The sequence below is a fragment of the Budorcas taxicolor genome, chromosome 22 (assembly GCF_023091745.1).
Source record: "Budorcas taxicolor isolate Tak-1 chromosome 22, Takin1.1, whole genome shotgun sequence".
Lineage (NCBI taxonomy): Eukaryota > Metazoa > Chordata > Mammalia > Artiodactyla > Bovidae > Budorcas > Budorcas taxicolor.
In genome coordinates this window covers 31,222,479-31,366,657 of record NC_068931.1, presented here as the reverse complement: position 1 = coordinate 31,366,657, position 144,179 = coordinate 31,222,479, and the positions used below count along the sequence as shown (strand labels likewise).

General features: G+C 38.6%; 2 protein-coding genes across 3 annotated transcripts; one reads left to right on the top strand and one right to left on the bottom strand.

Moving 5' to 3' along the window:
- Positions 1-26,051: 26,051 nt before the first annotated feature.
- SS18 (SS18 subunit of BAF chromatin remodeling complex) lies at positions 26,052-95,386 on the bottom strand. 2 transcript variants are annotated; one of them, XM_052660288.1, is made up of 11 exons: positions 95,315-95,386; positions 92,560-92,636; positions 83,117-83,201; positions 57,828-57,981; positions 53,651-53,872; positions 43,312-43,479; positions 42,567-42,671; positions 39,721-39,813; positions 38,886-39,005; positions 35,868-36,001; positions 26,052-27,780 (listed from the first exon to the last, which is right to left on the bottom strand). In XM_052660288.1, exons 1-11 carry the CDS (start codon positions 95,381-95,383, stop codon positions 27,754-27,756), a joined length of 1,254 nt encoding a protein of 417 aa, XP_052516248.1. In that variant the 5' UTR covers positions 95,384-95,386; the 3' UTR covers positions 26,052-27,753. The 2 variants fall into 2 exon arrangements, with proteins under 2 accessions (XP_052516248.1, XP_052516249.1); XM_052660289.1 differs by lacking the exon at positions 39,721-39,813.
- Positions 95,387-114,562: 19,176 nt separating this feature from the next.
- PSMA8 (proteasome 20S subunit alpha 8) lies at positions 114,563-135,336 on the top strand. Its single transcript, XM_052660536.1, has 7 exons — positions 114,563-114,664; positions 123,553-123,679; positions 125,238-125,362; positions 128,225-128,347; positions 133,246-133,365; positions 133,479-133,541; positions 135,244-135,336. Exons 1-7 carry the CDS (start codon positions 114,563-114,565, stop codon positions 135,334-135,336), a joined length of 753 nt encoding a protein of 250 aa, XP_052516496.1.
- Positions 135,337-144,179: the final 8,843 nt, after the last annotated feature.

The following is a 144,179-nucleotide window of genomic DNA, read 5'->3' as shown; positions in this document are numbered from 1 at the left end:
GACAAAGGAGCCTGGCATGGGGTTGCAAGAGTCAGACACGACTTAGTGACTAAACCAACCACCACCCCGAGACAACACCGCTGATCAGTGCTAAGCAGAGACTGGAACCGAGGTCCCCAGATTTGCAGCCCAGGGTTATCACTGCCATTGTCACACTACTTATAGTTATGGTCCTACATTCAATGACTGCTTGCTGAATAATTGCACTAATCTGCTCCATGGAAAAATAGATGCACACTTCCAGGAAAATATATTCAGCCCCATTGTCTTGGTTAGTCATGGCTTTTCCCCAGACTTAGCTTTGGGTTGAGATGGGACAAAGGGTTCCCTTGGTGGTGTAACTTGAAGAGGAGTGGCTATGGCGACACCATAGAGAACCCAATTTCCAAGCCTTTGATAGAGATTTTTGTTTACCAGACTCCTGCTCTTTCTGTACAAAATTTTGCATCACCAGAAGTCCCTTTTTCTAATGCAAATGCTCCTGGGTAGACAAATTGTCATTATCAAAATGAATTAGAACAGTGATTCAAAAAATGGTGCACAGCTTTTATCTAGGGCTCTCCTTACAAAGTAACTTCTGATTCGGTCTTTCTGGAGTGAGGCCTGAATGTCCGCATTTCAAACAAGCTCTCAGGTTCCTTGATGCCGCCTCCCTAGGACCACGCTTTGACACTAAACAGTCTCCAGAAACAGACTTGGAGGGAACAGAAGACAGGCATAAATCTAGAGGCAGAGCGTCTTTGTGAGTTCTAGATTCACAAAGGCCAGGTCTTGGGGGTTTCTAGCAGGGGAGATTCTAAACATTTTCCAAGAAGGACCTCAGTGTGGTCACGAAGCACAGAAAAGGCAGGGCATCGAAGACCATTTGGCTGGAAGCTGCCTGGTTTGAAAAAGAAAGTAAAGCTGGGTTCAGCCAAGGGAATGGGTGAGTGTTAAAATGAGCCATCTCTATGCTTAGCACCCACCTGGGCAACCACGAGAGCCTGGCATCCTGGATTGTTTAGTAAGGCCCACTTCCCAGGCTGCCTTGACTTTCAAGCTAACACCTCGCTGAGGTGACTAAGTGGTAAGCACGCACTGGAGTCGCACCTAGCTCCTCCGCGGCAGCAATATTATCTGATTGGAGATGATCTTCATAAAGGCTGGGGGACAGGAGTGTTGGCTAAGTTGGTTTCAGTGAGACTTTCACGAAGCTCCTTAAGCAGTTTGCCACGTAGCAGGCAATATCCAGCCTTCCTCCCTCTGTGGCTTGATGCAGGGGCTTGGAGTTTCATTAGCCCCAGCTTAATTTTTACCAGATCCCTACTGAGCATACACAGAAGCAATTTTTTTTATTGGCTATTTTTTTTTATATATTTTGTACTTTTCTTTCTTCTTTTTTTTTAACTGAAGAAATACTGTTGCACAAGGGAGATGAGTCATTGGTGAAGTTTGAAGTTTTATTTGTGAGAATTTTTTAAGGCATTATGGTAAAGCATATCTTCTCTTTCTTAGACCTATACAATTTTAAAATATATACGTATCTTTTAAGGGTTGGGAATATCTTTGTATAACAAAATAAAGAAAAACTAGCTCTAAAATAATTTCTCAAACTGTGGCATATATGAAATTACATCATTCACTCCTTTGCCAAATAAGGTATAATTTTAACATCTAGAAATGATAGCCATGTACTTTGTGCTTATCTTGAAAACATCTTTTCTCTAACTGGAAAAAAAAAAAACCAAACAGATTATCTTAGTCATTTGTATCATTTGTCAGCTGCACATTTGAGGCAATTAATCTCATTTTTAACTTTCTGAGTTTGTTGACACCACTTTGCATTCAGTTATCAAATAGCCCTCCTCCTCCCAGAAAAGGAAAATTTTCTTGTTGGTATTCAGTCAGTACATTCTGCAGGGCCATTTTCCTAGTTCTCATCTGCACTTCCCATGTTGAAGAGTCTTCCTACTTCTTTTCTAACACTGAAAACTTAATGTTATTTTAAAATGTCCCCTGTCACAGCCTAGATTCTCCGGAGGAGCATATTCCTTTCCATAGAATGGGCATTTTTGCAACTTAATATCTTCCATTTGATTACCATCGGTGCATATTTAAATATTGTCTTGCTCATCTTGTTTATTACATATATGTATTAAAAACTAATAAAAGCAAAATAAGGCAAAAAATGAACATTTCATTTTGGCATCCTCCCTACTACAAAACCCTGCAGATGTTTGGCTGCCTGTGATATATTTTGGAGGATGGAATTTGCAACTGTTATAATTAAGCAATACCATTAAGTCACTCGAGAGTAAATTAGAAACTAAACTGGTGCTGTGTGCTCAGGAACCCAAGATTATGGGCTGAGATCTCTATTCAGTATCTGAAGTCAGCTCCCTTCAAATTGATACTGAAATAAAAGGTGTTATTTCTATTCCCCACCTCCAAAATACATAAGTGTATAAAACATGTCCCTAATATTGATTTGGCATGCCGGTTGTAATCTTAAATTGTAGGGGGGAAATGTTTTCCTAAATAGAGCTATTTCTGTTTTGCTACTACTGTTTCAGTTGTAATGGGCAAGAGAAATGTGTAGGTCTGGATTATTTCCAGGGATTTGGCCGAGATCCATGAACTCAGTTGTGGTTTAAAAAAAAAAAAAAAATGGAAAGAAAGAAATCAAGAGAAAGAAAGGGGGAGAAAGGAATCTTAGCACATCCTGTTGCAGTTAGAATTAGATAAAGGTAATGTCATGTCTCAGAGTTTTCCCTACATAATACCATCTAGAAAGACACAATCAAATCTCAGCAACCCAAGATACAAATTGTCCGTAATCAGAATAGAACATTGATACAATAGCTGTCATAAGAGGCAGCTTGAACAACCTATAAGCTAATACATTTAGAATCTTAACAACTAAAAACTTGTTAATAATTACCTAATAAAATTAAACTAGATAATCTTGAACATAGCACCAGCTAAACTCCTCTTTAACAGCAATTTAAGTTGGTTAAACTAAAACATAAAGGTCCAGTCCCTTGCTACTAGCTGCTCAAATGAATGGTCTTTGACACCAGCCAGCCCCTTGCTACTCTGGGTACGCTCTTTGAAAGCACTATTATGAGCACATGCTGGGAGTTTGTTGGAAATGCAGAATCTTGACCCCACCCAGGACCGAATCTATATTTTCACAAGATCCCCAGATGATTCATTCATATCTTTAAGGAGAGAAGCACTGATCTTGGCTTTCTACCTGTTTTCAGGACCCAGGTCAGCCCAAATTCACAAAGCCTTTAGTCACAGGACAGGGGCAGCTTTTTTCTACTTCCCCACTTGTCAGTCATTTCCTTGACTTTCATGATGTGGCTGATCTCCCTAAAGTCACACTGCATTTCAACAGTTTCCAAGAATTCTTTACAAATACCACTGGCGTAGAGGATTGGATCCCAGCTCTTCTTTTCAGTAGAGCCACTTTTACGGAGCTCCTCCCAGACACGTTGACAAGATATTGATGCTATACATTTTCAGAGTAGTTCTCAGACTGATCTTTCCACACCTGAACTATTGTTAGGATGGCTTGCTTTTCTCCCCAGACTTGACATATGCCTCCCCTGATCTAACAATCTGCTGCAACTTGGCAGCCTGAATTTATCAAGTTTTCTATTCTTTCAGTTTTTCTTCTACAGATAGTACTCTGATTTTCTTCTTCATATGTCTGGGATTAATCAGTTTTGAGGCTTCCCTCATGGCTCAACAGTAAAGAATCTGCCCACAATACAGGAGACACAATGTAGGAGAGACAGTTTGATCCCTGGGTCAGGAAGATCCCCTGGAGAATGGAATGGCAACCGACTCCAGTGTTCTTACCTGGAGAATCCCATGGACAGAGGAGCCTGGCGGGCTACAGTCCATAGTGTTGCAAAGAGTCTGACATGACTGAGCACACTGACCAGTATAGTAACCAGTTTTGATCTGATAGACTTGCTGCAAAAGGAAGCTATTTGTAGCAGTAACATTTGTCCTTTATAGATACGGCCAGTCAGGAATGTGTCCTCCCTAGGGTGATTCCAAACGCTTTCTTCCATGGGCTTCTCAGGCTCCCACTTTTTCACTCTACCCTATCAACATGGAATGGTGATTCCAAACGCTTTCTTTCATGGCCTTCTCAGGCTCCCACTTTTTCACTCTACCCGATCAACAGAGGTGGAACAGTGTTCACATTCTGTGTGACTTTGTTGGAAGACTACAAAAGATATCAATACCTGAGGACATATGTCCTCTAATGAACTTTAAGGAAAAGAAAAAACAAAAATACAAACCTAGCTACATGAGGTCCATTGCACCATGTTAATATAGATACAAAATCATTTTATGGCAAAGTCCCATCAATCGCTATGGCAACTAGTGTATCAACCAAAAGGCCAAGATCTGCTTTGTCCTGCAGGCAGCCTGTAAAGATTCTTCTCCTCCTCCAGATAGACTTGCTTGTCAGTTGCCTCCACAATCATGTTCAATCCAAGAGTTTGCTACATAGGGTTTGCTTTTATTTCTACTTGGCAATTTCAGTTCTGCTATGACTTCCACAAACCCAACATCATGAATCACTTGAGCAAATAATGAGCCAGTAAGCACAAATCCAAGGGAAATTTCTACAAAGCCGTCTTTTGACTCTTTTCACACAGAGTGAAGTGTTTCTTGTCATGGGATAATAATCTGAGAAACAACATCTGGCCAGATCCACAACTTTGTTTCAAATTGCAAACTATTTTAATATGTTAGAATAAACATTCCTTTATGCAATCAATATCTATTCAGTGCATACTTAGATACAAGAACAAAAGAACAAAGGAACAACTCTTACAGCCTAATGATTTTTTCCCCCTTATTTCTTCAAGCCTGTGCTTCTCAAATCCATCAAAAGGGCCTCCTAACTAAGTGAAAGGTCTCTGTGGCTCCCCCTACTCCTAAACGGCTCACATCAACCCTGGGAGCACTATCAATTCAGAAGAGGCCTTGAACACTTTTCAACTCCCCATGGAGGCACTCTCCCAAGCATCCAGAAGAGAGAGCTCTTGATGGCAAATCAAACATAATTTGAGTTAATATGTTTCTTAGTCATCTCAGTGTAATTTTTGTCCTCCCCCCCACCCCACATGCACCATTTTTCATACTCCTTCCAATGGTAACAATTTCCCAGCCTCTTGAAACTCTATGTGCTCAGCACTGTGGGACCTAATCAGGTTTTCTAAGCAGCTCCATGCTGTGCTCTCAGCACTCTGGGACAATGCAAGACAGCACTGAAATAAACTGGGGGAAGTATATTTTTCTTTCCCAATTCCCAAGTATGCAGTTGGTTCTCACCAAGTTTGCTTCTGATATAGTAGCCAGGCATAAAACCTTGTGATCATATTGAGAATCACTGCCCTCAAGACGCATCCAAAGGTGCAGAGAGACTGCTGATACCAGGCAGGGGATTTCAGAAGATCAAGGAAGGGGCACTCAAGAGAGGCAGTCTTCACATCGGATGCTGGGTTTGTACATCACTGGCTGAGTATGAGTGGAGAGATGTACATAAGCAAATAAAATCTCATTGTGTTGAAAACCCTACTGGTTTTGGCTACCTGCTCCAGTTTGGACTGTTTTCCCACTGAGATGTTCTTTAACTTGGAAGAACTCTTTGTTCTATTTTCCTAAATATTCCTTGGTAAATTCTTCTCTTTTGCATGTGGTAAGTTTTTTTTGTTTGTTTGTTTGTTTCCAAGGCTTTTCCTTCTAAGCATTCCTGGAACTTCATACTACCTCTTTCAGGAAATACCATTAGAGAAAAGGCACAGAGAATTATAAAGTTTAGACCAATGCTACCTGCCTCTAAAACTAAACACAAATAAGATTCAGCCATCACTGTCTAGGAAAATAAGCCCTATTCATAATAATAGGATGCTTCTGGTACATCCCCTACTTTATACTTTGTAAATTAGCCTGCCATTCTCATCAGTCGCCCCTCAGGGTTGGCGAGAAGAGCACTGGTGCCCCAGGTAATATTTTTTTGGCAACCCCTCCCCAAAACAACAAAGCCAGTCCCCCACTGCTCTCTCCTCTCCAGTCCTCAGGTCGCCCCATGTCTCTAATTGGTATTCATCCAACGTGGAACAGTAGCTATCAGTACTTGATGATTAACAGCCTTGTGAGACCTTGTGCTAGCAGCAAGAGTTGGCTCTTGTAGCCACCATTTAAAAGGGATGCTCGAATGTGAGATTCTTGTTTCAAAGAGTTACAGATGGATGGCATTGTGTTTCCACCCTCTGAATGGGCCCTGGGAGTAAGGGATGTGTGGTGGAGGACGTATACCAAAATCCCTCTGTGTTCCCGCCTGACTTTGCTATGTACTGGGAAACTTTTAAAGCGTGATCTGCTTCTGCATCGCTCAAACATTAATAAATCACTGGACTGTTTAGTGCTGAGACACCCATTTGTATTTCAAAGGACCTTCTGATCTGTATTCACTTTTCTCCTCCATGTTGATTTCTGTGCAATGCAACCCTCTTCACCCCCATCACCCCCCACCAATCCCTGATTCAGGATTCCCTTCTCTCTGCCTTTTGCCCCAACCTCACTGACTCATAGGAAATTGGATGATCATCTACATTTATACTAAGAGCAGCCCAGAGTTGCATACAGAATTCAACTTCTTTTCGGAATGATCCTAAAGGTCTCTAGTTACAAAGACCTTCGCGTGTCAAGATGATGATCCCACCATATGGGGCTCTTGGCTTTGCACTGGATCTGGGCACAGGGTTTTGGAAACAAGGTTTGGGTCTCATGGAACCACCAAGAATGTTTAGATGGCACCAGACTTCATAAGCCACAGAGCAAGTTGTAAATACTTTGGGATACTGGTGCACATTTTATAAATAATTCTGGCAGAACTTTAATTCTCTAGGACTTTAGGGGTTTGTTATATTCCATTTTTCATTATTTGCTCATTTCCATGTGGCCTTATTTCTGCAAACACAATTTCTTGAAAAATGGAATTAGGTCCAGATTTAGCAAATACAAAAGGATGATTTGTAACATTCCTCTCATAAACTGGTTCTAAGCAAAGGCAAAATGAACTCATTTATACTTAGAAGAACATAATTGTAAATTCACACATCAAAGTTGAAGGGGAAAATTGATATTTTGAATTTCACCAGTCTCTCCAGTTGCTTTCCTAACCTCTTCAGGGTGACGAGGCCTTTCTCTTCCCGTCAGTCTTATGCCCAGAACCCCACAGAGCCTGTGTACTGACTAGAGGAGGCAGTGCCTCGGTGGCTCTGGAGACAAGTTCCTCTCAGCAGAACCATTTCTTTTCTGAGCGCCCCGGAGTCACCACTGTGCACTGGTTCTAGAGAGTGACTGAAGGAGAAAAGAAGTGGCTCATGTGAAAATAATGTGTGAGCTACCCCTCCGATTATGCTCTATCTGCCTGAAACGCTCTTCGAGCAGATGGCACGGCATGGTGGCTCACTCCCTCACCTCTTGTCTGGCCACGTGGTTGCCACTTTCTCAAGAAGGACTTCCCTGACCACCTATTTTACATTGCAACCCATCCACGCCCAAACCCGGATCCTCTCTCTCTGCTTTTTCTCCAGAGCCACTGTACACGCACACACACAGACACCACTAGGGTGCCGGTGCCACGAGAAAACAGATTTGGGGTTGGTCACTCCTGTACTCCCAGTTCCTAGAATCGGGCCTTGCACAGGAGAAACACTCTATAAATACTTGTGAATACGTGAAGGTATACAAGTCCATAAACAATGTGCATAAAAACACACTCTTGGCCATATTATCTGTGTAAAGTTCACACTAGGATATTCACTTTTCCCTTAGACTTCTTAGGACCAAGCCTACACCTGCTATGCCTTTTAACCTGCTTTTATCTCTATGGAATCTCCTCTTCCCATAATTTCCTCTCTATTCTCCTTGAGCCTTGACTTCTTGTTTGTCTTCACCAGAGATCTATCGTGTATTCATCTGTAGAACCCAGTGTCTGGAGAAGCTAATAAAACTGAGCTATCAGAGTACTTGAAAAGTCATATGAACAGCAACAACAAAAAGTCATATGAACAAATGAGATAGATGATGAGCTCTGTTTTACATGAGGAAACTTGAGGCTCTGCAAAGTTATGTGTAACTCCCATCCTCACAAGGTCTTGGGTGAGCCAGAGTGGGAACCAAGTCACCAACGGTTGGTGCTAGAGCTAGATGCTCTTGTTTGGTCACTTAGTCGTGTCCGACTCTGAGACCCCATGAACTGTAGCCTGCAAGACTCCTATGTCTATGGGTTTCTCCAGGGAAGAATACTGGGGTAGGTTGCCATTTCCTTCTCCAGAGGATCTTCTCAGCTCAGGGATTAAACCTGTGTCTCTTTCATCAGCAGGCAGGTTCTTTATCACTGAGGAATCCCAGAACTAGATAATGTAGCAAAAAGGCAATGATGAATGAGTCTGAATCTGGGTTCTAAAGAATGCTCAGAGTTAAGCGGAGAAAAAGATAGAAAAAATTAGGATTCTTGGGAGCATATTAGCATAAACCAAGCAAGGAGGATTCTGGATAATTGCCACAGAACAACGGAGATGTTCACATAATCTCTGAAATTTATATTTACTGGCTGTTGGTGGGACTGATCAGCAAATGTTGGGGCTAGGACTCAATTTGAGGTCCTCTTCCTCAAAGTCAAATACCATTAACTTTTTTTTTTTTAATGATATAAAGCTCTTGGTTTCCTTAATCCATTTTATGAATTGTAGATGTCATCCTCATCTAACAACTTAATTAATAACTTCCTTGTATAGCTCACTCTTGAAAGATGATTAGGAATCAAGAATATTTACAGAAGTAATTCATCTCCACGGTTCATGCTAGCTGCAAAAGAGTACAGAAGGAAGAAGAGAATTAGAGGGCATATGGCTTCCTCAAATACCATGGCTAATGGGGGGAACACTGTACTCTCTGGAATTCAACAGGGCCATCACTTGCTGCTTACTCTAGTTCTGAAAGAGCTGCTGAAGAGCTAGCTGCTAACATCAGGTGTGTCATTCTTATCAAGCTGGCCAACAAGGCACTGATGCCAGAGGCAAGAAGACTGCCTTCAACCAAAGGTGAGTTATGGGGAGAAATGACCCCATTTCCTGGATGAAGGCAAAAATGATGGGAAGTATGAGTACACACAACACAATGACAATATTTGGGCCCACTAATAACGTGACTTGGAAGACTTTTTTATGATTCCTATTTTGGGGAAACTGTTTTAAAATCTTTCACTGGCCAAGGCAGACCTGGTACTGTTAGCTAGACTGATTAATTTTACATCTGTTCTAACACAAATAGCCAACAGGCATATTATTTCCAGATTCCTAAAGGTTGGTGAATAGCAGTGGAATTAATTCTTGAGTACACATGAGAACACGCTCTCCCCCTACTTAAATACCATTGTGGTTTTTCTTACAGATGACACACAGCAGAGCTTTGTTCACAGTACTCGAATTCTTTATAAAAAAACCTGACCCTTTTGAAAATCTGAATTCAAAAATTTTGGAGTTTCTATTATACAATTGCTATAAAAATTGTGAAATTCATCGAAACGGTGATCCTGGATTTGATTTAGATAAACTCCTAATAACAGAATTATTATAGCAAACTATGTGTTAAAGTTTGGTTTTCCTCATGGAATTTACTCTGAAACTAGATTTTATATATATATATATATATATATATATATATATATAGCATGCATGCTAAGTTGCTTCAGTTGTGACCAAGTCTTTGCGACCCTGTGGACCGTAGCCACCAGGCTCCTCTGTCCACGAGATTCTCCAGGCAAGAATACTGACCTGGGCTGCCATTTCCTTCTCCGGGGGATCTTCCCGACCCAGGGATCAAACCCAGGTCTCCCGCACTGCAGGCAGATTCTTTACCATCTGAGCCATCAGGGAAGCCCCACAAACATGAAGAGAAGATGAATTATTCAGGGTTCACCAAGTGCTTTCAATATGAAAAGCACGATGTATGTCACAAACAGAGGGCTCTGACTTCAGGGGAGGCAATCAGCAGCAGGCACAGATGAACTTTTAAAAAAAACAAAGGCCCTATTCTCATGTAAATACTCCATAATAAAGGCTACGGAAAGGAAGCTGCAGGAAATATAAAATATAAACAGAATATTTTCCATGAGGAGTCAGCAGATTTTATCAAGTTAATAAATTATTACAATAGAGTATATAAAATCAAACTCATGCAGAATCAGACCAGAGACTATTGTGGGTGGCTGCTGGGATCATCTGGTGGGAAAGATCTCATTGATTTTTGTAGAGCACTGGATCTGGGAGATTTTTAAATTAGGGAAAGATGATGACCCGGTTTGGGTGGGAAAAGCTTAGAGATTCCCAAGGAAGAACACAGCCCAAGAAGAAGTCTCTGGAGGTGCAGTTATTTTTAACCTTTCAGACCTGCATGACATGAAGAGAATTCTGAAAACTGAATGCAAAAAGGAGACATTTTAAGAACTTCTATATCCACTTCTTGTCGTGACCTGGGCTAAGATTTAAAAAGGACAGGCAAAGTTTATTTATATTTAAATAGGGATTCAAGGAAGATAAAATTCAGCTTGATATTTTGTATTTACCAGTATATGAAAGAACAGAGCTGGGTGGATTTTCTCTTGGACTGTGATTGGACTAAGAGAGCCCCTTAGGAAATAAAGGCCATGTGTAGTCGCTTCAGTCCTGTCTGACTCTCTTCGACCCCATGGACCATGGCCCGCCAGGCTCCTCTGTCCATGGGATTCTGCAGGCAAGAATACTGGAGTGGATTACCAGGCCCTCCTCCAGGGGATCTTCTGAACTCAGGGATCTAACCCACATCTCTTACATCTCCTGCATTGGCAGGTGGGTTCTTTACCACTAGCACCACCTGGAAGCTACACTGAGACGGCTGAAGAATGTTTATTTTGAGACAATAGCAAAGTGCTGTCGTCACCCACCATGGTTCCCAACAGTAACTGAGGCCTGACACTGCCCAGGGCAGCCTCCCTTTCACTGCCTACATGTAGCAGCTGCTCCAAAGCTTCCCACACTGCTCAAGTCCTCCACACCCCATGAGGATCCTGCCTACCATCAGCAGCTAACTTGGATTGTTCTTAGAGAAAAATGCACTCACCAGGACCTGTCTCAAACTCTTCTCCTCTTCTACCTCTCCCGACTTGCACTTCTGCATATATCCATGCAACAGTGGGTGCTGTGGGTGCCCAGATCCTCTTTACTGAAAGGTAATTTTGTCCCTCAGGCTTTCCATGTGACTCAGTTTAGTTCAGTCACTCAGTCATGTCCAGCTCTTTGTGACCCCATGGACTGCAGCATGCCAGGCCTCCCTGTCCATCACCAACTCTCAGAGTTTACTCAAACTCATGTCCATTGAGTCGGTGATGTCATCCAACCATCTCATCCTCTGTCATCCCCTTTTCGTCCCACCTTCAATCTTTCCCAGCATCAAAGTCTTTTCAAATGAGTCAGTTCTTCGCATCAGGTGGCCAAAGTATTGGAGTTTCAGCTTCAGCATCAGGGCTTCCAATGACTATTCAGGACTGATTTCCTTTAGGATGGACTGGTTGGATCTCACTGCAGTCCAAGGGACTCTCAAGAGTCTTCTGCAAAACCACAGCTCAAAGAATCAGCTTGTCAGTGCAGGAGATGTGAGTTCGATCCTGGGGTTGGGAAGAGAGAGGAGGAAATGGCAACCCATTCCAGTATTCTTGCCTGGAAAATCCCATGGACAGAGGAGACTGGCAGGCTATAGTCCATGGGATCTCTAGAGTCAGACACAACTGAACGACTGAGCATGCATGCTTTTGTCCCTCAGCTGTTCTGAGAGCTGGTTGTTTAAAATTCACAGCTACTGCCTTCCCCAGAGAATTGCCTTCAGATCAACTGAATGTACCTAGTCTGGAAGGCTATGACCCATTCCCCTGGTGGGCAGACCTTAACCAATGAGTAACTGGCAAGGGGAAAGCCCAGTCCTCTGGCTCAAGGCGGGTAACCTTGTGGTGCAGCCCCTCCTTCCATTAGAGTGACATTAGTTTCCAGTCAAGATCAAATTCTTGCTTAGCTTTCTTCCCTACCCCATAGAGAAGATACAGAGTAGTATCAGAAGAGATTTTACAAGAAAAATGAATTGCTTTTGACATGTTCAGTCTTCAATGTGATATTAAACTTGAGATGTTGAGTAGACAATTGATATTGAGGGCTTCAAGAAGTTTTGTGTTGGTAAATATATAACTGGCTCGTGGTGGAGGAGGGGAACGCATGCATACATAAGCATTTATACATTTTCCTGATGTGAAGGATGTGTGGGGCCTAATTTACACATACTAATAAAATATAATACTCTATTATAAACTCCGTATCACGAACCAATTCTTATAAAATGTTTTTGTTGACTTTTATCAAGTGCTTGGATCCACAGAAAGCCTATAAATGCAACTGACGAATGAGTGCAGTTATGGTCAATATTTAAGAGAAAGCGAAACAAGTACTTCCCTGGTAGTGCAGTGGATAAGAATCCTCCTGCCAGTGCAGGGGACACGGGTTTGGTCCCTGGTCCAGAATGATTCCCCAGGCCACGGAGCAACTAAGCCCAAGTGCCACAATTACTGAGGCTCATGTGCCTAGAGCCTATGCTTTGCAATGAGAGAAGCCACCTCAATGAGAAGCCTTCGAACCACAGCAAAGTCCCAGCACAGCAATAAATAAATAAATAAAAGTTTTTAAAAAGAGAAAGTGAAACAATGAAGCTGTAGCTGAGGGTTGCCCTTGTTCATCAATGAAAGGACCAATTTCTTCGCTGAAGTGGATGATACCTTTTGAATATGAGAAGACTATTTCCTCAATTTTTTGGCATTACTACGTTACAGCTATAGACATGACACTTAAGCTTAACCTACATTATTAACATTTTCTCTATCACCTTCGTAAGTCTAGACAATCAACAAAACAATAAATTAAACTCTGATTTGAAGCATTTCCTAATTTCCATGCATAAATATTCCCACTGTGGCAGTTTTCAAGTTACCAAGATGACATTGCGGAATGCGAGCTACAAGAGATGTGCAGTAATACACCACCATCAAGTCCTTTCAATATATAAATACAACAGACACACAAAATCTCAAGTGCATTAATAGTTTTAAAATGTAGAAAAACTGTTAGGAAGTAATGAGTTTTAAGTATTTATTACCTTTGTTTTTTGTTTTTACTATAATTTATTTTGTTGTAAATTTATAATAAAGGCTGGGTTTGGCAGCTGGCTCACAAAGTTCCTGAAAATGTAATAGCTGGCTGGCTGCAGCACACCATCAGTGTAAAGTGAAGTTGAGTGGTTTGGGCTGAGACATTAACTATATAAGTAATAGCCCAATCAGGGATATGGATGGAATTCCCCCAGGGTGAATATTTTTCATAAAAAGGTAAGACAAGGTAGTGAGGAGGAACCCAACATTTAAAGGCAGGTAGTAGAAAAGTGAGTGTGAGGAGGAGATGAGACAGAGCCAAAGAAAGAGAAAAAATGAGGCAGCAGAGAGTGGGGGAGAGGGCAAGGGTGAAAAGTGATTTAAGAAACTGGGTACAGTCAACAGTGTGAAACGAGGCCAGGAAGTGGTCACAAGGAATGAAAGTGATCCATTCATTCATGGGATCATTTGTTTACTCATTCAACACTGACTAATAATTCATTAAAAAATTTTTTTACTGTGGTAAAAGTCACGTAATATAAAACATACACTTTTAATCACATTTAACCTACAATTTAGTGGCACTAAGTACACTCACATTGTTGTGCAATTCTCACCACCATGCATCTCCTTGATTTTTTACCTTCCTAAACTGACACTGTTCTCATTAAACACCAACTTCCCATTCCCACTCCCCACTGCCGCCACCCCCTGGCCCTTGGCATCTACCAATGTACTTTCTGACCCTGGATTTGACTTTTCTAGTTCCTCTGTGTGTGCGCTAAGTCGCTTCAGTTGTGTCTGACTCATTGCCATCCTGCAGGCTGTAACTCACCGGATTCCTCCGTCTGTGGGCTTCTCCAGGCAAGAATCCTGGAGTGGGTTGCCCTGCCCTCCTCCTGGGGAGCTTCCCGACCCAGAGACGGAACCTGCATCTGTTATGTCTCCTGCATTGGCAAGTGGGTTCTTTACCACTAGCACCACCTGGGAAGCCCATCTCTGTATAAGTGGAATCAGATAGTATTTGTCTGCACCTGGGCTTCCCAGGTGGTAAAGAACATGCCTGACTGTGCAGGAGATGTAAGAGATGCGGGTTTGATCCTTGGGTCGGGAAGATCCCCTAGAGGAGGGCAGGGCAACCCACTCCAGTATTCTTACCTGGAGAATCCCCATGGACAGAGGAGCCTGGAGGGCTACAGTCCATGGGGTCACACAGAGTCGGACACGACTGAGCAACTAAGCACAGCACAGCAGCCTGATGGTGACTCACTCCAGGAGAAAGTGTCCACCTGAGAGGCAGGCTGAAGTAGTCTGTAGTCTGGGTGCTTGGACACTAAGTCGTGTCTAATTTTTTGTGACCCCATGGACTGTAGCTCCCCAGGCTTCTCTGTCCATGAGATTTTCCAGGCAAGAATACCAGAGTGGGTTGCCATTTCCTCCTCCAGGGGATCTTCCTGACCCCGAGATGGAACCCTCCTCTCTTACCGCTAGCATCACCTGGGAGGGCCTCTACAGCCAGAGCAGGAGGCTACGTTTGAGAATTACCACCTCAAAGGAGGACCTCAGCCCCTTTGAATGCATCTAAGGGCATTCTGCCAGAGGGCCCAGCAGTCTCTGGAAAATGGTGGGAGGTGTACATTTGGCTGCAGAGATCACAGCTGCCTACATAATATCTCCCAGTTTTCCTCTTGATTTCTCACATTGTTTGACTAATCCTCCTTATCCACCCACTCCCACACCTGCCTATGTCCTAACCATTCAGTTCAGTTCAGTCGCTCAGTCGTGTCCGACTCTTTGCGACCCCATGAATCGCAGCACACCAGGCCTCCCTGTCCATCACCAACCATCTCCCGGAGTTCACCCAGACTCACGTCCATCGAGTCCGTGATGCCATCCAGCCATCTCATCCTCGGTCGTCCCCTTCTCCTCCTGCCCCCAATCCCTCCTAGCATCAGAGTCTTTTCCAATGAGTCAGCTCTTCGCATGAGGTGGCCAAAGTACTGGAGTTTCATCTTTAGCATCAGCCCTTCCAAAGAAATCCCAGGGCTGATCTCCTTCAGCATGAACTGGTTGGATCTCCTTGCAGTCCAACGGACTCTCAGGAGTCTTCTTAAACACCACAGTTCAAAAGCATCAATTCTTTGGTGCTCAGCCTTCTTCACAGTCCAACTCTCACATCCATACATGAACACAGGAAAAACCATAGCCTTGACTAGACGGACCTTAGTCGGCAAAGTAATGTCTCTGCTTTTGAATATGCTATCTAGGTTGGTCATAACTTTTCTTCTAAGGAGTAAGCGTCTTAATTTCATGGCTGCAATCACCATCTGTAGTGATTTTGGAGCCCCAAAATACAAAGCCATTCAGTCCTCCTTATATCACTGAGACTCCTCTGTAAAATTATCTTCAGAAAGAAATACTACTTCCTAGTTTGACCTGAATATACTATATTTCACCTAAGACTCGTGTTTTATGAGTTTCCAAACTGAAATGATAGAATATGGCTTATCTTTGTCAGCCTGAATTTTCATACCCTTTCCTTTCTCCGTTGTGGCAAACTTCTTGATGCCTCAGTCCAAATATGAATGTACATATCCCACACGTGCTCACCAAGGTATTCCAAGGAGCTCTTGCTATCTATTTCTTGTAGGAAAAGACAAATTATTAGTAACAGTAATGCCACGTCAGAAGCCCCTCATGTAAGGGAGCTGTCTACCAGAGGAACTTGGAAATGCTCAGAAGCCATAAAATGTTAACAAAGGAAACAGGTTTAACAGGCAACTTGATTGAACATGGTTGAGTGAATATTATGCAGTAAGGAAAGCCACTTGGAATGTAAAGGTATGTTTGTGGAGGGTGATGGAGAGGTGGGGGAGAAGCTCTAGGAAACAGAAGGGGCATTGTTAAGGTAGGATGGGCGCGCAGCCAAGGGTACAAGAGAGCTGCGGAGAGGACGAAGTTCCTGATGGCAAGATCATTCTGTGTATCACACAGCGGGCTACAGGGGTCAAGGAGGAAAATTGCACTTTTTTCTTAGTAAGTTGCAGAATCCTAATCATTTAGCTCTGGGCACAGAATAGAGAATAACAGAGACCAAAACAAAGACAGGAATGTTGTCATCAATGTCATCATTCTCCTCATCTAAACAGACATCCCTGAGATTTCCTTTTTTTTATTAACAAGGGGAAATAAGACAAAGTTAGCTTTGCTTATCATTTTATAACCATAAACTTATTGCAATTCTATAATTCATTAATAAGTCACCAATATAAACAGGCAACTACTCCTTGCCTACTTAAAAATGAAATGTGTTGTTCTATTATACAGCTTAGGTGGCTCAGTTGGTAAAGAAACCTGCAATGCAGGAGATGCAGGTTTGATCCCCTGGGTTGGGAAGATCCCCTGGAGAAGAAAATGGCAACACACGCCAGCATCCTTGCCTGGGAAATCCCACAGACAAAGGAACCTGGAGGGCCGTCCATGGGGTCACAAAAGAGTTGGACAAGACTTAGCAACTACACCACCACAGATATTGACACAGGTTCACAATCCCTTATCTGAAACTCCTAAGACAAGACATTTCATATACAGTATCTTACATCCACACCTCAAGGGGAATCTGAGTCAGATAAAGACAGGCCAGGCTTTGCAGGCAGATGACCTCAGGATAGGTCAGGACTGGGGAGTTTTGAAAATGGAATTGTGGACCCTTGTTATTGATAATAATAAAAACCTTCTATTTTAACCCATTTGTTTCATTACTTCATTTATAATATGATTCCTAAATTTCTACATCCTAATTCATAACCAACATTCCTGATACACTTTCAACTAATACTTATGGAATTTCCTTTACATATCAGGCATTATTCCACACACTGAGAGACCAGCAATAGACAAAGTCCCTGCCTTCAGCGAGCTGACAATGACTCCCTTTGAGCAACAGGAAAAGATTCATAAATGAGCTATAAAGTGATGGAAGAATTCGGTTTCATTTCTAAATCTAGTCATGACTCCCAAAAAAGCCGAAGACCACATCCTATGTCTATTTCGAGATATTAATACCAAATGCATGAAGTTTATGATCAGGTTGGCTATACAGATCTTTTATAGTTCTAGCAAATATTTGGAATACACAGTGCATTTGTAATCACACTCCTTTCTCTTTCTCAAACTACTTGCTGCTGCTGCTGCTAAGTCGCTTCAGTCGTGTCCGACTCTGTCTGACGGCACCCCACCAGGCTCCTCCGTCCCTGGGGTACTTACTTGTACCTTAATATTTTTTTGTGGTCAAATTACAGCTCTGTTATTTTCAAAACACAGATGTGGTTCTTATTTGATGATCCTGTCTTATTTTATTAATTTACAATCTTTTTTATTCCCCTTAAAAATCTTCCTTAGATTGTTTTGTCTGTGTTTAGTTTTGGCTTCCTCATCCATGTTCCTGAGTTGAATTTATTTTCCACCTTTTTGTTTTCACATAAAGACATTTAAGACTATCAATTTACTTCTAAGAACTGTTGAATCAACACCTCACGAGTTTTTATATTGACTTTTATTTTAGCTCAGTTCTAAATCTTTTAAATTTCCACTGCAATTTTCTCTTTAACCACAGATGTTTATTAATAAAATTTTCAAGTTCCTAGCACATGTACCGTTGTCAGATAGTGACTCATCCAACATGGATTCTGTAAAATTTGATCAGATTTTATAAATTAGCATAAGGTCAATTTTTGTAAATATTACATATACTTGAAAAAAAAGTATACTGTCAGGTATAGGACTTTATATTTACCTATTAGATTTTCTGCATCAAGGCTATCCAGCATGGTAGCCACGAAGATGGGGCTGCTGAGCACTTGAGATGTGACGAGTGATGCACTGTAAGTATGAAATACAAACTAGATTTCTAAGACTTACTTTGAACAGAATGTGAAACAGCTCATGAATTTTCTTTCTCTTGAAATAGCATTTGGGGTACTCTGGGTTACACAAAATATATTATTAAGTTTCTCTGTTTCCATACTTTTAAATGTACTACTAGAAAACATTTTAGTTACATATGGAGCTGATACTACATTTCTATTAGACAGAATCTTTCTCTATCCTTATTGTTGTCTGGATAGCAGAGCCAAGTTTCTGCTAGAAAGAGATTAAAATCCTTCCACTATGATCATGCAGGTGTTCCTTGTGGCTCAGCTGGTAAAGAATCTGCCTGCAATGCAGGAGACCTGGGTTCAATCCCTGGGTTGGGAAGATCCCCTGGAGAAGGGAAAGGCTACCCACTCCAGTATTCTGGCCTGGAGAATTTCATGGGTTTGCAAAGAGTCAGACACGACTGAGTGACTTTCACTCACTATGGTCTTGCAGTTTTACATTTTTGCTTCTAATTCTCAGTTTTTGCTTTATATATTCCAAAGTTATTATACCTTAAGTGGTTTTTCTATTTAATTACTTCAGATCCTTTATTCTATTACTGCTTTTGCTTATAAATTCTACTTTGATATTAATATACCTGTTTTTTTTCTACCTTTTTGTTATAGTTTTGTAATAAGAATAGTTGGGTTTCCCAATTTAATATCCTATAATAAGTAAGCTTAATCTGTTTATACTTACTGTGACTGATGTATTTAGATCTAATTCTATGATATTCCTTCATGAGTTACCACCCCATCTCTTTTTCTTCCTTCCACTGGGTTACCACATTTTCTCTATTTCTTCTTCTCCTTTTTTCCTCTTCCTCCCTCTTCCTGACTCTTAAATTTATTAACTATATTTGTTTTTTAACATGACTCATTCTTCATGATGACACTTTTAACATTACTCTTACAATTATACCCTAAAAATTTCCAACGAAGTCTAAAGTTTTTCAGTCTTTCTATTCCCCTGAACATGAAAGAAAACCTATATGCTTCCTACCTTGTATCTTGTTATTGTATCAGCTATCTATGGCTGCAATAATGCTTCATAACAAAGAAATACATACACATAGTCAGTGACATATAACGAAAAAAAAAGAGCTGAAGAGCCTGCAGCGTATAGTTGATCTGGACTAGACTTGAATCTAACCTGTGGTCAGCTGCCTGGCCGCGTGGCTTTGCTGATCTTGCCTGGTGTCCACTGTGTTGATCTGGCTTCGCCTCTCACGTCTCTCCCATTCCTGGGCTGGTTAGCCTGGGCAGATTTCCATGGCAAAGGCAAAGGTACAGAGTGGAAGCAGAACTGTACCAGCGTTCTACAAGCACTCTATACAAGTTACATCTGCTAACAACCCATGGATGAAAACCAAGTCACATAGCCGAAGTCAGAATCCAGAACCCAGAAAATGAACTCAGCCTCTTCAGTGAGAGGAAGTGCAAAGTCACATGGCAAAAGTGCATGAACTCAGAGAGGGGTGAGAACTGAGATCATGAATGCAACCAACCTACCACATTTAAATTTATGATTTTTTTTTAACCTTTTCCTTTTATCACCTTCACCTTTCCTTTCCATGGGCTTCCCTAGTGGCTCAGATGGTAAATAATCTGCCAGCAACGCAGGAGAGCCAGGTTTGATCCCTGCGTTGGGAAGATCCCCTGGAGAAGGGAATGGCTACCCATTCCAATATTCTGGTCTGAGAAATTCCATGGACAGAGGAGCCTGGAGGGCTACAGTCCATGGGGTTGCAAATTGCAAACAGTCAGACACGACTGAGTGACTAACACTTTTTCTTTTCCATCCCCTAAAGAAGTAATCTGTTTCCTATGAATAATTACATTTGACAAATTCTATGTAATCTCTTTTCATCATACTATACCTTCTTCTGATCATTGTTATTTCTTTGCTTAAGTACATCTTCCATGGATAATAAATTCTCTTGGTCTTTGCAAGTCTGAACATTTCTATTTTGCCTTCACTGAAGGCTAGTTTAGCTAGGAATAACATTTAGACTGACTTATTTTCCCTCAGTACCTGACTTCTCTGTGTCTTTTAGATTGTTGCAGATTAATTCTCTTGCCAAAATTTTATTTCTTCACAGGTAATGTGTCTTTTCTCTCAGGTAATTTTCAGATGTTTTGAATACCATCATAATGTTATCTAAATATGGATTCACTTTCCTCTGCCCTCACTGGACCTAGGGCAAATTGATAATTCAAGTATTAATAGACTGAATTGGGGAAAACTGTCAGCTTTTATCTATGCATAGCTTTTCTACTAACCCCTCTATCTTCTTCTGGAGCTACCTTATTGAAACTCTGCCTTCACTTCCATCTCTCTTCAATGTTCCTTCATTCATATACATATTTTAATGTCTGGTGTTCTTGTATGAGACAGTTTCTCACACTGTCATCTAAATCACAAATTTCCTCTTCAGTTGTGCCCAGCCTAGAGTTTATGCCAATTGAGCTTGTTTCAGTGATATTAATTTTTACTTGTAAGATTTCTCAGTGGTTTTTATGTATGTTTCATTTCTTCATGTTTTTGTTTTGTAATTTCATATCCATTCAAGGATGTGACTGAATAAATTTCCTTGAGCTGCTTAAGCATTCACATTTTAAAATGTCAGACCATTCCATATCTTTAATTTTATATAGTGGGAATACATATTCTTCCAAGTGATTCTGACATATCTTGAAATTTTAGTTCATGGGTTTATTTAAAGAAGGCTTTACTTGTACTTTTTTCCTCTCTTCCCCACCCTTCTTCCTTCTTTCTGCATTCTTTCTGTACTCCTGGACCCTTGCAGAAAATTCAGAACCAAATCTCTAAAAACTTCTTTCCCTACAATAATTATTTTAGGAATATTTTAGATCTAATTACCAAGTTTCAGAATACCTTGGTTCTGCTCCATATTAAGATGCTAAATATGTATTATCTAGCATCATTATACTTAGCTCCCTGGTTAAAAAAAAAAACACCTCCTTTCGGGTGTGTGAACAGTTGGGAAGAGTCACATTCGAGCTTCTCTGATGTTAAATAGTAAACTTGGCTCCAGTGTCCAATCTTGTTATTACTTTTAGTTTTTATTACTTCACAGGAGTCAATTTCTTAAGTACCACTACCTGCTTCTAGACTCAAAACCCAGGTGATCTGTGATTTCAGTCTCACTCACCAATTCACATTTTTTATTCTGTTTTTGTTCCAGAGATACTTGGTTCTTTGAGCATGACTATATCTGCTTTGGTTCATTTTTTTGTCCTATCTTACAGTAGCAGTATTAGTTATTAGTATGCATTCGGAGATAATACATCAAAACATGAACCATCCCTACTTAATTGGAAGTCTACATGGAATGTTCAAATACATACACACCCCAAAACAAACTCAAAAAAATCCATACACATTCTTTCTGACTTTGAGTGACTGATCTTAATCATTTTCCATTTCCAAATAAATTTTAAAATCAAATGATCTATTTAGTGATATTACTGACAACTGTTACCTCCCAGAAGAAATTATGGTCCAAAGTCCTTTAATCATGGGAACACTGAGGTATATTTTATTTCAAAGAACCAAAGAGTTAAGTGCCTCTGATTTGCAACTTGGAATTCAATTTCTTCTTATGAAAATCCAGTTATAACTTATTAAAACTCAAAATGCTTTGGGGGTGGGAGGGCTGAAGGAGGATGAATGACTTTTAGAATAGCCTGAGAATCGTGAATAAAGAAAAACATTGCCGTGTTTATTTAGAGAGTATTACCCCTTGGAGCCAGCATTTGCACTAATGCATTTTACATTAGCGTGCCGCATCAGGAAATCCTGAATTCTGGTGCCAAGGGGGTAATTAATATCAGTTCCTGTTTTCAAAATGGTTGTGTTTATGTGGGAATGAGGACTGAGCACTAACATGTGGAGTTTGAAGTATGAAAGCTTGCTGTGAAGCAAGATCTCGGGAAAGAACGGAATACTGAAATTAATGAATAGGAACAGGATTTCTATGGACAGACTAATATTACTACCGAAAAGAAAGCCAACGCCACACTTCCTTGTTATTAATTTACTCAGCTAAACATTAACAGAAATAATCCCGATATAGTCGCATCGATAGAAGATAAAATCCTTGATAGCTATAGACAGTATTTTGGTCCATGATGTCAAGAGTCTTAAAAGTTCAAAAAACTTGATGTGTATGAAAAAGTATGAAAAATAATCAATATTCCAAGACATCCTTCCATAGCTAATATAGTTACACTTCCTATAGATATTAAATTCTTTATATTTGACCTGAAGCTGAATGATAAAAGATACTACAGGTATAAAATTAGAATGCTTTTAGTACATCTTACCACCCTCCGCCCTCCAAAGGAAAGTTGGCAGGTAAACTAAAATCAATGTATACACTTCAGATAATGAAAGTCAGAAAACTAAGGAAATAGCAAGAAAACATTAGGAAAAAAGGTCCAAAGATCAAGTTAGAGCAGAAGAAGTCATAATAAAATTAAAAACATAAGAGATTTTATGAAGTCCTATCTAAACCATAATCCTCAAAGTAAGTATTTAGAAAACATGCTATTTATCAAATTTATAAAGATGCCAAATGATAATAAATAGTAAGTGTATGTTTTACCAGTACTTTAACTAAATCTATTGTTACTAAATACAGTATTTAGCTAACTCAAGTGGTGGAAACCTGAATATGATCTTAAAGGAAACATAATGGGTTTTGTCCTGTTTCACTAGTTAAGAATATGAACTAACTATGAAGAACACTACACACACAATAAAAACGTGTCACTTCTAAAAACTATGACTCCACACAGAATATGTCACAGGGCAGTATGAACTGGCCCTCCCCTACCTGACCCTACATGACAGTATGGGGTTTGCTGATACAACAAAGAGCCTCATGAGCAGCAGTGTCACTTCTCTCACGTCACCATCCAGGCAGACAGGCAGTGGGGGGATCCAGGAGGCCATTCAGGAGACTCTTCATTTAATTTAGTTGCACGGTCATTCTCTAAGTAATTTTCTAATCTGTTAAGTTTGGATCTCCCCACTAATATGTGATATGTAAGCCCTTGGGAAATGGGAGAGAGAAAATGGAGCATACTTTAAAAAATGTTATCTAGAAGTTACACACATCACTCCAGCCCCTCTTCCACAGGAAGCTGTAAAATGTAGTCACTAGGTAGGCGGCCATGTGTCACCCAAAACTTGGGGGTTATTTTTAAAAGAAGAGAGGAGACTACTGATTATCATCAGTATTTCCTAAGAAGAGACCAAAAATGATGGAAAATCTCATAATATTCAGGATTTTCCATTCACTTATTTTAACATTAAATAATTATTTATAATGTACCTCTCACAAAAAACCTCTCAGTATATTACCATAGTTACAAATTATAGCCTAAACATAAATGCACTGCTCATACATCTAAGTTCTTAAACTATAGATCCCTATCAGGAAAGGAAAATTTTTTACTATATACATAAATATATCCATATATATACAAACATATAATACACACAAATATATGAATATATATGTATAATGTATATTTCAATAATTCTCTTACTATTAAGATGTCACTCATTATTTATACCATCACAGTTAACTCTTAGCCAATAGTAAAACCCTTGTGAGGGGAAAAATTAATAACTTTATGCCAACTAAATGAAGTCATATTTAAATAAATCTAACTAGTCTTTGAAATGGCATAAATCAAGCATGCCTTAGCTATAATTAATTTTTTAGATAAACAAAATAAGGTGACTTCTCAAATAAGTTGGTTTATTCAGTAAATGATATTGAAACAACTGGCTATCATATAGGAAAAAAACTAAGCTCTAAATCATATCATGTACGGTAAGTTTTAGAAAAAGTAAAATAAGTATGGGGAATATTCTCATAAATTTGGAAGTTAGGGAGGTGCTAAGAAGCTATGAAATTGAATATGTGAAGTCTTAAAACTTTAATACAGTAAAAGATATTAATACTATATCTACAGTTTAAATAATAGAGACTAAAGAGATGGGCAATATAGAAAGAGAATTAACATTTGCATTTAGAGAACCATATATAATTTTGTAATTTGTGTATATGTATTTATACAATTTCCTGTCTCTCTTATATGCCCAAAGGAAATGTATAAAGAACATTGAAAGCCATTTCACAGCAAAAAAATAATAAACTCCCTTTCAGTATTTCAGATGCTCAAACTTACAAATAAATCAAATGTAATTCAAATTAAATTCTGAGTTGGCATTTTTTAAAAGTCGATTAGAATTGCAAAAATTAACAAGGCTAGTAATCTCATGTTAGCAAGGATATATCCTTTAGGAAGATAATGTACATGGCCTTAAACCTAACATACTAAAATTTACAGTTTAGAAATATTCCAACAATCATATAAAAACAAAAGCAAAAAAACCTTGCCAGATAAGTTTATGAAAGCTTTACTTCTGCAATTGTAAAAAACAAACAAAAAATCCAAGATATTTTTTACCTAAATAAAAAAAAAAGGCTGCAAAAGTGTGGTTAGTTCAATTCAAATTTTGTTTAAAAAGAGAAAATATCTCAGCTTATGTGTATAAAATCAAGTTGGAAGAAATGTATCAAACCTTCTTAACAAGTGTTACATTTGAGAGATGCAATTAGGAAGATTGTACACTTAATATACTTTTGCTAATACCTTAATGATTTAATATAAATGACTTTTTAAAATTAAAAGGCAGCAATTTAGCCATACATATTCTGAGATGATTTTTCATTCACAGTTACACTGAAAATACAAAATTTCCAGAGCAAGAAGAATCCTGGTACCAAGGTGTTACTTTAAAAAGTATTTATCTTTTAGAGATATTTATTGTAAGAATGAAAGGACATAGTGTTTGCTTCAATTTGTGGGTGGGTGTAAAGACAACACAAGCCACGCATTGCTAAGTGCCTCATTTAGACTTCTGGTACACGAAGATCCTCATACCCTTCTCCACACACACAGAAAACGCCATTAAAAATTAAAAACAAAACCAAAAACAAGTTGCCATCAAAGCTGTAAAGAATACTAACATGTTTTCAAATGCCTAAACTAGCACAGTTAAATATGTTTAAACGTGATCAATAACTGCCCTGCTCTTCTTAGTAACGTTTTGCTCCTGGAATTTCATGGGATGGTATGATATTTCTTCATAATAATCCATTTTGCTAAAATGAAATTTCCAGTTTTAGGATATATGGTCTATATGGTGATGTCAAACTTGGTAGAAAGCTACTGGTAAAGTTATTCAGCTTACCAGGTATCAAAGGAGTAAGGTAATTTTTGTCACCACCAATTAAAAACTTCTATGAAACAGGACTGTTATAAAACAATTAAACCTTGCAAATGTGGTAGTCTCCAGGAAGAAAGTCCTGGAGGAAATTCTGCTTATTAAAATTGCAATTTTAGTTTCCATTAAAAGGAGAATAAGACAACAGAAGATGGGTTGGCAAGACAAATTATTTCTTAATGTCAGTTGAGCTTATTTCAAATGAGATAACATATCTACACCAGGTTGGGTTCAGCACAATTTCGTCTCCTCAACTCATTTATCTAATTCAGTCATCTTGATTATAGCCTCATGGACTTCATTTTCAGAGAAAGAATTCCATAACAAACAGCCCACACAACATGCTGATTACTGAACAGTTAATTCTAATTAACTTGGGCATGACAAGAGAATTTCGATAGTCCTAGAATACAAATATAGTCTGCTTATACTAGACTAACTTATATAAAAAACCCACAGCAGAGTCTCCAGACAGAACAAGAGAGTCAAAGAGATCTAATTTAAAAAAACAAACGAGAAAATTAAAATCACAAATAATTTATTCTTCTGTTAGAGTTGATACAGTTTTAAATAGCAACAAAGTACACAGTGGTGGAAAATTGGCACAGAACCTAAAAGCATTTCAGTCACAATAAGGCTGTCCATGCTTTATCTGTTCAAACTTGATGTCCATTTTCTACTGACCATGTTGGAAAAGGCCTTATTCAGACCTTACACGCGCACACTCTCTTTCATACACACAGAGACACATTAAAATTTCTCCTTTTGGTTACAGTATGTTGAGAACAGTACATTCTGCTTTTTCAAATTTATGGCACCCCTTCTGTTTTGTTTCCAGTTGTAAGTGGGAAAAAACAATCCAATTATAAAGAATATACCTTATTCCCTGGGCACAGGCAACTGTGATGAAAATAGCAACTTACCTTTGGGCTAGATATTTTCAGATTACGCTTAAATAATTGTGGTTATAAACTTCTCAATGCATGATTTCCTGCCCAATGCAAAATCCCTGAACTCAGCTCAAACAATCAGGCACAGGACAGTCTCAAGTATGATTAAATAGACCATGCTAATAAAACAGAGTGATCCGAAATGCAACCTCTATGCTTTTAATATAGATCAGAATAAACCTCATCAGCAAGCATTTTCCTAAACATCTCTGTGTTCTATTAACCAACATAAAAAAGGGGAAAACGTAAAAGTATTCCTTTATAAATGGCATTATTTCCAGTCAAGAAAAGTTGAAAGGAAGGTTTATAAAGTCTCCTGAACTATTCTTATTATAGAAACCAATTATCCTTCTCATGTTAAAAAATAAAATGCATCATTGTTGACTCTTCTTTGATATCATTTATAAAATGTTCTGATATTACTTACTAGTGATTAGTCAAACAAGGTAAAATCAAAACTTTCAGGTTCAGTTATTGCTGTTTTAGGAGAGGACTTACATGAAACTGTTAACCAAGATTCTTCAGATCCCACATGAAGTAATTCTTATTGCCTCACATTTTAAAACAGAATTATAAATGATCTTTTATAAAAAAGGTTTTTGTCCACAAAACTGGAAAGCTTCTTTAAAAAACGCCTTTTTACTCAAAACTGTACCATAGTGCCCCTGATTAGCTAAGACAAAAAAGGGGTCTGAATGTCCTCTGAAGAACCTAGTAGGGGACACATGGGAGCGTTGTCTTCCCCAACACCTTCAGCTTCACAGAACACCATGTTCAGACCAGCACAATCAAGCATCCAACGTGCTCCCATCCCCACTGACAGAGGAGTTCTGATTCTGCCCAGCGCGTAGTGTACCGCCTTGCATATTCACCACATGAAATAAACATAATATACAAAATATTGCTGCTGTAAAAAGTGTACATTTCCCTCTTCCCCTTACAAAAGAATCTATGGAAAAGTATTAAATTCCCTTAACCTTCATAAACATACAAAGCTGTTCACACCTTTCAGTCTGTAACAGTCCTTTTGAAACGCAGTTCCGAAATCATTGCAAATTGGGTATGTCATTGTATTTTCTGTCCAATGTTGCCACCTAGAGTAGACATGTGAAATCAAGAGTATTTTTGAGCTACTAAAGCCTTTTTATAACTAAGCCACACAGGCTGCTTACGGATGAAACAGCCGCTTATCCACAAGGTTTTTCCAAAAACTAGATGGAATGGAAGGGTCTCTTCACAGGAAGGTGTCCACAGTGCTGAGGCGACAATATGACTGCTAGTAGATTCTGGCTACTGGAATGGAAGTACTCTTCACTGCTGGTAGTTTCCATACTGCCCCTAAAAGATAAATTTTAAAATGTAATTAGATGATCATTTGACCATAATAGTTTGCACAGAAAATCACAAGTCAGTCTTTACACTGTCCTGCAGCAAAAGCAGCTACTTTCAAAACATACAGAAACTGTTCTCTATTTAGGTATACAGTATCTCTGATTTTTTTCTGACATCACATTCAGCTGCAAATGGATTTCCAAGTCTTTGAGCCTAGAATAGCACATAATGAGAATTTAAGTTTCTGGTGAATTTTGATGAACTGATCAGGAATGAGTGAGAAGTTCTAGCTCTAAACTCTGACATGGTGTATATCAGTGTATAAATTATGTGCTAATATACAAAGTCTGTAACTGTTTGGATTATTATAATAACTTATGTTATTAACTTATTAACACCAAGTTAGGATAAGTAGCAAGGATGAAGAGATACCTGGGAGATAAGGGTAAAAGAACCTTATAGCCTGTCTATAGAATTTGGGCCTTTCCCTGAGGCCAGTGAGGGATCAGCAGACATATTCAGGTAGGCAGCTGGTACATAAAATCAAAGAAAGACTGTTTTGCTTTTGTTGCTTTTAATAAGGTAGGTTTGAAGGGGCTGTAGGCTGACAGGAAGGGAAAGAAAATAAAGTACAGATATAAAAGAGGTAATGAATGAAATAGAAACATTCTACAAGGGAAGTAAACAATGTCCAGTATACGACTGTTAAAGCAGGTTTTCAGAAAAGAGAAGGAAAATCTTTTTCTCCAAAAAAGAAAGGTAGAAGAAAAGAGAGACCAGAAAAAAATTTACTTTAATGAAATTTCTTAAATGTGTTTTAAAAAGATGCTCATAAAAGCACTTATTTTCCAAAAACAGTATTCACTGGAAGCAAAAATTACAAAAAATTTAGAAATAAGCAAGTCTTAATGCTGGAAGAAAACGCTCTCCTAGTGAATGTATATAATGAGATAGTAATGATGAAAGCAAGTGGCACATATTTGGAATGATGTGAATGCAGAACAGAGGTAAAAACTGATGTGCTATATAAACAGAACTTATAATCTATCTACTATTGTATGAATTAATGATAGGGACTAGGTCTTATCCATTCTTAGTCCCCAAGTATTGGTGAGTGCCTGACACATAAGACTTCTTCAATAATGTATGCCAATTATGATATTCAAGCAATTACAAACATTTACTGAGCAAATATTCTATGCTCATCACTGTAAGAAATCTGAAAAATGGGGAAAATAAGATTTACAAATAAAGTGTATTTACAGAACAAGTTCTATAAGCGTTCAGAACCCTAAGGTTAAGGTTAGGTAACCCTAAGGAAAAGGTTAACACAACTAAAATAATTTTAAAAATATTTCACAGAGACAGTGTGCCTTAAGAAAATAGTAAAATCTGAATAGCAGAGAAAAGAAAAAAGGGGCAATTCAAATAGGAGACACAGCTAAAGCAAAGGTGGAGGAAAAATGGTTAAAAAACGCTTAGGGAACTGGAAAATAAAAAGGAATGTACAATAATAAGGAGTAGAAGCTATTGATTATTTGGTAACACACAGCTTGAAGTCTGTAAGAAGTCTAATATCAATAACAGCCAACTGTTAATATATCTCAATAACATCCTATGTCTTACCATATGTCAAATGCCATAAGTGCTTTGTGTTCATCTGTTACCTATGCAGTATACATTATCTCCATTTTATAGATAAAGAAACTGAAGCCCTGAAAATTTAAGTAACTTGATCTAGACTTAATCACTTCACTAGGATAACAAGTGCCCCCAAATGCTGTATATCTGCAACCATCAGCAAATTCTAGAGTTAAGAGCAAGGGTTTTGGAGCCGGAAATCTATTTCTAGTTTTAACTCTCCTGCTTAACAGTTTCTTGTCCATGGGGCCAGTTACCTTCCTTCCCTTTCTTGATTTTCTCATCTGACAAGTGAGGATAATTATAATTCCTGCTTCAGAAAGTTATTCAAGAAGAAGAGCATGAAGATGCTCTGCACACAGCTGGTGTGGCTGGTACGGGGAAGGGTCCGGTCCTGGTACAGGGAAGGGTCCGGTCACTGGGTCTCCCAGTTACTCAGGACTTACCACCCAGCTCAACCACTTCTCACCTCTGTTATCCTGGGTCAATCACTTCTACTCTCTAAGCCTCAGCATAGCATCGCTCTCTTTGCTTCTTCAATTTTTCTTTTCTTTTTTTAAATTACAAAATTCCTCTGACTAGAGTAAAGAATGAATGGGAAAGGATGCAAGAAGATAGCAAGGGAGAATCCTTCATCCTGTGATGAAGTTAGGACATATTAATGGTCTAAACAAAGATAAGGCACTTTTTGAAGTGGATGGATACAAGAATGTTGAAGGAGATCAGGCTAACAAGATTTTGTCATTTACTAGATGGAGAGAGGGAGATGGAGAAAGACGTAAGTACCAAACGTGGCACATGGCTTTCTAACTTGGCAACAGTACCTCTCTCTGACAGACAACATAGAAAGGAGGAATGTGTGGCACAGAGATTATGAATGCTTTGGTTATATGACACTGATATGCTATTTCTAACTGCAGATGACTACTAGGCACCTGATGCTCAGAAGAGAAAGTCAGACTAGAAATAGAGATTTGACAGTCAACAGCACGATAAATTGAAACCCTATGAGTAAATGAGATTTTCTAGAGAGTGTATGGTGTGAGAGTCCCTAGACTGAACAATAGCTGAGTAATATCAACCACCTTTAAATTTGTTTTTTTCATTCACCTAATCCTATAAAGGTCTTAAATTTACTGTCAAAATACTTTTTAGGGGTTTCTTAATTCTTATGATCACCATTCAGATTTAGGAAGTGATGGCCTTATATGTTCACTCACCATATTTATTGACTACTCAATGTGTTCCCTGGAAGAAAAGCTATGACAAACCTAGACAGCTTATTAAAAAGCAGAGACACTACTTTGCCAACAAAGGTCCATACAGTCAAAACTATGGCTTTTCCAGTAGTCATGTATGAATGTGAGAGTTGGACCATAAAGAAAGCTGAGCACCAAAGAACTAATGCTTCTGAATTCTGGTACTGGAGAAGACTCTTGAGAATCCCTTGGATTGCAAGGAGATCAAACCAGTCAATCCTAAAGGAAATTAATCCTGAATATTCATCGGAGGGACTGATGCTGAAGCTGAAGCTCTAATACTCTGGCCACCTTATAAGAAGAGCCAACTCACCGGAAAAGAACCCAATGCTGGGCAAGATTGGGGCAGGAGGAGAAGGGGATGACAAGAGGACAAGATGGCTGGATGGCATCACAAACTCAATGGACATGAGTTTGAGCAAGCTCCAGGAGACAGTGAAGGACAGGGAAGCCTGGCGTGCTGCAGTCCATGCGGTCACAAAGAGCTGGACACATCTGAGCAACTGAACAATAACAGCAGAAATGTGTTCCACTAGATGGTGGAGACTCAACAGTGATAAAAACAGACATGGTGAAGTCGTTAAAGAACTGACAGTCTAGGGGAAGAGAGTATGATAATAAACAATAACTACATAATGTGTCACATGGAGATAAATGCTATGCTAGAAATAAAAGCATCTAACATAGTATTTAATGAAACTTTCCTGCTAAGATCTAATGAAACTTTCCTGCTAAGATCAGGAACAAAGCGGAGAGGTCCCCTCACACCACTCTTTCTCAACACTGTACTAAAATTCCTAGCTTATGCAATTAGAAAAAGAAATAAAGATACTCTAATTGGAAAAGAAGAAATAAAACTGTCTTTGTTTGCAGATGACATGACTGACTCGGGAGAAAATCCCAAAGAATCAAACAATAAAAAAACCTCCTGAAACTAATAAGCAAGGTTGCAGGATACAAGGTTAACACAGAAAATTCCCCTATACACTAGCAACTGAGAGAGTCAATTGCTAGGCAGGTTGATAAGAAGTCCAGGGTCCCCGAGGAGGAGAGAGGAGTCTGGAATTCTCAAGGAGAAGGAAAGGACAAACGTCTTTCTTCCCCTCTACATTCCTTAGTCTGAGTCATAAAACATTTTTTTCTTTAAGCCTGGAACTGATGATTACACAACAAACAGCTCGGTTTAAACTCTGTACTAAGGATTATATAACAACATATCCTGCTTGAGGACAGTTTCTCCTTCCTGAAAATCTTCTGACTAATCCTGGTATCTTAGAATGTATAATATGGGAGTGAGTCTGGTAAAATCTTTCTGTTGTTAAGTTCTAATCCTATTATCTTACTGTGGGAGTGGGTCTGGTAAAATTTTTACAACTTGAGACATTCTTTTGATTTACTGTAATAACCAATTAGAAAAGTATATAACTCCCTTGCTAACATTCATGAGAGGGCCACTCTCCATCCCCCTTCTGATGTCTGTGTCAGAAGCTTTCTCTGTCCCTTTTTATACTTTAATAAAGCTCTGCTACACAAAAGCTCTTGCATCATGAAGTATGGTCTCTGGTCCTAAAGCTACATCTTCGGAGATCATAAATCTCACACCATTCACCCTAAGCTATCACAATGAGCAAGAGGAATTTGAAATTAAAAACAATACCATCTACATAAGAATTCTCCCCCACAAGTTAAACTCTTGGGTATAAATCTAATAAAATATACATAGAACTGTATAAGGAAAACTTAAAAAGTAATAAAAGAAATCAAAGAACTTAATAAATGTAGAGCTGTTCCATGTTCATGGATAGCAAACCCAGTATTGTTGAGATACAAGAGTTCTTCCTAACTTGACCTAAAGATTCAACCCAATTCCAACCAAAATCTTAGCAAGTTATTTTTGGATACTGACAATATAATTATAAAATTTATAGGGAGTGGCAGACGACCCAGAATAACCACAGAATAATAGAGGAGATGAACAAAGACTGACAATGTTCAACTTCAAGACTTACTATCAAACTACAGCAATTAAGACACTGTGAAATTGGTAAAAGAATAGAAAAAGAGATAGAGGCAAGTGAATAGAGAGCCCAGAAATAGATCCACTGAGATACAGGCAACTGACCTTTGGCAAAGGAGCAAAGGTAAGACAATAGTGCAAGGGTGGTCTCGTTCAACAAGTGGTGCTAGTTAACTGGACATCTGCATTTTACAAAAAAGTGAATCTAGATACAAATCTTAGCAACTAAGATTTTCTCAATTCAGAGAATTAACTTAAGTAAGAACTTGACCTAACTGTAAAATAAAAAACTAACAAAGCTCCTAGAAGACAACATAAGAGAAAACATAGGTGACCTTGAGTTCTGCAGTGACTTTACAGATACAATATCAAAGGTGTGATCCATGAAAGAAAGAACTCATAAACTGGACTTCATTAAAATTAAACCTTTCTACTCTGAGAAAGACAATGTCAAAAAAATAAGAAAACTCAAGAAGACAAAGCAGTACTTGAAAAAGACACATCTGATAAAGACTGTTATCTAAACCATACAAAGAACTCTTACAACAATAAGAAAATAAACAACTCTACTAAGAAATGGGCCAAAGACCTGAAGAGACACCTCACCAAAGAAGATATATGGATGGCAAACGAGTACATGAAAGGATGTCTATATAGTATGTCATTGGAGAAATGCAAAAAACAACGAGATATGCCACACACCTATTAGAATGGCCAAAATTCTGAACACTGGTAACATCAAATGCTGATGAGGATGCAGAGTGACAGGAACTCCCATTCACTGCTGGTGAGAATGCAATCTGGTTGACCCACACCATTACCAAGATAAAGACCAAGCTCCCCTGTACAGTTTACAAGAGTCCTCCTAACCTGGCCCTAGTTTATCTCTCCACTCTTTTGCCTCTTCCTCCCCGCACTTCTGCTTTACTGAGCCACATATCTTAACACTAGTCCTTCATGAGTGCACTTTCTGACGAAAATACCCATCTGTTCCCTACAACAAGCTGGCTAATATCTTCTCAGCCTTGGGCTCCTGCACTTATACTTCCCAAGGAATATATATCTGAGTTAAGAGCTTCCTTTCACAAAAATCTTGCCTTCCCTCATACAAGTACCTTCTCACACTACATCACATCATCTACTTACCTGTCTGTATCCCACCTAGACTTAAGTTCACAAATGCAGAGTCCATATCGATCTAATTTTCCTAACATATTCCCATCTCGGCATATAAATGTTGCTCAAGAACCATGTACTTAATGAATGATATAAGCTTAGGAGATTCAGAAACATGATGAGTCAGGAAGAAAATGAAGTTGAAGAAAATGTCAAGACACCCAGAGAGATGTTCTGAACACAGTTGAAAAAATGGAGCTGGAGTTGGGTTGAGAAGGGTGGGCTAAGGATACTGAAAACGTAAGACAGGAGGAATAGAGACTGAGAAAAACACTAAGCCAAGGGCTGATAAAAGAAACTGATGGGGTAGAAGAAAGGTGAGAAACAAGCAGAAAGTAGAAAAGGAGTCACTGGAAATTAAGAGGAACAAAACAGTAGTCATGTAGAAGCTAAAAAAGACCACTTAAGAATGGAAGTAGGAACCCGAGTCAAACGCTACAGTAAGGTCAAGGAAGATCGAGAGAGTTGCTCCATGAGCCATAAGGACTAGGTCTGTTTCACTCATCTTGGACACGATAGTGTCCAGCATACACGGGAAATTAATAAAAATTAGTTGAATTATGGAGTAAAGGACCACTTTTCAACAGCCGTGGATTAGAATGAGCCTAAATTATATCTGCTCAGGGATCTTGTCCTTAAACACTCACTAGTCAACACTTATTCTACAATTAAATAAAACTTCCTCTAATCCTTTGACTTAATCTTAGTACATTCTTTTTAATATTACTTATCTGTCCACAGCCTTTTATTTTTCCCTCCTAACTAAGAAGTGTCAGTACAAGAGGGTTGCCCACTTGAGAGAGCATACGAAAGGGCTGCTCATGCCTCAGCATCTAACCGGCATTGTATATGACTTGTTCCTCAAACCAGATCGTCCCCACTGGTCCTGTAACCCTAACATTAAAAAGTAATGTATTTTAGGCAGCTTAAGTGGTGAACAGATCAGATTCTCCTCACTGTAAAGACATTAAACAAACCTGAAATCAATAAAAGGAAAAAAAAAACCTGCCAATGTAATAAATCATCTTAATAATTTAGAGCTTGTATGAGAAGATTCATAAAACAATGACTGTGGCACAGGATTATTAAGCCTGAGCAATTTACTGATGAAAAGAAGGTTTAAGAGAATACAGACATCATAGGATGAGATACACTTATACTTATCTGAAGGAAGCAGAAGGAAAGATAACAGGGGAGAAAGAAAGATTATTAATATCTGACATAATGGATATGGGTATAGGAGGCAGCAGAGGAAGGTTACGAGTATGAATTGAAAGAGAAAGGACATCGTGGCTGCTAAGGAAGTGGAGTGAATATGCTGACATGAAGCTGAGAGCCAGGGAGAGCACTGACTCAGACGGACTCCACATTTCAACAGGTCAAGACTTGAGTAGTCTTGAACAATAAACAGGAGGGAAATGAGAGAAACCAAGGGGTTTAGAATACAGAATAATGTTTGGAAGGGCTAAGGGAAGCATGCCTGCAGGGTAAAGACTAGAGAGAGACTATAAATGAATGAAAATGAATGAATGCTGGTGCCTCGAGAATGCCATGTTTTCTATGCTACAGTAACCATGATTAACTATGCTGCTGCTAAGTCGCTTCAGTCGTGTCCAACTCTGTGCGACCCCATAGACGGCAGCCCACCAGGCTTCCCCGTCCCTGGGAATCTCCAGGCAAGAACACTGGAGTGGGTTGCCATTTCCTTCTCCAACGCAGGAAAGTGAAAAGTGAAAGTGAAGTCACTCAGTCGTGTCTGACTCTTAGCGACCTCATAGACTGCAGCCCACCAGGATCCTCAGTCCGTGGGATTTTCCAGACAAGAGTACTGGAGTGGGGTGCCATTGACTGTGCTAGCATTCTATGAAAAAGACTCAAGAGAAAATACTTTTTTCGGTTAACTCATGTTATAAACAAAAGGAGGGAAAAACGAAAAACATTTAAGCTAATCAAGAGTGAGCACACAATGGGGCAGCCACACAGTTGGCCAAGTAACTTACCTGGTCGTACCCATAAGGCCTCTGCTGCGGTGGCTGTGGGGGTCCAGGCTGTGCCGGTCTGTAACCCCCATATTGCTGACCTTGTCCCTGGGGGTAGTTAGGATACTGAGGACCTGGGCCACCCTGTGAAGGACCTGCAAAATAATTAACACAAATAAAACTCCAGAAGAAAATATAGCAAGTTCCTAGAATTCTAGAAAGGGTTTAGAATTAGATGTTACTATGTTCTCATCTTTAAACTCAAAAGAATAGTTTGCTATCTTGATTCTTCTCAAATGCTTTTTCAAATAAATTCCAAAATTTATAAGTAAAAATACTGTTAGGTTCAAGAGGGAGGGGACATAGGTATACTTATGGCTGACTCATGCTGACATTTGGCAGAAACCAACACAATATTATAGAGCAATTATCCTTCAATTAAAAATAAATTACAAAAAAAATACTGTAAAGATACTACCATGTACCAAGATGCTTTGATTCAGTGTAACTATTAAGCTATGTGTTAGCCATTAAAATTTCATATGTCAAAATGAGTAAGAGACTCGGGAGTTGTAAAGCACATGATGTTAAGGAAACTCATCTGTATTTCTATTAGAAAGTTAACCAGTATAAGCAAGGGGTAAAAGAAAAATCAAGAAGTAGATTCAAATTAAAATACTGAAGAAATTTCTAATTAAAGTTTGGAAATCAGTGATGGTTGCAGCTGTGTAACTCAACATTTACGCTTGCAATCACTAGAAGAATCACAAAGAATGATTTTACATGTAAATTTCAGATTTACATTCACAATCACCAAAAGAAAGTTTTATGCTCTACACTGACAAACAGAATCTAAAAAAGACTTGAAAAGCCACAGATTGCATGTGAAAAAACACGATTCAAAAGTTACCCTCTGTGTACCCATCACCTTTAATACTTAACACATATAAGTGAATGATTTCAACGTCCAGAGAGAGACAAGGGACTAACTTGGCTTGCCAAACAAATATGTCTATTTTGTAAATTCTACTACTGTCTATTGTCAAGAATGCTTTATAAAGCATAAGCTGAAGTGCTTTCCTGCTTAAATGTTTTCAATCATAGCCATTCAAAACCTGTCATAGAAAACACTGATTATAGAGGAATGTCAAACAGAATAAATTTTCAAGCTTAAATAAATTCCATCAGTTTACTCTTTTGACTATTTAATTATTATGCACCTGATTATTAAAACTAAATTTTCTATTGGAATGAAGTTTGACAACTAAAACCTACAGATAAGCAAAGTGGGAACATTTCCCCAGAGTCAGAGAGAAAAGCATTTAACCTTTCCACTGAAAATATTTCTAACTCAATAAACTTACCTGACTGATCTATGTAACATTTGTTTTCATATGAACACAATAAAACCAGAATACTCTATTTATTCAATGTACAAATGTTCAATGGTCATGAAATGGAAATGCCATTTGAGAGTAGTAAGAATATCCCTTCAAAAAGACAAGAAATACATGGAATATTTCTAAAGACATATTTGGAATTAGGGAACTAGAACTGATCAATACCTAACTTCCAATACTTGCCTGAAATTTCAGTGCTTATTTGCGAAGGTGCAAGAGAATTTTAGCCTGATTCTGGTTCTCAGATTTGCTATCACAGGTGGAAAGATGTGCCCATAATAACAGCAGAGTTTAAATCAATGAATAAAAAGAGTAAGACTTTGTTGTTGTTGTTTAGTCACTAAGTTAAGTCCGACTCTTTGAGACCCCATAAACTGCAGCATGCCAGGTTCCTCTGTCCTCTACTATCTCCCAGAGTTTGCTCAAATTCATGTCCATTGAGTCAGTGATGGTATCTAACAATGTAATCTTCTGTTGCCGCCTCCTCCTTTTGCCTTCAATCTTTCCCAGCATCAGAGTCTTGTCTAATGAGTCAGCTCTTAGCATCAGGCGGCCAAAGTATTAGAGCTTCAGCATCAGTCCTTCCAATGAATATTCAGGGTTGATTTTTTAGGATTGGCTGGTTTGATCTTGCAGTCCAAGGGACTCTCAAGAGTCATCTCCAGCACCACAGTTTGAAAGCATCGATTTCTCGGTGCTCAGCCTTCTTTATCGTCCAACTCTCACATCTGCACACAACTACTGGAAAAATGACATTTTCAACTATATGGACCTTTGCTGGCAAAGTGATATCTCTACTTTTTTAATACACTGTCCAGGTCTGTCATAGCTTTCCTTCTAAGAAGCAAGTATATTTTAATATCACGGTTGCAGTCACCGTTCACAGTGATTTTGGAGCCCAAGAAATAAAAAAAGAGACCCTGTTAGCAAAAGATGATATCTAATTAAGCAGCTATATCTTCTATCATAGGAACCATATTTTCCTATATCTCAAGTAGTCATAGATAATTAAGACTGATATTTAAGACTGAGATATCAGGTCTATATCATTCCCCACTCCCTATCTAATAGATAGCCAACTAGTAAATACTACAGTGAGAATACAATAAGAAAAGATGGCTATACTTCCTCCAAACTCTGTAAGATACATACCTGCAATAAACATACCCCTATGGAAGTGTACACAACTATTTTAATAGGGCATGACAAAAACATTTTCTCTAGGCATTCCAAATGGACCTCATTTGTACACTAAAACATCAATGTTACTTTTCATTGTAACAGTCATTAGTTTTGGAAATGAATTTGCCAAGCAGATTATATAGATACTGTTAGTAATCACCCAACTCATCAGTTTTCTAAGCACACGCAAAGCTACTGGCTGGTCATGAATGTCAAACAGGTTTAGGAATTCATTAATTAATGAATTCATTTCAAATGACTTTCTATACCTTACCTGTGATCAATGAGCCATCTCCAGTTTATGCTTTTTCTTAAACAGACTACCAGTTTTAAGAACTTTTTAAAGAGACACTCCACGAGTAGACTGAGCTAAAGCTGTGAATTTTCAAATGAAAATTAAATATCCACTTCCACGTTTTGCAGGAAGAACTAAGTTAAAACTGCCAGAAGCGATTACCGTAGCCCTGCTGCTGTCCTGGGTAGCCTTGCTGCCCTGGGTACTGCTGTTGGGGTGGGTAGCCCTGCTGGGGAGGTGGTCCTTGGTAGGCATCTTGCTGTTGGCCATACTGCGTATTTCCTACATGATAATTGGAGAAGAGGACAAAAACAAAATACTGAGGAGTTTGCTTAATTAACTTTATTCCTCTAAGATGCATAGCCAACAACACAAGAACAAAATGAAATGCTATATTGATTTTTAAAAGTTAACAAAACAAAGAAAAAACTCAAACCAAACAGAAGGATTTCGGCCAAACAAACTGCAGTTAAAGCCAATTTTGCAAGGTTGAACTGCAGCATTTTCAGCGTCTCTGCCATACGAGCATTACATTTACTGGAACATCACAGTCATAAGATCATGACTATGCTAAATAAAATAAAAAAGACAAAAATTAAAGACAGCTACAAGAGCACACACTAGCTACACAAGATCAGCAAGCTGTTTCCTAGAGGCACTAAACTTATATGTAAAATTATACATATGTGAACACACAACAAGAAAAAAAATTGGATTGATGGATTTATGTTCAAATAGAAAATTTCCACTGAGGAAAAAAATTATTTTAAAATGTTTTAGTCTTTTTATGGTTGTTAGAAATGGCAAGTCATGGTTATACATTTTAAATATTTGTAAGAAAATTATTCTGATTGTTCTAGGCTCCCTGGAACTTTCAAGACAGCCAGCAACTAGTATTCTACAAGAGCTTTGCGTGGGTAGAAGTTGTCTTATGCAAGAATTTTTGTTCCTGTAGAAGGGGATATATATGTGTATGTGTGTGAAGGTATATAGATACCTCCTTCGTAGTAATGTTGTGAGGAATCCTCATAAGGCCTATCGTAGCCTTGTTCAGGATACGACGGTTGCTGATAACCGTAATCATTATGACCTACATCAATTCGACAAGAGACAGGAAGAAACGTTAATGGCCACTGAGTGAAAACCCTAAATATATTTATACTTTCAGATAAAACTGAAAAAAAAAGAAAAAGAAATGGAAATACATAAAAAATTTCAATTGCATTAGCCAAATATTTACCAAATGTGATTGCTTTCATATTGAGATAACGTGCAATTTTCTTTTTAAAGCAAAAAACAGTTTTAGAAACATTACACTTAGTCTTAACTCTGATAATCCTCATCAAGGAGGGGAAAAAAAACTTTATCTTCCATTTTTTTAAAAAAAGAAAAGGAAAGCATTTAGGCCTTTCACATGTAAATAACCTGAATTAAATTAGAATGAGCAAAGGAAGCAATTATCATATTTTGTCAAACACCTGTTCTGCTGGTCGCCAATTCCACAGCATATGCTAAAACAACGCAAAATATAAAAGAGCTCCATAAGTTTTTTTCCCCCTAAAAGAAACTTAAATATTTCACATTCTGTATTAACTTCCTTGAAGTATTTGTATATCAAAGTATTTTCAGATGCAAAAATATATTGCTTAATGTTGCCATTCTGGGAGTCTTTAGGAAATATTTCTAGAGTATCATAAACATACACCTTCAAAAATTAATACTGTGTTAATTGCCAGAGCACATCTTTCATTTTAAGGCACAATAAGTTACACCGGCAAGATGACTAGGCTTAGTCCTTTTTTTTTTTTTCCAAAGTAAGAATTTCATTTTTATTTGTTTGTGCACATAGTTTTTACAGAAACTCTTACTAGGCTTAGTCCTTTTAACTTAATTGCCCAAAGAAATTGCAGGAAAAAACCTTTCAGTTAGCCAAGATCTGAACTAAATTTTAGAAGAATACCTAATTAAGGAAGGAGGAATATAGTTATGAATAAATATAATACTCATAGCTCTAGTATTCCAATGTTTCCAAACCACCTCCTAAATATCTACATTATAGATTGGCAACCTATGGCCTGCAGTCTAAATACAGCCAGTGGCTTCTTTTTGCAAATTAAGTTTCACTGGAACAGTCATACCCATTCATATTTTCTATAGCTGTTTTCATGCTACTACAAGAGTTTAGTAGTTGAGACCAAGACCACAGGATTTGCAAAGACTAAAATATTTACTCCCTGGCCCTTTACCGAAAAAAGTCTGTTGGTCTTTAATCTATATATTTACTGGCATAAGTATCTAAATGTAGTAAGAAAACATCCAATGCTGTTTAAAAAAATTAACTGTTGCTATAAATGAAATACTCTATGTAAATATTGGACAAATATATTAATACGCATTTATGTAAAAATGATATATGGCTTAAATTTTTAAATTCCATTGTACAATAAAAGAATTATTTATAGCAACCTTTAAGTTCTGCTATTTACAAAAAAAATATCTATTTTGAATAGACAGTTTGTATTTATAACAATATAAATATATCTATAGTATATAAATGTAACTAAAGTTTTTCAAGAAAAAAAAAGTTAAAACAATGTCTACATGTGAAAGGAAAACAAAAAACCTCCAACATTCTAAATAACTGAGGACAAGTAAAATATTTTTTTAAAAATATTTTCTAACCAAAATTATCCTTATGTATCACTACCACTAAGAAACACATATTTTGTGTGCAAAATTCTATGGAGAGTGTTTGTTCTGCCTATAAAACAGAATCTCTGCAGGAATATACCACTTATGATTTACACACTAACAGAAAGTGGCAGATAATATGATTTTTTAAATACACCAAGTCATATCCTCCTGCTAGTTTATATTAGCTTCTGGTCAAATGGTCTCAACATTTCAGCTTCAAGTTCTTGGTTTCTCCAAGTTTCTCTGTTAAGTAGTTTTACCTAATTATATCAAGGGAGCTTAACATAAATGAAGATTTTGGCAAATCCTTCCAAACAAGACAGATCATTTTGTAATGTGAACAGCTACCTCTATCTGATCAATTTTATATGTCTGGATTATTTTTTCTTCAACATTATATCATAAAATTTTCAAGCATACAGGTAAACAAAGAACTGTATGATAAAAGTCTACTTGTATGCTTGGCTAACTACTAAACACAGTACATCTTTTACTGACCATTTTTTCACCAGCCACCTTCTCGTTAAAAAATGAAACTACCATTAAACTAAACAACTAGAGTTAAAATCTGATTTTCAAATGCCTTTCTATTCTACTAACTCTATATAAACAAGTATGTTATGGATATAATTTAGCCTCCAAAATTTTTCTCAAATGCAAATGATAACATATATAAACCATAGTTCTTTGAGACATATATAATATTAACTAACAGGATAAAATTTGGTAGAATACTCAAGAACTATATTCTCTTTGTATTTATACAATGAATAAAAGTAAATCAACAGTTGAACTTTATGGTGTATGAATTACCTCAATAAAACTGTTTTCTAAAAAGGCAAATCAGTAACACTTGCTTTGGTTCAAATGAACAATTCCAAATATAAAAGGATCTTCTTTTACATAAGATAGGATTCCAATGATAGAACATGTTGCCTGATGATACAAATATGGAATAACCAAGCAAAATATACTTTAAAATAGATTATAAATTAACGGCACGATTGATGCTTTAGATTACTGATGTGTTTCTAAATTTGGAAGAAACACAGGGTTAGTTTTCATTCTCATTACAACGTTTTGAATAGCTAGCTACATTAATACTGGGCAGGGATAGAAAACGGGAAAGTTAACATTAGGAGAGATTACCATCAGGGTAATATTGCTGGTTCATGCCTTCTGGAGGACCTTGTCCACCATGACTGTACTGTTCCCCATAATAGTCTTCCTGGCCTGAGTACTGCTGTGGTGGGCCTGAAAAACCACAACCAGTCAAGATGTAAATAGTCTGTTCTCTGTGTCATCAAAGGCATTCCGTCTAATCTGATGTTATGACAGATTACTTCACAGCCGTAGATTCCCCTCCCATGCTTTGGCATCTCAGACACTTCTGACTTTTCTTATACACACACATACATAAACAACAACAACACATACCACATTTCACAGAAATCAATGTTAAGACCACACGTGCAATATCAAACAACAGCAACTCAAAAAGCAGAAACACAACCTTCCTAAAAACAGATTCAAACTGGCAGAAAATTAATTTCCTTTCCGATATTACAGCAGTTTGAAACAAATTAGGGTTTGTTTCTGATCATACATTTAGTAATTTCTCAAAAATAAAATATTTTCTGCTGTAAATTAGTGAGCTTATGATAATAATTTGATGACATAACCTTTTCCCAGAAAAGAATAAATAAAACCATAAACCAGGGAGTTCATATCCACTTTTCATGACCCTCTGTACCTACTATACCCATTACCTTTTAAGAAAAATAATAATTTTCAAAATCAAGAAAGAAAAGGCTCTAACTTTGCCTATATGAAAAGTTTGTTAAAATGAAAAGCCTTTCGAGCACTGTGAGAATTTTTCCCCATGGAGCCGTACCCTGTTGAGGTGGTCTATAGGGAGGGATCTGCCTCTGACCCAGCATATGATTGCCTTGGTTAACTTGACTCATCATTCCCATTGGTGGCTGCTGGCCTTGGTAATGCTGCCCACCTCCCTGGGGCATGTTGTACTGTTGAGAAGGAGGCTGCTGGTGCATCACTGGACCTGAAAACGGACAAAACGTTACCCACATAATTGCTGGCATATAACTTAAACATCTTATGAGAAATACAAACTTCTTTTATTGTCATATAATCCCTAAACTAGATAATTTATTGGAAGATAAACTGACTTCAAGTAATATAAGCAAATCTTTGAACTATAGTTCACGTGCCTAAAATAATCTGCAAACTAGGGAAAACAAGTGATCCACCGTAGCTGATTTAAATTCCACTGGAGGAATATTGTAGCAATTTCTTAAAAAACAGAGTGGTTACAATATATGAACTTCCCAAATGCATATATGTTTCATTATGTACTATATAATATTTATCCAGACAATCTTTCCAGAAAAGACAGAATCTTATGCTACATAAGAAAATATCTCTAAACAAAGAAAACCACAAAAATCACACAGCAAATGAGTATTTAAACAGAGGGAAAGAAATCTAATTTCTGGGTATGTCTTTTTCCTTTTTCAATGCCCAATCGTTACGTAACAGTAGATAGAGAATCTACAAACACATTTATAAATGTACTACTTGTATCAGTGGAATTTCATACACAATTTTAAAATGGAAACCTAAGGGTCTTCTATTTTTCAACTTTGTGAGTATGTGTGTTCAGTCATGTCTGACTCTTTGTGACCCCATGGATTGCAGTCTGCCAGGCTCCTCTGTCTATGGGATTTTCCAGGCAAAAACACTGGAGCGGGTTGCCATTTCCTTCTCCAGGGGATCTACCCGACCCAGAGATCGAACTCTTTATCTCTTGCGTCTCCTGCACTGGCAGGATGGTTCTTTACTAGTTGAGCCACCAGGAAGTTTTTTCAACTCTAAGATTTATAAACTAAAATGGTCTTCCTAAAATCAAAGGCTACAAAATGCTTAATAACCTTTAACACAGTCAAAAAATACCTAGGCAGAGAATTACAATAAGCCATAGACTTGGAAATCAGAACTGCGTAGTTTCCTGAGTGAGCAATATCCAGATAGTGGAACAGCCACTGCGACAGTATCACGTTGGCAACAGTAAAAATGCATCGCATGATATAATCAAAAATGGCCATGAAGTTCTGCACTGCCCATCCAACAAAGCAGGTAGCTCAGAGGTTCACTGGGCTAAGTTACGATATGTAGAGATCATCATTCAAACATTATAACCATTACTGCCTGAGAAGCATGTATGAGTTGTCTCCCAATCTCCTGCTTAAATAGCTACATGCCCCACCCCGCCTTCACTGACTTGGGGAAAGAATTAGAAAAGTTGTACAGGTAAAATTGTCCAGATGAGCCAAAAGATCACCATTTACATAAAAATCTAAAATGCAACACACCCACCTCTTTAAATATATTTCTGACTTAAAACACCAGGAACAATGTGAGCAAAGAGAATTCACTCTTTTCTAATATGAAGAACTGGCTATCTAAAGAAGTACTCTATCAGAGCTAAAAATTCTTTTTTCTGCTATTTACCTTCTTTTATTCTGCTTCTTTTCAAATTTCTTTTTCCTTCTAATTTTGTCATAAATTTAAGTCTTTCAAAGGTTACTCTGGGACTTTGTTTTCAACAAGGAAGTAAACTCAGTCGTAGGGATGAGATAGTTCAGTAGAGACTGGAAGGGGAAAGACAACCTGACGCAGAATGCCCTTACTACCAGACGTGCTCTCACGCTTACTTCATGTGAATCTCTAACACCTGCCAGAGGTAAGGATCCTAATTTTCAAGTGTTCAGCCAAGAAATCCTAAGATCAAGATTATATAAGCTGATAGACATCAACTGGGAATCAGGCACAACTCCAGTTAGATTTCAAAGCACATTTATTCCACTATTCGTTACTGCCTCTACTCCAGCTATAGCCAAGTTAGCAGTTCAGAAGCAAATTATGCAATGGAAAAGTTTCAAAATACTACTGTAATTCAGGTTACAACTATCAAAACATTTTGTATACTGAACACTAGCATTCATAATAGAATAGGCAGCATGACTGGCCATTTACAGAACTCATTTCCAGTAAATGAAGGTTTTGCCTTGTCTTTTTATTCAACAGTGATTAAAGATCTCTTGTTTTAACAGAAGATCACTATAAAATTAAAGCATATGATATGCAGTGGAACCAAAATTAAAGGAGAAAGAAAGCAAAAACATTAACAGTTGGGGAAAAATCCAAAAAGACACAGTAATAACAAAGTTCTAAGGTTTGCTATAAAGGAGAAAAGTAATGCTAGCTTAAGCCCTAGATAGAGAAGACCATGCCACTTGTGCTTCATCTTTTGGGACTGTCAGCAGTTCCAATCCCAAAGAGCTCAATTACCACCCTTCTTTTATTTTCTGTCACTGCTCTCCCTCTAAGGACCCATGACATCACTCAAGATCAAGCCTAAAACTGCAGAAGACAGAGCAGGAGGGCACGGCTAAACCACGGCACTTCCCGTCTTTTTCCTTGAAGGCTTATCTATTAAAAAAAATTATGATTTAAACTCTGATTGTTTAGGAAGCATATTATTTTTCTTATGATAATGAAATATGTTACACTATGGCAAATAAATGTGTATTATCTATTAAGATACTAATGGAAATAAGAGTGCTAAACCTCAAAAGGCTACCCCAAAATAAGTTCTAAAAATTTGTGCTACAGAGTAAAGATTACAAAATGAGTCTATTATAACCATTTTCTACAAAGTGTGACATTTCACATTACTATATGCTTAAAGGCTATTTTTTATCTTTCACATAAACCTTTCTGACACTAAGAAGTACTATAAAGGATGATATGTACAAAGATCCTACTATCAAATACTCTACAGAAACAATGTCCTATATTTTAATCATATCTTGAGATGCAAAATAATAAAACTCTAAAGTCATATCATTAATCTATGAATAATTTTAAATGAAGATTAAAAATGACAGCTAACAGTTAATGAACACTTATTATGGCCCAGGCATTAAGCTAAGATCTTCAAGTCTATTATTTATTTATCCTCCTCAAACCCTATGAAACAGGTAGTATTGTTGTCAACTTCACTTTACAAGTAAGAAAACTCAAGGCATACAAGCATTAAGACTCTTACCTAAAGTTGCATGGCTAGGAAACAGTGAGAAATCTAAAGCCACGCCCTTAGCCATTATGTATACCTCTCCTCCAAAGTCAAATCAAACTTCTCCAATGTAATATCTCCGAGAAAAACAGTCCTACATAACATTAACACTATAATAATAAAATCCTAGAATACAGTAAGTTCCTTCTCTTCATCTATTATCTGTGTTACAGTAAGAATGAATTCAAAACCGTGTAGATAATACCCACTACAAGACCATTTTCTTGTTCATCTTTCTTCACCTATTGCTCACATTTTACTACTTGTTCCTTAACCATTCAATCTCAAACTGAACCATTTATAGCTCTCATTTGAAAGCATTACTAATGCTTTATTTGCAGGAAGAAAATCCCTGTATTTCAGTAAATTCAATTAGCTAACTCACTACCTATTAAAATACCATTTAAAGTGAATAGGATTCTTTACTTACCTAAAATCTACACCTGCCTTCATCAAGAGTTTTAAGTGGTTCATAAGACATTTAGAAAAAACCATCAAGGTTAAAAGAACAAGAGCTAAGCAAGAAAATCTCAGAAGTTTAGTAAAGTCACTGTTAACTAGTGCAAACTGAGCTGAATTTCCTAGCAATCAATGAAGAAACAGAACCATGACAGATTTTATCGAGTAAAAAGAACAATTTTTAGAGAAATCCCATGAAAGTATTTAAAAAGTACTGAAACATAACAGTAGCAAAAACTTTTGTTATTGTTGTTAAGTTTCTTCAGTAACACAGACCACCCTTACATGCAGTTCCTTCCAGTAACCATTTCTTAAGGCTGTGATTTTTCAACCGAGAGTGATTTTGTCCCCAGAGGATATTCAGTAAAGTTCAGAGACATTTTTGGTTGTCTCCACAGGTGCTGGGGGGTTGCTACTGCCACCTAGTGGGTACAAGACAGAAATACGGCTAAATATCTCAGTGCACAGGGTATGCCCCCACAGTAGAGATGTAGGTGACTCAACATGCCATTAGTGCTGAGTTAAGTCCTGGATTCTCAAGGGCATAATTGTACATCATAGGCACCTCTACAAACTAGTCTGAGGATTAGATTATATATTTAGCTTTCTGATGACTGAAAATTAGAAAAGGGATGTGTTGTGGCTTCATAAATCTGGCAAAGCGAAACACTATGCAATTTCTCAGTCAATTCCCCTGAATAATTTCAACTACACTATATAATAATATTAATTCAAAAACAAAGCCCCTGTAGACTGCACCTACTGTAGACTGAAAGGAATTCCAAAAGCTCTAGATTTATGGGACGCAAGTGACAATCTGCTGTGAAAGTAAAGTCCCCATTTTGCCCAAATAGGAAGCCATGGACACAGGCTATCTGAGAACATACAGCTTTGTGTCAACTTAGCATGAAAGCTGAAACTTATAAAGCATCAGGGACGGGAGAGATTATCCTGCCCAGAAAAACTTCAGATGGAATGGACTGTATAAACAGGTATGACTTGGAAGATTTGTAAAAAGTAATTTCTAAAATTTACCCCTAGAGATTCTCATTTAGTGGCCATGGAAGAGCAGACAAATCTTGTTTTAACAGGTACCCCTGATGATTCTGATGCCGGTGGTCTTAGGATCACACTTCAAGATAAAGACTTCTAACAGAAAAAGTAAATCAATCATGCCCTTTTACCATAAAAGAAGCTAGATTATGGTTAACACAAAATATTTAAACTGGAGTAAAACGGCATCCCATAAAGGCACCTAGGATGTTAGTTACAAAACGAAGGCCAAGGAGTACATGTGTTACAAATACATCAAAACCCAGTGAATGAGACACTTAAGATTTTTGTATTTCATTGTATGTAAATGTTACCTTATTTTAAAAGAAAACTGTTAAAAGAAAAAATTTTAAACATTGTGCTCCAATGCTATGCAGACTAAAGTATTAATGGGCAAAAGTATAATAATATCCGCAAAACACTCGGAAATGCATTTAAAAAGAAGATGCCATTAACGGATGAGTAGAATACAGGCGGCAACTATACAGGTACAATTCCTTCAAGTTTTCTATATGTTTGAAATTTTACACTAAAAAAGAAAAAACTGGGAAAAAAGTTTTAAATTAATCCTAAAAGAATATATGAAGATTTCTCAAAACTCAACAGTTAGAAAATAATTCAACCAGAAAATGGGCAAAAGACATTAAGAGACATTTCACTGAAGAGGATATACAGATGGCAAATAAGCACGTGAAAAGATGTTCAGCATCACTAGCCATTGGGGAGATGCAAATTAAGGCCACAATGAGATGTGATCTACTACTCATTTTTAGAACAGCTAAAATTAAAAAAAAAACTGACAATACCAAATGCTGGCAAATATCTGAAGAAAGCGGGTCCCACATGCACTGTGCTGCTGGGATATAAAATGGGAGAGCTACTTTGGTAATCACTTTGTCAGTTTCTAAAAAAACTGAATATATAACTGATAATAAACCACCGTAAAATAAGAGTAAATATAACAAATCTGGCTATGACAATATTTTTTTGCCCTTCATATTTATATGATAAAAGTACTTAAAGAAAAATTTCCCACTACTCTAATGTCAAGCTTCTAGATCACATCATTATCACTTGCAACTTATTAGCTAAATAAATCAAGACTTTCTTAATACTGTTCAAACAAAACTAAAGCCAGAAATAAATTAGGTCTTACGGCTAAAGAAGACAATCCCCAATAAACAGATCTCAAGTTTTCATTATTACAAACCCCTTGTTCTCATTTTATGTAAATTATATAAAAAATTATGGAATCAGGATTTTTAAATGTATCATCTCACTTAATCTTACTTAAAGAAATTAAGAAAATTAGATAGAGGCCCATACACAGTAATCTATGGGGCCAAGATTTGGATCCAAGTCTGAAGAATTATATACCATACCTGGAACTTGTGAAATATATGCTTTAACACAAACATAACAATCTGTTAAAATCTTTATGTTTGAATATGCAATAAGTAAGTAAAATGGTGTTAAAATCTGGAAAGCTATAATCACTAATGCCTGGGAATGAAAAATATGCTGGTGCTATCAAATGTTAACTTTTGTTCCAGAAAGCCTACTACTCTACTCAAATTAATTAGACCTTTAAAGAAACATCTTTAAGGCACTAACTCTATATCTTTCTGGGTTATCACGTAACATTTGGTTTCAGTTCCCATTCACTGAAAAGACAGATCTGGTTTTGTTCTAGATACCAGAACAAAAGAGGCACACCTCTGCCTCTTTGGAGCTTTCCGAACTGCAGTGGAGCCGATGCTCCCTACGTAAGTGAGTAGATCCAACACGTAAGAAGGTGATCAACTGTGAACATGAGCCTTACTCCTTAAGTTCAAAGTGAACATCACCGAACTTATTCTGGATTATAGTTAAAATAACACAGGAAGTAGGTCGGATTAACTATTCACAACACTGTGTAGCAATTTAAGAAGGAAATTAACATTAAAAACTTGCTAAACCACTCATCTAAAAACAGCAGTCCTCATAAGAGAATATACACTGAACGCTAAATTTAAACCATTTGCTTTCTCAGTTCACAGATATGCATAAAACTACAGCTAAAAGTAGGCACCAACTGCCACTGTCATAGAAGTTCATTTAATTTATAATTTTTTAATGACTATGAATATGGTAATCAGTAAATTTAATGGGGCCAATTTTTTATTCAGTTTTTTGAAATGACATGTTTGGTGTGGTAGGTCTACATGTTTTCACTATATTAGACTTGGCATTAATTTGGTTTACTCATTTTTCAACTTTTCAGTAAAAATTTAAAAGCTGAAAACAGCTTTTAGAGAATTAGGACGTCCAAAGACATTTCATAATTTCATTGCCAGAAATGACACTTTTACTGTAACACTAGCACACAATGTCCCCTTTCATACTGGAACTATGAGTATAAATTATTATGCTGCTTCTCCTTCCTTTTTTAAACATTCACAGTGATAAACTGAAAATGTGTAAGGTATCTATCCTTTGAATTAATTTCAGTCAGACTCCAAAATACATGACAAAATTTTTAGAGGAGTACTTTTTTCCTCCTGAATTTCATTTTCAAAGAGGAGAGAAAAAAAAGAAGGAAAGGAAAGGAAAGGAAAGGAGAGAGGGTAAAAAACAAAGCCACTTCAAAACTACCAGAATAAAACACATCTAGGTCTTGACCTGCAATGTTCTATTTAGAAAACTACTATGACACCATCAGATAAAGTACCCAAATATGTCACCTAAATAATTACTGATTATTAACGTGACAAAGGTTAAATAATTGTTACTTGTTTTTAAAACACAATTATGGGGACTGGCTTTTCTCCCATTCATTTGTCATTGGACAGAGATTTAATCTAAGAAATCTCACTATTTCATGATTAAATATTTAATAAATTTCATTATTAAAAAATAAGTGGTTTTAACATTTTTTTTCTAATAGCTCTTGATGTAGAGATATGTATACAGAAATAAGCAGATAGTTAAAAGGCCTCAACATTTTGAAATCTGAATTAACTCAAAGAACAGCAAATAATATCTCAACAAATATTAACAAAAAATTTTTAAAATAGAAAACATTTCCTTTTATAGAATATTGGTATTCCTCTAAGCTTTTCTTTAAAATATTTTGAAATGTAGTCTCCTCTAATTTCTTTCACCTATTTATCAAAACAGAAAAAATTTAATGTAAAACATATAGCTTATTTTTATAAAACTATCTAAGGAAAGGTTTTATAATAAAATAAATATTAAAACTTCAAATAAAACTTGTATCATGCTGCACAAGTTTTTAAAAATCCAACAGGTACCATGTAATTAAAATATTTCTATAAGGAATTCCAAAATATTTTTATAAGAAATTTAACTGAAGTTTTTTATTTGTGATTAAGAAAGCAAGTATTGCTAAAAACTCATATAACTTTCCCTCCTTTTTTCCATGGAAATTGCAATTTTCTTTGGTGGTTCTTGATTCTGAAATGTCAAAATTTAACTGAAAAGCTTTATATTTGTCCTGAAGAGATTTTTTTAAAACAGTGGTAATTTCCTCCCTAACATCCTCTTTTCTCTTTTGAAATGCAGCTTTTATTTCTAAATCAGATCCTCAAAGTCATGTTTTATACAGTCTATTTTCTATTCTTAAATTCACAAATTATGAGAACAAAGAAAAAGTAAAATAACTTCTAAAAAAAGAAAAAACTATACATTGATACAAATATGACATTTTTCAGAAGAACACTGTGGGGTGTTGGGGGTGATGCACAAAATGGGTGAAACAGAGTAAGAGGTGCAAACTTCCAGGTTTAAGTAAGTCATGGTGGTATTATGTACACACAGGGAATACAGTCAATAATATTTAACAATTTAGTTCAATGACATGGTAACTGGACTTATGGTGATCATTTCATAATGCAGGAAACTGTCAAATCATTATGCTATACACCTGAAACTAATATTGTATGTTAACTGTAACTCAAAAGAAAAATAATTTTAATTTAAAAAACAGTAATAGCTGGTGGCTATATTTTGAACAGAAACTCCTATAAAACTTTAACTCCTTTTTCCAGAAACAGTAAAACTATTTTCTCCATGCACATTGCTGCATATGTTATGTTTCTTCTTCAAATCCTAAGTGCACGCTCAGTTGCTCAGTTGTGTCTGACTCTGGCGAACCTAAGGGCTGTAACCTGCCAGGCTCCTCTGTCCATGGGATTGCCCAGGCAAGAATACTGGAGTGGGTTGCCATTTCCTTCTCCAGGGCATCTTCCTGACCCAGGGATCAAACCTAGGTCTCCTGCACTGCAGGCAGATTCTTTACCACTGAGACTCCTGGGACGGCCCTTCAAATCTTAAGATGCCATGTCAATCCCTGCTGCAGCAACATCCACTGTCGCACACGTATTTTCTAAGAAATGTGCCACCATTACGGTGGTTGCTGTAAAGAATCACTATCGCTATTTTTTTGCTCTCTTTCCTGGTAATCAAACTGTATAGGAAACATCTGAACCCCTCCTAATCTAGCACTGACTGGATCTTGCTGTGGTTTTGAACCTTTATTTGATATAACTTAAAAAAGGAAATATTCCATAATGGGCACTCAACAACTTTCAGGGGAAAAGAATGGAATAAGTGCCAGTTCTGTGAAGCTGTGTTCATTGACAGTTTGTTCCATTTATCTGCCTTTGTGTCTGGTGTATTTTGCCAAAATTATAGAAAATATCTGTAGATTTTTAAATCACAATATATTATTTCATCAAAAATAATAATCAACAGATTAACATTAACTTCCTTTATCTGGTTGTATTTTGGTGATTTGTTTTTCATAAGCAAAATCTAGACAATTTTATTGCAAATACATTTAATTCTATCTGAGACTCTTAACCTCATCACATTTCATAATTGAAATAGCTTTAAGCTGGCAACAGGCCAGATGTTTTAACAGGCAATTAGCAGAACAGAGCGCCACTTACTGGTTTTTAGTTATTATTCACAAGAATACTTAAAAGAGAAACATGATAACAATTTCATTCTCTGAGATTGGTAATAAACTTTAATAGACTTCACACCACTCTAATAATACAAGAATACAGCAGCACCTCCACTGAACATTCTAACAACAAATTATCTTAAAATTACCTTTAATGCTGAAACACAGCATCAGAAAACATTAAATCAAGCAAGATTCAAAGAAAATTAATATATTCTTCACATGTAAAATGAACCACAGAGCAGATGCTTTTTAAGGAGTATACTTAATAAAATTCTATTTTCTCAATTCTCTAGGTCTAACCAAATGTTCTGTTATTCACCAATTAGCTTCAAAACCCAAAAATACTGTCTCAAATAAACTGTCCCAAAAATATAAAAATAAATAAGCTTAAAAAGCTAAACTGAGCAATTTAATTCCTAAATGTAAAAGAAAAAAATTATTTTCAGCTGGTTTCAAACTTGATGTTCCTTTTCTGAGTATGACTTACTTGAAACTTGTGATTTTGAAAATCAGCTAACATTTTGAAAAAACTGATTTTCAAAAGCTAATGGAGCATTCTAGTCAAGAAGGGTATAAAGAAAGCTAACTTACCTTGGTTTGGTTGCATACTCATATTTGGTCTGGGGCCGTAGTTTCCCATGGGCTGCCCTTGACTCATGGTCATCTGGTTCTGTACCGGCATGCTCTGGGATGACGGCACGGAGTGGTTGTAACCTCCCATGGACCCGTGGCTACTTGAAGGCATGTTCATGGAACTGTTTGTCATATTAAGTTGATTGGGTCCAGGTCCCTGCATAGGGATATGGTTGGGCCCTTGAAGAAAAGTGATCGGAACCAAAATATGAAAGTTAAACAGATGATCTATACAAAAGTACCTTAAAAAGCTACCAAATGATAACTTGAGTATTTAATCAATAGCAAAAAAAAGTAAATGCTTTACTTGAATGACAGCAAATACTGTGAGGTGGACTACTATTCTCATTTTACAGATTAAGAAACTGATGCTTTTGAAAAACCAGAAACATTATAGAAAAATTAAAAAAAAAAAAGTACGAAGGAGGACTTGCTTTATAAGAGACCAAAATATATGAAGCTGAATTAAAAGTGTGTAGTGCTAACACATAAATGAACAAATTAACAGATCAATGAACCTAGAGCACAGTCTAAAAACTGACCCAAAAGGGCAATCTGGCAAATGACAATGGTTCTGATATTAAGTATCTGTGAGCAAAAGAAAGATGATTCAATAAGTGATGTTGTGACAACTGAGCAGACATCTGGAAAAACACAGGCTAGATCCCTACCATGTTTTTTCTAGCAAAACTAAGTCCAGATGTAAAAGAAGAAAGAAAAAGTAAGGAAACCATAAAAGAGTATTTCAAACTGGAGAATTTCTAAAATAAACTTAGAGTGGAAGCACTTTCTTAAGTATGCAAAAAAAACTCAGAACTATAAAAGATTTATAAACTAGAGTACATAAAAATAAAACATTTGCACATGACAAAAAAAGCAAAATTAAATAATAAAAAGATTAACTGGGAAAAATTATTTACAAGAAATATCACAGACCAAACCAATTACTTAACATATAAACTAAGTAAGTAAAAGTCTACCAGCAGTAAACAGGCAAAGTACACAAAACATCAGTTCACACAAAAGCTACAAAAGGGCCATAAATATGAGAAAATTCCTTGTTTCATTTAATATAGTAAAAAGGCAAATTAAAACCATGAGATCCATTTTTCAACTTTTAGATTTGCAAAGATCAAAAGTTTTGTTCCAACCATATTACGAAGAAAAAAGCACTTTCATAATTCATTGGAAGACTATAAATGTATAAGTAAGTACTATTTTTATGTAGACCAATATGGCAATAACTACCATATTATAAAATGCATATACCTTTAACCTAGCAATTTCAGTTCTAGGACTTTATCCTATAAATATACAAGTTTTTGAGTGTATATGTATACAAAACTGTAAGTTTGTTTACTTTATTTATATTTCACAGGCATTTTCACAAGAGTGTAATTTTTAATACCGAAAGACTAGAAATAACCTATATTTCTATCAGAAGGAAACGGTCCAAATAAATGCGAGGCATCCATAAAAAGAATGCAATACAGTCATCAAAACCAATGCGGCAGCTCTTTATATACTGAGTGGTCTCCCAAATATATCTTTATATACTCATGGCATCTAAGGGAAATCTTTAAGAGGTAAAAATATGAAATATAATACTATCTAACATATGCTACCATCTGTGTTTAAAAAAAAAAGAAGAAGAAAGAATGTACACCAGCACATGTTTTAAGGGGTAACTAGACACCAATGACTATCTGGAACATCGAGTCTGGGTAGAGAGGGGCTGTGTGTCTTTTTGCACCTTTTGATTTTGGTACCATTCACAACATCCCTATGAAGGCAGTACTAATATTATCCCCATTTTACAGAGGATAAAAATGAGGCTTAAAGAGGTTTACAATTTTGTCGAAAATGGTAAAGTAGTGGTTTTTAAGACTCAAGCCTAAGTAGTCTGATTTGAGTCCTTCCCCTCACTCCTGATATGTGACCCAATGAGAACGGATGGAGTGAATAATTAAAAAACATTTCAAATTGGCAACAGAAATGTACTTTATGATTTCCCAGTAGGTAAGAAGTGGGACGGAGAAGGCAATGGCACCCCACTCCAACACTCTTGCCTGGAAAATCCCATGGACGAAGGAGCCTGGTGGGCCACAGTCCATGGGGTCGCTAAGAGTCAGACACGACTGAGCGACTTCACTTTCACCTTTCACTTTCATGCATTGGAGAAGGAAATGGCAACCCACTCCAGTGTTCTTGCCTAGAGAATCCCAGGGACGGGGGAGCCTCATGGGCTGCCATCTATGGGGTCGCACAGAGTCAGACACAACTGAAGCGACTTAGCAGCAGCAGCAGCAGCAGGCATATATTATCTATTTTTTTTTTAATCAGCTAAATTTATTTTAAAGGAAGATATGTGATCAAGATCAAACAGCATATAAAGAACACTACCACTTACAAGACAAAATATTAAAAACACAACTAAAATCAGAAATCAAAAGCCTAGATACAAATTTGTGTGCATAAAAAGGTTGGCTAAATATCATAAGAAACCTATTAAATAAAAACAATATGACTAACTGGACTTCCAATTTCTCCTACACCTAACTAAAAACTTTCTAACTATGAGTTGTTTTAGAAGTTCTCCAGTATTCTAGACAACCTAGGTCATAACTGGTTGAAAATCCCTGGCTCATAAAGAGATATCTTATTCCAGATGGCCTTACACAAAAACCAAATGTCATGTTAACAATAATTACACTGCTGCTCACTTGCTTCCTCAGCCTTTGGCGTGAATGTTACCTGGAGAAGTTGAATTAAATTCCTAATTAAAGGCACCACTATAAAAAAAAAAATCACAAAACTCCCCTGACTTACTAACCTGCATTGGCACTACTCTGACAGTTTTAAAAACAACGTGTCCTGATGATCTAAGTGTAGTCAGAGCAAGAAGCTTCCTTCGACTACAACCAGTTCCTTCTGACTACAACCAGAAGGAAGCAAGAAGCTTCCTTCTAACTACAACCAACAAGCTGTTATGTCTTTAATCCTGCCTCCACGTGGGGTGAGGGCCATGTGGGCCGTGACTGTGGAAGCCCTGGCAAGAAAGAGAAAGTTGCCACCAAAACACCCCAGCCTCCTCCATGACCCATCAATCACACATCGCTCTCCGGGAAGCCAGGTGACCTGGCCTCTTTTGCTCTGTGCTTTCTGCATCTAAAGACTCTGAACACCAATGCTACCAACACAATCAGTTGATACTATCCTAAAGATGCTAATACTACTAATTTAAAAAATAAACTTCTCTGTGATTTTAATTTACTCTCACTATTGCTATTTGTATAATACTTTCTTTATGTTGATGAAAATAATCTTTTTTAGAAAGTAAAAATATTCTTATATTAAATGTAGAAAACACCCCACCAAAAATTATGGGTGTGGGTGTGACTACTATTACAAAAACAAGATAATTTAAAGATATTTTTCAGGTTAAAAAATCAACACAGCAAAAGGTGTGTAAATCAGCACCTGATGGTCTGAAAGATATTTTAAGTAGCTCTAAACTTAAAATTGATAAACAACAAATGAGGTATTATATAAGAAAGCTGACACTTTTCAGCTTTTAATTTTGCTCAATTTCCACATTTCCATTATGCTATAAACATATATATTCATAAAAATCCAAGCTCAGTTTCAATAGACCAATGAGGAAATACTAAATATATTAGCACGTTAGAGAGTGTTTCGTTTTATCTCCCTATGTGTTATTTTTCCAACAGTACCGTTTCTGACATCAATAAAATTTCGAGTAAACACAAAACTCAGAGAAATGCTACAATACATTTTTATAAACATTTTAATTCTTAAGCCATGATGCCATGCCTTTTCCCCCCACCAAAAGCTTCTAAAGCCAGCTGTATTGCATAGTTTCAGACAGACTAAATTTAGCCAGTTCTGTTCATCAGAGGAATGCTGTGTGTCAGCTACATCAAAGCCCAAGGGCAGCCTGATAAACACTGAATACAGGTCACGTAGCTCTGTAGCTAACAAACTCTAAGAGAGCCTGGACTCGGGGGCATTCAAAGCAGTTTTGTCATCAACAATCTAAGTATCCCTTGAGCCCCCATGTCGTTTCAGTTGCTAAGCAACTCTGGTGTTAATGTCTTAGAGGAGAGAAACTTACCAGGCATCTGGCCGTTCATCTGGTTCTGCATGTGTGGTGCCGGAGGACCCCCACCTACCATTCCATCTGAAGGCATGTTGTGAGCGCGCGGAGGTGGGGGAGGGCCGCTCGGACTCATCCCTCCGGGACCCATAGGCATATTCTGTGTGGGTGGCTGAAAGAAGACAGTTTAGTAAAACAAGACAAACAGTCAGACTAATATATTAAAGATGCATATGGTGTAACAGTTGCCTATATTATTCAAGTGAACAGGAACAAAAACACACATGTGTTTCAACTTATTCTACTGCATTTTAATTATGGGTTTATTCACATTGTGTTTAATACGCTCCAAAAACTTCACAGGATCATCAGCATGGATGTATCCTCTGACCACCTTAGACCAAAAGAAGAACCACAATTCAGGTATATTTCACTTTACAGTGAAAATTTAAAAATCGTAACATTTGATACAAAAAGAATTGTTTATCTACAAAGATTTCTAAGGTGCCCACTACTGCTATTTCAATTATACTTTAAAAATCAAGTCTCCTTTCATTATTGATATATTTGGATATATTTACTCTTAGTGGTTATTTTACCTGAAAAGATACAGTAACAAAAAACTAAGGTACAGAAACTTCAAAATGTGATACATTTTATATTGTTGGGGGGGGGTGGCTTTGGAGGGGGAATGTTTCAAACCACAAAGATGCAGCTCAGCCCAACATTTTTGTGCCGACTACTCCTATAGATTGGAAACATTACTGACGGCCTCCAAGGGTACACAGACAGCTGCCTCAAAAGGATGCCTTTGGCAAATTTCCTAATGAAAGTGTGAAGAAAATCACTGACTAACCTTGAGAGTTCACAAAAGGGCAAAAGGAAAAACACAGATATAAGATAAGGTGGTCTGTAAACCTGGCTCCCTTCTTGGGGATTTTTAGGTAGAGAAAGCATAATAGTTTCTTTCCAAACCCCAGTTTTTTAAGCCTGTAAGAGGATACGGAAATCTTACCTTTACAGATCTATTTTGCTTTCTTTCTCTACTTGTCTGTGTTCTAAACAGAATGTCCATTTCTACAACTTCAGTCTTCCTCTGACATGTTTACTGCGTCTATACTACCCAGATTTTGCAAACACAGTCCTCCCTAGCACACTGACCAGATATACATGGTTCTTTAGACATCACGTGTAAACACTCAAATCTCCTACCACCTCATAAGCACTAACATTTACAAAATTAAACAGATTCAAAATCTTAAATTCATAATCTTAGTTTCTTCCACTACTGAACCCAATAACTGCTTATTAAATATCTCCTCTTCAAGTCTTATCTTAAATTCTTTATCCAATTTGTATTCTTGAAATACTTTGCTTCATTTTCAAGAAAATTACCAAACATCAACTCGGTGTCACATATCTCACTTTTAAATCACCCTTTATCTTCCTTCAATATGGCTGACTTGACCCTCTAGTTCGAAAATCCCATTCCTTCCTCCTATTATCTTGTCCAAATTTTCTGTTCAAGAATTTATGCTCTCATTCTCAGCAGGTATCAGTTTCTCATCTTCTTGTAATTCAAGTGATTCAACTCATAAAACATCAGTGTTCTCAGTTCCCATCATAATAAAGTGGCTTGTATCAAACTAACCCTCTTGCTAATAAAAGCTATAAAATCCAGATAGGCCACTCTCTCCTTCCGAGATGGCCCAAACTCTGTCTGTGGAGTGTCTTTTTCTCTAAATCCATTTCTTACCTATCACTTGGTTCTCACAGAATTCTTTCTGCCATGAGACATCAAGAACCTGAGCTTCATCAAGTTCTGAAACCAGGAGGTGGATTGAGAAAGATCTTGCTGTGATTTACGCCAAGGAGTATTCTGTCTATGTTTTCCAAGACTCATTACTTTGTATTTGTGCTTCTTTACCTGGTTAGTTGTACTTTTTGAAAATGGCAAAAAAAAAACACCTGTTTTTCTAAAAAAATAAAATCTAGATAAAAGGAAAAATCATTTGAAGGCACTGAAGAGTAATGTACACAGAGAGGAACAAGAGGGGAAACAACTCTTAAAAGACGGGAAAAATGGAAACAATACAACCCCACAGCCACGCTGGCTTTTCCTGACTTCACTGGGGAACAGAAAACGCAAGAGGTGGCAGTCCCACTAGACTGAGAGAAGACGGAGATTTTCGGCCACCAGAGAGTCGGAAACTAAAGAACAAAGTCCCAGAGAGAAAGAACCAGAAAGAAGGGAGAGATTCAAGAAAACTAGCAGAAAACAGCCATTATGACAAAAAATTTCAGCTCTGCCCTGTTCAAGGGAGACAAAGACTGGAGTAGAGGCCCCAGCACATCAGAAGGGCCTTCAAACAAGCCAATCCCTCTGTTAAGATTTCAAAAGAGCTTTTACTTGGATTAAGATCACAATTTAAATAGATCAGCCCTACCAAGCCCAAAAACCCTCAATTAAAATTAAAAGGCATTCTACAAAAAATAAGAAATGGCCAACACTCATCAGGATGGCTACAATAATTTTTTTTGTTAACTACAGAAAATAACAAGTGTTGGTAAGAAAGTGGAGAAAATAACTCTCATACATGCTGAAGGGACTGTAAAAGGGTACAGCTGTTGTGCCGAACACTTGAGCAGATTCTCAAAGAGGTAAACACAGAGCTATCAAAGGACCCAGCAATTCCTCTCCAGGTATAGATCCAAGAGAACCGAAGACATACATTCACACCATATTTATACGTGAATGTTCACAGCAGCACTATTCATAAAATGGCCAAACAGTAGGGAAAAAAACTAAAAGTTCTTTAACCGATGAATGAAAAAACAACATGTGATAAATTATCTACACAATGGAATGTTTTTCAGCCACAAAATGGAGTGAAGTACTGATACACACTACAGACACATCTTATGCTAAGTGAAGAAGTTAGACTCAAAAGTCCATGCATGGTATGATTCCATTTACATGTGCTGTCCAGAACAGGCAAAGCCAGAGAGACAGAAAGTAGACTGATCAGTCTTTGCCAGGGGGGTGGGCAGAGGTGACAACTGGAGCTGATGGTCAATGGTCATGAGTGTTCTTCTTGGGGTGATGGAAGTGTCCTGAAATTAGATAATGGTTATGGCTGTATACCCTGTGAACACACTGAAAACCACTGAGTTGTATACAAGCATTCCTCACTTTATTGTGCTTCAACGATACTATGTGTGTGTTTTATAAATTAGATGTGTGTGGCAACCCTGTGTGAAGGAAGTATATTGGTGCCATTTTTCCAACAGCATTTGCTCATTTCAAGTTTCTGTGTCATGTTTTTGTAATTTTCACAGTATTTCATGACTATTATATTTGTCACGGTGGTCTGTGAGCAGTGCTCTTTAATGTTACTATTGCAAAAAGATTACAACTCACGGTTCTGATGCTGGTGAGCATTTTTTTAGCAATCGAGTATTTTTTAATTAAGCTGTGTATACTGATGTTCAGACACAGTGCCAATCCACCCTTCACAGACTACAGTACAGTGTAACACAACTTTTATATGCTCTGGGAAACAGAAAATTTTCTGTGACTAGCTTTATTGCAGTATTCACTTTATTGTGGTGGTCTAGAATGCTGTGTCCGACTCTTTGCAACCCCACGGACCGTAGCCTACTGCGATCCTCCATCCATGGGATTTTCCAGGCAAGAGTACTTGCCATTTCCTTCTCCAAGAATGGAACCCACAATATCTGAGGGTGACTGTACTTTAAAAGGTTAAAGTGGTGAACTTCACACTATGTGAATTTTATCTCCATAAAAAAAAAAGAAGAGACTAGATGGACAACCAACAGAAATAATAGAAAACAGAAAAAAGACACATAGGTCATTCACATTTTAGAGTTATATGAGAGACCTTAATAATGACTGATATGTTCCAGGCAAAAAGCAAACAGGATAAATGGAGAATTTCAGCAAAAAAGCCTAGAATTCTTAAGAGAGTAAAGTGGAACAACAAAAATGTAAAATAAAATCACACATCAAGATAGAAAAAATGGAGAGAAAATACAACTCAAAAGTGTTACAGACATGTATGTCATGCTAAAAAGGCCTAACACACATCTAACTGGAGTTACAAAAGTAGAGAAAATGACACATAAGCAGTAAGAATGCTGGTCAAGAATTTTCCAAACCTAACAAAAGACATGAGTCTCTAGCAAACGTATGAAGCTCTACACACCTCCGCAGGATATGAAGCAAACATAGCTAGACGTGTCAGAGTCCAAGTCCTAACAGCCGAAGTCAAAGTGACAGCCTTAAAAGCAGCCAGGGAAAGAGAGTCACATCACCTTCAGGGGGCTGGCGATCAGACTAAAACCTATTCTGTATAAAGCAGCCAGGGAAAGAGAGTCACATTACCTTCAGGGGGCTGGCGATCAGACTAAAACCTATTCTGTATAAAGCAGCCAGGGAAAGAGAGTCACATTACCTTCAGGGGGCTGGCAATCAGACTAAAACCTATTCTGTATAAAGCAGCCAGGGAAAGAGAGTCACATTACCTTCAGGGGGCTGGCGATCAGACTAAAACCTATTCTGTATAAAGCAGCCAGGGAAAGAGAGTCACATTACCTTCAGGGGGCTGGCGATCAGACTAAAAACCTATTCTGTATCAGAAATAATGGAAATAGAATGCAAAAAACCAAGACCTTTACGGTGCTAAGACAGAAAAAGAAAATGATAAATCAACCAACCTAGAATTCTATACTAAGAGAAAATATACTCCAAATACGAAGATGAAATAATAATAGTTTCAGATGAATGAAAACTGAGATAAACTTGTTCAACTGAAAAGGATTCATCCAGCTAAAAGAAAATGGTCCCAGACGGAAGCACAGAACTAAAGGAATTAACAGAAAGGAATGAAAAGGTAAATATGTAAACAGATAAAAACATTAACATTTAAAATAACAGTAACAATGACTAGTATAGTTTAAAGATATGTAGAAGTATAAAATATGACAAGACTAACATAAAGGACAACAGAATAAAGAGTTAAATTGCTATAAATTTCTTGTATTTTTCAGCAAGCATTAGAAGTACAAATTTAGACTGAAAACTAATAAACCAAGCTTGCACAATGTAATCTATTGGGTAACTACTCAAAAATGCCTATACACATATAAAGAACAAATAATGCTTGATTAATTCAAAGAAGGACCAAAAAAAGACAAATAGAAAACCAGGACCAGGCTGACAAACTCAGAACCTATTGTATCATGTTCTACATTAAATATTTATGGACCTCTCAGATTTCATATCCATATTCAATTTCATATTTATATTCAATATTTCAATAAAATAACAAATATTACTGAATTTTTAAAACACTCAACTATACTCTGTTTACAAGAGATTTACTTTAAACTTAAGGACATACAGATGTTAAAAGAAAAAGAATAATATATAAACATTAATTAAATGTATGGTGATGTCACTATATATCAGTTGACAAATCAAGAACTATTATCACTAGAAAAACGAAAGGGACAGTTTATTATAATGAAAGGACCAATTAACCAGGAATATAACAATCATAAATTTGCATACATCTTATAACACAGCTTCACAATCTATATCCTAAGAGTTGACAGAATCAAAAGGAAAAAGTGAATAATCCATAATAATGGCTGGAGATTTTAATATACTTCTAGTAACTGACAGGACAAAAAAACATCTAATAGCAATAAAGAGCCTTAGACTATAAGATTTGACAACACCATTAACAACTCAATTTAATTAACATGCTTAGCTTACTATATACAACAACTGCATAATACACAATCTTCTCAAACACTCAAGGAATGTAGACCAAACTAGGCTATATACGGGGCCACAGAGGAAGTCAACAAATAACAAATGATCGAAATCACATGTTATATGTTTTGAGCACAGTGAATTAAACTCGAAATCAGTAACAGAAAACTAATAACCTGTTAGTGAAGAAATCACAATGGAAATTAGAAAATATACTGAATTGAATGAATGGTAATGAAAATGCAACATCAAATTTGTGAGACAGGGACTTCCCTGGTGGCCCAGTGGCTAAGACTCCGAGCTCCTAAAGCAGGGGGCCTAGGTTCAATCCCTGGTCAGAGAACTAGATCCCCCATGCTGCAGCTAAAGCCCAGCACAGTCAAATAAATAAATTTTTTTTAAAAAAAAAAGCAGCAGCAGCCAGAAAAAAAAAAAAAAATATATATATATATATATGAGATACAGCTAAACCATGAAAATTTATAGCTTGAAAATGCATATTTAAAATGCATTTTTAAGAAAGGTTGAAAAATTAATGATATAAGCTTCCATCTGCAGTAGCCAGGAAAAGACAGCAATCAAACCCCAAATAGTATAATGAAGGAAATAAAATAAGACAAGTACAGAACTCAAGGAACCATATGCAGTCTTTTAGAGAACACAAAAATGGGGAACAATTTCCAAGTCTTAATGGGGTCACCAAAACTCTGATACCAAAACCTGACAATGACATCACAAGAAAGAAATTTACAGGCCAATATTTCTCATGAACAGACGCAAAAATCCTAAACAAAATTTTGCAAATCAAATTCAGACTGCATAAAAAAGATGATGCATTATATAAACAATGGAATTTATTTCAGGAATGCAGGCTAATTTAGCTTCTGGAAATTAATCATTGTAACACTCACCAAATTACCAAACTAAAATTCATATAATCATCTCAATAAAGGAAAATTATCTGTTAAAATTCAACATCCACTGAAGAGTTTAAAACATTAAGAATGGGAACATCCTTAACCTAGTAAATCTAGTTTACAAAATAAAATGTATACTCAATATCATCTTTTATTGATGAAAATACTGGACTTTCAGGAAGAAAATAAAAATTCAGGAACAAGACAAGTATATTCATTAACACCATATATAAAACAAAATAAATAGACCAACAAATCAACAGTATTAGAAAAGAATAAAGTAGGGGGAAAAATAAAAGATTGGTAATGACATATAATTATTATTCAAAGATAACATGATTGAGTGCATAGAAAATGCAAGAGAATCTTTAACAAACTGTTAGGATCACTTAAGTAACTAGAGACAAGGTATATATATACACACACCTATATATGTATGTGTATATATATAATTTCCATAATTTCCAATAAACAACTAGAAAACTAAAATTTTGAAAATGATACCATGTATAACAGCATCCAAAAAAAGGTAACTAGCTAGGAGATAAATCTAGCAAGAGATGTGCAATACTTCTACACTGCGACATTGTTGAGAGAAATTAAGGGTTACTAAACAGAGGGATATGTCATTCTCATTGACTGGAAGACTAAATATTGTGGAGATGTATCAGTTTCTCCATTGTTGGCTTAGAAATTTTATGTAATCTCAATCAAAATTCAAGCAGGCTTTCTGCAGAAATTAACAAACTAACTCTAAAATTTACATGGAAATACAGAAGACTTAGAACAGCCAGGATTCTAGAACAACAACATTACCTGATATGTAGTATTCAGGTATGTGGCTGATGCAAGGACTGATAAACAGGCCAACAGAATAAAAGAACTGAGGAACAGCCCCACACTCACAGCCACTTTACAACAAAATGATTTATATTCAATGGGTGAAAACTGATCTTTCCAATAAATGGTACTGGATAAACTGAACATCATATAAACAAAAATGAACCCTGACTCCTAGCTCAGATCATAAACAAATTTAATCTGCAATGAATCATGGATAAATGAACTTTCAGAAGCAAGGATATCTTCCTGACCCTTATACAAGAAAGTATTTTATAAACAAGACACTGAAAAGAAAAAAAAAAGACTGATAAACTGGGATTTCATTTAAATTAGAAACTGTTCATCCAAAGACACCATAAAGAGAATAAAAAGGTAATTTTCAAACTGGAATAAAGTATTTGCAATATATATAGTCAGTAAAAGATTTGTATCTAGGATATAGGAAGAAGCCCTACAAATCAATTTAGAAGACAACCCAGTTGAAAGTGGGCAAAAAAACAGGCATCAGAGAACGTTTTTGGAATGATAGCATTATTCTATATCCTGACTGCAGCAGTGGTCACAAGGATTAGTCAAAATTCATCCACCTATACAATTTAAATGAATGAATTTTAGTCTATGTAAATTATAGCTCAACCGTCATTTTCTCAAGAAAGCCTTCCCTCACCCTCAGGGTCATCGGGCCCCATTATCTGCCCGCTTAGTCCCAGATGCCCTTCCTTCATAGCATTTGCAACTGTTACTTAAAATGTTTGCATCATTGCTTAATTAACATCTGTCTACCACACTATATGTTAATTTCTGTAAGGACTGAGCCCATAATTATATTTACTTATCACTGTAGCCCCCAATCATCTAGTATCAAATAGAAGTGAAGTGTTAATTGCTCAGTCGTGTCTGACTCTTTGCCACCCTACGGACTGTAGCCCGACAGGCTCCTCTTTCCATGGGATTCTCCAGGCAACAATACTGGAGCGGGTTGCCATTTCCCTCTCCAGGGGATCTTCCCGACCCAGGGATCCAACCTCAGCCTCTGGCAATGTGGGCATATTCTTTACCATCTGAACTATCAAATAGAGGTACTCAACAAATAATTGTTGCGAAAAACTGGGGCTTCCCTGGTGGCTCAGATGGTAAAGAATCCACCTGCAACGCAGGAGACTTGGGTTTGATCCCTGGGTTGGGAAGATCCCCCCTGGGGGAGAAGGAAGGGCAATCCACTCCAATGTTCTTACCTGGAGAATGCCCATAGAAAAAGGAGCCTGGTGGGATCATGATTTTGATTGTCAAAATTGCTTACTCAACTCCACACCTCCATTTGGAAGTGTGGACACTCAAACTTAAAATCTACAACACTGAGTCCCTAACATCTCGGCCTCAGCCTCAGATCCCTTTATCCAACACTATCTATCAGCTGATGACAATTTCATCTTCCAGTTGCTCTGCTGAAAACCAACAGGGGCATCCTTAACCTCCATTCTTACATACTGCCTCCTACACCCAATTTTCAACATATCCTTTGGGCTCTACCTTCAAAACAAACCCACAATTTGACTTCTACTACCAACTCCTCTGCTACCACCCTAGTACAAGCCACCATCACCACTCACGCTCATGATTACTGCAAGAGCCTCCTTGAGGACTCCCTGCTTCGACCCACTCTCCTCCATAGTAAATTCTCCACAAAGTAATCAGAAACATCAATCCACTCTCTGGCTCAAAATCCTCCATGAGCTTCTGGTTTCAGAGAGAAAAACAAAGTCCTTACAACAGCTTGCAAGATAGGCTCTGTTCACACATCTTCCTCACCTTATTCTGTTCCAGCCACAACAACCTTCCCATTGTCCCTTGGCCAGGCAGGGTCTCACTTCAGGAGCTTTTCACTGCTTGTCTCCTCTGCCTAAAACACTTTCTCAGGTCTTAGCTCAGACATCACCTTTTCAAAGAGGTCTACCCTGACCACTCTATTTCATATTATAAACTCCATCCCAGCTTCCAGTATTTCCAATACACCTCTTCCTCTCCTATTTGTTTTCCTTTCCTTAGCTCTTTCTATCTCCTAACAGGCAACATGATTTAATTATTTATCATGCCTGCCTTGCTTGGTACAACATAAAATCCAAAAGAGCAGGAATATATGTGTTTTGGTAAAGTAATTAACTATTGCCTAACACACAGTAAGCATCTAATACTTAGGGAAAAAATGAAGAAGCAATCAAATTTAAACAATTTACTATAAAACTAAAAATAATTCTGAGTATAAAATATCTTCACTATTTCTTTAGAATATTTTAAAAAACTGAAAAATACAAATTTTAGTTTAATAATCTTTGACCTGTATAAATATCATTAGTGTAACTGTCACTAAAATAGTTCCCCAAAGGAGGCAATCAAGTGACATACAGAAACAGATTAAAAAGAAATTATTCAAAACAGGCTACATGTATTTTACACATACAGATAGATACATATACACATATAAATACTTCCAAAATCTGATAAAGAGATGATCCTTAGACACACACAAGAGTCTTGATGAATCAACCAAGACTGGATCCAAAAGCCCCATCCATATCTTTATTTGTCATACTTTCTAGTCCTAAAACCAGTCTCCCAAAATGAGTTTTACACATATCTGAAATAGTTTAGGAAGGTCTCCTCGATTCCTCATTCATGCTATCCAGCAAATGGCTATCATGATTCTTCCTAGAAGTCTGAAAAGGCAAGACAGGCAACAATGTTGGCAAAATGCTCCCTGTACTAACGTAGAGAAATGTGTTCCCATAAATTAATTCTCTATGAAATGCACAGTTACCTCCTTTATGAAAACTTCTCTAATCCTCAACAGAAGAACTAATCACTTCTATTATGTTTCAAATGTACTTGAAATATACATACTTCTAAAATAGCATATAATTATACTGCAGAATTACTGTTGTCTTTAATTTCATTTATAGAATGCTCTGGCATATAAAATACAGACAGACATTTCAAAAGACCATTTCACCTGCAGTCTTGCTGTTTTTAATACCAAAATGTCTTAATTAGACACCTTTTATTTTGCAGCACTTATTAAGGTAGAAGAGAAAGAAGACAGCTGTGGCTGGTGAAAGAAAAGGGAGTAGTCTGTGCACCCCCCCCCCCCCCCCCCCCCCCGCCTTTAACAGCAGGAACAGAGGAAACTTGAGAGAGATGAGTTTTGCCCACATCATGTGGTGAGGAATATTCAAACTGGGTATGCCAAATGGAAGCTAGATTCACAGTGCACACCTGGGCAAGAAGATACCTATTTGGGAGCCAAGAATATGGAGAAAGTGAAAGTCGCTCAGTTGTGTCAGACTCTTTTTGACACCATGAACTATATAGTCCAAGGAATTCTACCGGCCAGAATACTGGAGTGGGTAGCCTTTCCCTTCTCCAGGGATCTTCCCAACCCAGGGATCGAACCCAGGTCTCCCACATTGCAGGTGGATACTTTACCAGCTGAGCCACAAGGGAAGCCCAAGAATACAGAGGGAGAACTTCAAGTCAAGAATATAAAAAACCAGAAATGTGAGTGAAATCTCCCAGAATGGGTGTGTATAGTAAAAAAAAAAGTTCAAAGATAGATCATCAGTATTTGATGGGCAGGTAAAAGATAGGGAGCTGAGCAGCTAGAAAAGTAAACAAAGAAAACTCACAGAAGTTCAAGAACACAAGCTTCAGCATTATCACACTGACCAAATAAACATGATCATGTTCATCAAACACTTAAAACATTCTGAAACATTCTGAAAAGATGCCAATATTGAAGAAAAGTCCGTACCATAAATCTATATAAAATTTTAAATGCTTTCATTAAAAAAAAAACTACTATAAAATAGGACAGTGTGTACAGCAAGGTTCTACTTGCATAGAAAAGAAGGGGAAAGTATGTATTTACATTGGCTTTTATTTGCATAAAACACAGCAAGAAGACAAGTTGGAGATGGATTTTGTATAGCTTTTTGCAGTCCTTAATGTTCTAACAACATCAAAGTATTATTACCTGTGCTAAAAATTAAGCTAAAATTTATAAATGAAACAGACCTTGCTAATCTTTAAAATGTTCCACAGCTCTAACCATGTGTTCCTTCATTTCACTTGGATCATACCTACAAACAGCTAATTTTGTAAACAGCAAATCCTATAATATCAAACTTTAGTCAGTGAAACATCTTAACTAATGAGTGCTCTGCCAACATGGTCACTGACCTGAAGACAAATATATGATTGTTTTTACTGACACCTGTCTAAGGAAAGGCTAATCGAGTGCCCAGTGCTAACTCAGGCTATCAAATGTGGCATCCTCCAAAAATGCAATTTAGGAAATAAAAAAACAACATATAAAGTGTAAGGCTACTTTCTCTAAGCTGATTTTTAGTAATAAGTTAAGACTTTTCTTTTTTTGTACAGAAAATAGATTAAACAAAAATTATGTTTAATACCTAACATTACCTGGTTAAATTAGAGATTCTTTTTAAAACTTAATGCTCATAATGAATTAAGTGAAAAGCCAAGACAAGCAATTCCAATCAACTTTCAGCCTTCTTTTAAAATTAAATGCACACACACTCAGACTCAGTGAATGGCATGATTATCAGTTAAGTCTCCAAACTCCTTCCCTTATCCTGCGTATGTATTCAGTAACTGAAGCCTGCCAATCTGCTTTTAAACACTCCCAAATCTGAATTCTCTTCCCATGTGTACGTTCCAATTGCATACTACCTTCATTTTCATCACCATCAATATTTACTGAGTACCTCCGACACACTGGACACCCTAAATTGTTTTATTTAGTCCTCCATGTAATAGAATCATAGAGTAATTGTAAATTCTCATATTGTAAAGTGGTCACGGTACACATCAAATAAAGGTAGATACTACAGAAAAAGGAATCATATTTTCCCAAAGTTTTACATATCCTCAAATGTCATTGGATATCCCATTCAAAATACATAGCAATATAAAATCCTCAGTTCCTAGTTATACAATAGAATCAACTGAAAAGCTCTTAAAATGTGCAGCCAAGGTAAAGAAACACTAGACTATATGATTCGCCAAGTTCCTTCTAGCTCTAAAACTTCAATTCTGTAGAAATATTTCCAGACTGTATGTCTTCAAAATGAACTGCCACAATAAAAAAGACTATTTTCTCCCCCAAGTTCTTCCCAAAGAAAAATTAAATAGATAAAAGCTTTCTAAAATTTAAACTGTTCTCTCATAATTCTTTCCTAAATCAATGGTACTTGAAAGTGAAAGCTGCTCAGCCATGTCCAACTCTTTGCGACCCCATGGACGATATAGCCCACCAGGCTCCTCTGTCCATGGGATTCTCCAGGCAAGAATACTGGAGTGTGTTGCCATGCCCTCCTCCAGGGATCTTCCTGACCTAGGTACTAAACCCAGGTCTCCTGCACTGCAGTCAGTCTTTACCATCTGAGACACCAGGGAAGCCCACTGTTGTTGTAGAAAGTAAATACCAACTCTGAAAACCAATATTCCAGTGATGCCTCCAACATCCTAAGGGAGACAGGACCCTATATACACATACTAAATGGAGGCAGAATAGTGTGCACTTTGAACAATGCCAACTTTGTAGAAATACTTGGCCTCTTTCAATGTCACCTCAGATGTCAGGCACACTGCTTTTAAATAAGCCTGTCCACAGACTACATTCTCTGAGTTCTGATTTGTGATTTGCTGCTTTTTGGTTATGGGCTTAAAACTGAAAAATCAAACTGTTAAAACATATATAAAATTAAAAGTAGTTTCTGTTAGAAACTTACAATGCATTTGAAACAAGAAAAGAATACCCAGGACCCAGACTAAGAAGTAAAATGCCTAATGGTTAGTACACTGGCTTTATAAGTCATCTTTCTCCTTCTAGGTCTTTTTCCATTTATTCCTGGTCTTTTAATTCTTGACTTTCATTCAGACAGAAGAGGATTGCTAGATCTGGCCTAGTTTCAGATACATGAAATATTACTATGAACACATAATTCTTCTTTGGGGGGGTGATATTAAAAACTGAGAGTTGAGCTTACATATAAGTATGGGTACATTTCCAATTCCTACAAGCAGTTAAAAAAAGTGAAAAACTTCATTCTGGAAAACTTCAGTAAAATCACCCTAAAACATACAGTCTTTTTTCTGGGTCAAATTTTCTCCACTACAGTTAGTAACTAGTATATTCTATCTCTTTTTGCCAATTGGTGATATGTATTCTGCTATTTCAGTTTTCCCAAATTCACCTTTCTTCCTATTTCATTTCTAATCCAATTGCTTCCCTTGCAGCTGATTTTTCCCCTCTCTAGCCCCGCTGTTCTATATTGCTCCACCTCTCTGTTGCTCTCCTTACTATGAGGATCGATTTATTTCTAGTTTCTCTAAAACCCTTCCTCCTTTGCTAATGTTGCTTTTCAAACAACTTAAGCTTCAAAATACTCATTTTTCAAAATGAAAATTTGGTCACAAACTTCAACTAAAACTTTGACCAGTACTAAGAGGGAAAATTTTTATTTCAAACTTCACAAACGGCAATATCTATATTCATTAGCAAAATATGTAAAATGGCGCCTCTGTGTTACATGAATCTCAAATAATGGTAGCCTTGTAATGAAATCTGTGTCTTTCCCATGTGATAGTTCTTAACTAGGTGACGGTAAAATAATATTTGCCTTGAATACAAACAATAATAATTTTTACTGTCCTATTATTTGATCTATAGGGGAAAATATAAATGCTATTTTAAAAAATTTCAAAAAATTACAGTAAAGTATATAACTGAGCAACAGATGAGAATGGACTAATAAATTCTGAATCAGAAAATTCTGCAGTAGCTTAATGAATTTCTATGGTAAGCTACATTTTACCACATTGGCTTCTCAATAATTACTACTTTCCTGAGGATGGGCAAGAGAAACGAGTAACTAAATCTCAAGATGCGTGCTATGAACCAACACTGTTGGGTTCTCCATAAAAGCTAGAGAGAATAAGGGACGTCAAATCCCTTGATTATACAGTGGAAGTGAGAAATAGATTTAAGGGACTAGATCTGATAGACAGAGTGCCTAAGGAACTATGGATGGAGGTTCGTGACACTCTACAGGAAACCGGGATCAAGACCATCCCCATGGAAAAGAAATGCAAAAAAGCAAAATGGCTGTCTGAGGAGGCCTTACAAATAGCTGTGAAAAGAAGAGAAGCAAAAAGCAAAGGAGAAAAGGAAAGATATAAGCATCTGAATGCAGAGTTCCAAAGAACAGCAAAGAAAGATAAGAAAGCCTTCCTCAGCAATCAATCCAAAGAAATAGAGGAAAAGAACAGAATGGGAAAGATTAGAGATCTCTTCAAGAAAATTAGAGATACCAAGGGAACATTTCATGCAAAGATGGGCTCGATAAAGGACAGAAATGGTATGGACCTAACAGAAGCAGAAGATATTAAGAAGAGGTGGCAAGAATACACAGAAGAACTGTACAAAAAAGAGCTTCACAACCAAGATAATCACGATGGTGTGATCACTCATCTAGAGCCAGACATCTTGGAATGTGAAGTCACGTGGGCCTTAGAAAGCATCACTACGAACAAAGCTAGTGGAGGTGATGGAATTCCAGTTGAGCTATTTCAAATCCTGAAAGATGATGCTGTGAAAGTGCTGCACTCAATATGCCACCAAATTTGGAAAACTCAGCAGTGCCCACAGGACTGCAAAAGGTCAATTTTCATTCTAACCCCAAAGAAAGGCAATGCCAAAGAGTGCTCAAACTACCACACAATTGCACTCATCTCACCTGCTAGTAAAGTAATGCTCAAAATTCTCCAAGCCAGGCTTCAGCAATACGTGAACCGTGAACTACCAGATGTTCAAGCTGGTTTTAGAAAAGGCAGAGGAACCAGAGATAAAATTGCCAACATCCGCTGGATCATGGAAAAAGCAAGAGAGTTCCAGAAAAACATCTATTTCTGCTTTATTGACTGTGCCAAAGTCTTTGACTGTGTGGATCACAATAAACTGTGGAAAATTCTGAAAGAGATGGGAATACCAGACCACCTGACCTGCCTCTTGAGAAATCTGTATGCAGGTCAGGAAGCAACAGTTAGAACTGGACATGGAACAACAGACTGGTTCCAAATAGGAAAAGGAGTACATCAAGGCTGTATATTGTCACCCTGCTTATTTAACGTCTATGCAGAGTACATCATGAGAAACACTGGGCTGGAAGAAGCACAAGCTGGAATCAAGATTGCTGGGAGAAATATCAATAACCTCAAATATACAGATGATACCACCGTTATGGCAAAAAGTGAATAGAACTAAAAAGCCTCTTGAAAGTGAAAGGGAGTGAAAAAGCTGGCTTAAAGCTCAACATTCAGAAAACGAAGATCATGGCATCTGGTCCCATCACTTCATGGCAAATAGATGGGGAAACAGTGGAAACAGTGTCATACTTTATTTTTTGGGGCTCCAAAATCACTGCAGATGGTGACTGCAGCCATGAAATTAAAAGACGCTTACTCCTTGGAAGAAAAGTTATGACCAACCTAGATAGCATATTCAAAAGCAGAGATATCACTTTGCAACAAAGGTCCGTCTAGTCAAGGCTATCATTTTTCCAGTGGTCATGTACGGATGTGAGAGTTGGACTGTGAAGAAAGCTGAGTGCCGAAGAATTGATGCTTTTGAACTGTGGTATTGGAGAAGACTCTTAAGAGTCCCTTGGACTGCAAGGAGATCCAACCAGTCCATCTTAAAGGAGATCACTCCTGGGTGTTCATTGGAAGGACTGATGCTAAAGCTGAAACTCCAATACTTTGGCCACCTCACGCGAAGAGTTGACTCATTGGAAAAGATCCTGATGCTGGGAGGGATTGGGGGCAGGAGGAGAAGGGGACGACAAAGGATGAGATGGCTGGATGGCATCACCAACTTGATGGACGTGAGTTTGAGTGAACTGCGGGAGTTGGTGATGGACAGGGAGGCCTGGTGTGCTGCGATTCATAGGGTCACAAAGAGTTGGACATGACTGAGCGACTGAACTGAACTGAAGACTTTAAGATATTTCCATAGTCTATGAAGACAATATTTCAAATCAAGACAAACTGACAAAATTCAGAATTGCACGGTATCACAAGTTACAGAGACTCTCCACTGGTTGGGCCGAAGGGATATGGAAGGGGTAACAGGATCACCTGAGAACACTGTGCACACTGCTCACTGCCCAGCCACCCACGGGATTCTGGTAACTGTCTGGGGGAGAATGTCCCCTCTCCACATTCAATGCCCTGACTTGAGAATCCTGTGATGTGTTACTGTTTTGACGAGAACATGATCAGAAAAGTGTTATATCTTTCAGGTGTACTAGAACAGGAGGAAAGAAAAAAATCACCATAGGCTACCATGGTGACAATAAGCGAAATTCTTAGCCTGCATCTTAAATCCACAATATAGTCCAGACTATAAGCAGACTCATTCATTTAACATGTTCTTTACAAACTTAACACCTAAGGACAAGAACAATGCTAGACAAAATAGAAACAAAAGTGATTAAGGCATTCATTTACCTAACAACACAACAGAACAATCAAGTCACTGCAGGTTGTAAAATTTAGATTCAAGCTCTAGAAAAATCTAGCCAACTTCTACCCTGATACACAAACTTAAGAGCAAAGGGGTCAAACTTTTATTTCCATTCCATCCTAGTAGTAACATGACTGATTGATATACTGCATGAACTGCTTTCAGTAAGGCGTGGGTTCAAGGGTCATGCTACCACTTACCAAGACACCTGAATCATCCTGAGACACCAATATTTTAAAGAATTCTGATGAAATACAGTACTCAAAGGACCCAGTACTTAGTAGTCCTTCTGCAAGTGTGTTCTCTCGCCAGTGAAACAGGCATATCTGAGAAGCCATAAAAATAAATATACTATGGATAGCAAAACAGAATTCTATTCCAATACTTAAAGGAATCACATAGGGTGATGGCAGAGAAGGTCATTCAAATCCTCCCTGGTAGACAACAAAAAAGCTGGAGAAAATATTTTAAAAATATTTTTCATGACATAAAAGAACAGACAAAGCAATTAAAAATGCACAGGTCAAGCTCCAGAAGAAAAAAAATGCAGAGACATGGGCCCAAATCTGGGGCTACATTTGCTGTGGGCACAATAGGCAGGACAGAAAGCTGGTTGAGGATTTCCCAAAACCGATCAAAGATTTCAATCCACAGATTTCAGAAATCTCAACAAAACACCAAGCAGGATAAATAAAAAGAAAATAGACAAATAAGACACCTAGAGAGATCATAGTAAAACTGCAAAAAACTCTAGACAAAGCAAAACTCTTCAACACAAAAAGTCAAACTGCCTTCAAAATAATAACGTTTACATCGACACAGCTGTCAATAGATAAAGGTCAGAAAACAACAGAATTATTAATTTAATGTACTCATATGCCAACCTAAAGTCTGTCCCTGGCAAAAGCATCTTATAAGAATGATAGTTAAAAAAAAAAAAATTTCAGATCACATATACAAATAAAAAAGACCTGAAGGTATTTGCCACCACCAAACCAGTGCTAAAAGGAAATGTTGAAATATGTTCTTTTGGAAGGAAAAAAAGAAATGATCTGAGAGAGAAAAGGCTGAAAATGAAGGGAGGAATGAAAAGCATCAAAAATGGTAACAATGATAATTCTACTGAATACTAACTTTAAAAAAAGTAATAATCACTTGTGAGTAAACAGTCACAGATTTAAAATGTGTAACAACAGTTAAGTCATTGAGAAAATGAATAGAAATACAGTATCTAAGGGTTCTTGAATTAACTGTATAGTAACCTATATAGTAAAAGAATAGTACGCATATAAGTATATAAAAACAAGCATAAAGAAAAAGGAATAATTTAAAAAATTACCCAGACAGAAAGAACAGAAAAAAGGAATATAAACAGATGAGACAAACACAAAGTGTTTGTATGGTAGGTTTATATGACGGTAGGTTTAAACTCAGATATATGAGCAATTACGTTCACTATAAATGGATTTAATGTTTCAAGTAAATAACAAAGATTGTTAGATTGGATTTTTTAAAAAAGTTTACGTATTATTCATAAAACAGGTATCTCTAGCACAAAGAAATGGAAAGGTAGATACAACACGAAAATGCTAAAGAAAGCGGACTGAGCTACACAAAAACCAGACAAGTCAATATTAAAACCAAAAGCATAATTAGCGACAAGGAGGAATACTTCATAACATGTGTTACAGAGAATCAGAAAGATATAACATTTCTAAACATACAAGCACCCACTAACAGTGCCTCAGTGTGATAAAATCTTAAAACTTTACAAGGGAAAACAGTCAATCTATAACTATACTTGGACATTTTAAACATACACCTCTCAGTAGCTGATAGAACAAACACAAAAATGAAACATCACGAAGTTTAAAAAAAAATCAGTAATTAAGAGAAGATTCAAACAAGATTAACACACTTGAAATAGTCAACATATATAGGACTCTGCTCTCAGGAGCTAACGAATACATGGAACTTTTGTAAAAACTGACGATATGTTGGACTATAAAACAAATCTCAAAGAATTCCCAAGAACTGAAATCATATGAAGTGTTTACTACCCACAATGCAATGAAGTCAGAAATCATTAAGAAAAAGAAACAATAAAATCTCCCTGCTTGCAAACTAAGAAATATATTTACCAACCCACGTATAAAGAAGAAATACAATGGAAATTATAAAATATGTGGAACTAAATAAATATGAATATACTACACCAAAGAACTAATTGGACAGAAATTTATGCCTTCAAATGCATAAATGAGTATGGAAGGATTAAAACTGAGGAAGCCAGCATCCATCTTAAAACTCAGAAAAAGAACAGCAAGATACAGGGAAAGAAAATAAAATGAAACAATAAAGTAAGATCAGAAACGAGCCATAGCCAAAAAGAGACGAAAGAGTAATGTCACGAAGTCTGGTTCTCAAGAATTCTTTTAGGGAATCCAAAAGGTCAAGACTATTTCCATAATAGTACTCAGATGATGTTTGCCTTTCAGGCTATGTTGGTATTTATAAAATCATGGTGCAACAGCAGAAGTGGAGATAGCAGCTGCAGCCTTGTATCAAGGCATCAAACTCTGCTGTAAATCACTGCACTATTGACGATCACAGACTGGCAGTAAAAGAACGTCACTTTCACTTAAGAATGTCCTTGATAAAGCAGCAAAAATTATTCGTTTATTAAATTCCCCATGTCAGTTAAATACTCCATGTGATGACAAAATGAGAAAATAATAAACATATCTGCCACAAATCAAAGTAAAATGAAAACACTATGTGACTGAGCTGCTTGCTGATCGAGGCACTGTTTTCATGGAATACTGGGGTTCATTTTTTCATGGAATGTCTCTGGCTCACATGGTAAAGAATCTGCCTGAAACACAGGAGATCCAGGTTCAATTTCTGGGTTGGGAAGATCCCCTGGGAAAGGGAATGGCAACCCACTCCAGTATTCTTGACTGGAGAATTCATGGACAGAGGAGCCTGGCCAGTTACAGTCCACGGGGTCACAAAGAGTCAGACACGACTGAGCGACTAACACTTTCACTTCCCTTCATGGAACACCAACTTTACTTCAAAGAACAATTTCTAGACAAATTACACTTATCCAAGCAGACATTTCCTCAAAACTGAACACAGTGAGCCTGGAAAACAACTGACAGTACCTGTTGCCAAAGATCACATTGCCAATGACCCTTGACTTTTCAAGGAAGAAATGGGAATCTGGCAAACATATTTTTTATCTTGAAACTGACAGCATCCCAATATAAAAGAGACTTTTCTGATAAGACTGGCGGTAATTTCAACAAATGTGGTTCTTGGTATCACATAATGAAACATACTCTTGCCTGGAAAATCCCATGGATGGAGGAGGCTGGTGGGCTACAGTCCATGGGGTCACGAAGAGTTGGACACAAATGAGCGACTTCACTTTCACTTTTCACTTTCATGCATTGGAGAAGGAAATGGCAACCCACTCCGGTGTTCTTGCCTGGGGAATCCCAGGTGCGGGGGAGCCTAGTGGGCTGCCGTCTATGGGGTCCCACAGAGTCGGACATGACTGATGTGACTTAGCAGCAGCAGCAGCAGCAGCAGTAGCAGCAGCAGCAATGAAACATATCAGTATTTAGAAAATGTGCAGAACTAAGTGAATTTATTATTTTCCAGATGAGCAAATCATGATGTTCCGAAATCATGCATGAGTAAAAGATCCATCCAAAAGTGCAAGAGAGACCAATGAACTTTAAGGTACTGGAATAAGATAAACGTACTGATAAAATTTCAGATTCCATACTGCAACTAACCTTTAAAAAAAAAAAAAAACACCTGCTGAGATGTGCTATACTACCAGATTATTCACAACAATCTTAAAAGGCTAAAAATATTTTTCCCTTTACAAACTTCCTATTTGTGTGGGACTGGGTTTTCTTCTACTTCAAACAAAACATACTATGCTACATCGAATTCAGAAGTAAATATGAAAATACAGATGGTTTCTATTAAGCCAGACATTCAAAAGAAATTTGCAAAATTATTAAACAGTATCATTTACCTCCTAAATTAGTTCTCAAAGATATAGTTGTTTTTTCTTTAGAATCTTAATTATATTAACATGCAATGAGTTTAGTATTGTTCATTTTAAATGAATAGTAGTATAATAAGTAAAATAAAATAAATACATCATATATATAACATATGAAACTCCTCAGTGTTCTGTAATGTTTACATATAATGCAGTTCTGAGAACAGGGTTTGAGAAATGATGCAACAGGGAAAGATCAAAGACAAATGCTGATTCTTTAAAAAAATTAAGAGAAAAAATACAATAAATACTTGGCAACTGTGATTAAAAAAGATTTTTAACAAGAAGGCACAAATAAACTACAATGAGGATTAAAAAAAAGAAACTATCACTACAGATCCTATAGATGTTAGGAAAATTCTACAAAACCCTAACAGATGTTAGGATTATTCTACATACTTTATTATCAATAAATTTGAAATTTTAGATAAAATGCTAAAAAGCACAATTTACTGAAATAGGTATATCATAAAATATAGAAATGCATAAACTGTCCTATAACCATAAAGAAATTGAGCAGGTAAATAAAAGTCTTCTCACAAAGAAAACTCCAGATCCAGATGGCTTTTCTAAAGAATTATACCAATAATCTAGGAAACAGCTATATTATGCAAATTCTTCCAGATAAGAAAAAGTGGGAAAATTCTGCAGCTCATTTTATAAAGCCAGCATAACCTCAAAACAAAAGAGAGACAAAGGCATTCTAAGAAAGGAAACCTAAAAGGCAATTACACTCATGAACGCACATAAAAATCTCGATCAAAAATTCAACAAACTGAAATTTTTTTTAAAAGACCATGACCAAGTAGGTCATGAAAAAGTAGGCTAATTACTAAAAAATTCAAGACTGAACAATAAGAAGTCAATCAATGCAATTCACCACAATAACAGACTAAAGAGAACACTATGATCATCTCATTAGATGCAATAAAAGTATTTAATAAAACTTAACATCCATTCAATATATAAACTCTTGGCACAGAAGAAACAGAAGGGAACTTCCTTAATCTGATTAAAGGTATCTACCAAAAACTACAGGGAACATCATAGGGAATGGTTAAACAGTGAGAGCTTTCCCTTTGTGATCAGGAATAAGATTAAGATGTCCTCTGTCATCACTTCTACTCAGGACCGTACTGGAGGTCCTAGCCAGAAAAATAAGGCAAGAGAAATAAATAAAAGGTTTAAGGACTGGCAAGAAAAGAACAAAACTCATTATTCACAAACGATACATTGGTGAATAGTGAAAACAAAAGTATCCACAGAAAGATTGTTACAGACAAGACTTGAACAAGACTATGGGATTCAAAACCAATTGCGTTTCTATGTAAACAGCAATCACAGTTACAAAATAAAACAAAAAAACACAAAGATTCCATTTAAAAATTGCCTTAAAAAGACAACCTACTTAGCAATAGATCCAAAGAGAGGTGTGTAAATCCTCTCCAGGAAAATCACAAAACTTCATTGACAGGAGTAAAGGACTAAATAAATCAAAACATATGCAATAATCATGATTTGAAAGACTCAGTATTGCAGAGACATCAATTCTCCCCAAACTGACTGACAGTCAAAGTCATCTCAGTGAAAATCATAGTGGGATTATAGTGAACACACTGATAAGTTCAAGTGTATAAGGAAATGCGAAGGACCAGTACCCAAGATAGTCTTGGAAAAAAAAAAAAAGGAACACAGGAAGAAGTAAAGAACTTCTCTAATATACATCAAGACTTATTACAAGTCTTGACTATGACAAGTGTGACAGGACAGAGGAAATCATTAAAACTGGCCAATGGAACAGAACAGACCCCCAGGTATACGGGCATTTGATATATGATATATGTGTCATGACAGAAGTAGAGAAAAGATATTTTGCTTTGTTTTCCCAACAGATAATGCTACGAGAGAATTATCTACCTGGAAACAAACGAAATCAAACCTGTTCCTCGTACTAGCTGGTAATCAAGATTATGGTAAAAAAAAAATCTCATTATTTCAGATTCAAAACAAAATATATTCATTATATACCCTTAGCGAGATACAGCTTAAGGACAAGCCTATTATTGTTAGTGGCAACCCTGATATTGCTATATTGAAATTATGTTACACATATAGTCGTACAAAGTAAACAAGTGACTATAAAGTTGCTAAGATATCAAGATTTTTAGAAAAAGAAGAGACACTAATATACAAAATTAAAGCTACATTTAAAAAAAAACCTTTCCTGAGGTGAAAAATATCACTAATATTTCCTTTATTAAAAAAAAAAAAATGTTTACTATCTCTGTCCACTGAAAATGCTCCATTCATTGGAAGGACTGATGCTGAAGCTCCAATACTGTGGCCACCTGATGCAAAGAGCCAACTCATTGGAAAAGACCCTAATGCTGGGAAAGACCGAGGGTAGGAGAAGGGGGCGACAGAGGATGAGATGATTGGATGGCACCACCAACTCAATGGACATGAGTCTGAGAAAACTCCAACATAGTGAAGGACAAGAAAGCCTGATGGGCTGCAAGGGGGTCGCAAAGAGTCAAGCACAACTCAGCGACAGAAGAACAACCAAACTCAGTAATAACAAATGCCCCGAATGCCCACATTGTGGTCTCTAAATATCAACTCCCACAGGAAAAAAGGCTAGCTGAAAAAACAGCTGGGGCAGAATAGTTCTGGGGCAGAAATATAGTCAGTCTGATCTCTCTCACAAATTCTAAAACAAATAAGCTCTACAAGAATACTGGAACCGTGTCCGCAGGACACAGAAGCCAAAGGAAGGGATTCCCACCGACCAAAGGTGAGAAAACTTGAGCGTCACAGTGTCTCAATGGATTTAAACACATTAAAAATATAGAAATGTGAAGTTCAGATAATAATAAAAACAAAGACAAAATCCTTGGTCATCCTTTCAAGTTGCCACAGACCAACTTGTTATTCTGAAAACTGATTAAATTGATTAAAAAACTGATAAAGAACAGAATCAAGACTTTATCACGACTTTCCTATAGGAACTCTATTTCAAGATAACCAAATGTTTGCTGAAATTTTCCTTTTTAGAAGAAGAACAATGCAGGAGGAACTGTAAAATGAGAAATTTATCATTCTTAGATCCTAGGAAACAACGGACCCAACCAACGAGCACCAATGACTGATAAGCCCATTAACTGAAAGGTAGATGAGGAACTTTATAATGGACTGATGAAACTGGTATCAACTGTGAGCACTGATCAATCTTAACATCACTAAAAATGGGACAATAAAATATGTTCCTCCTAACAAGATACAGCAGCAACACTCACATGGCGCAATCCATGAAATAGTCAACATAAAACTAAATCTAATTATAGCCAAGCCTCTCCATCTATAAATTACCAATTTAGAGGAAACAGAAATGAGATGGAGGACCACGTTAAAGGATCATGAGGCTACAAACAGCCAAATCCAGAATGTGAGAAATTCTACAAAATAAGTGACCCTCTTTCTTCAATAAGTAAATGGAGAATGATACAGGTTAAAAAAGATCTAAGACACAGATCAACCAAAGCAAAGAGTGGGCCTTGTTTGGATTCTGTGGCAAACCGGCAAAACATTCTAATTATTTTTATATAACTGGGGAAAACTGAAAACATCCTGATTATTATAAGACATTAAGAGATTCTGGCTAAGTTTCTTACGTGGGATATCAGTCCTTATCTGCTAGAGATGCATATTAAATTACATACATGATGGATAGGGATCTGCTTTAAAATATTATAGATCTGTTTCTAAATAATTTGTGTGATTATACATCAAAATAAATGAATAAATAGGTAGGTGGATGGGTGAATGAATAGATGGATAGCTGTAACTTCCTTGGGCAGCGAATCAATTCTAGCTGAATTAATTCAAATTAAATATGAAGGCAAAAGATTAAAGCTAATAGATCATGTAAACGAATATCTTCATGTTCTCAGAGGAGGGCAAGATTTCCTAAACAAATTTCAGAATCACTCAACAAAAATCGGTCCTTCTGTATAGAACTCTACACAAATTATGTACACTTCCCACTATTTTAAAGGTACTTACTGCTGGTAAGAGAGACTGCATGTTCTGATTAGAATCTGCTATTGTAGCAAGGTAGACCAAGTTGGTATGCAGCATCTGTTGATACCTATTAAAACAAAACAAATGTCAATATTAAAACATCATTTTCTCCCTATCTGCTTACACACAAACAGCATTCTATTTCTCAAGTTTTTAGTAACAGATTTCTGTTACATGAACATCAGCAGCACTTCAATTTTTTCCTAGTTCTGCAAAATAACTGCAAATAAGTACATTCAAAGACAAAAATAAACACAGGGCTCTCACCATGTGCTAGATACTTAAACATGCTTTAAGTATCAAACCAACACTAGGAGGTAAAGGTTCTTATTTTCTCCATTTTACAGATGAGGAAATTGAGGTTTAGAAAGGTTAATACCTTGTATAATATTGTACAGCATGGAAAATGGAATACTAAGACAGGTAAGGGCTCCATACAAACTACTGGGTTGGCCAAAAAGTTCGTTCGGGTTTTTCATATTATATATAACACCTTAGGGGAAAATCCAAACGAACTTTTCGGCTAACCCAATCCATTTACAAAGAGATCTAGGATGAAGGAGTCAACAAAACTGATGTGCTTATTTCCTTTCCTCTGCCATTTTTGTGTTGCCAAAAACCTCAAAGTCAAGTACAGTCAACACACTCCATTAAAATGTCAGAAAGGAGGTGGAAACCACGCATTTTTTTATCCTTATTCCCACAGCAGTGACCAATAATTTATGCCTGCTGTAGCTGTGCTGCCCAACTATCAGGACCTAGCATATAGAGGACAATAAATGCTACTGCTGCTAAGTCACTTCAGTCGTGTCCGACTCTGTGCGACCCCACAGACGGCAGCCCACCAGGCTCCGCCGTCCCTGGGATTCTCCAGGCAAGAACACTGGAGTGGGTTGCCATTTCCTTCTCCAGTGCAGGAAAGTGAAAAGTGGAAGTGAAGTCGCTCAGTCGTGTCTGACTCTTCGCGACTCCATGGACTGCAGCCCACCAGGCTCCTCTGTCCATGAGATTCTTCAGGCAAGAGTACTGGAGTGGGGTGCCATTGCCTTCTCCAAGAGGACAATAAATAGGTGTCTCCAATTAAAAAGCAGAGACATTACTTTGCTAACAAAGGTCCGTCTCATCAAGGCTATGGTTTTTCCAGTAGTAGAGAGTTGGACTACAAAGCAAGCTGAGCGCCGAAGAATGGATGCTTTTGAACTGTGGTGTTGGAGAAGACTCCTGAGACTCCCTTGGACTGCAAGGTGATCCAACCAGTCCATTCTGAAGGAGATCCGTCCTGAATATTCATTTGGAAGGACTGATGTTGAAGCTGAAACTCCAATACTTTGGCCACCTGATGAGAAGAGCTGACTCATCTGAAAAGACCTTGATGCTGGGAAAGACTGAAGGCGGGAGAAAAAGGGGACGACAAACGATGAGATGGCTGGATGGCATCACCGACTCAACGGACATGAGTTTGGGTAAACTCCAGGAGCTGGTGATGGACAGGGAGGCCTGGCATGCTGTGGTTCATGGGGTCACAAAGAGTCGGACATGACTGAGCAACTGAACTGAATTACAAAAAAACAGTTACAAGCTAAAGCACTGAGATGGAGTAAAGAACAGGACACCAACACCATTACGAATTAACTTTAAAAAATAAAGCAAACTCTCATTATTGGCATGAAGTGGTTAAACACGTTTATTGCTATTTTATTTACTTATGAATAATTTTTGCTAAGCCTCTCTTCATAATTTAAAAAATTAATTCCAATGAAACCAGACTGAAATTAGCAGTGATTCAATTACTAGTGTTGGTAAACACACAAAATACAAACTTAAAATCTGCATCAGACCGTTATTCTTTTAGAATTTCATTTACTAATAAACAGTAAATAAATTAAAATTATGAAATAAGTAAAAATCACCTTTATTCTGCTAAATAAAGCCTTCTAATGCAGTTCCCAAATGCAGTAATTTTCTAAAACAGACACCATAAAAGGAATCCTAGCAAATTCTTTGCTGTTAGAAAAACTAGTGAACTCTTCTTCCTGTTAGAAAAACTGGTTTCATTACTTTTTTATTTAGTGGGGAACAACCTTATTTCTCACTGAACTTGAAGTTTTTTAAACTAACAAGATTATGCTTTTGTAGTTTGTTTGGTTTTTTTAGATGAGTTATAACTGATATTTATAAAGAACTTCACATATTTAATATGTACCATTTGATGTTTGGACATACATGAACACCTGTGAAAATATCACTACTACGGAGGTAAGACATACCTAACACTTCCCAAGGTTTCCTTGTTTCCCTTTGTTACTATTTTTTTATTGTTGTTTAAAAACAAGTCTACAAGTTCTTTACGTTCCTCCTCACATATATTATACGCTACGGTGCTCCATCACACGTGATATTGTTACAATGACCCTTATACAAAGAAGGACCAAGAAATAATATTTTGCAGTTATTCATAATTCATAATTATACCACTGAAATTCTTCAAACAGCACTGACAGGCACCACCAGCTGGAACTACTTCATTATTCCATAGGGATCTTAAATGGAATTTAAGGTGCAGGGTTCCACAATCTTGCCATTTTTAAAAAAACAACCAGCCATTTTTAATTAGAACATATAATGCACTCCAAAGGCTACTCCTTCAAGTTTTCCTCTTTTTCTGAGTACTGGTAAGGCTCTAATACACATACTAAGATGTGAGATTTGCTGACTGCTCTATCAAAAATAAAAATGCCAACGTTACTAAGAACTACGGCTTACTTATGACCCTTTAAGAAAAACTGTAGTCATGGTTACTGGTACTCAGCAAATCAGTATTAAAATATTTAATCTGCCATGCTCTTGAGGACCCATTTATAAACTACTGGCAGTGAGACTGGATCTATAAAGTGCTTGTAGTTCTAAATATCTTCAAATACAGCATCTTTTAGCAAATATTTTAGAACATTTCCCTAACTTTCAAATCTTAATTTTTAATCTTGAAATAATCCCAAATTCAAGAATACGAAGAACTCCCAAATATCTTTCTCCCACACTCCCCAACTGTCAGCATTTTGCATTTGTCTCATACTACCTCTAAACACACAAATCAACATACACATGCATGCAACTACACACTTTTTTCCAAAGCCATCTGAGAGTCAGTTACTGACATAATACTCATCACTCCTAATACTACACTGTCAGTTTCCCAAAAACAAGGATATTCCCTTACATAACTACAGTACAACCATCATAAGGAGGAAATGAATGCTGATACAATGTTAATCAAATCCACAGAACACAATCAAATTGCTACAACCATCCCAACAGCCAAATCTTCTTATCTAATATAAGGGGATAGGTAAAAATGAAAAATTTTAATGGGTCTTTTGTAAGTAACTTCATCAGGTTTTCTTTCTGGTAAAACTGCATTCTTCTTACAGCACTCACCAAATAAGCTTATTCTCAATTCTTCTACAAATATTCTTCTGAGAAACTTTTTTAATTCTATAAATACTACTAATTTATCACTGAAGCAGTTTTTAATGTATATGCTTATAATTTCTAAAGCAGTATATTTTATATAAGAAAACAGTACATAAACAAAGGGCAGATATAAAACATATTCAACATCTTATATTTGATGATGTGAAGTGAGTGAAGTTGCTCAGTCGTGTCTGACTCTTTGCGACCCCGTGGACTGTAGCCCACCAGGCTCCTTCATCCACGGGATTCTCCAGGCAAGAATACTGGAGAGGGTTGCCATTTCCTTCTCCAGGGGATCTTCCCAACCCAGGGATCGAACCCCAGTCTCCCGCATTGCAGGCAGATGCTTTAACCTCTGAACTACCAGGGAAGCCCCATCTGATGATGGTAACTGCCTAATAAATACTGGCAGGTATTTCCAAATACGCTTAATTATTAACCTATTAAATGTGAGGCAGTTCACTTCCCAAAGATTGCACTAAAAGCCACTACATCAATTACCTTGAATAAAGTTTAATAACCACTATTGAATTTATTGATATAATTATAAAATGAATAAAAAATCATGAGATTTCATTTTGAAAAAGAAATCTTTACCTAGAAGCTATGAAGATATATTTATAGGTTAATAGGAATACAATGTACAGAATAAACGTTATCTTCATAACTGAAGATTTTAAACAAAATTCATTTATATTATGATGAACACAAATTTTCCATTTGAGAATTGTTTATAACACATTCTGAAATAGATGCAATCTCCCTGAAAAAAAAAAGGGGGGCTGATTTAAGCAAATATATGGAATCATTTAGAAAATGCTCAAACCAAACACCACAAGAGAGCAATAATATATTCTTACATATATGTTGTCAGAATTTAAAGCGAAGAGGAGCTGGGTGTACAAGCTCAACAGTGATGCACTAACTTATATGACTGTGTGTATGAATGTATGTATGTAGATAAGGAAAGAGTAACATACACACACAGAGCTTCCCAGGTGGCTCTAGTGGTAAAGGATCCTCTTGCCAAAGAGGAGACACAGTCGATACAGGTTTGATCCCTGCATCAGGAAGATCCCTTGAAGAAGGAAATGGAAACTCACTCCAGTATTCCAGCCTGGAAAATTCCATGGGCAGAAGAGCCTAGCGGGCTACCATCCACGGAGTTGATGTAATCAGCAAAAAATCTTTAGGTGATGAGAATACGGTGCTCATTCTCTAAATTTCATATATCCGTGTTTCCTAATTTTCTACAATGTATATACTGTGTTCATAAAAATAAAGTTATTTTTTATTTACAAATAACTGCTTGAGGCAGTTATCACATCTTAAGGAACTGTTTAATTAAAATTGAATTGTCAATTCCCAAATGGTTGTCATTGACGTATCTATTTCCTTTCGCTTCTCCTCCTGTGAGAAACAAGAACATTTATTAACATTGAGAGGAGAGATTTTTTTTCTCTTCACTCCCAAACCAATTCTGACAACTTGAGAAATAAAGAGTACCTGGAAAACTCTAAGAATGAAATTCAATACAAGAGAAAGGGCAGAATTTAAGATTCTACCTAAATCAATTTAGGCCTCATTTATAGCAGATACATCTATGTGAGCAAATGAGGTCTATGCCAATAGGCAGAGAAAGAGGAAAATGACGACATACACGAAAATGCTGAGAATATAAAGAATAAGACAGGATGAACTTTTGCCAACAGGTTGGAAAAGAGGGTTCTAGATCTGAACATGTCTCATCCCCGTCACTCACTGCCAAGGCCTATAGGAAACTGAACCAACCCTATGCCGTCGGCTCTGCCTGGCATTTTAAAGTCACAGGTGTGGTGATCAGTTTGTAACATACAGAAGGATCAAATCACTATGCTGTGCATCAGGAACTAACATAGTGTTATGGGTCAGTTATACTTCGAAAACAAACTCACGAAAAAGAGATTAGGTTCGTGGTCACCAGGGGCTTGGGGGAGGGTGGAGAATGTGGACTGGCAGAGGTGCTGGATGAAGGTAATGAAAAGAAAAAGCCACAAGTGAAAACGATTATTCTCATCAGGGCCTCACAGCCATTACTATTCCACAGCCGACTTGAGGGAGTGACCTCCTGACAACTGATGATCAGCCACAGTTAAGCTATGGAAGTAGCTTCGCTGGTATTTCTTAGAAGCATTTTTCACATATAAACAGGCAAGAGTCATCAAAGAAAATATACGTGAAAGAAATGGCAGTGGTGACATAAAATGCAAAATGCACAAATGATTAGGAAATAAGATACCCTAGAATTCAGATCTTAATTTCTGAATATTATTTTCCAAAAAAAGAACAAGGGCCTGGAGAAATGGATGATTCCAGACTGGGGCAGAAAAAAAAGTACAAGATAAGCCTGGAACATTCTGTCATGCAATAAAATTCTGTAAATGCTCAAAAAATAATAAGAGCTGTATCAAGAAGCCTGCTTAAAGGGCTGCCAGTGGCCAGCATTTGGGACAATTTGAAAAAGAAAACATATAGACTAACAAATTATAATCCAGAGGATACAATAAAAATCCTTAAGTCCATTCAGATATAAATCAATCAATGAACGAATGGGAGCGGGGCTTCGGAAGTTTCTTCCTTACAACGTAGAAGCAAAGATAGACTCTGTCACCTTTTGGCAACCAACACAGCAGGAACTGTTTGAGTTAGAACTGTTCTTGTTACGGGTGTTTAGTCACTAAGTCGTGTTCGACTCTTCTGCGACCCCATGGACTGAGGAGCTGGCAGGGATTTCCCAGACAATACTGAAGTGGGTTGCCATTTCCTTCTCCAGGATATCTTCCCAGCCCAGAGACTGAACCCGCATCTCCTGCATTGGCAGGTGGGTTCTTTACCAGAGTTACCAGGGAAGCCCCAAGAATCACTGGCGGATGTTACAATGAACGTGTAGAAATAGGCTAAGAAACAGTGTTACATGTGTCTCAAGGTATCTCCCCAAAACACAGGCAGGAATTATAAAGGAAAAATAGTAACTTTATAGTGAAAATCTTGGCAGACATGACAGCACCTTAACAAAGTGGCCAAAGTTATCATGAATCCTGGGACAAACCGTGCACGGTCACACAGCTACCGCGGATGCACTGAGAAAGCAGAAGTATGTAAACACGGATCTCCTCAAGGAGCAACAGCAGTCAAACTCCACAGTGAGGGACATACCACACAACCGGCCTGTACTCTTCAACAATGTAAACATCACGAGAGAACAGATAAACTGAAGGACAGGTCCAGATGACAGTACTCTGAGACCAACCTAAACATATCATCTGATCCTGTGCCCATCTGTGGACCCCAGCAAGCACACTAACGGGAAAACTGGTAGAATTTCTATAAAGTTGGAAACTAGACAACAGTATTGAATCTTGATTTGAACAATTAGACTCTTAAGAAGTTGTGCCTGTTTTCATGAAATATGTTATGAAATACACACGGATACTATAAAAGAGAATCATGCCTGTAACTTTTTCTCAAATGTTTCAGAAAAACTATGTAGGGAAGAAACGAATGACATAGCAAGGTGACTAATACATTATCATTTGAGGAATTTCAGGGAAGGACACACAGGAATTTCTTCTACTATCTTTGAAACGTTTTTTGTAAAAGCGAAATTATTTTTTAAAATTTTAGGAAGAGATACCGTTCTTCAACAATCGATGAAAAAAATTTTTTAAGATGGCCACTATCCACTGCTGGCAGACATGGTTGAAAACTAGGTCTCTGAAACCTAGCTGGAGGAAGGCAAACCAATACAATACAATCAAGTAATTTGGAGACTCAGCACAGTTTTTGACCCAGCCATTCCTTTTATAAAACTCTAACGTATTAAAAACAAAATGTCTGAATGTGTCTATATAAGTATGAGCACATATTTGTAAAGGCACAGAAAAATGTTTGGAAAGACAGAACTAAAGCACTCTAAGTAGTTACCTCTATGGAGAATAGAGATGAAAGAGTGAGAACTAAGAAGTGTATGCCTATGGCTGATTCACATTGATGTATGGCAAAAAACATCACAATACTGTAACTACCTTCCAATTAAAATAAATAAAATTTTTTACAAAGTTTCATCTCTACAAACTTTTATGCTTTATGATTTTAATTCAAAAATAATTTTAAGCAAAGGGGAAAGAGTCATGGAGAAGTCATGAAGAAGGGATCAAAATTAGGAAAAGGGTTAATCAGCACAGCATGAAAGCCACACAGAGCCAGGATTGCTGAAAAACACCTTCCTGAGAGCGGACCAGTGAGACCTCCAGGAAATAGATGAATACCAAAACAACAGTGGGAGAAAAGTACTTAGAACTGAGTTGTCCAATACGGTAGCCACTAGACACACTGAACTTGAGGCTAGTACAAAATGATGTTAGTAGAATCAGATGCACAGTAGATTTCAAAGACTTGGCATGAAACAAAAGAACATAAATTAACTGATTAGCATTTTTATACTGGTTATATATTGAAGTGATATTTTAGAAAAAATGAGTTAAGTAAGATATTATTAAAATTAATTTCACCAGTTTCTTTTTACTTGTATAATGTTCCTGCTGGTGGCTGAGATGGTGAAGAATCTGCCTGCAATGCAAGAGACCCAGGTTAATTCCTGGGTCAGGAAGATCCCCTGGAGAAGGGAATAGCTATCTACTCCCGTATTTTTGCCTGGAGAATCCTTTGGACAGAGGAGCCTGTGGGGTACATTCCATGAGGTCGCAAAGAGTCAGACACAACTGGGTGACTAACACACGCACAAAAGCAAATGTAGAATGACTTGTGTGGCTTGCAATATATTTCTGCTGACAGCACTTTTTTAGAACAGCTTTCGGATGAAACATTCAATTTGTTCCACTCTGTCAGATCCTACTAGATATAGGGTACTGTTTATTTCAAACACATCATTACTTTAAAGTTAGTAGTTTAGTTCTTATGAGTGATAATCAATTCTCTATTTATTAGATATAAACTTTATATTCTCAACCACATACAGTTGACCTTTGTACAAAAGGGATGAAGACACTGAGCCACCTGCAGTTAAAAATCCAAGTATAACCCTACAGCTTGCCCTCAGTATCTCATGGTCTTGCATCGATGTATTCAACCAACCGCAGGTCATATAGCACTGCAGTACATCTACACTGGAAAAAAAAAATCCATGTAAGTACACTTGTGTAGTTTAAACCTATCCTGTTCAAGAGTCAACAAAATATGCATGTAACTATGAATGTGAAGATCTAACTGCTCCAAAAATCAGACTATAGAAATCTGAAGTCATTTATAACACAGGATAAGAAGCATAAGGAAAAAACTGATACATCCTCCAGCCCAAGTAACAAATTTTTCTTTTACAAAAATCAAGAAAAGTCACACAAAAAATTGCACACAAATGTCCACAGCATCACTCATCATAGTCAAGAACTGGAAACAATCCAAATGTTCATCACTGATAGATAAATAAAATGTGGTAGAGCCATGGAAGATTATTTAGCAATAAAAAGGAAGGAAATACTGATATAAGCTTCAACATGGATGAATCCTGAAAACACGATGCTAAAAGAAAGCAGTCAAAAAAGGTCACGTACTGAATGAATTCATTTGTATGAAGTGTCCACAATGAGCAAATCTACATAGACAGAAAGCAAATTAGTGGTTATCAGGGGGTGTGTCATTAGGAGGTGAGAATGGGGAGTGACTGCTAATGATAGGGTTTCTTTCCGGACTGTTGAAAATGTTCTAAAATTGATCAAAGCAATAATAGTAAAACTCTATGAATATACTTAAAACCACTGAATTGTACACTTTAAAACAGGTGAATTATATGGTATGTGAGTTGTATCTCAATAAAGCTATTCTTAAAAAGAAAGGAAAGTTAAAAAACTAACCAACACAGAAAAAGAAATAGCAAAAAACTTTCATATCAATCTTACTGAGAACACTCTGAGGTCTTTCCTTTATTCTGATAGTCCATTATACACTGAATAAGATGGTTATTTTCATCCAGCATCTGAAATAAAAGTAAAAAAAGTTTATTATAAGTCTCATGCATCAAGTAAAATAAAAAATTAAGATTTCTATAAAAGTTTATCTATACAGGAACTGACTCCACAGTTCTTTTTTATACCTACAATATAGCTCTGCATAAAAGATCTTATTTTATATCTTTGGGATGTTATGTTTAATCAACAATTTTAATTTCTTTTTTTTAACCACTGCCACCCAGCTTGTGGGATCTTAGTTCCCAATCAGGGATTGAACCTGTGCCCCCTGCAGTAGAAGCTAATCTGTCCTAATCCAGAATGAAGTAAACTGATGAAAACTTCAGGACAGGAGGCTTAAGGAGATAGCTGGCTAGCTTCCAAGTTTTATGTTGATGTTCAGTCACTAAGTCATGTCTGACTCTTTGAGACCCCATGGACTGCAGCACATCAAACTTCCCTGTCCTTCACCCTCTCCCAGAGCTTGCTCAAACTTGTGCCCATGAGTCCATGATACCATCCAACCATCTCTTCCTCTGTCGCCTCCTTCTCCTGCTGCCCTCAATCTTTCCCAGCAGTTTTATGCAGCATGGTTTTGTGACTTTCCAAATATGCAATAATTAATTCCAGTAATTTCTAGGTAAGTACTATATTAACCACAGACCCTATGAGCCAACCTTAAAATCGTCCCAAAAGTTTAAAAACAAGCATATATTTATCATACTATGAAAACAATTCAAAGCAAAACTGGCTTTAAGGATTAAATAATGCATCTAAGCAGAGTGGTGCTGAGGAAAAAGCACTGATGTAGCAATTAAAAGGCCAGTTTTACTGTCAAGCTATCCTGAGCAAACCACTCAAGATGTCAAAGGCTCAGATTTATCAAGGGACAGGAGTAGATGTTCCTCCTCAAACCGCCCCCACCCTTCCAGGATTTCAAAGCTTTAATACCATAACCACTCTTTCTCATTAATTTAGTTAATGTAATTCTTTTAATTAAACACGAAGATCCATTTAAAAGTGTGACTTCTTTTCTGCATATGAATCAGTCTTTACTTGGTGGGAAAAAAAAATTAACATGCCCTTCAAAAAACAAATTGCAGTTTTCTTCTTATATCTACTCATCAGATGCCAAAAAAATTGTCTTTAGAATGTGTTTTAATACAATCTCCAATCTAACGATTTCACAACCTATCTTCTCAGTAGATTCCACGGTTTAACAATCTTCACCATTAGAACGTCTGGGTTTGTCTTGTATCTAACGTCATTCCCTCACGCTATACAATCAGGCACTTAATGTGGGATCCTTTTTCTCTCCTGAGCTGAGGATGAACACTTTAACTGATCAGCATCTCTTTAGTTAGTCACCCACGATAAATTATCTTAAGATGTAGGTAAGAAAAATTCTTCACAGGAAATACAAACTCAGAACTTTTCTACAGTCCAAAAAGTGAAGCCTTCCAGAAACACGTTTTGTGTACGTGTACTCGTAGCTGTTCGCCAGGCCGCAGACTTCTCCCAGCACGCTATACAAAAAGCACTGCATTTTCAGGCAATGCCAAGCCTGTCTCTTCATAAATAAAGCAACAGTTGGGCAAATGTCAAACGCCACACTGTAAAGAGCCTGAGAGTCAACAGAAGCCTATTAACATAAACTACCAGGCATACGATGGTGTCTTGACTGGTCCTGAAAGTTGACTTTTTTTTTTTTTTTTCCGTTTTGATCTTTGTTCCGGTGCATAAAACAAAATCGAACTATTTAGGGTAAACTGCAAAATTTAGCAAATAACTTTTCAAACTCTGGTTCACTAAAATTCAGAATGCTGCAGTGCTCAAAGGCAACAAGGGGCAGAAAACAATAAAGAAACCTTTGTGTCCCCAACTAGCAAGTAACCGCGGCCACAGCGCAGCTCCCCGCGTGTGTATCACGTCTTCTGAAACTGATCACGAGGCTCAGGCTGTCTCCATCACTCGACCCTAAGCTCCCTGAAGGCAGGCAGGGACCATGCTCACCACCGCAGCCTCGGCGCCTACGCTTGGCGCTGCAGCTGTAAATGGGTCGGGGGTGGATCCGGAGAGGAGAAGCGCCTCCGAGAGAACCCCGAAGTCTAGAGGGTGCTCCCTCGTCCGCCTCGGAGCCTCGGCCGAGGTTTCCCGCAGCATCCCCCAAGTTCTGCTGAGAGCTCCCCAACTCGGCTGGAGTTTGCAGCCGAGCACCGAGAGCAAGCAGCGCTCCTACTTCTCCTAGGCCCACCCCCGGGACCGCGGTGAGGTCGACCCGGAGCGGCCGCCGCACCGCGCGGGGCGGGGCGACGCCAAAGTAACTCCGGAGCGACGCGCGAACCGCGGGGGGCGCGGGCTTCGGAAAACAGCCCTGCCCCGCGCGGCCGCCGCCGCCGGGCGCACGCGCCCCGCCGTGCGAACGCCGCCCCATCCCCAGAGAAATCGGGCGGCGGTTACTAGGGCTTTTGTGCCCGTAGGAAGGAGCCCGAGGGGACGCGCAGGACTCCGCGAGGGGAGCAGTTCGCCCCTTCCGCCACCCACTCGGGCGCAGCCCGGCGGCTCAGGTTCCCACACCCGCCCGCCCGCCAGCCCAGCAGGCCCGCCTCCGCCCCCGGCGCGGCCGACAAGCCCGGCCCGAGCCCAAGCCCCGGGTTCCTCCTCAACGCGGTCCGGGCCTGGCATCCCCGACGCCGCGCGGCTTCACCTTCTGAATCGCGGCGGGAGTGATCTCCCCCTTGCCGCGCTGCCTCGGGGCCGCGAACGCCACGGACATGTTGCCGCCGTCACCACTACGGGTAAGTCCCGAGCGCTCCGGGTGAACGGCAAACTGGGGGAGAGACGCCGGCCTCTCGGGCCGAACCACGTCGGGCTCGCGCGGAGGGGGGATGCTCCGGCGCCCGACGGGCAGCCGGCCGGCCCCGCCTGCGGGAGGAGCTCTGGCCCGAATTAGTCCGGTTTCTGCGCAATACCTGGGAGCCGCGGCCCCGGTAGAACGTCCCTGTTCTCGGTCGCCCTCCGGCTCCTCCGCCTGTCCTTCCCCGCCACCCCCGGCCCTCCGCGCTCGTGGTAGGGCCGCGCCCCAGCCCTCCCTCCGCTTCAGCGATTCAGGAAATGGTCCCGCCGCCCGCGGGAGAGGGAGCGGCTAGGGCAGCCCCTGTCACAGGAAATGCGAGCGCTCGAGCCGGCCCGCCCCCTTCGCGCGGGGCCGCTTGCCTCCCTCTCCGCGCGCCCGGGTGTCCCTCGGCGGCGTTTCGGCTCTCCGCTCTAGAGCTCGAGCAGTTTTGCCAACTTCATCCTCAGCCCCTCCTGGGTAGAAGTGGCCGCCCCGAGCTGTGCGGGTATCCGGAGAGGGGAGGAGGAAGGTCAGGACCCGGGAGTTTCGTGCGCACCCGTGGAGCATCTGCTGAGACCGGGCAGGGGTGGCCGGACTAGGGAAGCGCCGATTCGCTGGTTTGAATGGCTCGGCTACGCCCCGAAGTGCGCACCTCCGAGTCCACGGTCTCGTGCGCGCACACAGCCCTGCCGAACAATTAGAAAGTAAGCGCGACCCAAAATCGGGAAACGAAGGCTATGTCCTGTACTTCAGGGGCAGTCGGCCAACTTGGCTGCAGCGGCCAGAGTTCGCCTCTTAGGATAAACCCTTGACGGAAATGTGGGTCAGTTTCATCTGACTTGCATCTTTGGAATTAGGTTTTGAAATAGGGCACCCTCGCGGTTTTCTTTTGCAATTATGTATTTAGTGGCTTGCTTGTCCATTAGGCCCAAGCTAATCAGTGTGAGGGAAAAAGCCAAAAGTTTCCAAATAGTGGAAGGGACATGGGCAAAGGTCCGTAATATGTTGGTGCAGGGTTTGTTAATACACAGTAAAATTAAACTTTCATGTAACAAGAAGGAAAAGGTTATATAAAAATGTCACCCAACAATAATGAGGCTCAAAAATCAATCCCTTGGTTTATATATAAAATAAACCGGAAAAAAAAAAAGAAAATTTCCTTATTTGAAAATATGTTTCAAATAAATGCTCTTCACAAAAAGGTCATGTTTCATTCATTCAGCAAATTTGGGTTCTTTTTATGTGCTAGCCTTTATTGTAGGCACCTGGGATACAGCTGTGAACAAAATGGACCCAGTACCTGTTCTCAAGGAACTTAAACTCTGATAGGGTTCAGAGACCAGAAACAAGTAAATAAATATGTACATATGTAAAGTACTTAGGAAGGCAAGCAAACTGGGGACTGAGAGAGACTGACAGAGGCACTCAGGTGGTTGTGATGGGAAGTCCCCTTGGTTATATTTAACCTGAGACCTACAGGATGAAGAGACTCGACATCCTCAGAATAAAAGTAAGATGATTTGTACTTCTGCAAATAGTAGTTTCTTACAGGAACTGTCTTTCACTACCCTCAGCGTTGACAAGTAAACTTGGACATAATGCAAACACATCAATTTGGAAAACCTATTGATTTCAGAACAGAAACTAAGTCTTGTCCAAAAGCCTGGCTTCCATGGTGGTGTGTTGATGTTTACACAAATGTGCTTTAGTAGTTGAGAATATCTCAGTAGGAGAAATGAAACTCTTACTGCTCCACTTCCATCTGCTAGGGAGATAGCATGGAAATTGTAAAAGAATGACATGAACCAGTAGCAACACTGAATTCCTATAGCTGGGCTGGGCGGGGAGAGTGCCAAGGTAGTAACCAGAGACAGGTAGTTCTTCTGTCTAAATTACAGCTTCCCAACTGTAGGTAAGGGAAGAGGTAACGGCTCTGCTCAAGTTGTTTATTCCTTCAAAGTAGCAGGGCAGGGCCTAGGGCACTCACTACCTCTAGACATGGATAAGCACAGTTTTCTCTGATACCAAGGGCTTCCCAGGTGGTGCAGTGGAAAAGAATCTGCCTGCCAATGCAAGAGACACCAGAGGCATGGGTTCAATCCCTGGGTTAAGAAGATCTCCTGGAGCAGGAAATGGCTACCCACTCCAGTATTCTTACCTGCAAAATTCCACTCCAGTACTTTTACCTGTAAAATTCCATGGACAGAGGAGCCTGTTGTCCCAGGGGTTGCAAACTTGGACGCCACTGAGAATACATGCATATATGCCAAAAAGATACCAGTATTTTCTGTGTGTCCATCCCATGAAATCAAAGGGCAAGCACTGGTGTAATGGTTCATCCAAAGATACAAATGATCTCCCTGAAGAATTCACTTTTTTAAAGGGGCCCTATCTTACACCCGGGCTTCCCAGGTGGTACTAGTGGTAAAGAATCTGCCAGGGGATGCAAGTTAGTCATAAGAAACGCCGGTTCTATCCCTGGGTTGGGAAGATCCCCTGGAGAAGGAAATGACAACCCATTCCAGTATTCTTGCCTGGGAAATCCCATGGACAGAGGAGCAAGGCTACAGTCCACAGGGTCGCAAGAGTGGGACACAACTTAGCAAACAGATACTAACAACAATCTTACCTTTAAGCTTTCATTATAAATCCAATCAATCAGCTTGACCTGGACAAGTAGAAAATTCAGCAAGTGGTAAGGAAGACTGTAGCCTAGAGGAACTCTGGAAATTTTGGGGTCTTTGTACCTATAAGATCCCTAAGTTAGGGAAAAGATAGAAGCATCTAGTCTCATTTCACCATTAGTTAAGAGAGAGGAATCCCAAGGTAACTACAGAGTGATAGCAGGACTGGAAGGAAAAAGAATAGAGTCCCCAGAATTTAGATAAGGAGAAAACAGAATAAATATGGGTAGTTGGCCCAAGCTTGAGAAACAACTTGGAACTTAAAAATGAGCTACGCAGGCAGCTGTCTCCCCAACTAGAAAACTCCGTCCCATTATTTAAACTGCTCTTGGATTGAGACATCTGAAAAAGGAATTCAGTCCCGTAACAAAGAGGTGAAAGGTTTTTGCGAATATACAATAGCTTGGAATAAGTAAAATTATCCACATGAACAATTGGTCCTGATTATTCACACTAATGAATGTAGATACACTTTTCAAAAATAGTAATGAGGAAATGCATTGATTTTCAAATATGCTTAAATTCTCTATTTGTTTAACATGAATTTGTATTCCTTTAATGTATTTAACTGAACTGACTGAATCAAGTGCTATAGGAATATGTTCAATATTTAATAAAACTATAAAATCATGGCATTAAAATTATCTTAATCCACACAAAATACATCATGAATTTTCAGATAATTGAGATAACTTTACTTTCATACAAGTATTTCGTTAGTACTTACCGTTTTATAATTAGTAGACTCTGTACTACCAAATTAGCTGGTATTTTACGCCCCTGTGCTGCCATCAATTCATATAATACATTGGGAACACACAGACCAAGCCTGTCTGCTTATAATTGGGCTCAGAGCAAAACCCCTCAGGTAATATCTTTCAAAATATTTCTGTTCACTGTCACCATGGCATTTGATGAGTCATTTTGAGTTGTGGCTTCCACAGATTTCAAGACTATAAGGAGAACAGCAGACATCTATATATAAAATCATTATTCTAGGCAAGAACAAATCAGCTTTCCCAATCCTTCATAAAAGACTTTATTTTCAATACTCCAGAAGATTTAATTCAAAGTAGGCTATAACTTAACCTCTCTGGCACATTTCCGTTTCTTCTAATACTATCAAATACTGAATGAATTAAGGAGGAGCCGAATCAATTATATTTGGGGGTTTAATGTTATTAGAAAGCATTGCTTCAAAAAACTAGTTTCTCTGTGGAACTATAACTAACTCACTGCGATGAATGCACAAGTTTGGAGGTCCCAGTTCTTCCACCTATGCCATGATACTGGAAGGGACACTCTTTATCTCATTCACTTTTGGCCACCCTATCTAAAAGACTATGAGGAATAATAAGATGTGTAATTATTTAGTTAGTATTTATTATGCACAGCCACTGTGCTGAGTGATTCTTTAAGATGTCATCAATCTTAACTGGTAAAATATGCAAAAAAATGTGATATTGTAATTACTAAACAAGGATAAGATTTGTACTTAATAATCTAATAAGGAGAGAAATACATACTTCAAGACTAGAAATGGTCCAAAATACTTGACAGTGCAGCCTACTCTTAAAATATTTTAAAACTTAGAGATCATATTTTTTTCCTGTTGAACATGTGTCCTGACCTTGAAAATGATGTGCAGTTACTTTACCTTTAGTAAAAGAATATAATAACTGCCCTTGAACTACTTCACAATTTATAGAGAGGATGATGACATCCTAATTTCCCTATGAATTGTTAACTAAGTTCCCTATGAATGGATGCAATAGGCACTGTAATTTCATCCTCACAAAGATGACTACTTCCCAATCTGTGAATATGATAACCTACATGAAAACATGGTATTAAGGTTCCAGTTGGAATTGAGGTAGTTAGTTAATCAGTTGAGCTTAAAATACAAAGATGAACCTGGATTATTTGGGTGAAAGTTAAAGTCGCTCCGTCTGTCCAACTCTTTGCAACCTCATGGACTATACAGTAAATGGAATTCTCCTGGCCAGAATACTGGTGTGGGTAGCCTTTCCCTTCCCCAGGGGATCTCAACCCAGGAATCGAACCCAGACCTGCACTGCAAGCTACAATTCTTTACCAGCTGAGCCACCAGGGATGCCCTTATTTGAGTGAGCCCACTGTAATCACAAATATCCCCAAATGGAGAACAGTGAGGTTGAAAAGTCATAATCAGAGAGATGGCAACTTGAGGAAGACTTTTATTGCTGGCTTTGAAGAGAGAAGTGGCTCATGAGCCAAGGAATGTGGGTGGCCTCCAGATGCTGAAAAGGCAAGGAAGGAGATTCTCGCCAAGAGCTTCCAGAAGAAATAAAACCATACTAACAATTATAGCCCACTGACGCCCATTTTGTGTATCTGACCTCTAAAACTGTAAAGTAATAAATGAGTGTTGTTTTAAGCTATTAAGTTGGGCATAATTTGTTCATGCACCTATAGGAAATTTCCCTATCTAACATTTATAGTTGAATTATGCAATGTGCACTAAAATATGGATGTTATTCAATATGTTACAAACTATTGTCTTACTACCGCACAATTGCACTCATCTCACACGCTAGTAAAGTAATGCTCAAAATTCTCCAAGCCAGGCTTCAGCAATATGTGAACCGTGAACTTCCTGATGTTCAAGCTAGTTTTAGAAAAGGCAGAGGAACCAGAGATCAAATTGCCAACATCCGCTGGATCATGGAAAAAGCAAGAGAGTTCCAGAAAAACATCTATTTCTGCTTTCTTGACTATGCCAAAGCCTTTGACTGTGTGGATCACAATAAACTGGAAAATTCTTCAAGAGATGGGAATACCAGACCACCTGACCTGCCTCTTGAGAAACCTGTATGCAGGTCAGGAAGCAACAGTTAGAACTGGACATGGAACAACAGACTGGTTTCCAATAGGAAAAGGAGTACGTCAAGGCTGTATATTGTCACCCTGCTTATTTAACTTCTATGCAGAGTACATCATGAGAAAGGCTGGACTGGAAGAAACAAAAGCTGGAATCAAGATTGCCAGGAGAAATATCAATAACCTCAGATATGCAGATGATCACCACCCTTATGGCAGAAAGTGAAGAGGAACTAAAAACCCTCTTGATGAAAGTGAAAGAGGAGAGTGAAAAAGTTGGCTTAAAGCTCAACATTCAGAAAACAAAGATCATGGCATCTGGTCCCATCACTTCATAGGAAATAGATGGGGAAACAGTGGAAACAGTGTCAGACTTCTTTTGGGGGGGGGGGGCTCCAAAGTCACTGCAGATGGTGGTTGCAGCCATGAAATTAAAAGACACTTACTCCTTGGAAGAAAAGTTATGACCAACCTAGATAGTATATTCAAAAGCAGAGACATTACTTTGCCGACTAAAGTCCGTCTAGTCAAGGCTATGGTTTTTCCTGTGGTCATGTATGGATGTGAGAGTTGGACTGTGAAGAAGGCTGAGCACCGAAGAATTGATGCTTTTTGAACTGTGGTGTTGAAGAAGACTCTTGAGAGTCCCTTGGACTGCAAGGAGATCCAACCAGTCCATTCTGAAGGAGATCAACCCTGGGATTTCTTTGAAAGGAATGATGCTAAAGCTGAAACTTCAGTACTTTGGCCACCTCATGCGAAGAGCTGACTCATTGGACAAGACTCTGATGCTGGGAGGGATTGGGGGCAGGAGGAGAAGGGGACGACAGAGGATGAGATGGCTGGATGGCATCACTGACTCGATGGATGTGAGTCTGAGTGAACTCCGGGAGATGGTGATGGACAGGGAGGCCTGGCGTGCTGCGATTCATGGGGTCGCAAAGAGTCAGACACGACTGAGCGACTGAACTGAACTGAACTGATAGACACTGTAGTTTCAGCCTTCTGGCCTCCAAAATTGTGAGAGAATAAATTTCTGTTATTTTAAGCCACCAGATTTGTGGTAATTTATTATAACAGCCATAGGGAAACTAATACAGATGCCAAGATAATTCAGTGGAGGAAAGACTGTTTTGCAACAATTCATGTTTTAAAAAATGAATTTTGACCCTTTCCTCATATAGGCACAAAAATCAACTTGAAATATACTGTAGCCCTAATGTAGAAAGTAAACCTATAAAATTCTGAAACAAAAAATTAGAGAAAATCTTCATGAACTTGAGTTAAATATTTCTTGCTGCTGCTGCTGCTAAGTCGCATCAGTCGTGTCCGACTCTGTGCGACCCCATAGATGGCAGCTCAACAGGCTCCTCTGTCCCTGGGATTCTCCAGCCAAGAATACTGGAGTGGGTTGCCATTTCCTTCTCCAATGCATGAAAGTGAAAAGTGAAAGTGAAGTCGCTCAGTCGTGTCCGACTCTTCACGACCCCATGGACTGCAGCCTACCAGGCTCCTCCATCCATGGGATTCTCCAGGCAAGAGTACTGGAGTGCGTTGCCATTGCCTCCTCCGAAATATTTGTTAGATATAACAAATATCAAGAAGCACACAAGAACGATTGCTAAAGTGGATTTCAATTAAATTTAAAAGTCTCTTCAAAGGATTATAAGAAAGTAAAAATGCAAGCTATACTCCTGGTGAAAATATATGAAAACAGAGAACTTTTATCTAGAATATTTAAAGAACCCTTACAGCTCAGTAAAAACACAAACAACTCTTAACAAAAATGGACAAAAGATTTAAAGACACAGCAATGATGTAGGAGCAGCCAATACATAATGCAGATTTACTGTGATAGTTTCTTAAAGTTTGTTGAAACTTACAGATTCTTACCAATGAATTTTTATTACTCTTGTTGTTGTTGTTCAGTCACTCAGTTGTGTCTGATGCTTATTATTGACCCCACAGACTGCAGCACACCAGGCTTCCCTGTCTTCCACCTTCTCCCAGAGCTTGCTCAAACTTATGTCCATTGAGTCTGTGATGCTCTCCATCCAACCATCTCGCCCTCTGTTGTCCCCGTCTCCTCCTGCCTTCAATCTTTCTCAGCATCAGGGTCTTTTCCAATGAGTCAGTTCTTTACATCAGGTGGCCAAAGTATTGCAGCTTCAGCATCAGTCCCTCCAATGAATATTCAGGGTTGATTTCCTTTAGGATTGATTGGTTTGCTCTCCCTGCAGACCACGGGACTCTCAAGGGTTCTCCAGCACCACCGTTAGAAAGCATCAGTTCTGCAATCAGCCTTCTTTACTGTCCAACTCTCACATCCATACATGACTACTGGAAAAACTGTAGCTTTGACTGTACAGGCCTTTGTCGGCAAAGTAATGTCTCTGCTTTTTAATACACTAAGTTGGTCATGCGTTTCTTCCAAAGAAGCGTTTTTTATTTCATGGCTGCAGTCACCATCTGCAGTGATTTTGAAGGCAAGTTTGTTATTACTCCAACTCTATTACATTAAAATCCACTGGTCTATGTAGTCTTTTATTTATACATAATTGTGTATCTTGCTTTGGCCATTGGAAAATACTGGTTCACTGAATTATGTATAAATTCCAAATGGAGTACTACATAAAAAATTAGACTTTTTTCATTGCCACTAGTCTCATCAGTAAAAGTTTATATTTTTTGCCATTTAAGATTTTAATTTAGAAATATTTTCCATATACATTTTTCTATTCTTCTTCAATTTTTTTCCTAAATGGGTTATTATAGAATACAGAGCAAAGTTTTAATTTATGGGGAAGTTGTCCAGTTCATGGTGATGTATACAAGTCTTCCAAAAATTCTAATTTTTGCTTAAACGCTTGAATTTTATCTTTTGAAACACACACTATCTGGTTTTGGGGGGGTTGTTTTGGCCTTGCAGTGGGGGTTGTAGGATCTTAGTTCCCCAACCAGGGACTGAACCTGCCCTAAGCAGTGAAAGCACAGAGTCCTTAACCACTGACATGCGCACCTGCTCAGTTGCTCAGCCGTGTTTGATTCTTTGCTACCCCAGGGACTGTAGCCCACAGGCTCCACTGTCCATGGGATTTTCCAAGCAAGAATACTGGAGCGGGTTGCCATTTCCTTCCCGACTCAGGGATGAACCTGAGTCTCCTGCATCTCCTGCACTGCCAGGTGGCTTCTTTACCACTAAGCCACCTGGGAAGCCTTCTAACCACAGGACCACCAGGTAATTCCCTATATGTTCTTCTTTTGAAATGACAGGTTAATGTCATTCAAGAAATCTTTGCCCAAATATCTAACTCTGAAAAACCACAGTATGTCAATCATTCTTTCAAGAACAAATGATGTTCCATAAGAAAGGGGATGGTTCAGCAAACAACTCAAATATTTTAAAAAATGCTTTTTCTCAAGCTAACATCTTAATTTGAAGGCAGAAGAGGTGTTTTATGTGTACTGCCCCTGATGTCATTCTGAATATTAAAATGACAGGTACTCAAGAGAGATTTAATAAAATTCATAATTAAGTGCTTATTCAATAACGTTCTAAAATGAATTTGGCATTTCTTCCCACAGGTACTTAGTGCTAAAGGATATAATGTTTACAAGTACAATTTTGTACTACTGCCTTGATTTATTCTAAAACTCTAGCAGTTTTATCCATTTCTTTGCACTATCAATGTAAATATCCATACAGTGAAAGGGCAAATACATTAAAAAATTTTTTTATTGGAGTATAATTGATTTACAATGTTGTGGGACAAACACTGTTTCAGTGTCATCACTATAGACTTGACATTGTGAATCCCTTGAAAGGTTTTTGGGTACCTTCAAGATCTCTGAATTCCAGTTTGAGAAACATTGCTTTATTCCAGTAGGACCAAGATGATTCAAAGCTTGGTATTAGTTCCTGTGAGAACAGGTCGATTTTTGTTTGACTCTTACTTTGGTTTATTCTGACAGAATAATCGTAAATTTTTACTTAACTCAATGATTAATAACAATGGTTATCATTTTTCAAGTGCTTATCTGTGTTAGGTAAGGTGGTCTGGTATTCCAGTCTCTTTAAGAATTTTCCACAGTTTGTTGTGATCCACACAGTCAAAGGTTTTGGTGTAGTCAATAAAGCAGAAGTAGATTTTTTTTTTCCTGGAACTCTCTTGCTTTTTGGATGATCCAACGGATGTTGGCAATTTGATCTCTGGTTCCTCTGCCTTTTCTAAAACCAGGTTGAAGTTCATGGTTCACATACTGTTGAAGCCTAGCCTGGAAGATTTTGAGCATTACTTTGCTAACATGTGAGATGAGTGCAATTGTGAGGTAGTTTGAACATTCTTTGCATCACCCTTCTTTGGGATTGGAATGAAAACTGACTTTTTCCAGTCCTGTGGCCACTGCTCAGTTTTCCAAATTTGCTGGCATATTGAGTGCAGCACTTTCACAGCATCATCTTTTAGGATCTGAAATAGCTCAACTAGAATTCCATCACCTCACTAGCTTTGTTCATAGTGATGCTTCCTAAGGCCCACTTGACTTCACATTCCAGGATGTCTATCTCTAGGTTTGCACACCATCATGGTTATCTGGGTCATGAAGATCTTTTCGTATAGTTCTTCTGTGTATTCTTGCCACCTCTTCTTAATATCTTCTTCTTCTGTTAGGTCCATACCATTTCTGTCCTTTAGCAAGCCCATCTTTGCATAAAATGTTCCCTTGGTATCTCTAATTTTCTTGAAGAGATCTCTAGTCGTTCCCATTCTTTTGTTTTCCTCTATTGCTTTGCATTGATCACCAAGGAAGGATTTCTTATCTCTCCTTGCTCTTCTTTGGAACTCTGCATTCAAATGGGTATATCTTTCCTTTTCTCCTTTGCCTTCAGTTTCTCTTCTTTTCTTAGCCATTTGTAAAGCCTCGTCAGACAACAATTTTGCCTTTTTGCATTTCTTTTTCTTGGGGATGGTCTTGATCACTGCCTTCTGTACAGTGTCACAGACCTCCATCCATAGTTCTTCAGGCACTCTATCAGATCTAAACCCTTGAATCTATTTGTCACTTCCACTGTAAGGGATTTGATTTATATCATACCTGAATGGTCTAGTGGTTTTCCCTACTTTCTTCAATTTAAGTCTGAATTCGGCAATAAGGTGTTCATTATCTGAGCCACAGTCAGCTCCTGGTCTTGTTTTTGATGACTTGTTTTTGCTAACTGTGGAAAATTCTTAAAGAGATGGGAGTACCAGACCACCTTACCTGTATCCTGAGAAATCTTTATGCAGGTCAAGAAGCAACAGTTAGAACTAGATATGGAGCAACAGACTGGTTCCAAATCAGGAAAGGAGTACGTCAAGGCTGTATATTGTCACCTTGCTTATTTAACTTATATGAAAAGTACATCATACAAAATGCCAGGCTGGATGAAGCACAAGCGAGAATCAAGATTGCAGGGAGAAATATCAATCACCTCAGATATGCAGATGACACCACCCTTATGGCAGAAAGTGAAGAAGAACTAAAAAACTTCTTGATGGAAGTGGAAGAGGAGAGGGAAAACATTGGCTTAAAACTCAACATTCAGAAAATGAAGATCACAGCATCCGGTGCTATCACCTCATGACAAATAGATGGGGAAACAATGGAAACAGTAACAGATTTTTATTTTCTTGGGCTCCAAAATCACTGCAGATGGTGATTGCAGCCATGAAATTAAAAGATGCTTACACCTTGGAAGAAAAGCTATGACCAACCTAGACAGCATATTAAAAAGCTGATACATTACTTTGCCAACAAATTCCGTCTATTTAAAGCTATGGTTTTTCCAGTAGTCATGTATGGATGTGAGAGTTGGACTATAAAGAAAGCTGAGCGCCGAAGAACTGCTGCTTTTGAACTGTGGTGTTTGAGAAGACTCTTGAAAGTCGCTTGGACTACAAGGAGATCCAACCACCCCATCCTAAAGGAAATCAGTCCTGAATATTCACTGGAAGGACTGATGTTGAAGCTGAAACTCCAATACTCTGACCACGTGATGCGAACTCACTGACTGGTAAACACCCTGATGCTGGGAAAGATTGAAAGTGCGAGGAGAAGGTGAGGACAGAGGATGAGATGGTTGGATGGCATCACCGACTTGATGGACGTGATTTCGAGCAAGCTCTGGGAGTTGGTGATGGACAGGAAAGCCCAGTGTGCTGCATTCCTTGGAGTTGCAAAGAGTCGGACACAGCTCAGCAACTGAACTGAACTGAACTATCTGTGTTAGGCACTGCCCTACAGGCAGTAACACATTATTTCATTTTCTCTTCACAACAACCTTACGAAATAATTATTGTTATCCGAGTTTTACAGATCAGAAAACTATTTTTCACCGTCACTAAAAGACTATTTTAATGATGAGAAATATACTTGCCCAAAGCCACCCTGTTGGTTGCAATGTCAATGTAAATCCCTGAATGTGTCAATTAATCCTTGTCAACATTTTAATGCTATATTTATTAAATATATGCTATAACACACTGTAACACTTTCAAAATGTCTTTCAGTCAGAGCTATGTAATTATTTTATACCAATGTCAATTTCCTGGTTCTGATATTGTGCTATCGTTAATATGAAGTAACATATTGGGCAAAGGAGATGAAGAGTACAAGAGCCCACTCTCTTTTATCATTGTAAGTTACTGTGAATCTATAACTGTCTTAAAAGAAAATTTTAAAAAAGTTACATCAGTTCAGTTCAGTTCAGTCGCTCAGTCGTGTCCGACTCTTTGTGATCCCATGAATTGCAGCACACCAGGCCTCCTTGTCCATCACCAAATCCTGGAGTTCACTCAGACTCACATCCATCGAGTCAGTGATGCCATCCAGCCATCTCATCCACAGTCGTCCCCTTCTCCTCCTGCGCCCAATATCTCCCAGCATCAAAGTCTTTTCCAATGAGTCAACTCTTTACATGAGGTGGCCAAAGTACTGGAGTTTCAGCTTTAGCATCATTCCCTCCAAAGAAATCCCAGGGTTGATCTCCTTCAGAATGGACTGGTTGGATCTCCTTGCAGTCCAAGGGACTCTCAAGAGTCTTCTCTAACACCACAGTTCAAAAGCATCAATTCTTCAGTGCTCAGCTTTCTTCACAGTCCAACTCTCACATCCATACATGACCACAGGAAAAACCATAGCCTTGACTAGACGGACCTTAGTCGGCAAAGTAATATCTCTGCTTTTGAATATCCTATCTAGGTTGGTCATAACTTTTCTTCCAAGGAGTAAGCATCTTTTAATTTCATGGCTGCAACCACCATCTGCAGTGATTTTGAAGCCCAAAAGAATAAAGTCGGACAGTGTTTCCACTGTTTCCCCATCTATTTCCCATGAAGTGGTGGGAACAGATGCCATGATCTTCGTTTTCTGAATGTTGAACTTTAAGCCAACTTTTTTGCTCTCCTCTTTCACTTTCATCAAGAGGCTTTTTAGCTTCTCTTCACTTTCTGCCATAAGGGTGGTGTCATCTGCATATCTGAGGTGATTGATATTTCTCCCGGCAATCTTGATTCCAGCTTGTGTTTCTTCCAGTCCAGCCTTTCTCATGATGTACTCTGCATAGAAGTTAAATAAGCAAGGTGACAATATACAGCCTTGATGTACTCCTTTTCCTATTTGGAACCAGTCTGTTGTTCCATGTCCAGTTCTAACTGCTGCTTCCTGACCTGCATACAGATTTCTCAAGAGGCAGGTCAGTGGTCTGGTATTCCCATCTCTTGAAGAATTTTCCACAGTTTATTGTGATCCACACAGTCAAAGGCTTTGGCATAGTCAATAAAGCAGAAATAGGTGTTTTTCTGGAACTCTCTTGCTTTTTCCATGATCCAGCAGATGTTGGCAATTTGATCTCTGGTTCCTCTGCCTTTTCTAAAACCAGCTTGAACATCAGGAAGTTCACAGTTCATGTATTGCTGAAGCCTGGCTTGGAGAATTTTGAGCATTACTTTATTAGCGTGTGAGATGAGTGCAATTATGCGGCAGTTTGAGCATTCTTTGGCATTGCCTTTCTTTGGAATTGGAATGAAAACTGACCTTTTCCAGTCCTGTGGCCACTGCTCAGTTTTCCAGATTTGCTGGCATATTGAGTGCAGCACTTTCACAGCATCATCTTTCAGGATTTGAAACAGCTCCACTGGAATTCCATCACTTCCACTAGCTTTGTTCATAGTGATGCTTTCTAAAGCCCACTTGACTTCACATTCCAAGATGCCTGGCTCTAGATTAGTGATCACATCATCAGGTGTTTGCTATCACCAGTGCATTTTCTTGGCAAAACTCTATTAGTCTTTGCCCTGCTTCATTCCGCATTTCAAGGCCAAATTTGCCTGTTACTCCAGGTGTTTCTTGAATTCCTAATTGTGCATTCCAGTCCCCTATAATGAAAAGGACATCTTTTTTGGGTGTTAGTTCTAAAAGGTCTTGTAGGTCTTCATAAAACCGTTCAACTTCAGCTTCTTCAGCATTACTGGTTGGGGCATAGGCTTGGCTAACTGTGATATTGAATGGTTTGCCTTGGAGACGAACAGAGATCATTCTGTTGTTTTTGAGATTGCATCCAAGTACTGCATTTCAGACTCTTTTGTTGACCATGATGGCTACTCCATTTCTTCTGAGGGATTCCTGCCCGCAGTAGTAGATACAATGGTCATCTGAGTTAAATTCACCCATTCCAGTCCATTTTAGTTCGCTGATTGCTAGAATGGCGACGTTCACCCTTGCCATCTCTTGTTTGACCACTCCAATTTGCCTTGATTCATGGACCTGACATTCCAGGCTCCTATGCAATATTGTTCTTTATAGCATTGGACCTTGCTTCTATCACCAGTCACATCCACAGCTGGGCATTGTTTTTGCTTTGGCTCCATCCCTTCATTCTTTCTGGAGTTATTTCTCCACTGCTCTCCAGTAGCATATTGGGCACCTAATGACCTGCGGAGTTCCTCTTTCAGTATCCTATCATTTTGCCTTTTCATACTGTTCATGGGGTTCTCAAGGCAAGAATACTGAAGTGGTTTGCCATTCCCTTCTCCAGTGGACTACCTTCTGTCAGACCTCTCCACCATGACCTGCCCATCTTGGGTTGCCCTGCAGGCATGGCTTGGTTTCATTGAGTTAGACAAGGCTGTGGTCCGAGCGTGATTAGATTGACTAGTTTTCTGTGAGTATGGTTTCAGTGTGTCTGCCCTCTGATGCCCTCTTGCAACACCTACCATCTTACTTGGGTTTCTCTTACCTTGGGTGTGGGGTAGCTCTTCCTCAGCTGCTCCAGCAAGGCACAGCCGCTGCTCTTTACCACTGGTTCTCTAACAGGTTTGTGAAAAATAAAAATACCCAATCTTCTAAATTCTGGGTGTGTGTCTGTGTGTGTGTCTGTGTGTGTGTGCGCGTGCACACGCGTGTGTGTGTGTGCGCGTGCAAGTACTCAGTCATGTCTGAGTCTTTGCAACCCCAATGGACTGTAGTCCACCATGCCCCTCTGTCCATGGGATTTCCCAGGCAAGAAAACTGGAGTGGGTTGCCATTTCCTTCTCCAGGGAAATCTTCACATCCCAGGACTGAACCCGTGTAACCTGTGTCTTCTGCTTTGGCAGGAGGATTCTTTACCAGTCCACCACTTGAGAAAGACCTATTCTCACTATTAAGCCCAAGCACGGGCGCCTGCGATCTGGCACACTAAGCGTGGCCGAGAGGAGCTACCCAAGTCTGAGGCCAGGGGCGGTGGCCAGGAGGAGCTACCCCGTGTCCGAGGTCAGTGCGGCCAGGAGGAGACACCCCGCATCCGAGGTCAGAGGCGGCGGACGAGAGGAGCTACCCCGTGTCCGAGGCCAGGGGGCGGCCGAGAGGAGCTACCCGCCATCCAAGGTCAGGGGCAGCTGGGAGGAGCCACCCTGCGCTGGAGGTCAGGGGCGGCAGCCAGGATGAGCAACCCGAGGAGCCGTGGCTGCAGGGGCATAGGAGGGCCTAGAGGAGCTAACCCACGTTGAAGGTCAGGAAGGTCGGCGGTAAGGAGATAACCCTCGTCCCAGGTAAGGAGCAGTGGCTGTGCTTTGCTGGAGCAGCCGTGAAGAGCTGCCCCACGCCCAAGGTAAGAGAAACCCAAGTAAGATGGTAGGTGTTGCAAGAGGGCATCAGAGGGCAGACACACTGAAACCATACTCACAGAAAACTAGTCAATCTAATCACGCTCGGACCACAGCCTTGTCTAACTCAATGAAACCAAGCCATGCCTGCAGGGCAACCCAAGATGGGCAGGTCATGGTGGAGAGGTCTGACAGAAGGTAGTCCACTGGAGAAGGGAATGGCAAACCACTTCAGTATTCTTGCCTTGAGAACCCCATGAACAGTATGAAAAGGCAAAATGATAGGATACTGAAAGAGGAACTCCGCAGGTCATTAGGTGCCCAATATGCTACTGGAGAGCAGTGGAGAAATAACTCCAGAAAGAATGAAGGGATGGAGCCAAAGCAAAAACAATGCCCAGCTGTGGATGTGACTGGTGATAGAAGCAAGGTCCAATGCTATAAAGAACAATATTGCATAGGAGCCTGGAATGTCAGGTCCATGAATCAAGGCAAATTGGAGTGGTCAAACAAGAGATGGCAAGGGTGAACGTCGCCATTCTAGCAATCAGCGAACTAAAATGGACTGGAATGGGTGAATTTAACTCAGATGACCATTGTATCTACTACTGCGGGCAGGAATCCCTCAGAAGAAATGGAGTAGCCATCATGGTCAACAAAAGAGTCTGAAATGCAGTACTTGGATGCAATCTCAAAAACAACAGAATGATCTCTGTTCGTCTCCAAGGCAAACCATTCAATATCACAGTTAGCCAAGCCTATGCCCCAACCAGTAATGCTGAAGAAGCTGAAGTTGAACGGTTTTATGAAGACCTACAAGACCTTTTAGAACTAACACCTAAAAAGATGTCCTTTTCATTATAGGGGACTGGAATGCCAAGAAAATGCACTGGTCATAGCAAACACCCTCTTCCAACAACACAAGAGAAGACTCTACACATGGACATCACCAGATGGTCAACACCGAAATCAGATTGATTATATTCTTTGCAGCCAAAGATGGAGAAGCTCTATACAGTCAACAAAAACAAGACCAGGACCTGACTGTGGCTCAGATCATGAACTCTTTATTACCAAATTCAGACTCAAATTGAAGAAAGTAGGGAAAACTGCTAGACCATTCAGGTATGACCTAAATCAAATACCTTATGATTATACAGTGGAAGTGAGAAATAGATTTAAGGGACTAGATCTGATAGACAGAGTGCCTGAGGAACTATGGAATGAGGTGCATGACATTGTACAGGAGACAGGGATCAAGACCATCCCCATGGAAAAGAAATGCAAAAAAGCAAAATGGCTGTCTGGGGAGGCCTTACAAATAGCTGTGAAAGGAAGAGAGGCGAAAAGCAAAGGAGAAAAGGAAAGATATAAGCATCTGAATGCAGAGTTCCAGAGAATAGCAAGAAGAGATAAGAAAGCCTTCTTCAGCGATCAGTGCAAAGAAATAGAGGAAAAGAACAGAATGGGAAAGACTAGAGATCCCTTCAAGAAAATTAGAGATACCAAGGGAACATTTCCTGCCAAGATGGGCTCGATAAAGGACAGAAATGGTATGGACCTAACAGAAGCAGAAGATATTAAGAAGAGGTGGCAAGAATACACAGAAGAACTGTACAAAAAAGATCTTCATGACCCAGATAACCATGATGGTGTGATCACTAATCTAGAGCCAGACATCTTGGAATGTGAAGTCAAGGGAGCCTTGGAAAGCATCACTACGAACAAAGCTAGTGGAAGTGATGGAATTCCAGTGGAGCTGTTTCAATTCCTGAAAGATGATGCTGTGAAAGTGCTGCACTCAATATGCCAGCAAATCTGGAAAACTGAGCAGTGGCCACAGGACTGGAAAAGGTCAGTTTTCATTCCAATTCCAAAGAAAGGCAATGCCAAAGAATGCTCAAACTACCGCACAATTGCACTCATCTCACACGCTAATAAAGTAATGCTCAAAATTCTCCAAGCCAGGCTTCAGCAGTACATGAACCGTGACCTTCCAGATGTTCAAGCTGGTTTTAGAAAAGGCAGAGGAACCAGAGATCAAATTGCCAACATCTGCTGGATCATGGAAAAAGCAAGAGAGTTCCAGAAAAACATCTATTTCTGTTTTATTGACTATGCCAAAGCCTTTGACTATGTGGATCACAATAAACTGTGGAAAATTCTTCAAGAGATGGGAATACCAGACCACTGACCTGCCTCTTGAGAAATCTGTATGCAGGTCAGGAAGCAGCAGTTAGAACTGGACATGGAACAACAGACTGGTTCCAAATAGGAAAAGGAGTACATCAAGGCTGTATATTGTCACCTTGCTTATTTAACTTCTATGCAGAGTACATCATGAGAAAGGCTGGACTGGAAGAAACACAAGCTGGAATCAAGATTGCCGGGAGAAATATCAATCACCTCAGATATGCAGATGACACCACCCTTATGGCAGAAAGTGAAGAGAAGCTAAAAAGCCTCTTGATGAAAGTGAAAGAGGAGAGCAAAAAAGTTGGCTTAAAGTTCAACATTCAGAAAACGAAGATCATGGCATCTGTTCCCATCACTTCATGGGAAATAGATGGGGAAACAGTGGAAATAGTGTCAGACTTTATTTTTGGGGGCTCCAAAATCACTGCAGATGGTGGTTGCAGCCATGAAACTAAAAGACACTCCTTGGAAGAAAAGTTATGACCAACCTAGATAGGATATTCAAAAGCAGAGATATTACTTTGCCGACTAAGGTCCGTCTAGTCAAGGCTATGGTTTTTCCTGTGGTCATGTATGGATGTGAGAGTTGGACTGTGAAGAAAGCTGAGCACTGAAGAATTGATGCTTTTGAACTGTGGTGTTGGAGAAGACTCTTGAGAGTCCCTTGGACTGCTAGGAGATCCAACCAGTCCATTCTGAAGGAGATCAACCCTGGGATTTCTTTGGAAGGAATGATGCTAAAGCTGAAACTCCAGTACTTTGGCCACCTCATGCAGAGAGTCCACTCATTGGAAAAGACTCTGATGCTGGGAGGGATTGGGGGCAGGAGGAGAAGGGGAAGACAGAGGATGAGATGGCTGGATGGCATCACTGACTCGATGGATGTGAGTCTGAGTGAACTCCGGGAGTTGGTGATGAACAGGGAAGCCTGGCGTGCTGCGAGTCATGGGATCACAAAGAGTCGGACACGACTGAGCGACTGAATTGAACTGAACTTGGGATAGTTTTCACAACCCCATCCTGGAGTAATACCAGGATGGAAAACCGGGACTCAGGAACCAGGAACTAAGAGTCGCACTGGAACAGGATCACAGCCGATCCGCACTTACCACCTCTCACCCGTGGTTGCAAACACTTCCGGCGGCGTCTTGAGGGGCATGCAAGCACTTCCGGATAGCAGGTGGCTGCAGGCCCCGGTTCTCTTCACTCGGCTGAGATTAGTGTGGGGGGCTCAGCTGGAATAGGGGTAGTGGTGCGCAATGGCGTCTCGGTATGACCGGGCGATCACTGTCTTCTCCCCAGACGGACACCTGTTTCAAGTGGAATATGCCCAGGAAGCAGTAAAGAAAGGCTCCACCGCGGTGAGTGAGCAACTTTTCTTAGCCATCGGCCCCTGCCTTGTGTCATGCCTTTATTACTCCACCGTCCCAGCCCATCGCTGGATATGGGGAGACCAGAAAAGACGTGTGAAAATTGGCTCCTTTCTTTATCAAGGGAGGTGTTGTTTCTGAAATTCGGGTTAGAAACGGTGGAGTTAAAAGTTGGTAGATTTCGTAGGTTCCCGTTGTTGCAACTGCCATTAACAGTCGCCGTAGACATGTACCTGGGGCGAAGGGGGGTAGGGTGAGGGGTGTTTTGTAGCCTTGACTGTAGAAGAGACTTTTTTCCCCCAGACTTCAAGCTTTTTATTTTGTATTGAGGTATAGCGGATAAACAATGTTGTGGTGTCTTCAGGTGGACAGCAAAGGGACTCAGCCATGTGTATACATGTATCCATTCTTACCTAAACCGCTCCCCCACTACGATCCATGGAAGCTGGCACATAACATTGAGTAGAGTTCGATGTGGTGTATAATAGGTCCTTGTTGGTTATCTGTTTTGCAAATAGCAGTGTGTACAGTGACCTTCCCAAACTCCCTGACTATCCCTTCCCGCCCCCGCCAAACATAAATTCGTTCTCTAAGTCTGTATCTTTCTGTTCTGTAAGTTCATGTGTATCATTTCTTTTTAGGTTCCACATACAAGGGATGTCATACCATATTTCTCCTTCTGTGCCTGTCTGTCTTGTGGAAGAGAGATTAATGCTGTGTCTGACAGTTAGGAAAGAAAAGAATTCTTTCAACCTGTAGCATCTTACCTGAACGCACACTACCCACTTCCTCAGGATTTGGCAGACACGTGGAAAAGTAACAATTACAGTAAAAATCAAAAATTGAAGATGTCTGTCAATGAAATGTGGCCTAAATCGATGTGAAATTAAATCTTTGTGGAGAAAAACAGTTGAAATGGCTAACCTACTCAAACATTTTCACCTGTTAAAAATGTTTGTACAAAAATTTACTCCTGAATATGTAGCAGCCTTCTAGAGATTTTTAAGCCCCCAAGAATCTCCAGTCTTTGGCCATTTCCCACTTTTGGTTTGGTTGTTATAAAGGAGAGTATACCCTCCTTTAAAATGATGTATCCACGTTTCTGAAAAACTTTCAAATACTCAGGGTAGCAGTAGTACTCCTGCCAAGGTTTAATTACATTTAATAACCTTAGTGATTTATCAAAATTAAAAAGGACAAAAATGGCCTGGTGACCAAAAATCTGTTACCCCAAATCTTCCAAATCCTAGCCATTGGGTTCAGGAGGATTTGATGTTTTAAAATCTTTAGAATTTCATGAGCATGTTTGTTGTGTATCTTGGAAAAGGAGACACCAGCTATGAGAATACACAGTGCATTTCTAAGTCTAGCAATGTCTATATTTTCTCTCGCTTTCCATACCAACCTAGTTATGAAAGGAAATAATTCACTTTTATTATAAATCTATCAAATGTGAAGTGGTAAAAAAAAAATAACACTAGAAGGAATCTTATCATCATTTTTAACGTATTTTTCTATTTAATTGGGCCCTCTAGTTTTACTTCTGTTTTGTAAGTAATTCTTTTAGAATTGTAAATTTAAGCAAAGCCTGATGTAGCTTAAACCAAAGGGGTACCATTTTGATAAAAACAAGAAGTTATATAATCCCCAGCATGGCGTGAAGCATATGGTTAGAAAATAATGCCCCAGTTTTAGAGCCTAAAATAAAGGGAGTAATGGGAGAAGACTGAGGTGTAATAAGAAACCGCATTGGCTATTTAAAATGTTTTAAGAATGCTATAGAACTGATTGATAGTTCCTTTGTAATGAGCTGTAAAAGGGTAAGGATATAAAAATACCTATAGTGGGCATTTTTAAAGATACATTGCAAGGAGGAGACAGTTTTGTCTCAGGATTCTGGATTATAATTTGCATCTTTGTATGGAGTTATTCACTGTGTTTCCTTTAGGGTGCTATGACCTGTCACGTGGGGATAAAGTTTATAATGGCACTTTTTATTAAGATATGTCACAGAAGATTTTGTCTGTAAATGACAGTTGATATGATGAGTTTTAAATAAGCCAAGGTTGGCCAGTTTTGACCAACATGAAGATGTAACATTATTTAGTAATACAAAAGCTATATGGGCTGCAACTAGAGACCCTGGGTTCTGCCTTCTTCTTGATGATTATCTTACAGAATGAAGTGAGGCAAGAGGCCTGTTTTCTTTTCCTTAGTTCCCTTTTTATATAAATGAAAAATATGTTTGAATAACATTTTAGAGAGGTAATACCTTTCTTTTTAGGAAGGAAAAAAAATGAACCCCTCACAGTATTCCCATGGAAATGATAAGATTTACTGTCATTCTTCATTCTGTCCTTTCCCTGACCCCAAACTGTTATTAACTCCATATTTCCTACTTTGTCAAACCCCAGATCCACAGTCTGGCCATCAAAGTGTTCCATGAGCCACTTTAATTAAGGGTGCAGCTTTGTGGTTTTACCAATATATGCTTCTGCCCTTGTAGGTGGGGAGAGCAGAAAACACCTCTGTCACTCTCCATCTTACTTATTCTCTAAGAATCTCTGCACATTTCTCTCCTGTGTGGAGCCATCTCTGATCCACTCCAGTCATCATGTATCTCTTGGTTCTCTGAATTTATCATCTGTACCACAGAACAGTGTATAGTATTTATTATTTTGCCTCATGGGCTTCCCTCGTGGCTCAATTGGTGAAGAATTTTCCTGCAGGGTGGAAGACCTGGTTTCAACTCCTGAGATGGGAAGATTCCCTGGAGGAGGGCATGGCAACCCACTCCAGTTTTCTTGCCTGGAGAATCCCCATGAACAGGTGAGCTTAGTGGGCTACAGTCCATTGGGGTCATAAAGAGTTGGACACAACTGAACGGCTAAGCACAGCACATTTGGCCTCATATTCCCTTTAATGTCAGATATTCTTAATAGTCTTCTCACTTCAGCTGGATAGTAAGACTTTGGTAAAGAATCCACCTGCAATGCAGGAGACCCCGGTTTGATTCCTGGGTCGGGAAGATCTGCTGGAGAAAAGATAGGCTACCCACTCCAGTATGCTTGGGCTTCCCTTGTGGCTCAGCTGGCAAAGAATCCTCCTGCAATGTGGGAGACCTGGATTCGATCCCTGGGTTGGGAAGATCCCCTGGAGAAGGGAAAGGCTACCCACTCCAGGATTCTGGCCTGGAGAATTCCATGGATTGGAATGAGCAACTGAGCAACTTTCACTTTGGAGAATCTAAATGGAGTAATGCTTTTTGTATTTCTACTGCAGGATATACAGTGGAGGAACTGAGAAAGAAGTAAATTACCATTTTAAGTAATACTCATTTTCCCCCACATATTTCATGTACATTGTCTTACATTGCATGCTCAATTGATCAGTCATGTCCAACTCTTTGCTACCTCATGGACTGTAACCTGCTAGCATCCTCTGTCCAAGGAATTTTTCAAGCAAGAATATTGAAATGGGTTGCCATTTCCTACTCTAGGGGGTCTTCCCAACCCAGGGGTAGAACCTAGGTTTCCTGCATGTTCTGTGTTGGCAGGTGGATTCTTTACCACTGAGCCACCATTAAGAACAGTGTTTAATCCCCTTTTTAATGTACGTGGAAGCTCTGATTCAGAAGCTTTCATAACTTGGTAAGGGTACCCAGCCAGAAAGTCAAAGAGTCCATATTCTCACTTCAGTTTTTCTGGTTCCAAAGCCTTTGCACTTTGTGTTGCACCATGTAATTTATTCCATAAATGTTTGTATATTAATTAACTGTCAACATCTTAAATGTGGAAGCTAGATATGTATCATATAAAGCAATTAACTTCTTTAAGCTTCAGTTTTTTAAATAGTAAAATAGGCATCAAAATAGTGCCTGCTTTATAGTTGATTTGAGAATTGAATTGAGGCAATAATATGTGTTCACCATCTTGCAGTGTCTGGTTCACAGCAAGTACTTAGTAAATGGTAGCTATTGTTCTTTACTATCCTTTTGTTTTCTCATTTTCCTTCAATTTTGTCTGTAGTTCTTCCAGCACTTCCATTTACTATTTAAAGACATTTTTGTTTAACACACCTGCCAAATGTGGTGCGAGGGCCACTGGTTTCACAGTGGACAAAAGAGACTCAGTCTTTGGCCTGAGAGCTTGCTGTCTAGCAGGGATGTTGGATGACTGAGTCTATAGTCCTAACAAGGCCTGTCTATGTGTTATAATGGGAGATTATGAGGCATTGTGGGAACTCTAGGTATTAGGTCCTAGGCCCATGGTCCCCATGAGGAAGTGTGTAATATTTATATAGACACCCGAAAGATGAAGTTGGCCAGGTGAAAAAGTGGAAGGGGAAAGAGAGGCATATTACAAACAAAAAGAACTAACGTGATAAGACCAAGTAGGAAAATACAACTGTGGTTCTTAAACTGAAAGGCATTCAGGATTGCTGAAGCAATGGAAAAATGGCTTCCAGGTGAAGGCAGAAACAGGAGCCAGACTGTGGAATGCTTTTAAGGGAATAAGAAGGCCTGAAGGGTTTTGATGTGGCTATTATTGTTTTGCCTTTCTAATAACAGACTCCATTTGTCCCACCACAGAGGTAGTCACATGACCCAAGAAATGTCATTCACAGTTTCTGTCCTCCTGCAATAAGCAAGGGACAGAAATCTAGCCAGTATAAGTCCACAGAGCAGGACTTTTCTAGCTAGGGGTACTGGTAGCTTTTTTCCTCTGGGAGAACTACTGGGATATGAGTCCAGGGTTCCCATTTTTTTTTTCCTGTACAGATAAAGCATGTCTGCATTAAGAGAGCAGAAAGCTGATAATACAGAAGTAAATATTACAGTCCCTAGATCCTTTTGTCCCGAGTCTACTTCTGTGTTATCTTGGTCTGCCTAGTGAGAAATGTTCCCTACTAATACAAGTTTTAAGTGGGGGAGTGCAACATTCTGATTTTCTTTTCTTTTTTCTTCTTATTTTTATTTTTCAAAGATTTCTCAGACTGCATCATGGTCAGTGGATTAGATGAAATCAAAGAAGTGGGGAAACCACATAGGAGTCTATGGAAGTAGCCCAGATGAAAGATGATAGGAGGTGTTACTAGGGTTGGGGCAAAAATGGACATACAGCATATTCTGGAGAAAATTCTGTGGTATTGTTGATACATTGGATGATTATTTGGATGGTTTTGGGGGTTGAGGAAGGAGAAAAGGTATTGAAGAGGGAGGAGTCAGAGAAGGTGCCTGTTTCTGGATTTAGTCTCTTGGTATAAGGCACTGCCATTTTTTTTTTTTAAAGGCAATCTGAAGCAGTAATTGACATGCTTGTAGGATCTGTAGTAAGCAGCCTCCAAAATGGCCTTTAATGATCCCCACCTTCTGATGTTCATTCCCTCCAGTAACCCTTTCCCTGTACGTGAGCTGAACCTAGTGAATGGCTTCTAAGGAATGGACTGGGGAAAGTGATGGAACGTCACTTCACATGTTGGGTTTCAGATGGTGACTTACTTCAGCCTCTTGCTTGCTAACCCTGGTGAAGCCCAGTTGGCATGTTGTGATTTGTCATATGGAGGGTTCTGTATAGCAAGGAACTGAGGGAAATGTTTCTGTTAAAAACCCGATATGGAGCAAAACCCAATGTGGAACTGAGGTCCTTAGTCCAGCAATCCACAAGGAACTGAATCTTGCTAACAAACTTGTGAGTGAGCTTGTAAAGATTCTCCCCCATGAACCAGGAGATGAGTGCAGCCTTGGGTGACAGCTTGGTTGCAGCCTTGTGAGAGACTGAACTTAGCTAAACTGTCCAGATTTCTGACCTACAGCTGAATATACATGTTTGGAAATCAAGAGACTGATCTAGGCTCGGAAATACTAATTTTAAAGTGTATCCTTTCTCTCCCCAGCTTAAAACCTATGTTGAAGGTCAAGCAAATGAGTTTCCCTAAGTACCCTTCTTCACTCAAGAAAACAAAATATAGACTACAGACCGTGTAGAGGGTAGACTAAAGCCCTAAGGGGCCTTAATGACCTCCTTGGCTAAACACGGGGAGGAGTGGGGTAGAAAGCAGGTTGCTGTACAAACGAAGAGTTGATGACAGTATTTGGCCTTGAAAGGGTTAAGAGAGAGAGGCAGAATTGAAATAAAGTGGTCTTTAATATTTTGTTTAAAATAAGAGAGACTTAGCCATGTGTTCAAATGTTGGTGAAAGTTGCTCAGTCTTGTCCGACTATTTGCAACCCCACGAACTATACAATCCATGGAATTCTCCAGGCCAGAAAACTGGAGTGGGTAGCGTTTCCCTTCTCCAGGGGATCTTCCCAAACCAGGAGTCAAACCCAGGTCTCCCTCATTGCAGGCGGATTCTTTACCAGCTGAACCACTAGGGAAGCCCACAAGCCCACAAGGAAAGCCACAACAGACTTCCCTGGTGGCTGAGATGGTAAAGTGTCTGCCTACAATGCGGGAGACCTGGGTTCGATCCCTGAGTTGGGAAGATCTCCTAGAGAAGGCAATGGCAACCCACTCCAGTAAACTATCCTGAAAATCCCATGGACAGAGGAGCCCAGAAGGCCCCAGTCCATGGGATTGCAAAGAGACACAACTGAGCGACTTCACTCACTTCAGATGCTGGTGAGAAAAACACTGGAGAGAAAGCTGAGGTTTATTTGTTTTTAGCTTTATTTATTTTAAACTTTTTATTATGGAATATTTTACATTTACAGAGATATAGGGGAATGGTATAATGAACTTCTATGTACCCATTACACAGCACCAGTAATTATCAACATTTTACCAGTCTGTTTAATCTTTCCTTACTTTTTCCTGTCTCCAGTGGAGTAATTTTAAATGAAATTTCTATTGAGATCATTGTAGATTCACATGCAGTTGGAAGAAATAAAACATAGGGGTTCCTAGTATACTTTCTGCATTTTCTGCCAATACTAACATTTTGTAAACTGGTACAGTGTCACAACCAGGATATCGATGTTGATATTTTATTCAGAATTCTCCAATTTGACTTGGACTCATTTGCCTGTGTACATTCCTGTATCCACGGTCAAGATACTAACCAGTTCCAGCTCCACAATTCCATATGTTGCTCTTATTTAATCACACCCAAGGCTGTATATTGTCACCCTGCTTATTTAACTTCTATGCAGAGTACATCATGAGAAAGGCTGGACTGGAAGAAACACAAGCTGGAATCAAGATTGCCGGGAGAAATATCAATAACCTCAGATATGCAGATGACACTACCCTTATGGCAGAAAGTGAAGAGGAGCTAAAAAGCCTCTTGATGAAAGTGAAAGAGGAGAGTGAAAAAGTTGACTTAAAGCTCAACATTCAGAAAACGAAGATCATGGCATCTGGCTGGTCCCATCACTTCATGGGAAATAGATGGGGAAACAGTGGAAACACTGTCAGACTTTATTTTGGGGGGCTCCAAAATCACTGCAGCAGCCATGAAATTAAAAGACGCTTACTCCTTGGAAGAAAAGTTATGACCAACCTAGATAATATATTCAAAAGCAGAGACATTACTTTGCCGGCTAAGGTCCGTCTAGTCAAGGCTATGGTTTTTCCTGTGGTCATGTATGGATGTGAGAGTTGGACTGTGAAGAAAGCTGAGCGCTGAAGAATTGATGCTTCTGAACTGTGGTGTTGGAGAAGACTCTTGAGAGTCCCTTGGACTGCAAGGAGATCCAACCAGTCCATTCTGAAGGAGGTCAGCCCTGGGATTTCTTTGGAAGGAATGATGCTAAAGCTGAAACTCCAGTACTTTGGCCACCTCATGCGAAGAGTTGACTCTTTGGAAAAGACTCTGATGCTGGGAGGGATTGGGGGCAGGAGGAGAAGGGGATGACAGAGGATGAGATGGCTGGATGGCATCACTGACTCGATGGACGTGAGTCTGAGTGAACTGCGGGAGTTGGTGATGGACAGGGAGGCCTGGCGTGTTGCGGTTCATGGGGTCGCAAAGAGTCGGACTGAGCGACTGAACTGAACTGAACTCTTTATTTACCTTCCCTACCAAATTGACCTATCTATAACCCTAATCCCTGGCAGCATTTATCTATCCTTCATGTGTAAAATTTTGTAACTTCAAAATGTTATTTAAATGACATCATACAGTAAGAAACTTTCAGGGATTTGCTTTCGTCCCTTGAGTTTCATCCAAGTTGTTGCATGTATCAGTGTTTTATTGCAAGTAGTGTTCCCTGGTATGGATGTACCATAGTGTTTAATTAACTGTTCATGTATTGGAGAACATTTGTTTCCAGTTTGGAGTTTTTATGCATAAAGGTACATTCATAGCTGACTTTTGTGTGAACATGCTTTTATTTCCCTGATAAAATCTCCCAAGTGTACGATTACTAGGTTGTATGTTAATTGCCTATTTTATAAAAAGCTGCCAAATTGTCTGCTCTGGGCCCTAATCCTTATCCCTCCTAACTGTGAGATATATGGAAGAGCTTTCAGGATTTTATCTACTTGACATTCTATAGTGCTTCTGCTACCACCAATACTGGTACTGCCCATTCTATAAGAAATGCACATGTTATTCCCAGCATCTTCTTTCATCTGGGTGAACATTGTCCTGTTTTTAGATAGTACTCCCTTAGGTGTCTGAGATTAGGACAGTCGTGTAGTTTCAGCACTGGTGGTGTATTCTTCTAGTTTATACCAATCTGTCTTTGCTTTGAGTTTGGGAAATGGACTTCCTGTAAGCCTATACTTGTGTGTCTTTATTTTTCTTAGACGTCTGTTTTTCTCTTTTATACTGAAGGTTTAAGGAAAAGCCTTTTCCTGTAAGTCATTTGTTAGAATAATTTGATTTTAGGCGTTAAAATGGCCAGCTCATTCTTTTTTATAATGACTCAACAGGTTGGAATTCGAGGTACTAATATAGTTGTGCTCGGGGTCGAAAAAAAATCCGTTGCCAAGCTTCAAGATGAAAGAACTGTGAGGAAGATCTGTGCCCTTGATGACCATGTCTGCATGGCTTTTGCAGGTACTTGTGGGCCTACAGTAATGATGCAGAGAGTATGTTGATGTAACACAGCTGGCCCCACTGTAGCTGTTATATAATATACATACATGATAAATATACTATATTCCATTCTCATTAAACATAAATAGTATGTCTTATATTTTGGGGAAATCACAACTCTATAAACCAAGATTCCTGATAATGAGTTTTCTACATATGATACTTTTATTTTTCTATAGTTTTGGATCATATCAATATTTACAATGTAAAGAAATACTGTACTTCAATATCTCCTTTCTTATCATATTTTTAAATGGAGTGAAGCTTTTAGCCTATAGGGTAGGCTAAGTCAATCTATCACCATTTCTTTCTCTCAGATAACCTTTGCAAAGAGAAAAGAATCAATTTCTTCTTTTTAACTGAATGTCTGATTGTAATTCATACCCTACTCCTGAGTGTTAGAGTGGTTCTCAACAGTGGCATGTTCTGACAGTTTCTTCTTTGTTGGTTACTGTTAACTACCTTCAGGAACTAACCATTCTTCCAGGTTTGTAGAAACACATTTTGAAATGGCGTGGAAGGGAAACAAGAGTTTGTGACTGCGGAAGACTGATTGGTTATGTGAGAAACGGCTGTTTCAGAGATTTTGTGAATGAGTTTTTTGAGCAATATGATATTAAGAGAGTGGAGAAAGAAAGTAAATGGTGATGAAAAGGTCAAATGCCAAAAAGTCTTCAATAGAAATGTTTGTAATCATTTGAATCCCTTTAAGTTTTTGATCATTTTGATAGAAACATCTATCTCCTCTTACAAGTGTTAAGAATTCATCACATGATGTTTTGGTATGATAAAAGCAAGATGAAGTTTTTTCTTTCCTTCTTTCTTGTTTTTTGGCTGTACACCTTGTGGCATCCTAGTTCCCTGACCAGGAATCGAACCCAGGCCCTCAGCAATCGACATGCCAGAGTCCTCATCATTCGACTGCCACTAAATGCCCTTCTTTTTCGGTTTTAATGTTCTTGATTTTCAAACCCCTAATCTTAAGACAAAAAGCTGACAAGCGGCATGTCATGGTTATGCTGAAAGCAGCTTGAGTTCGTGTTTGATAATGACGTTTTGTTGTTTTCATAAGAAGAAATCCAGCTTACTTTATGGTTTAGGTAATAAGTAGCTTGGTTCTGGAATCAGGATAGATGGTCAGCTGTTGAACAAATCTGCCACTGATACTGTCTCAAAAAAGCTTTTAAAATTTGACTACAGAGTTTTTTTTTTTTTAATTTAATAAAACCTAATAATCAAACCAGCTACTGTAAATTAAACCATCTTATCTTGATCTTTGGGAAATAGGTTACTTCACATTCCTGTTTAAATATTATTTAAAACAATTTTCTTTAAAAAGTAAATAACAATGGATCAAATGAAGGAAAGAAAGCAACTTAGGATGAGTGATACTCTACTCCATAAATTCTTTATTATGGACATATATTGGAAAAAACAAAGAATGTTACAGGAAAAATATCATGGTGGCCAAAACACTTTTAATGAGGAAGACTTCATTATTCTTTGACTGTTTTTGTAGGACTGACTGCTGATGCAAGAGTAGTAATAAACAAAGCTCGTGTGGAATGCCAAAGTCATAAGCTTACAGTTGAGGACCCAGTCACCGTAGAATATATAACTCGCTTCATAGCAACCTTAAAGCAGGTAAGCCAGTATTCCAACAGATTTCTTCAAGTGTTCTTTTTTCCACCATGATGGGTCCTATCATGGGAATACTAGTCACTCCAACCATTCAGTCTGTTAAAATGTACTAAATTCCTTATTATTTCTCATTTCACATTCAGATTCTTATTCCAGTGGAGTGGATTGATTTGGTCCCTAGAAATCTCAATCAGTATCAATTCTGAGAATTAAAATTTTTTTAAAAAAATGAGTGACCTTTTAAGGAGATTTCTGTAGTTCAGAGATGTAGCAGTAAGACACCATTTTTAAAGTTTTCCACAGAAATACCCGATTCTTTCATCTACAAAGCTAAACACAACTGATCAGGTTTAGACACTATGTCTTCTGAATCCATGTGTAGATACATGATTTTGCCTTTCGTGTAATCGTGATGCATACAAATACTGCTTCATTTATTATCATTTTCTTGGTTATTTATCCAAAGCAACGTAAGTTCTTACACTCACCATCCTAACTATATAGTACTGTTTCTAATTGCTATCTCCTAATGATTTAGGTTGCTCCAGGCTCTTCTTTCCTTTTCTCCTTCCCTCCCCCACTCCCTCTTTCTGCCTCTCTTTCAATCTGCTACTTTAATAACATTATTCTATCTTGGTCAGTTTTTTCTTTTTTGAGTTATATTGTTAAATTAATTTTCAGTCTGGGATTCCTAGATTAAAGGTTGTAATTAGTTTTAAGACTCTTGTTATATGTAGCTAAATTGCTTTCTAAAAAGATTGAACAAATTTTTATTGTACAACTAGCAGTACATAAATATATCCCTAAAGAATCATCAGCACTGGGTTTTTCATTTTTCTTTTATTTTGCAAATAAGTATAGCATAGCATTGTAATAGTTGTTTTAATTTGTATTTTATAATTAGTAGTGAGGTCAATTTTTTCCCCACATGTTTGTTTGCTGTTTTCATTTCTCCTAGTGTAAACTGTCTTTTCTTTTGACAGGCACTCTGGCAGTTAAGAATTTGCTCCCAGGAGTGAGAAATTTGGGGTTTAAGTCCTGGCTTTGCTACTTCCTAGTTAATGCCCTGGGCGAATCATTTAGCCTGTTTTACCTCAATTTCCTTATTTATAAAATTAACATTATAATAATGTTTGTTGAGTTGCAATATATAGTACACTTAAAGAATTTAGAATACTTCCTGGGATGAATTTTGCTATTTGTTTTTACATAGAGATTTTTTTTTATAGGTTCTATATATTCTAGATATTATATTTTTAAATTTCATACTTATAAGGAATGGCCCTATTTTGTTTTTTTTTGGAATTTAATTCATTTCAACAAAGTTCAACATTTTTATATTGTTCTTTTTTTCTTTCTTCATTGCTTTGATTTTCCCAAGTTAAAAGGTACTCACCAAAAGCCAAGGTAACAGAAGATTGTGTACACAAGGTTCCCAGTTAAGGTTTTTAGGTTTTCTTTTGGAAATATAAAAAGTATTATGCATGGAACATTTATAGAAACATGCATTGTGAATCTGTAACAGTGGCGTTGCTACCGAGGAAAAGCCTGAGGCTCTGGAACAAAAGTTATTCTCATGTACAGCTTTTGTTCTTGTAAATGATTTTAACCTTGTGCACGTGTTTCTTCTTCATGCTGGGGATGCAGCTTCCATCCCTGGTGGGGGAACTAAGATCTCACATGCCTCTGGCATGGCCAAAACAAAACAAAAAAGTGGTTGCTTAAGCAAACAAAGTAAAAGTTTCTTTCCTTTAAAGGATCTTTACAAAACATCTACTTCATACCTACGTGTGAACTAGGAACATTAGGGAATAACAGAGAAAAAAGACAAACCCTGTTCTTTCAGAGTTTATGTTGTAACTCACTATTTACATTCAAAATCTAAAGTGGGTTTGGAAATTCCCTGGCAATCCAGTGATTACAACTCGGGCTTCCACTGCTGGGAGTGCGGGCATTTTGAGCTAAGATCCCACAAGTTGTGTGGCATGGCTGAAGAAAAATCAAACACAAAAACCCCAATTTAAAGTGGCTTGTAAATATATATATAATAACATTAAAATTTTTTTAAAAACTATGTAGACAAGTCCAAGAAGAAAGCTAGTCTAAATACAGGCCAGACTTCCTACAGTTGCCTACAAATGTGGTCCTGAGTTTTCTCCCATGGCTGCCTCTCTGCACAACTTCTGTGGATGCCAGTCTCAGAATTCGTGTGAATTCCACTCCCTAGGACACACATTCAGAAAGTTCCTAGCACCGAAGTAGAAAGATAAAACTGGTTTCCAGTGCCCCATTGTCAGTGAGGAAAAAACATGCTTTTTCTTCAAGAGAAACAAAAGTTTCTTGTTTTGAGACTGAAAGAAATGTCTCAGTTGGATTTTTATGTAGCGATAAGAGCATACTGAACAGAATATACTTGATTAATAGTATCAAGTAAGAATACTTGATAACAACAACAGTGTCCCTCACAATAAAACCAAGGCCGTGCTCCGCACAGCTCACTGAAATCAACTTTGTTGAGAACCAAAATGATAGGACAAGCACAGTTCTCTGCAATAGGAAAATGGTTATAGTCTAGTTATGCTACCAAACTTATATAAGGCAACAGGAAAACAAAGTTCAGACCATACATAAGCAACTTATGATGTCATTTTACAAGACTGTCAGTATTTACTTTTTAAATTTTTCATCATGGATTGAGGTTACTACAGGAAAATTCAGCAAGAGGATCTTGAAGAAAATAGAAATTAATAAAGATCATTTTATCAGGAATACTTTATTTATATTAGAAATTGTTATTTGATAAGTAATAGTGTTGTCCTTTCTTTGGCCTCATACAGAGAGTAGTCAAAACATTTTATTTTTCAGAAATACACTCAGAGCAATGGACGAAGGCCTTTTGGTATATCTGCCTTGATTGTAGGTTTTGATGATGATGGTATCCCAAGATTATATCAGACTGATCCCTCTGGTACTTACCATGCTTGGAAGGTGAGTCAGGAATTTGTTCATGTCTTTTAGAATTTGAGGATTATACTTGTTGGATAGCATCACTGGCTCAATGGACATGAGTTTGAGCCAACTCTGGGAGACAGTGAAGGACAGGGAGGCCTGGCATGCTGCAGTCCAGGTCACAAAGAGTTGGACACAACTTAGTGACTGAACAACTGCCGAGAAGCATTTTTATTTCAAAGTCAGTTAGGAAAATAATGGAGATTGCTTAATTGTTGGCAAGTTTATTTATCGTCTGGGATAAGACTTTGGTTGAAGGAAGCATTATGCAACTTAAAAAAAATCATCTGTAACAAAAATTCTTGAAAACTTTTTTATTCTACACTTTTGAAGTATTACTCAGGAGTTAAGTGGCTTTTTTTCTTTTTTAAGTTTTCACCACTAGTTAATAGCAAGACTGGAATTAGAACTCAGAGTCTCCTGCTTCTTAGTGCAGGGTTCTGTCCTCTGCTTCATGCTGTTTCCCTCAAGCCATATGATTCTTTCTCTATAGTACATAAATTCTGATATCCAGCCTTTCAATGTGGAGTAAAGTCTTGTGGTTTTATTTTTATTTAGGGTTGTGCCCTCTGGCACTTTGTTAAACATAAGGTCACGTTTCTGTCTTGTTTCTTTTTCGTTTGTTTCTGTGTTTTGTTGGTTTTTACTCTGACCTAGTATGCCACACATCCTGGTAAGACGGTACTGTGGACTGCTGAGAACACGGCTGTGTCATCACCGTGTAATGACAACACTTGGCAGTGCAGGTGGTAGTCTTACAAGGTGCAGTTAGAGGACATGTAAAATAGATGGTAGAGATTTTTGCACATTAGAGTAACATGAGCTGATTTATATTCTAAAAGTATCTCTCATTGAGAATAGATTGTAGGGCAGAAGCAGGCAAACAAGTTGCATGCATGCTCAGTCACTTCAGTCCTGTCCAGCTCTTTGCGACCCCATGAACTGTAGCCCACCAGGCTCCTCTGTCCATGGGATTCTCCAGGCAAGAATACTGGAGTGGGTTGTTGCCATGCCCTCCTCCAGGGGAATCTTTCCTACCCAGGAATCAAAGTCGCGTCTACCTGCATCTCCTACATTGCAGGTGGACTCTTTACCTACTAAGCCACGATTTAGGGGACTCTTAATAATAAGTGAAATCAGATTTAGATCAGGGGCGTTGGCCAGTGAAAGGTAGGGATAGATCCAGCCTATTCTGTAAAGGAGGAGAACCCAGAGAGTAAGATCCTGGATCCTGAGTGAAAACAGGATTCTAAGAAGAGTTGATCAGCCAGGTAAGCACCACTGATAAATCAAGTAAGAAAACGGCTGTGCTATGATTGAATTTGGCAACATGCAAGTCATTGGTGACCTTGGCAAGAACAGCCTGGATAGAGTGATGGTGATAAGCTTATAAGGCCAAGTTTTTTGCTGTGTTGGTAATACTTGAAACAGGAACAAAGTTAGTATGTTGTATACTTCAGAACAGTGTTTCTCAAAGTGTTTTCTTTGGATGTTAATATATGTCAGTTAAGCTGTTTAAGGCTAATTAATGTGGGGAGATGTTTTTCTAAAGAAATTTAATAAATTTTCTTAAGTTCTGCATGTTCTAAAAGGCACTGTAAATATTCTAGAAACAGTTTAAGTAGTCCCCAAGATTACTTTAATTTGGAACCCTTTTATCATAGATCCTTTCTCCACACTGGTATTCTTTGGAAAATAACATTTAACCATTATTAAAGGCCATTTAACCATCATTTTTAGTAAGTGCTTTGGGGACCAGCATCTGTTGAAGGGAAGGGAACAAGATGAGGCTGAGGGAAAAGTGGGGCTGCAGTGGAATCTCCGTAAAGGCCTCATCACCCTGTGGGAAGCCCTGGGTCAGGGGTAGCTCTTCAGAGTTGTTTCAAGTTGGGATGGGGGAACTGGGCATTAATAGCTCTTCATCAGTCAGTCGTTGGATTTGGGCCAACTCTGGACAGTACAAGACCTTAAGTGAGATAGCTCTTGTTAACAAAGGCACCTCTCAAAGAAGGTTAAGAGGTGAGGGCCATGTGCCCTTGGCACTGCCAGCAGCTGGAGGAATAAGGCTTTCATTTCTGAAGGGGAGTGGGGCAGCACATCCCAGGATCCACTCAGAGCTCTAGTTGTGAATTAGTGTTCTCAGCTCCCGGGATGTAATGATCCTTAACAGGTAAGGATTTATCTTTCCTGCATAATGAGAAGGTTGAAGTAGGCAGTTACTGGTGTTTGTCTCTTTTATTATCTTAGTCTTTTTTCATGCTCCCAAGGTAGTTACTAGACCTCTAGCCAACATGTCTGCATTATAGGCAGCAGAGATTCCTAGAAGGTTCATCCAGTTACTTCCACTTGTATATTCCTTTTGGTAACAGAGGGTAGGACATGACATTTTTCAGCAGGCACATTGCCTGGAGTTCTGTCACAGAGGAAGAATGAATACTGGAGTTGGCAGCTAATATTCTTTGCCACAGAAAATCATCATTAATCTGGACAGGCAGGCAGGAAAAACATTGCAAAACCATCAAGAGTCTGTTGAAATGAACTCAAGTGGGTAATGGGGTTGGAGGGAGGGTGGGGTTATAAGTGTGGTAAGGAACAGCTAGATTTTAGGAAACCAGTCAAATAGGTTAGGGGGTAAAGAATTTTGACATCAGCAACTGGAAGCAGTGGACAGGAAAGTCACCAGGGATTTACAAGGTGACTTTTAAAGGCTCAGTGAGATTTTTGGATAAACCACTACCTTATGTACTTCCTCTCCAGGCAGCAGCCAGTTAGTTGACCAAAACAAACTTCAAGCTAATAAACTCCGAAGTCACACCAGGCAGAAGGGTTTACCTTTGATCTTAATGAAATTTCAAGGCTACAAACTCTGATTTAAAATTTCATAGCTATTTATTTTAATCTTCTGAAATATAAAGGTATGGTAAAAGTTCTGCAAAGTTCAGTTCAGTTGCTCAGTCGTGTCCGACTCTTTGTGACCGCATGGACTGCAGCACACCAGGCCTCCCTGTCCATCACCAACTCCCTGAATTTACTCAAACTCATGTCCATTGAGTTGGTGATGCCATCCAACCATCTCATCCTCTTTTGTCCCCTACTCCTCCTGCTTTCAGTCTTTCCCAGAATCAGAGTCAGTTCTTCGCATTTTGTGGCCAAAGTATTGGGAGTTTCAGCTTCAGCATCAGTCCTTTGAATGAATATTCAGGACTGATTTCCTGCAGAACTATATGTTCATGTAGTACAAAAGGTATGTTTTCATACTCATGTCCTAAAAATCTCCTTTGCCATCTCTTTCCAGTAACCATAGTACATACCAGTTAGAACTGGGACCTTCCCATTTGCAGCCAGAATCCTTCAGTGAAAGGATGGGCCTTTCTGCTGGTTCTTTTCACTCTCTGGAGCCATCACAGCAGAAGGGCATGTGGCAGCACAGTGTACAGAGCTCAAGGCTCGGATCGATGATTTGGTCTACTTGGTTTCAAAGCTCATATCTTCCACTTACCCACTATATGATCTTGGGCAAGATTACCTAAGTCAGCAGTTCACAAATAGGGGTGATTTTGTCCCAGCATAGGGACATTTGGCAATATCTCAAGGCACATTTGGTTGTCATCGTTGAGGTAGGGGATACAACTGGCATCTAGTGAATAGAAAGCTGAGCACTGAAGAAATGATTCTTCTGAACTGTGGTGTTGAAGAAGACTCTTGAGAGTCCCTTGGACTGCCAGGAGATGAAACCAGGCAATCCTCATGGAAATCAGTCCTGAATATTCACTGGAAGGACTGATGCTGGAGCTGAAGCTCTAATACTCTGGCCACCTGATGGGAAGAACTGACTCACTGGAAAAGACCCTGATGCTGGGAAAGACTGAAGGAAAGAGGAGAAGGTGGACAGAGGATGAGATGGTTGGATAGCATCACCAACTCAATGGACATGAGTTTGAGCAAGCTCCAGGTGTTGGTGATGGACAGGGAAGCCCAGCGTGCTGCAGTCCATGGAGTTGCAAAGAGTTGGACATGACTGAGCGACTGAACTGAACTAGTGGATAGAGACTGTGAAACATCCTGCAATACACAGAACAGCCCCCACCACAGCAAAGTTATCCAGTCCAAACTGTCGGCTCTTTTAACCTTTTCAATCCTTCATTTCTTCCTCCATGAATTAGAATTAGTAATAGTACCTTTTTAATTGTTTTTGTGATGGTTAAGATGAGATAATCTGTTTAAAATGCTTAACATAGTGCCTGGCACACTGAGTGTTCTGTTAATAAAAATTACTGTTATCATTATCATTACTATTACTCATCTGGATATTTACACTGAATGGAAAGAACAGGCTATATATTACTGGTAGCCATGCAACCAGGGAGATGCTTTTGCCTCTTCCTTTCATCTGCTGAAAATTTCTGAAGAACAAAGAAAAATGGGGAATGGAACAGAAGCAGCCCTTCTTGCTTATAGTCAGAGGAGATAAAATGATGCATAGTCCTGTTCAAAGAAACACCTTTCTTCACACTGATGTCCTTTTATTTTTCTTTTTGCATCATATTGCAGTTATATCTCCTTTCCTCTTTACATCTTTTCAAGTTTCAACTCTTTCAATCTTTTTTAACTACTAAGGACTTGGGAACCATTAACAAAATAGAAAGCACTGGCCAGGACAAGGCATTGGTGTATTTTTAAGTCATGCCATCACCTGATTATTCATATAGTAAATCAAATGAGCTGTTGAAATGTTTGCTAAATCTTCGAACTACAATTTTCATTTAGTAATTATGCTAAGTAATAGTGGGATAAACTCTAAACTCCTAAACTTCACTTAGTAACCATAAGTTCATTCATATTGCAGTGGTATTAATAATCTTCTTCTATCTTTTGAGGCAAATGCAATAGGTCGAAGTGCCAAAACTGTCCGAGAATTTCTGGAAAAGAATTACACAGAAGATGCCATAGCAAATGACAGTGAAGCTATCAAATTAGCAATAAGAGCTTTGCTGGAAGTAAGTGATAAAGCATATACAGAAAATCATGGGTTTTTTCCCCCTCATTCAGTTGCTTATTAAAACACAGACTTCCCTGAAGTAATTCTAAAATTGCACTTGTTTTACATTAGGTTGTCCAGTCTGGTGGAAAAAACATTGAACTTGCTATAATAAGAAGAAACCAACCTTTGAAGGTAAGTCATTAACCAAAGAGGAAAAAGACCTGTAGTATAAGGCATTTTAACAAAAAAATTTAGTATGTTGCTGACACCTGTGAATCTTTATTACAAGCCTGAAACCTCCCTTAGCATCCATTGACACTATGATGAATTCTGTTTTGTTTCTGTGGACTGTCACTAATCTGTACATGCTTACTACACAAGCAGTTATCTCTTCCTAGCCCTCTGTGAAGTCCTAGGGGTGCTGAGATCTGTGTATAGGCCTACCCCACTTAGTACATGTTCTTATAAGTAGGAATCCCTACTGAGTCCGTCCCATATAGGGTCAGCGTACTGTATTCCCTGTGGAGATTCATTCCTGGCACCATACAGCAACAGTCCCTCTTGCTGTCTTTTTAGATCTGAAATCAAGATTAGCTTCCAGTGTCATTCAGCTGCCATTTATATAACTGTTGGCCCTCTAGGCTTCTAACATAATGTTATCCTTCAATATGTTAAAAAACCACCCTTTTTGATTGCCTACTGGTTTTTATCTGATTTCTCTACTTTTCACTTCTGGGTGCCTTAAGCTTCTGTAAGACTTGCATTTTAATATCTAATTGTGATCATCTTTCCATATTTCTTTATATCAAGTCTAGCATTATTAGTTGTACACCTTTAGTCAGCCACTGTGTGTTAAAACTGCTGGACCACAAAGTAAATTGTCCAGAACACAGCAATAAATTGCTCCAAACACTGTGATAGAGAACTCATTGGTAAAGAGGATTTGAAATGTGACCGACTGTTCATTAGGTAGAGCTTCACACTGTGTGCCAGCTAGGTCTTTAGCTGTGAGTGTACAAAAGCACTTGCATGGAAAACTATATGAAAAATGAGCCCTAAAGCAGTATTTTATGTATACCCTTTCTTTTGTGTTAAGGAAACTACTTCAGGGGGAAATAGTGTTAAAATCAGTGCTGTGTGGAGCAGTGGTTTTGGTTTTCAGAGTTTTGTTGTTGTTTTGACACCAGTGGGTAGGGATGCAAGGACAGGGCAGGAGCAAGTTTCAGTGAATAAGAGAAGTGGGGACACGAGGGCTGGGGCTGCCTCTGTGGGGCTCTGCATAAACAACCAGGGTGCCAAGCAGAGTATGGAGATGGTATGGGGCAGGTTGTTACCTCTGCTTCCAGGACTCAGGGACAGCTGTGCCAACACCACTGGGACACAGAACCACTGAGTCCAGAGTCAGCTCTCCAGCCCCACGACATACATATGTATGTATGTTCTTATGTTCTCCACTTAGTTTGGGAGTTATAAACAAAGCACCATGAAAATCATCATTTTCCTACCTCTTTGGCTAGTTCAGGAGCTGATAAAATAAACAAACCCCAATGAGAATCACAGTGGGATGGGGTGGGAGTTCAGTATCAGTTATTCATGAATAGAATAAGCTTTGCATTCAAATGTGTTTAGAATTATATCCATATATAAGATATGGAACCCAATATTGCATTTCCTGGCTTTTTATTTTAGCACAATGATAGTGGAAATGTTGTAGAGTTCTGATTTTGTCCATAATTGTTATAATTAAGCTACTTCTGAAATATTTCATCATGTACTTGAAGTTATATAAAGTTATAAAAATAAAATTATAAAATATAATTAGGTTCATCAACATTATAGTTAGAAATTGTTGCTATAATTGAAATTTGCTTTTTAAATTTTTTTCTCTTTTCAGATGTTTAGTGCCAAAGAAATTGAATTACAAGTAAATGAAATAGAAAAGGAAAAAGAAGAAGCAGAGAAGAAAAAATCAAAGAAGACCACCTAATTCTTAGGAGAAACACTGGGATATTTTAGTATTTCCTAGTACTTGGAAATGCTTAGTGAAATTTTAAAGGAAATAAGTTAATATGCAACATTACATTTAGTAGTTACATGCGTTGAGAATGTCATACTTGTGGCATTCATCTATCACAAACATACATAATTATGAAGTTTTTTTTTAAAAGAGTTCAGTAATTGTTGAAAGCAGTCATGACTTTACATAAGCCTGAGACTATATTTTATAACTTTCTCAGTATGTTACTTTTTTCATATATGCAAATTCAATTAAAATTTTTTTAATTAAAAAAATAATTTGGTGCTGTTCGAGCATTGACTGTCAGGTAGAGATAGCTATTCCAAAATAAACAATATAATATTGAGTTGCATTTCTAGATAAAAACATCCTTGTGTTGGTGATGTGCCAGAATTTTGTCAGTGCCTTTAAGTGAGCTTCCCAGGCAGTGGTAAAGAACCTGCCTGTGAATGCAGGAAATGTAAGAGACCTGGGTTCAGTCCCCGGGTGGGGAAGATCCCCTGGAGGAGGGCACGGCAACCCACTCCAGTATTCTTGCCTGGAGAACCCCATGGACAGAGGAGCCTGGCGGGCTACAGTCTGTGGAGTCACAGAGTCAGACACAACTGAAGCATGCAGGTGATTGATATGCAACATGGTATAAGTTTTAAGGCATACAACAATGATTTGATTTATATACATTAAGAAGTGATTGTCACATTAAGTTTTAGTGGACTTCAAGTTTAGTGAACATCATCTCACATAGATAAAAAATGAAAGAAGCAAAAAAATACCTTTTTCTTGTAGAGAACTCACGATTTCCTCTTCAGAACTTTCATAAATAACAGCAGCATAAATTATATATTTATCACATTGTACATTATAGACATAGTATTTATGTATCTTATAACTGGACGTTTGTGCCTTTTTGACTGCCTTGATCCAGTTGCCCCTTCCTCCAGTTCCTGCTTCTGATAAACACACATCTGATCTTTTTTCATGAGTGAGTGAACTGAGTTTGTTTTAAAAGTATAATTGAACTACAATAGTACGTTATTTCTTGCTACAAAACATAGTGATTTGATATTTCTACCATTTCAAACTGATCACCCTAAGTCTGCTTACAATATGTCACCACACAAAGATATTACATAGTTGTTGCTTATATTCTCCACATTGTGTATGTTTCATAATGACTCATTTACTTTGCAATTGGAAGTTTCTACTTCTTAATCTCCTTGCTCTATTTCTTTCCTCCCTCCTCTGACAACCCACCTGTTTATTCTCTGTATCTATAACTCTCTTTCCTTGTTTTTTGTTCATTTGTTTTGTAGATTGCATGTATAATTAAAATGCAGTACTTGTCTTTGTCTGTCTGACTTATTTCACTTGGCCTCATACCCTCTAGGTCCATCCACGTTGTCACAATGGCAGGATTTCTTTTTATGGCTGAGTAATATTCCATTGTGTGTGGGTATATGCATGATTTCTTTATCCATTCATCCATCGATGGGCACTTTGGTTGCTTCTATATCATGGCTATTGTAAATAATACTGCAGTTAGCATAGGGGTGCATATATCTTTTCTAATTTGTGTGTTTGTGTGTGTATGTGTTTTGCTTTCTTAGGATAAATACCCAGGAGTGGAACTGCTTAATCATATGGTACTTCTAAATTTTTTTGAGGAATCCCCACTGTTTTCCACAGGGTCTGCACCAATTCACATTCCTACCATCAGTATACAGGGTTCCCTTTTCTCCACATTCTCATCAACACTTGTTATTTGTTTTCTTTTGCATAACTGCCATTCTGACAGGTGTGAGGTGGTATCTTGTTGTTTGATTTGCATATTTGTGATGATTAGTGCTTCCCAGGTGCACCAGGGGTAAAGAACCCGCCTACCAGTACAGGAGACAAAAAGAGATATAGGTTCAATCCCTTGGTCAGGAAGATCCCCTGGAGAAGGGAATGGCAACCCACTCCAGTGTTCTTGCCTGAAGAATCCCATGGACAGGGGAGCTTGGTGGGCTACAGCCCATGGGGTCACAAAGAGTCAGACACAACTGAGTGACTTAGCACAGCACAGATAATTAAGTGATTTTGAGCATCTTTTCATGTGCTTGGTCATCTGTATGTCTTCCCTAATGTCTTTTGCCCCTCTTGAACATAGAGTGATGGGAAGGTACCACATAATTGTTGAATATATCAACATATTGCATGCATAGTCCCTGAAAGTAGATTCAGACCCTGGTTAAGTCAAAATGGGGGTCCTCCAGGAAGAGAGGGATGTGTCGCTAGCCCACACATGGCCCTGGGAAGCCGTCTCATAAAAGTGCATTCACCTACTGCTCATCTACACCAAACATTGTCTTTGTGTTAAGTGAAAGTCAAAGTTGCTCAGTCGTGTCCAACTCTTTGTGACCCCGTGGACTGTACAGTCCATGAAATTCTCTAGGCCAGAATACTGGAGTGGGTAGCCTTTCCCTTCTCAGCGGATCTTCCCAACTCAGGGATTGAACACGTTTCCTGTATTGCAGGCAGATTCTTTACCAGCTGAGCCACAAGGGAAGCCCAGGAACACTGGAATGGGTAGCCGATCCCTTTTCCAGTGGATCTTCCCGACCCAGGGATCAAATGCAGTTCTCTCTTTTTTTTTATACATAGTTCCAGGTACATATTCCTTTTATTTTTTTTTAATTTTTATTTTTACTTTATTTTACTTTACAATACTGTATTGGTTTTGCCATACATTGACATAAATCCACCACGGGTGTACATGCGTTCCCAAACATGAACCCCCCTCCCACCTCCCTCCCCATAACATCTCTCTGGGTCATCACCATGCACCAGCCCCAAGCATGCTGTACCCTGCATCGGACATAGACTGGCAATTCGATTCTTACATGATAGTATACATGTTTCAATGCCATTCCCAAATCATCCCACCCTCTCCCTCTCCCTCTGAGTCCAAAAGTCCGCTATACACATCTGTGTCTTTTTTGCTCTCTTGCATACAGGGTCGTCATTGCCATCTTTCTAAATTCCATATATATGTGTTAGTATACTGTATTGGTGTTTTTCTTTCTGGCTTACTTCACTCTGTATAATCGGCTCCAGTTTCATCCATCTCATCAGAACTGATTCAAATGTATTCTTTTTAACGGCTGAGTAATACTCCATTGTGTATATGTACCACAGCTTTCCTATCCATTCATCTGCTGATGGACATCTAGGTTGCTTCCATGTCCTGGCTATTATAAACAGTGCTGCGATGAACATTGGGGTACATGTGCCTCTTTCAATTCTGGTTTCCTTGGTGTGTATGCCCAGCAGCGGGATTGCTGGGTCATATGGCAGTTCTATTTGCAATTTTTTAAGGAATCTCCACACTGTTCTCCATAGTGGCTGTACTAGTTTGCATTCCCACCAACAGTGTAGGAGGGTTCCCTTTTCTCCACACCCTCTCCAGCATTTATTGCAGGCAGATTCTTTTAAGAGCTGAGCTATCAGGAATTAAAAAGATATGGTCCTTGTCTTGAAGAGGTCACAGTACCTAATAAGCCCATTCTTATGAGTTATATGAATAATGAAAAGTGTGTTCCCTTAAATTTAAGTGTATTTTCCCTTAAATCTGTGGATTTAATATGGAGTATGGAGTATGTTGCTAGTAGTTTCTGGAATAACATTTAAATCTTCCCTAGTAAAACACACAACACTAGACCTTAAAGGAAATGAGACGTATTTTTTGTTAATAAACAAAAAGGGGATGATACCTTTCTCTCCCAATTTCCACCTCTAATCTGAGGACAGGACCTTTTCTACCTCTGGATGTGTTTGGCTATACATGGATACAATGTTAATTACTCTCTTCTGAACCATACCTCAGCTGTGTGGGTCCCATGTTTCTTAGATGTGGGGTGAGGGGAGGAACGGGACACATCATCCTAATGACTCAGTTGTAATTCCACCCCTTACTTTTACTAAACCACCACTCACACACCCTGCTTACTACATGCCATACATTGTCTTGAGTTCCTTGCAAATATTAACACAGTGAATTCTCTTACCTTTAATGAGACACGTTGTATGGTTTATGCCCAAAGTGCTGATGCTTATAGTGCTTTGCATCACTGCTGTCCATCAAAATAGACACATTTCTGCCCAGTCTTCCTCACAAGGCTGTATCATAAGAGGTGAAAACTTTTATATCTCATTGGCTTTATCCCGCCTGTAACTGGCATGAGCATCAGATTGGTTTTGACTTGAGTGCTTTGTTTTACTTTGAAAATCTAAGTATTGTTTTGGTCAGGTTTTGCTGATTTATACATATATCTATTTTTTTTTTAATGTGACGTTTTAACCAAGATATAGGGCTTCTCCTTGGTTCAGTGGGTAAAAAATCTTGCAGTACAGGAGACACAGGAGACCCAGGTTCGAGCCCTGTGTTGAGAAGATCCCCTGGAGGAGGAAATGGCAAACCACTCCAGTGTTCTTGCCTGGAGAATCCTATGGACAGAAGAGCCTGGTGGGCTACAGTCCACGGAGTTGCAAAGGGACATGACTGAGTGATTACCCTTAACCAAAATATACTCAAACATTACTGCTATTTAAAATGTCAGTTTTCTTTTGTTGGAAAAATGCAATATGCAAGCACTTTGTGCCTTTTCTCCCTTGTATCCTCAAACTGAGATGATCACAAACATTTGGTTCTGGGGATCAGCTAGACAACTCTTTCCATCGTTAGGTTATCATCAACTAGATAGTCTGAAAAAACTCTCTCACTACAGGCAAAGAAACAAACACTGGATAAAATCTAACAAATCTAAGTATATGCCCTTTAAATGCAGAACTGAACTCACAGGAAGAAAGGGAAATCCCTGACGCCAAAACTAGAAAAGGGTTTGAGAATCAGAGAAGCATCTGAGCAGATGTCAGTGCTGCCCAGGAGAAAGCTGGACTGGTACAGGTAATGAGCAAACTAAGGATGAGACCCCCCCCGCCAAAAAAAAAAAAACTTAAAAACACACCTACCCTCACCGGGTTACTTGGGTTATGGCAGCAAGCACTGCATCTCAGTGGGCACAGAATAAGCTCTTCAATAAATGGTGACAGGACAATCGGTCATCCATTTGGAGAGAAAGACAGTGGAATCTCTACTTGACACCATTTAAACAAATCAACGTCAGATGAATTAAAGACCTACACATAAAACTTTTAGAATCCAGGAAAAGATGAGACCTTGTTTCTAAACAAGATACAAAAAGTACTAACACTTAGGGAAGAGATGGATAATTCAACTACCTGAAAAAGTAAGCTTCTCTACATCAAAAGATAACCATAAAGAATGTGGAAAACTAGGAATAAAATATAAATATATATATATATATATAAAATAAGATAAAAACCTTAAAATACTAGGAATAAAGCCACCATATGACCCAGCAATCCCACTCCTAGGCATATACCCTGAGAAAACCAAAATTGAAAAAGACACATGTATCCCATTGTTCACTGCAGCACTATTTACAATAGCTGGAACATGGAAGCAATCAAGATGTCCATCGACAGATGAATGGATAAAGAAGTTATGGTACATATACACAGTGGAATATTACCCATAAAAAGGAACACATTTGAGTCAGTTCTAATGAGGTGGATGAACCTAGAGCCTAGTATATATACAGAGTGAAGTCAGAAGGAGAAAGATAAATATCATTCTAATGCATATACATGGAATCTAGAAAAATTGTACTGAAAATTTTATTTACAGGACAGCAATGGCAAAACAAACATAAAGAATAGACTTATGGACATGGGGAAAGGGGAGGAGAGGGTGAGATGTATGGAGAGAGTAACACGGAAACTTACATTACCATATGTAAAATAGATAGCCAACGGGAATTTGCTATATGGCTCAGGAAACTCAAATAGGGTCTCCGTATCAACCTAGAGGGGTGGGATGGGGAGGGACATGAGAGGGAGGCTCAAAAGGGAGAGGATATACGTATAACTATGACTGATTCATGTTGAGGTTTGACAGAAAACAAGAAGTCTGTAAAGCAATTATCCTTCAATTAAAAAGCAAATTAAAAAAAAAAGAATGTGAAAAGACTGGCCCCATGGGGGAAGATGGGGCAAGATGTTCATAACATGTAATTGATAAAAGGTGTGTATCTAGAGTTTATACAGGACTGTTTCAAAGGAATGAAGAACACCATGCAACAGAAAAATGGATGGACCATTTAAACAAACGTTTTCCAGAAGAGGACACCTGAATGATTTTCTCTTCATGAGGAGCTTGTTAAATGAAGCTCTACCCTAATCCAGGAAATACATATTGTAACTGTGATGAGACAGTATTTCACAGCCATCATCAACCTGGCAAAAACGAACACTGTATAAAATGTCAACGACCATTTAGAGCCCAAGAACTCCAGTATACTGCTACTGGACTTCGGACTACTACACCTGCTTTGGGTAGCAAGGTAGTGAGATCTAGAAAGTCAAAGAGGCATGTGTCCTTCAGCCAGTAATTCCACTCTGAAATATGCAGCCTATAGAAAACTCCACTATAAGTGCATAAAGACAATCACCGACAAAGGCATTGCTTGTGACAGAAAAAGAATTAGAAATAACTGAATACTCATCAACAGGAGAATGACCGAATAAATCATGATTGATTCATACAGGAACATACCAAACAGCAGGGGAAAAGAAGGCATTACCATTACGTGTATCAACAAAGACATGTCTCTAAAATACTGAGTTAAAACTAAAGCCAGTTGTGACAGAGTACACAGAATGGAATGTTTATAGAAAGCTCTCAGTTCAGTTCAGTCGCTCAGTCGTGTCCGACTCTTTGCAACCCCATGAACAGCAGCACGCCAGGCCTCCCTGTCCATCACCATCTGTGTCCGACTCTTTGCAACCCCATGAACAGCAGCACACCAGGCCTCCCTGTCCATCACCATCTCCCAGAGTTCACTCAGACTCACGTCCATCGAGTCCGTGATGCCATCCAGCCATCTCATCCTCGGTCGTCCCCTTCTCCTCCTGCCCCCAATCCCTCCCAGCATCAGAGTCTTTTCCAAAGAGTCAACTCTTCGCATGAGGTGGCCAAAGTACTGGAGTTTCAGCTTTAGCATCATTCCTTATGGAGTATTACTCAGCCGTTAAAAAGAATTCATTTGATTCAGTTCTGATGAGATGGATGAAACTGGAGCCGATTATACAGAGTGAAGTAAGCCAGAAAGAAAAACACCAATACAGTGTACTAACACATATATATGGAATTTAGAAAGATGGCAATGACGACCCTGTATGCAGACACAGCTGTGAATAATAGACTTTTGGACTCAGGGAGAGGGAGAGGGTGGGATGATTTGGGAGAATGGCATTCTATCATGTATACTATCATGTAAGAATTGAATCGCCAGTCTATGTCTGACGCAGGATACAGCATGCTTGGGGCTGGTGCATGGGGATGACCCACAGAGATGTTATGGGGAGGGATGTGGGAGGGGGGTTCATGTTTGGGAACACATGTAAGAATTAAAGATTTTAAAATTAAAAAAAAAATAAAAATAAAATAAAAAATAAAAAAAATAATAAAACTACAGTAAATAGGAACACTTAAAAAACAAACAAACAAACAAACAAAGAAATCCCAGGGCTGATCTCCTTCAGAATGGACTGGTTGGATCTCCTTGCAGTCCAAGGGACCCTCAAGAGTCTTCTCCAACACCACAGTTCAAAAGCATCAATTCTTCAGCGCTCAGCCTTCTTCACAGCCCAACTCTCACATCCATACATGACCACAGGAAAAACCATAGCCTTGACTAGACGGACCTTAGTCGGCAAAGTAATGTCTCTGCTTTTGAATATACTATCTAGGTTGGTCATAACTTTTCTTCCAAGGAGTAAGCGTCTTTTAATTTCATGGCTGCAGTCACCATCTGCAGTGATTCTGGAGCCCAAAAAAATAAAGTCTGACACTGTTTCCACTGTTTCCCCATCTATTTGCCATGAAGTGATGGGACTAGATGCCATGATCTTCGTTTTCTGAATGTTGAGCTTTAAGCCAACTTTTTCGCTCTCCTCTTTCACTTTCATCAAGAGGCTTTTTAGCTCCTCTTCACTTTCTGCCATAAGGGTAGTGTCATCTGCGTATCTGAGGTTATTGATATTTCTCCCGGCAATCTTGATTCCAGCTTGTGTTTCTTCCAGTCCAGCGTTTCTCATGATGTACTCTGCATAGAAGTTAAATAAGCAGGGTGACAATATACAGCCTTGATGTACTCCTTTTCCTATTTGGAACCAGTCTGTTGTTCCATATCCAGTTCTAACTGTTGCTTCCTGACCTGCATATAGGTTTCTCAAGAGGCAGGTCAGGTGGTCTGGTATTCCCATCTCTTTCGGAATTTTCCACAGTTTATTGTGATCCACACAGTCAAAGGCTTTGGCATAGTCAATAAAGCAGAAATAGATGTTTTTCTGGAACTCTCGCTTTTTCGATGATCCAGCAGATGTTGGCAATTTGATCTCTGGTTCCTCTGCCTTTTCTAAAACCAGCTTGAACATCAGGAAGTTCACGGTTCATGTATTGCTGAAGCCTGGCTTGGAGAATTTTGAGCATTACTTTACTAGCATGTGAGATGAGTGCAATTATGCGGCAGTTTGAGCATTCTTTTGCATTTCCTTTCTTTGGAATTGGAATGAAAACTGACCTTTTCCAGTCCTGTGGCCACTGCTGAGTTTTCCAAATTTGCTGGCATATTGAGTGCAGCACTTTCACAGCATCATCTTTCAGGATTTGAAACAGCTCCAGTGGAATT

What these genes read in the sequence shown, in the direction of transcription:
- PSMA8 (XM_052660536.1), top strand. Translation starts at nt 114,563, where the DNA reads ATGGCGTCTCGGTATGACCGGGCGATCACTGTCTTCTCCCCAGACGGA. An exon ending in GTACTTACCATGCTTGGAAG is followed by an intron (nt 128,348 to 133,245) that starts GTGAGTCAGGAA and finishes CTATCTTTTGAG; the next exon opens with GCAAATGCAATAGGTCGAAG. An exon ending in CAATAAGAGCTTTGCTGGAA is followed by an intron (nt 133,366 to 133,478) that starts GTAAGTGATAAA and finishes GTTTTACATTAG; the next exon opens with GTTGTCCAGTCTGGTGGAAA.
- SS18 (XM_052660288.1), bottom strand. Translation starts at nt 95,383, where the DNA reads ATGTCCGTGGCGTTCGCGGCCCCGAGGCAGCGCGGCAAGGGGGAGATC. An exon ending in GATGAACGGCCAGATGCCTG is followed by an intron (nt 53,873 to 57,827) that starts GTAAGTTTCTCT and finishes CTTTTCTTCAAG; the next exon opens with GGCCCAACCATATCCCTATG. An exon ending in CTATAGACCACCTCAACAGG is followed by an intron (nt 42,672 to 43,311) that starts GTACGGCTCCAT and finishes GTGGTTTTTCAG; the next exon opens with GCCCACCACAGCAGTACTCA.